This window comes from Eucalyptus grandis, chromosome 6 (assembly GCF_016545825.1).
Source record: "Eucalyptus grandis isolate ANBG69807.140 chromosome 6, ASM1654582v1, whole genome shotgun sequence".
Lineage (NCBI taxonomy): Eukaryota > Viridiplantae > Streptophyta > Magnoliopsida > Myrtales > Myrtaceae > Eucalyptus > Eucalyptus grandis.
Genome location: NC_052617.1, coordinates 43,059,312 through 43,196,916, shown reverse-complemented (window position 1 = coordinate 43,196,916; position 137,605 = coordinate 43,059,312). Strand labels below are relative to the sequence as shown.

At 41.3% G+C, this 137,605-nt stretch overlaps 15 protein-coding genes across 19 annotated transcripts; 7 read left to right on the top strand and 8 right to left on the bottom strand.

Annotated features, from left to right (window-relative positions):
• Positions 1 to 5,731: 5,731 nt before the first annotated feature.
• Positions 5,732 to 16,029, top strand: LOC104450026. 2 transcript variants are annotated; one of them, XM_039314189.1, is made up of 8 exons: positions 5,732 to 5,902; positions 6,413 to 6,656; positions 6,954 to 7,077; positions 9,499 to 9,848; positions 9,937 to 11,722; positions 12,141 to 12,394; positions 13,706 to 13,793; positions 15,621 to 16,029. In XM_039314189.1, the coding sequence occupies exons 1-7, from the start codon at positions 5,826 to 5,828 to the stop codon at positions 13,775 to 13,777; spliced, it is 2,907 nt and encodes a 968-aa protein (XP_039170123.1). In that variant the 5' UTR covers positions 5,732 to 5,825; the 3' UTR covers positions 13,778 to 13,793; positions 15,621 to 16,029. The 2 variants fall into 2 exon arrangements, with proteins under 2 accessions (XP_039170123.1, XP_010062714.2); XM_010064412.3 differs by having other exon boundaries at positions 15,609 to 16,029.
• Positions 16,030 to 16,474: 445 nt separating this feature from the next.
• LOC104450028 (CASP-like protein 2A1) lies at positions 16,475 to 18,247 on the bottom strand. The gene is made up of 3 exons (XM_010064414.3): positions 17,976 to 18,247; positions 17,257 to 17,374; positions 16,475 to 16,955 (listed from the first exon to the last, which is right to left on the bottom strand). The coding sequence occupies exons 1-3, from the start codon at positions 18,236 to 18,238 to the stop codon at positions 16,683 to 16,685; spliced, it is 654 nt and encodes a 217-aa protein (XP_010062716.3). The 5' UTR covers positions 18,239 to 18,247; the 3' UTR covers positions 16,475 to 16,682.
• An 851-nt stretch (positions 18,248 to 19,098) lies between these two features.
• LOC104450025 (cold-responsive protein kinase 1) lies at positions 19,099 to 23,063 on the bottom strand. The gene is made up of 7 exons (XM_010064411.3): positions 22,892 to 23,063; positions 22,323 to 22,476; positions 22,072 to 22,193; positions 21,741 to 21,951; positions 21,308 to 21,545; positions 20,453 to 20,603; positions 19,099 to 19,706 (listed from the first exon to the last, which is right to left on the bottom strand). Exons 2-7 carry the CDS (start codon positions 22,393 to 22,395, stop codon positions 19,320 to 19,322), a joined length of 1,182 nt encoding a protein of 393 aa, XP_010062713.1. The 5' UTR covers positions 22,396 to 22,476; positions 22,892 to 23,063; the 3' UTR covers positions 19,099 to 19,319.
• Positions 23,064 to 28,604: 5,541 nt separating this feature from the next.
• Positions 28,605 to 33,316, top strand: LOC104450024 (renalase). 2 transcript variants are annotated; one of them, XM_039315155.1, is made up of 9 exons: positions 28,605 to 28,918; positions 29,037 to 29,136; positions 29,433 to 29,616; positions 29,818 to 29,890; positions 29,990 to 30,169; positions 30,863 to 30,960; positions 31,137 to 31,255; positions 31,341 to 31,514; positions 32,846 to 33,316. In XM_039315155.1, exons 1-9 carry the CDS (start codon positions 28,858 to 28,860, stop codon positions 33,015 to 33,017), a joined length of 1,161 nt encoding a protein of 386 aa, XP_039171089.1. In that variant the 5' UTR covers positions 28,605 to 28,857; the 3' UTR covers positions 33,018 to 33,316. The 2 variants fall into 2 exon arrangements, with proteins under 2 accessions (XP_039171089.1, XP_010062712.2); XM_010064410.3 differs by having other exon boundaries at positions 28,608 to 28,918; positions 31,167 to 31,255.
• A 254-nt stretch (positions 33,317 to 33,570) lies between these two features.
• Positions 33,571 to 35,413, top strand: LOC104450023 (photosystem II 10 kDa polypeptide, chloroplastic). The gene is made up of 5 exons (XM_010064409.3): positions 33,571 to 33,857; positions 34,167 to 34,225; positions 34,681 to 34,736; positions 34,893 to 34,945; positions 35,094 to 35,413. The coding sequence occupies exons 1-5, from the start codon at positions 33,701 to 33,703 to the stop codon at positions 35,186 to 35,188; spliced, it is 420 nt and encodes a 139-aa protein (XP_010062711.1). The 5' UTR covers positions 33,571 to 33,700; the 3' UTR covers positions 35,189 to 35,413.
• A 3,145-nt stretch (positions 35,414 to 38,558) lies between these two features.
• Positions 38,559 to 40,504, top strand: LOC104450022. The gene has a single exon (XM_010064408.3). The coding sequence runs from the start codon at positions 38,726 to 38,728 to the stop codon at positions 39,938 to 39,940; it is 1,215 nt and encodes a 404-aa protein (XP_010062710.1). The 5' UTR covers positions 38,559 to 38,725; the 3' UTR covers positions 39,941 to 40,504.
• Positions 40,505 to 62,160: 21,656 nt separating this feature from the next.
• LOC104450021 lies at positions 62,161 to 65,046 on the bottom strand. Its single transcript, XM_010064406.3, has 3 exons — positions 64,687 to 65,046; positions 63,756 to 63,920; positions 62,161 to 62,778 (listed from the first exon to the last, which is right to left on the bottom strand). The coding sequence occupies exons 1-3, from the start codon at positions 64,976 to 64,978 to the stop codon at positions 62,756 to 62,758; spliced, it is 480 nt and encodes a 159-aa protein (XP_010062708.1). The 5' UTR covers positions 64,979 to 65,046; the 3' UTR covers positions 62,161 to 62,755.
• A 568-nt stretch (positions 65,047 to 65,614) lies between these two features.
• On the bottom strand, positions 65,615 to 68,238 carry LOC104450020 (pentatricopeptide repeat-containing protein At1g79080, chloroplastic). Its single transcript, XM_018875977.2, has 2 exons — positions 68,101 to 68,238; positions 65,615 to 67,953 (listed from the first exon to the last, which is right to left on the bottom strand). The coding sequence occupies exon 2, from the start codon at positions 67,854 to 67,856 to the stop codon at positions 66,153 to 66,155; it is 1,704 nt and encodes a 567-aa protein (XP_018731522.1). The 5' UTR covers positions 67,857 to 67,953; positions 68,101 to 68,238; the 3' UTR covers positions 65,615 to 66,152.
• A 9-nt stretch (positions 68,239 to 68,247) lies between these two features.
• Positions 68,248 to 74,333, top strand: LOC104450019 (BTB/POZ domain-containing protein At1g04390). Its single transcript, XM_010064403.3, has 8 exons — positions 68,248 to 68,668; positions 68,852 to 68,978; positions 69,512 to 70,019; positions 70,130 to 70,263; positions 70,394 to 70,839; positions 71,015 to 72,157; positions 72,678 to 72,827; positions 73,524 to 74,333. Exons 1-8 carry the CDS (start codon positions 68,256 to 68,258, stop codon positions 73,957 to 73,959), a joined length of 3,357 nt encoding a protein of 1,118 aa, XP_010062705.3. The 5' UTR covers positions 68,248 to 68,255; the 3' UTR covers positions 73,960 to 74,333.
• Positions 74,334 to 74,639: 306 nt separating this feature from the next.
• On the bottom strand, positions 74,640 to 81,066 carry LOC104450018 (protein PAT1 homolog). Its single transcript, XM_010064402.3, has 5 exons — positions 80,395 to 81,066; positions 79,774 to 79,919; positions 78,717 to 78,773; positions 78,254 to 78,317; positions 74,640 to 77,557 (listed from the first exon to the last, which is right to left on the bottom strand). The coding sequence occupies exons 1-5, from the start codon at positions 80,486 to 80,488 to the stop codon at positions 75,393 to 75,395; spliced, it is 2,526 nt and encodes an 841-aa protein (XP_010062704.1). The 5' UTR covers positions 80,489 to 81,066; the 3' UTR covers positions 74,640 to 75,392.
• A 5,252-nt stretch (positions 81,067 to 86,318) lies between these two features.
• Positions 86,319 to 92,574, top strand: LOC104450016 (ribosome-binding ATPase YchF). The gene is made up of 11 exons (XM_010064401.3): positions 86,319 to 86,614; positions 87,450 to 87,638; positions 87,784 to 87,837; positions 87,993 to 88,103; positions 88,943 to 89,005; positions 89,109 to 89,363; positions 89,486 to 89,632; positions 89,728 to 89,755; positions 89,864 to 89,934; positions 91,371 to 91,430; positions 92,164 to 92,574. The coding sequence occupies exons 1-11, from the start codon at positions 86,393 to 86,395 to the stop codon at positions 92,230 to 92,232; spliced, it is 1,269 nt and encodes a 422-aa protein (XP_010062703.1). The 5' UTR covers positions 86,319 to 86,392; the 3' UTR covers positions 92,233 to 92,574.
• Positions 92,575 to 94,079: 1,505 nt separating this feature from the next.
• LOC104450015 (serine/arginine-rich splicing factor SR45) lies at positions 94,080 to 99,550 on the top strand. Of its 2 annotated transcripts, none has more exons than XM_010064400.3 (12): positions 94,080 to 94,457; positions 94,835 to 94,909; positions 95,363 to 95,451; positions 96,029 to 96,075; positions 96,152 to 96,232; positions 96,324 to 96,489; positions 96,624 to 96,861; positions 96,946 to 96,996; positions 98,202 to 98,306; positions 98,484 to 98,550; positions 98,632 to 98,666; positions 98,995 to 99,550. In XM_010064400.3, the coding sequence occupies exons 1-12, from the start codon at positions 94,243 to 94,245 to the stop codon at positions 99,056 to 99,058; spliced, it is 1,233 nt and encodes a 410-aa protein (XP_010062702.1). In that variant the 5' UTR covers positions 94,080 to 94,242; the 3' UTR covers positions 99,059 to 99,550. The 2 variants fall into 2 exon arrangements, with proteins under 2 accessions (XP_010062702.1, XP_018732115.1); XM_018876570.2 differs by having other exon boundaries at positions 96,931 to 96,996.
• A 4,860-nt stretch (positions 99,551 to 104,410) lies between these two features.
• On the bottom strand, positions 104,411 to 106,211 carry LOC104450014 (probable BOI-related E3 ubiquitin-protein ligase 3). 2 transcript variants are annotated; one of them, XM_018876687.2, is made up of 3 exons: positions 105,954 to 106,211; positions 105,376 to 105,832; positions 104,411 to 105,250 (listed from the first exon to the last, which is right to left on the bottom strand). In XM_018876687.2, the coding sequence occupies exons 1-3, from the start codon at positions 106,010 to 106,012 to the stop codon at positions 104,630 to 104,632; spliced, it is 1,137 nt and encodes a 378-aa protein (XP_018732232.2). In that variant the 5' UTR covers positions 106,013 to 106,211; the 3' UTR covers positions 104,411 to 104,629. The 2 variants fall into 2 exon arrangements, with proteins under 2 accessions (XP_018732232.2, XP_010062700.2); XM_010064398.3 differs by having other exon boundaries at positions 105,957 to 106,210.
• Positions 106,212 to 115,428: 9,217 nt separating this feature from the next.
• Positions 115,429 to 119,367, bottom strand: LOC104450013 (ubiquitin-like protein ATG12). Its single transcript, XM_010064397.3, has 6 exons — positions 119,192 to 119,367; positions 118,994 to 119,052; positions 117,723 to 117,791; positions 117,560 to 117,622; positions 116,197 to 116,289; positions 115,429 to 115,717 (listed from the first exon to the last, which is right to left on the bottom strand). Exons 1-5 carry the CDS (start codon positions 119,223 to 119,225, stop codon positions 116,230 to 116,232), a joined length of 285 nt encoding a protein of 94 aa, XP_010062699.1. The 5' UTR covers positions 119,226 to 119,367; the 3' UTR covers positions 115,429 to 115,717; positions 116,197 to 116,229.
• A 1,564-nt stretch (positions 119,368 to 120,931) lies between these two features.
• Positions 120,932 to 122,286, bottom strand: LOC104450012 (transcription factor MYB1). Its single transcript, XM_010064396.3, has 3 exons — positions 122,045 to 122,286; positions 121,776 to 121,905; positions 120,932 to 121,660 (listed from the first exon to the last, which is right to left on the bottom strand). The coding sequence occupies exons 1-3, from the start codon at positions 122,175 to 122,177 to the stop codon at positions 121,006 to 121,008; spliced, it is 918 nt and encodes a 305-aa protein (XP_010062698.1). The 5' UTR covers positions 122,178 to 122,286; the 3' UTR covers positions 120,932 to 121,005.
• Between the last annotated feature and the right edge of the window lie 15,319 nt (positions 122,287 to 137,605).

The following is a 137,605-nucleotide window of genomic DNA, read 5'->3' as shown; positions in this document are numbered from 1 at the left end:
CATCGTTCAAATAGAAATGGGCAGCTCGTCTGGTGTCGTCTAGTCATATTCATCCCGGTCATTTTTACCGTTTTATTTAATTATCAAAATTCACTTGAATATGATAACAAAAATGTTTTGTTATTTAAAAATCGATAAATATGTATCAATCATGTCAATTTAGAGACAAAAATTCATGTTTAAGATCAATTCGGGTCAAGTTCGATTTTTCTTATTGGGAACTTTTCGAGCCCCTTTTTATAGCTTTATTTGTCTCTTCACTCTAAATCTTAAGTTTTCTTTGGGAGAAGAATATTAGAAATGTCAAAACTTTCGTATAGCAGTCACTTGAGGGCCAATTTTTTTCTTTTTTTCACTCACTTGAAGGATTTGAAAAATCACTCACTTGAGTGTCAATTTCGATTTATCGCATCGGAAAATCCGATGTAGATGCTTGGTGCCCAATATGGTGACGCGATCCTTCGACGTGGATAAATTTTAAATATTATTTTAAATATTTTTATTAGTTTTAATTATAATTTTTTTGAATTTTTTTTATTTTGAATTTTATCTTTTTGGGTTTTTTTTTTAGGGCCGACGAGGCATAAAACCCTCGCCCAATTTGGGCGAAGGCCACCTTGCCCTTAGTCACAAAGGCCCTAGGTGAGGCTATTGAGGCCTTGCTAGCTGGTGGTGAGGCCGTGGGGGTCCTCGTTAGCTTTGGATGGCCGCAAGTGACACTACCTCACCTAGGGCCGACAAGGTTGTGATGCTCTCACCCCAAGCCATTGTGGTGAGGATGAGGCGGCCTCACTAGTGGTCCACAAGGCCCCAACAGCCTTGCCTAGTGCTTTCGCAATAGAGGGCGAGGTGACCCTCGCCGGTCCTAAAGTAAAAAACAAAATAAAAATAGAAAATTCAATGTTTGGTCAGAAGTGATACTTAAGTGAGTGATTTTACTTTGATGTAGCACTCAAATGAGTGAAAAAAAAAAAGTTTTAACACTCAAATGAACGCCATACGAAAGTTTTAGTGCTCTTAGGCCCTGTTTGGTTCGGCATTTGAAATGGGCTTTGAAACTCTAAAGTCCATTGGCTAAATACAAACGCGTTTGGTTCGTGTTTTTGCTCAACTTTGGGAAAATACAATTGTATCTCCAGGGGACTCTAAATGCCTTTAGTCCAAAGCACGTCCGAGGTACTTTGTAGAGTTGCATTTTCGGAATGCAGTCTTACTTAGGGTGCGTTTGGGAACGCTTTTGGGAAAAGTCCTTAGCAAAATGCAAAGACCTTTGAGTTTAATGTATTTTCCAAAATGCAAAGTGTGTTTGGTAAAATTGTAGTTTGAAAGCCCATTTGAAGTATCTTTAAACAAAATGGTATTTGGAGGAATTATATTTGCAAAGTGCTTTGTAATAAAAAAAGTTATAAAAAGAAAAATAAATAAAAAATTGATCGGAAGGGCGGATGGCGGGAAGGGCAAGTGGCCGCCGACGTCCACCGAAGACCACGGCGAGGGTCGCCGGACGTCGGCGACCATTGAAGACCACGGCGAGGGTCGCCGGACGTCGGCGACCATTGAAGACCATCGTAGAGGGTCTCGGACGTCGGCGACCCCGCCGCGACCTAGATCTGGGCGGCGAGGTCCCCGCGACCTTGCGGCCCCAGATCTGGGTCGCGGCGGGGTCACGCGACCGCGCCGCCCGGATTCGGGTCGCAGCGAGGTCGCGCGACCTCCGGTGACCGCCGCGACCAAGATCTGGGGCGGCGAGGTCATGGGAGGACCTCGCCGCCCTCGGATATCGGTCGCAGCGAGGTCGGCGACCCAAATCTCACCGCAACCCACGGCGATCGCCTTAACCCGAACGGGCGGCGGTCGCACCACTCCCCGGCGACGACGGTCGGGTGGGCCACCGCAACCATGCCGAGCCGTCGGCGGCCACTCACTCGGCTTCGAGGAACACGCCGTCGGCCTTCAACGGAGAAGAAGATGAACAAGACAACAACGAGGGCAAAACCGGAAAAATCGAGAGTAGGCGAGGATATTTTGGAAGAAAATAAAAAAAATGAACAATATCACTTGTATGCCGAGAAAGCTGAAAGCCCAAGGCACCCCTTCACCGCCTTGGGCTTTCAGGCCTTGGGAAGGCCGCTTTGGCCTAATGGAAATTCTAAAATTGTTCCCAAACACCTCAGCTTTAGCCCAAGTATCTTTAGAAGCCCAAAGTCCCTTGCAAAGCTGATTCCAAACGCACCCTTACTGTTCATCTTCTCCAAATGTCGCATGGAAAAGCTGATTAGAGGTCAACGATCACCGACCAAGGGGTTGCGCCCTGGCAACTGCTGCCTAAGGGTCGCCCGACCCCGGCAACCGTCATCGGACCTCAGGCAACGCCTAGGTTGTGCGATCCAGGTGACTAATGGCCTGAATTGCGCGACCTCGGCGATGGTTGCTAGGGTCGGGCTACCTAAGCGACCGGTCGCCTGAGGTCAAGCAACGGCATCCAAGGGCCAAATATAGGCTGTCAGTAGCCAAATCCGCCGATCAATGGCCGAGACTTAAAAAAAAAAAAAATTTAATTTTTTTAATTTAATAAAAATCATTTACAAATGTAATTTTTACCAAACAAGTATTTTGCCCAAAATTGTTTCTCGATACAATTTATAATTACAATTCACCAAATACTATTTGCATTTTGAAAACTTAATTCACCCAAAGGTATTTGCATTTTTGCAAAGACATTCCCCTAAAGCTGAACCAAACCGGTAATATCCTTCTCCCGTTCTCATTTCTTTCAAAGCTTCCTAGAGTTGAAATATGTATTGGGGAGGGAATCATTTTTGTTTAAATGTGTATTGAAGAGAAATGATGTAGAGAAAAATAACGTAAGCAATAAATGGAATAAACTTTGTCTTATCCAAAGGACTGTTTCGAAAATTAAAATGCTTACAGGGGTAATATCCTTTTATTTCTCCGACTTTTGGGAGAAAACAAGATATTGGCTCGAAGAGAAATTAGTTATTTTCAATTTTCTTCATTTTCTCCCTTTATATATTAAACCAAACAAGGAAAAGTTTCTCTAGAAAAGTTTGGATGGCAATGCTAAGATGTGCTGATTTAAGAGAAAGTAGGGGGAGACTATTTTTTTTTTTTTTTTTGGTAAAAAAGTAGGGGGAGACTCTTCGTGTGCATAAAAATGGTGAATAAGAAAATATATGTGAAACTGATTTATATTAGGGATAATCAGTTCGTAACCCAGAACGAGAAACTGATTCTGTGACTCTCGATTTTAAAATTTTGAAATCGGAGGCTAGACCGGTCGGTTTTAGAATTGCTTTCTAGAATCTTCTGAATTTTCCTTTGGTCATTATTACAAGAGCATTTGCCTTACTATTCTTTATGGAGGGAAAATTGGAAGAATAAAAGTAGTGCATTCTAACCTATCGATAACATCGAGGTGACATATTCTTTTCAATGATGATAATTATGGCTTTCCCAAAGCTATAGAGTTTGGTAGCTGCATCGGATGGCATTGAGAACTGATTGGCTTATGACCCATGTTAGCACTGATGGCGATAGAGAAAAGACTAGACCTTGTTATGGTTGCAGTTGGCACGGAGGGCTTTACTTGGATGGAAATTGTACTGTCAACTACAAAAATAAATTAAAAAAATCGAAAAATCAAATGGAAAACTGAGAATTGTCCAAGGCTTGCCTTTCTCCTTCTTTCGTAATTTCTAGCCTATCATTCCTCCTCTTCAGTCTCGCCTCTCTCCTCCACTGCACCCTTCGGGACCTCCTCCTTCACAAGAACAAATATCGTGTCTTTTCATAAAAATGCAATCTTTACTTGATTACACTTGTTCTCTTTTGCTAAAGTAGAGGGTCAGCAGCGACGCTATGGGCAACGTGAGATCGAGAGCAAAGGCCTAAGGCAAGCTTAGAGGGCAAGGCGAGAGCGAGGGCAAGAGAGGGAGTTGCGAGAGTCAAGAGATGTGAGACTGAAGAGGCCTAGGGTTTTGCTTTTTGCCCCTACCAGCTTCATTCAGGTACAAATTTTGAGAACCAAGAACTTAATTGATTTCAACTGAATTAATTTCCCTGAGAACTGTCCAGAACTTACTAATTTGGCTCAGTTCTCAGGTTGGATTGAGACCGATGTTCCCCTTGGTCTCTATGGGGATCTTGAAAGAAAATAATTGTTTTGTGCAACCTCCCTACAATAAGTGAGAATTGGGCACTCTGTACTGTAATAGGGGTGATAAGTTCTTACCTAGAAACTAATTGACAAGGTCAATTCCCAGGTTGTGGAACTGGGAATCAGCCATCCAATCCTAGAATTGGATCGATTGATCCGGTTTGATTATAGGGTCGGTCTTAGTCGATGATGTCCTTCTCTATTTTTTTTTCCGGGTTTCTTCTATTATTTATAAGCGAGAGTTTCCCAAAATTTGTTAAAAATAATTTATTAATTAGGGTTTGCTTCAAAGTAAAGAAAAAATTAAAAGATCTTGGTCAGTTCGGCTCCTTATGTTGAACTGAAAATCAGACTGGTCTCCGACCCGATCTGTTGAGTCCAATCTCTGGGTTGGATCAAGATCGATACACACCCTATTTTGAAGAGGCTTTAGCTTTTTCCTATTTTTTTGGATGTCTTATACAAATTATTTAGCTTAACTAATTTTCATGGAAGTATGTAAATCGCTCCAATCACGTGCAATGAAAAAGAATATACTCACAGGATGGGAACCTCCAATCACGTGCAATGAAAAAGACTACCCACAGGATGGGAACCTCCAAAAGGGGGTTCCGATTCCTAGGACATGGTCTCAAAGACTACTTCAATAAATGGAGCACGCTGCGATTCGAACATCGAATCTACTGTAGTCGAACTAAACTTTTGACCATTCCATCAACTGTTTCTAAAGTTAGTTGATTTTCAAGAGATACGGTCTAAAGGAGTTGGGAATCTTCCTGGCTAAGTCATCTTTGAGCTCGTTGCTCAAAATGGGCAGCACATGTTGTTTCTCGTCCGCCACTTTCGTCCTGATATTCATAGGGTCCGCCACCGCTCAAATCCTTTTGAGACCTAAATCACCAACATTTCCCCCTCCTCGAGCGCCCTCAACTGCGTCCGCGGCCCTCCGCCCAAGCCGATTGGAGTACAAAAAATGAATTGGTAAGACCAACCAAATTTTTCGCGAGCTCTTAAGCTGTAGTTTCACGAAACGAATTGATCGGATCTGGGCTCGCTCATGCTTACTCAAAGGCTCGGATTTGCCGTATTTGAGGATAAAGAGTGGCGTTGATGCGGGATTGAGAGCTTTGGATAAATAACACAATTATTATTTATCTCACCCATATAATTGATTGTGTATAGAATAAATTTGCATGAAGAGCGTGATTATTAGAATCAAATTAAAAAGAATTACCGGAGGAGATGAAAAAAGGAAAAAGAAATAGGAAGTAAAAAGGAAGAAAGCATTGTCCAAAAAAAAAAAAAAAAAAAAGGAAGAAAGCAAAAGAAAAATCGCCACGGATGAAATGGTCTCTACTCTAGTCGCCGTTCGCAATCTCAGGCAATTATTTGAAATTTGACCGGAATCCAACCTCGGCTCAGCCCGAGGGCGTTAAGGGTAAATCGAAGGGCAGTTCCGTAAAAGCACGCCCGGCGCCCGCAGGTTGGGAGTCGGGGAGAAGAGCACGGTTCTGCCAAACGAAAAAAAAAGGGTAGCTTTTAACCACAATCAGCTTAAAAACGCCCGCGAGCCTCTGACAGCAAGAGAGAGAGAGAGAAAGAAGTGGAGGAGGGAGACGAAGAGGAATTCGCGCGGAGGTCGAGGAAGATGAAGGACGAGGACATCAGCTCGGGCGGCACCAACAACGACGCCTTCGCCCTCGCCAGATCTTCTCCGGCCGCTAGGTATTATTATTAAACCTTCCCCCCTCCGCCCTCAACCCCCGCCCCGGGCGCGCGCGCGCGAGCTCGTCCGCGCCCTCTTCCCCTTTCGTCCTCCTCGAAAGCGACGGGCGATTCGTTCGCTATGCCCCGAATGCCGCCCCCGCGAGGGCTCGATTTCCACCCCCCCGCCGCGCGAGAGGAGCCGCGCCCGGTGCGATTCCGAAGTCGCGCGATTTCCCCTCGCTAGGGTTTCCGGCTGCTCTCGTTTCCTTATTGTAGAGTGAGGACTGGAGAGCCGGTGCTTCGGGTGGGGCTGGGATCGAACGACGGCGTCTAGTTGTTTTGTAGTTTTTTTTTTTTTTTTTTTTTGGCTTGAACTCTATCCGGCATTATGGGGTCGAATTGGGGAGTGTTGGGTGTTCGGCGGAATGCTTCGTCGAAGCGCGCGTGTTTTTTCGGGCTAGTAAATGCTGCTTCTCGTAGCTGTTGTTGCGGTTTTGCCCGCTGTTGACGATCTGAGCTTTTCATCAGTTCCGCTGGGGCCTCGTCTCCTGCTATTCCGGCCAATGCCGGCAGCGTGGAGTGGATGGGCCAGACTTCTAAGGCCGGTTCCCAATCTTTCGCCGGCTGGCATCCCCCGAAGGCGTCCTTGAGCACCACCGCTGCTGGCTCTGCGCTTGGATCGTCGCAAGCGTCGTGTAGGCCTTGGGAGAGAGGGGATCTGCTCCGGCGCCTTGCTACATTTGAGCCTTCAAACTGGTTCGGGAAACCCAAGGTTATAATCTGTCAACTTTGAAGTACGAGAGCTCATGCATACTGCAGTCAAGTCTGCTCTTGTATTTTTACTTTTTTTTTTAGGTCTTTGCTTGTTGTATGCAACTGCTGGGTATTATTTGGGTTTCTCTGCTCCCATTAAGGTCATTAGCAAGTACCGGTACCAGTAGGGCTATAGTATGCTTTGTATTTTCATATATGCACGGTTTTGAACTGCTTGAATTGTTCAGTTATCAGTTTACATTCTGTCGTATTTTGTAAATGAAGAAAACAAGAGTGTGTGGCAATGCTTCTGCAGGATGTCAGCTCCCTGGCTTGTGCACGAAGAGGGTGGATTAATATTGGTTTGGACACTATTGAGTGTGAATCATGTGGTGCAAGCTTGAAATATGATCCATCAGCTTTCGTGGTGCTTTCTGGAGGTAACTTTTTTTTATCAATCTAGCTCATCATTTCTTCATATCATGTTAATTCTTACACTTTTGTGCCCTATATACTAAAAAGCTGATAGTAGATTGTCTGGAAGTGTGAATTCGTAGTTTGAAGTTAGCTCTTTAATGCTTGGGATCATGATATGAATTTTTTAGCAGGATATTGGCTTGTATATGTTAGCATGTTGCTGGATGTGATCTGATTGTCCTTTAAATGACGTAACTAGAATGAGAAGTGCTAATATTTTGAGGAAGAGGAATGAGTTTGATACTTGATAAGTAAAGCCAATATTGTTGTGCTTGATTGGCTTATGCAAGTAGGTCCGTAGGATGTGGATTGGAGACTCAAAGCATTTACCTCTTGATGCAAGACGAATGATTAAAGTACTTCAGTTGATGTAAGCCAGAAGATCTTTCTGTATGGCATAATTAAGTAGTTGAACCGCTTTAGATAAATCCAGATTATGGACATTTTTCAAAACTCATCTAATTGGGTTAACTGTGAACTTCACCTAGTCCGACAAACTATGCCACAGCATAATGATGTTCTAATGTAGTTTCATGATGCCCTAAGTACCACATTGATTGGTAGAGAGATTGTTGGATATCCCTTTGGGGGGGCTTCACCCATGTGAATTTGGTCAGGGTTGTCACAGATGATACAGTGACTTAGACCAGGCCGTCACAAGTTTATTTAGATTTCTTTATGATTGAATTATATCTGAGGAGATGGTCTTGATGAATACATTAAGCAGGGAGGTGATTGAGGTTTGTCTTTTGAATGCGTGGAGTGGACTAGGACTTTAATGATAAGTTTGAGAACATTCGCAAAGCAGCTTCGAACTCTGAGTGGAAGTAGCTGGGTAGCTGCTTCGGGCTTTCAAAAAGCAAGATTTGAGCTCATAAAGGTTAAAAATCGCCGTATCAAAACCAAAACTTTCACTCAAAGAACTTGTAATTCAAAACTACCGAACTCACCATGGTTTTTAAAATAGTTGGGACACCTCAGGTGGAGAGTGATGGATTTGTATCCTGTACAAAAAATTGAAATTACAAAGTAATTGATAAGTCATTGTGAATTGGGCTCACTAAAGTGTTCTTTTGGCTCTAAAGCCTAAATATTACAAATAAATTCAGGCGGGCAAGTAAATTTGAGTAGCATTTAGTAAGTATTTATAAGTGCTTGTAATTTAGCAATTGGGTTCACCATTTAATGAGCATACTTATAAGTACTTCTAAGGCAGTCAGTAAGGGATGTTGAGGGAGTGGCAACATATGACTGAAGGGCTATCCATCTTGGAGATCTGTTCACTGGGTTATGAAAGGAAATTCTTGCAAAACCAAAGAAACACTGTTGCGGTATGTTTGGTAGACTGGAACAGCCAGAAACAAAGATGTCATCCCCTCATCTATTCCTTTTCAAGCGTTTGGAGCAAATTTTGTGGGTGGAATCCCAATTCTTGTAATTTCTGAGATCGTTATTCCACTGCCTAGGCCCTGGAATATTGAGTCCTAATATGGTCTTCAAACATGATAATACAAGCAATAATAATGTCCACCTTTAGCCCTTTTTCTACTATTAATGATTTGGTAAGGTTGAGACCTCATTCCATGTGCAGATCTTTCATAGTTTCTTGTCTAAGCACACATTGAGATGCTCCCTCCCTCCCTCTCTCTCTCTCTCTCTCTCACACACACACACACACACACACACGTGAGTGCACTGAGAGGATTATCTAGGTGACACAAGACCATTATTTTGAGGCATTTGGGAAGAAAAATGAAGTCAAAATTGATGCAAAAGAGGCAAGGATGACATTTGTGGTGTTGGTTGGTGATGAAGTAGAGATGGGAGTGATGGCTATTGGGTGGTTTGGTCTTTTGAATGTGTTATGTCTACAGCCATTGAAAATTTTCTTTCAAAAATCAAATGGCTGGGTTTTTTTAATTCAGTGTGAAGTTGTGGACAATTTAGGAAATGTATGCTAACTATTTAGTTTGGGCAATTATTTAAAATGTACAAACATATAAAGGAAAAAATCTATTGGGTTTCATTATTGGATTTATACATTGGAATGGTCATACTCACTCTTTTTTCAACTCCTTTCTATTCGATTCCTTCCTACTGAACATGGCCTCAAGGTACTTCAGCAATTGACATCAGGCATGACCGATAGTAGCCACTTGGTTTTTTGACAGGTAAAAGAGAAGCCATTTATTAAACCCCAATGCCTCACCAATGATAATATGGAGATTATATCTGGATTGTCTTGATTTGGCTCTTTTAGTCTGTCTGCTGAGTAGTTAAATTGAAGACTTGAACAAGTTATAGGTAGATATTGTGTAACCATCACATTAGTTTGCATATTTCCTGGTGTTGTGATCTTCATTCGCCATATATTCTTCATGAAGCTGGTAGCTCTGGGGAAGACTTTGCTAAGCAGCTTGACGGAGGACATAAAGCATCTTGTCCTTGGAAAGGAAACAGCTGTCCGGAAAGCTTGGTGCAGTTCCCTCCTACTCCTCCGTCAGCACTCATTGGTGGTTATAAAGATCGCTGCGATGGCCTCTTGCAGTTTTCAGCCCTACCAGTTGTTTCTGCGACAGTTGTTGAGCAGATGCAGCTTTCTCGAGGATCCCAGATTGATCGTTTCCTGGCTCATTCACAGACTTATGTAGCTGGAGAATTGGGCTTCAAATCTGAACACGTTGGTGGAATCGAGCCTTCCTTCAAAGACGAGAATGTTACCGCATACTTTCGTGTAAGGAAATGCTTGAAGTTTTATTGATAGATTTTACAATTCCTTCTATTTGTTTTCAATCGTCTGATGCTACTCTTCTGTTCGATAGGCACAGAAGCTTATAAGCCTTTGTGGATGGGAATCAAGATGGCTTCCGGATATTCAAGATTGTGAAGAACATTCTGCTCAGTCAACTCGAAATGGATACTCCTCTGGTCCTGTCAAAATCCAGGGCCGTTTAAAAGATCCTGCTCTGAGCAAGAGGGCTTTCTCAACGTCAGCTAATAAAAACTACGGGAACAGTGAGGTGCCTGGCACGGATTTTAAATGTGAGTCGAGGTCACCTTTGCTGGACTGTAGCTTATGTGGTGCCACAGTCAGAATCTGGGACTTCTTGACTGTTTCTCGTCCAGCTCGTGTAATCCCCAATGGCATTGATATACCTGAAACGAGCAAGAAGATGACATTGACACGAGGAGCAAGTGCTGCCAGTGGAATTAGTGGATGGATTGGTACTGATGGAGCAGAGAAAGAGCGGCTTGATGACCATGATGAGGCTGCAACGACTGGTAAAAGAAAATTAACAGCACATGCAAGTGTAGATTTGAATTTGACGATGGGCGGTGGGTTAACCTCAACGCCAGTGAACATGATGATGATGTCAGAACCATACCAAGATGCTGATATGGGAGGGGATTTAAAAATTGGTCAGCCTTCTGGGAGTGAGGTTGGCGATCGTGCGGCTTCATTTGAATCAAGAGGCCCAGGTACTCGTAAACGAAGTGCAGATGAAGGTGGAAGTACAGTTGATCGGCCACATTTAAGGGTACACCCGGCAGACAGTGTTGAAGGTACTGTTATTGATCGTGATGGTGATGAAGTAAATGACAGCAAGCAGTATTCAGCTGGCCCTTCGAAGCGCATTCGAGAATCTGATGCCTATGAAACATATCGTTTCTCATATCGTAGAGATTCATCTGAAGCTGGTCCTAGCCATCCCCTGGGTTATGACATAGAAACAGATGCAAATAGAGGTTATCAATTTGACCAAATGAATGATCATGTCATTGCTTTCCCATCGACTAGAGCTTCAACTCATGTGTCCTCTGTTATTGCTATGGACATAGAATGTCATAGCGCTGATGATGATTCAATAGAAAGCGTTGAAAATCATCCAGTTGATGTTGATGATGTCAATTTTCCTTCAACATCTACATTCATGAATCCAGACTTGAATGATGTATCAGAATTCAACTACAGCAATCAGGCACAGCAGAGTACTTGCTTCCAACCAGCTGTTGCAAGAGTTGAAGGAGAAGCAGGAGTCAGCAGCACAAATGATGGCGAGGAAGTAGTGAACACAGAAACTATGACAGCGCATGCTAGGGATGGGATTAGTTTTGGTATAAGTGGAGGAAGTGTTGGAATGGGTGCCAGCTATGAGGCGGAAATTCATGGTACTGATGCATCTGTTCACAGGTGTGATAGTGTTGTTGGAGATGCAGAACCAGTGGCTGAAGTTATAGAAAATCAGGGACAGACGGGGGAATTTGCTCCCGATCATGGGCATACGGATGATTTTGTTCCCGAAGAAATGGATCGAGAGGACCCTCATGGGGACAGCCAAGATGTGGTGTCCCGCTCAGTGGGGAGGGCAGACAGTGGGTCGAAAATTGTTGGTTCAGCTAAGGCAGAATCTGTTGAAAGTGGGGATAAGATTGCTAGCATAGATATGTTAGCACAAGAAAATATCGCTCATCCATCCCTTTCTTGTAATGCTATTGTGTGTTCTGGATATGAAGCATCAAAGGATGAAGTGATGCAAGGAGGCCAGTCTTCTCCTGCAAATGACGGTGCTTGCCTTGAGTCTGCTTTTGTGGCAGGAAATGGTATAGGTAAAGATTTGCAACTTTATGGACATGAATTTACTGCTTATTGGGTACTGCACTTCTATTTTGTTGACTGGGAGCAGCTATGATGTCAGTGCAAAAAAATTATCTTGTCCTAAGTGTTTGTCAAATGCTTTAACGCACACGGCACTCCAAGTTATCTATGTCCGTTTTGCTTTTCATTTTCATAATTAAGTTGTTTGCCTCCAACATAGCTCTTGCTTCTTAAGTGGCAAATTTTTTATAGGCCCATTTGTACTTGCATGTAGTCCTAATTTATGCATGCGTCCAAATTTGACTATACGACAGCCAATCATAGTTAGCCACTTAGGGAGCAGGTACAGGGTTGGAGGCAGATTTTTTCTTTCATAATTCAACATTTCTACTTTGCTTATCTCTTCCCTTTCTGCTCTTTGGGTGTCAGGGCCACCTGTTGCAGAAAGTAATTATGAAGGTAGTGTTGAATTTGATCCAATTAAGCATCATAATACTTTCTGCCCATGGGTAAATGGAAATGTTGCTGCCGCTGGAAGCACAAGCGAGGGTTCCAGTTCTTCTGCAGTTGCTACAGCTCTTTGTGGTTGGCAGCTGACCCTAGATGCACTTGATGCATTCCAATCACTTGGTCATGTTCCAATCCAAACTGTAGAGTCTGAGTCAGCTGCATCTCGGCACAAGGTTGAGTGGATTTCTATCCGGAACCTTTATTTTTAGTCATGTAGCTGGTTGCGTCTTTTGTAATTCTCTCTCTTCTGGTTCTGGTATTTTCTGAAACTTAAGGGTTATCCTATTAATATAGTTTAATTGGTGAAGGGCAAGTGCTTTAGTTAGGGGTAGATAGCACACGAAACTTCCAGATAATGGTGATGGTGGTGATCAATTGTAGGTCTTTGCTGCAGGTTTGGTTACAATAGTAATGATTAAGCTTGTAATTGTAATAACTGTTACACTGTCGGGCTTATGTGTTGGAATAGCTATTACTTTGTTTAACTTGGAGCTGTAATATGGAATTAATGTCCAAAATGCCTTTATATTAAATATTTTGTAATTATAAGCAATATATTAAGTGATAGTATGAGTTATCTTTTATTATAAAATAAAATAAGTGTTAATTTATGATTAGCTATGTAATAATGTATAAGGCTATGTTAACTAATCAATAATCATCTTCATTTTTATATAGCATTTTAATTGTTGTATCATGCCTTTATATTAGATGTTTTGTAATTATAAGCAATATATTAAGTGATAATATGAGTTATTTTTTATTATATAAATAAAATAAGTGTTAATTGATGATTAGCTATGTAATAATGTATAAGGCTATGTTAACTAATCAATAATACTCTTGATTTTTGTATAGCATTTTAATTGTTATTCATGCATAACGTTACATTAAATGATTAAATGTTGTCTTACCGAAAAATTTCATGAAATTTGTATAATCACACCCACTAATCAACTAAGTATAAAAAATTATCATCATTGATTTACGAGTTATATCAATCATATATTATAATATATATGTATTATACTATATTCATATAAGCAAACAGGCGATTATTTCTCATTTAATACATTACTCATAATTTGATTATCTGTGAATATTCCAATAAATCATCAGAGTATTATATTAGTATTTGAATAACAATTACCATTAACATTAACATAATTAGATTACTTGTGCAGGTTATTTTTTATTATAGTTAGACTATTGGTCTTGTGTGTAAGGAAAAAGTAAGGGGCACTTTGGGAATAGCATGAAAGTTTCAATAGCCATTCCATGAGCTCTTTAGATACAAGGGTCATATTATAACTATTAGTATACTTTATAAAAGTAGATTTGTGAGATGATAGCGGTTATTGCAACCAACCGTGTTGTTGATCTTTCAGGATCTGGAATAACAGTTTATCATGTAATTTTCTTTCTCTTTCTGATTACTAAGTTTTCACTTTTTAGTCTGGTGATCTTGTCTGACATGTTTGCAGGATGAGCACCTAACTTCCAGTCGCACTCTCTTGGCTTGCCACTCCTTCAGCAAAAGTCGGGGGCAAAACTAACAATCTGGTAGTGCAGGTAACCCTTTATACAGTTGACAGTCTCTGCAGTTGCAATTATATTATTAAATTTTACTTTTATTTGTGTCCATCCAATTTCAATGTAAATTAAATGTGGTCTTGTCAAATTTATAATACTGTGGACTATCCAAAGTCACCTTATCTTTATCACATGGTTTTCTAAAAGAAACTGTTTGACTACAAACTACAATACCCAGTTCATACTGCCAGTTTGGATCTGCCTTCTTTTGCCATCTAGCAATTAATATCAAAAGATTGTCCTATGTGATGGTTTTGATGGGGTCTACCTGTTTGTTGTCTCCTTTTATTGTTCTCATCTTTTAATGTGGCTTATTTCCTGTTTTTTCCAGAATACAAAATTTCTAATTTAGTCTTTCATTGTTGTAATTTCCTAAAGTATGTTTACTTATAATTTCTCTCCCTGTGAATAATGGACGAGTTTTCTTTCAAATAGCAATTGAAATGGCACTTTTCTAGTCTTATAGTGATTTTAGGTTCAACAGTTGATAATCTTGAGTGACCACAACTTTGCCATTTAATGAGTCTAGACACAGAGATTCTGGTTGCTTGATATTAAAATTTGTGTAAGCTTTTCTTTTGAAACATATTTATCATACAGAGGATCAAGCCTAGGAAATGCCAATATATCTGTTGCCCTTTTTAGAAGCTTTGTACGTAATGCCACATGAGTTGTGGTTCTTTCAGGAAGGTGCAGCAAATTACTCTTCAGTGATTTTGTCATTAGACCAAGCCTTGTTTTTGCTCTTAAAGAGTATTGGTGGATATGAGATTTTTGTGTGGAGTACTGATTCTTCAATTGACAGTCTTAAGGACTCGCTTACTTTCGGGGATTTGACTGGAGTGAAGACTCGATTCCGGCTTCAATTCCCTTTTTAGCATTTAGCGCAATTTTCTTTAGGTGGCCCTTTCTAGTTGAAGGAATAGTTCCTCTGATATGATCACATATATCAATTGCATTGCAGCACAAAAAACCAAGAATTTGGTCAAAAGGGTACTTCCCTTTTTATTTCTTAATACTTTTAAAAAACATTCTCACATATTTATCACGACAAGACGCGAAATTGATATTCTGAGAATTGGAATATGGATCTCAGTTCGTTCTCTTCCATTAACCGACTTGTTCCATCCCAACCTCATTCCACTTTATCATTTCAAACCTCTTGAGTCATTTTCTTCAATGGTGATCACTGATGGGTAGAGTTCTGAGGACTATCAAGTAATTGATGCAGCAGGTTGGAGCAATTGACCTCTTTGTCATTCTCTTTGTTATAATCAATTATGAAAAAAGAAGTTTGAGAAACCACTACTAACTGATTGATAAATTTAAGTTGTTTGTGAGACATGGTGTAACATTTAAATACTCTAGCACTTCCTCTCGCATGTAGGCTGATCTTTGGTTGAATCAAAGCGTGGGAATGAATTATACTCAGGGAGACATTTGAGGGGTTTAGAGAGGTTTGAACTCAAGATTTCCTGCTCTATACCACGTAGAAACTGTGGGATCACTACCTATTGCTCTAAAAGCATACGTTGTTAAATGTAGGAATTGTCTTTATTCGAATACTTTACATAGAGGAAAAACTTGTTGCAATAATGTCAGCGGGCAGCACATTCTGAGATAGGAATTTTAATGTTGCACTTCCTTGCGAACTTTCTTTCATCGGACAAAGTTTAATACAGTTGTAGTCTCCCCTTTATTTGGACCATACATGTGTTATGTCATATCTATTTGTTGGCTTTATTTCTCTCCCCACATGCAGAGATCTTTGCTTGAACTATTAAAGTTTTATAGGTAGTGCTACTGGTATGGAGTTGCAAGCAAAGCTGCAGCGAGGGCTTATTGTCTACCTTGGAAGTTTTATCTATAGTAATAATCCATCGATGCAAAATGAAAGAGATTTTGAAGAATAACAATTGCATCTTCGTGAAGACTGATTTAAGCATTTCTAGTTTTGGGGCAGCAAATGTTATTTATTTGGATGCTTTTCAGCTGCGGACTATTGTAATCTAGATTTGAGAAGTTGAGACTATGTTCATTGCTTTTCTTTTTCTCTTCGGTGATCCAATACTGTTTTTTGATTAGCCTTTCTTATGAGTTAGGCATAGTTGCTTCAGGACGACAGAGTACAGACTGATGCTCGTGAAATCTGTTGTCACATCACAGGATTTTTGCCGCAGTGAGATAGATAGATAGATAGATATAGTTACCGATTGATTTAGTTCGAACTCAAAGCTCGAATACATTCTTTATTGTTCTTCATTTGAAAGGTACAGAGCCTCAAATTACTGCGATTGTTGCTCCAATATGAGCACATGTCCATTTTAACTAGTGAACTGGGAAAGGATTGGACTTCCACTGGCCAAAAAGTGAACCGCCGTTCCTGAGGTTTTTGCCTGACACCATTTTCAAGGGATTTGACCTGTATTGATCCTAAACAAGATTCACGCTCGGTCCATCTAATCCGGTAATGCCCTTGATTATGGATGCGGTCATGCATTGGAGTTATTTATGTGGCTGCTCTAGGAGTTCGTTCTTATGGAATCTTCTCTTCCTAAATTTTTGATGCGGATTAACCTCAGACTCTCAGATAAGCAGGAGCCTTGTCAGGGTAAAATCATGATTTATTCGCATGCTCGAGTAGCTTTTAAGTGGGGAAATCAGCTCGCAAGATTTTAGCTCTTCTCCATCGATACACGTTTATTGACCAGCAGAAAACCGAAACGGAGGACGAACATGGACTTTCTTAATTGGATTCCAAAGGCCACATCGAGCTGGTTGCATGACATACTAGCTTGTCGCTTTGGTTATTAGACAGCTATAGAGAAAACCCCTCGGTAAGGAGCTCCCACAGAGAAGGTTTTGCTTTCACTCTTGGAAGCCTGGGTCTTCAATGCCTTTGCTAGTGCAGGCAACCGGGGCATCAAATCTGCTGAAGAGTCTATATGAAGACACGAGCGAAAGCACCATGTAACAAGCCGCCGCCGCCAAAGTGATGGCCACAGATGCCGTTGCCTTGTGACAGAACCCTCCAAACGACCCGCACGCCCTGCTCCATGTGATCGCCACATCTCCCTTGTATGCCAGGTACAGTACCTCCGTCGACACAGCTCCCGCAGCCAGTATTGTGTAAGTGAGGACCTGTTTTCCAAACTTTGTTAGACACAGTACAATTTCTTTTTTGTTAGCAAAAATTGACTCAAATTCTTTGCATGTGTATAAAATGGAGAAAACAGTTTTCGGACATACATGGAAAAATTAAATCTTCGAGATCGAATCATCAATTTAGACTAGAACGTTTAACGTTTAATGTTCATATATAAAGATAGCCCGCCTGTGAGCTCTCGTGAAAGTCTTCAATACAAGTTACTTTAAGGTTGAAAACTGCTTTGGTGCGTGATTGTTGTTATGGAGTCGTGATTCGGAGACATGAATGAAGTACCTGGTCAAGGAGGAAGAAAGTCCAAGCTCTGGATATGGTTGGAGGACGAGGCATGGCCACTATAATAGCCGAGAGAAGTGAATACCCTGCACATATGCCGTTCGCATGCACCAAGTACCTACAGTACGACACAACATGAGACAAAACACCAGTCTCTTCAATATTTGACACAAGAACTTGCACCACATAAAAAGTTTCTATCAGAAAGTTCCCCAGGTGCTGATGCTTCACTTCATGTTAACTACTTCCACTATCGTTCACGGTAGCAACCTCTTTACCCTTCTTCGGAGGAGTCGCAAAGTAACCCTTTTTTTGTCCCAAACTTTGCATGGCTGACCGTAAAATGTGGAGAACACAATCTACGGCGGCACAAAACCCAGGAAGCTCACAGAGGGTGAAGATATGAATAGGAAGGGCATGCCAAGTACCCACCTTTTGCCCGCCCGTCCCTAGATAGAAGTAAGAGCATGGGGACGGGGAAAAGGAAGATCTCTCTTTGTTCATTCAAATGGCAATCTATGCATGCGATGCGAAAGAATTATCAAACAAAAGAGAGCAAGAACGCCAGCCCCGCACCACATGTAAAACCTAAAATGCTTAGCGAGCTAGTTAAGAACCTGTCCCGTACAAATTGCAACGGAAACGAACGAGTTCCCTTTCATCCTACGAGTCCGACTTCTCTCTGAGGTTCGAGTTAGGTGGTGAGAAAGAAAAGAAACCTGAAAGCGCCGAGGTCGGAGTAGGAGAGAGAGCCGTAGTCGTTGGACTCGGAATTCCTGAGCATCATCACCAGAGCCGCCACGCACAGACCCATCGGCACCACCCTCATCAGCATCTCCGCCGTTCGCACCCTCTCGTTCTCTCCTCCGTTCTCTCCTCCATGCATGCCGCGGCTCTCCTCCTTCGCCATCGTCGCTGGGGTCGTCGCCATACTCTCTCTCCCTGTCTCGCTCTCTCTTCCCCTCTCTCTTGGGAACGTCATCTATCGAAGTGACGAGGGGACATTAAATGGTGATTTCGATGGGTTGGTGGGCGGGTGGGATTGCATTCAATGTCTAATTTAAGGCTCGCCACCACGCATTTCTAAGTGCATGGGGAGTATCTTCCCGCGCCCCCCCCTTCGGCTACGTCGGCTTCGTACAGAGGATGTGTCTAGTCCATTTCTGTACATGAATTGAGTACGTGCGGCCTGTGTTTGTGATTCGAAAAGCAACGTTCGAGTCCATTTGCCTGCCTGCAATTGGTCGTTTGGTTTCCATTCTAATGTACACATTCAATGCTCCATAGCTAGTTCCTTACATGGCTTTTCTTTAGAAACTTGGTCAACGTAATGGATTATTTGAAATACTTGTCCAGTATAGTATAGAATGATTCAACTTTAAAATAAGTGATCAAATGTAATATGAGAGCAATCGGTTTATTGGATATAACGAGTGCTCTTGAATTTGAATTACTCGTTAATGACAACGTAAATTCTAAGACCCAGATGATAGCCACTAAGGCAAAGTCAAGGAATGGGTCCTGTGTAGATTGGGTAGAAATCGTGATTCGTGAAAAATTAGGTGATAGAAATGGACAACTTTGAAGCCATCGCAAACCCAACAGACTGCATTGGCACGAACTCGCAAACAGAGTCTTGGTCACTCACATGCCAAGCCTCGTATCCCAAGTATAATTGCAGCTCGCTATCAAATTGAGCCCTGGAAAGTGTTTGGAAAGAAATTGCATACCTCGCGCTCCCCGTGCGCCGCTTTGACGGTTCAGCTGCACCCAAGAAACACTAAATCTGATGCAAGCGCCTTCCTGTTAAATCTTAGCAAAAGAACAATCTGATACAACCGATTGAGACACCAAGACAACGGCAGAATTATTCTTCCAATCAATTAAATTGGCTAAATTTACACGGCCGAAGCCTCTAATTATGTCGCTCAGCATAAAGCAAATGTCATCCGAAGCAACGTGAACAATTTACACAAGCCAACAAACCTCAACAAACCAGGGAAAAACTTCGCAAGTATTTACTTCACAACTAAAGTTGTCAATAAGACAGCATGGAGACGAGATCAAAGGCTCTGGTCATATACCGGCGAGACAGTCAGGGTACCAAAAGTTGAGGCACCCAATGACAAGGTAGAATTCTCTCGAGTATCTGAGCTGGAGGTCACGTTATAGGAAGTGTTCTCTGTTCCAGACGATCTTGGCGGACCCCGCACTTTTAGGTCCATAAAATCAGAGATCAATGCAGGCTTTGCAATATTTTTTTCATCCACACCCATCTCACCGGTAAGCATCTTAACTATAGTTGACATGGACGGCCGGCGCTTGGGATTGTCTTGGGTGCAGAGGAGTCCGATCTTTAGGAACCTACAAGCCTCCTCAGCATCAAAATCACCATTCAATGATGTATCCACCAATCCAACCAGCTCCTTCCGCTCATAGAGTTCCCATGTCTGAAATGACAAATTTTCACAATAAGCACACTCTTTTATGCAATCAAGTTACTGGAGCAATATCTGTCTATACAAAAGACCAGTTATAGCCTCGCTCTGGCAATAGAACATCCTCTGAAACGGGAAGAGATACGAGGGGAAGAAAAGAAGCCGCAGGTCATTGACCACCTCCACGATTTAGAAAAAACGAAAAAAAGATTGGGGCTGGAGTATATTTGATAGCTAGTCCTATGGACACTCTTATGCTTTCTTTTCAGTCATTGTCTGGTAGTGCCTGTCATGACGAAAAAGCTGGGAACATAAGCGTTTCTTGAAAGCTCTTTGAAATGTCAGATGAGAATGCGCATGCCATCAGTTTGATGAATTCCGGTTGGAATGGTTGAATAATTATCTTCCTAGTTTTTGGTCGGAAACTTCAACCATTTTCAATCATGCTATCTGAAATCCTTAAAAATGCGAATAGAATGGTTGACAACTTCTCTTTCCAACCTTTGGTTGGAACCGTCAACCATATTGGAAACATGCTATAACCGAAAGCCTTCAAAATGACGGTATGCCACGTTTGCATCACAGCTATTGGGAAGAGCTTTTCCATACACTGCTGAGGAGCTTATCATCTACTTAAAACTTTTTAAAGCCAACTACTTAGGGACACAAGCAATTTACACGATTCAAAGCAAATTCACAGTTATCTTATAAAGAAGACAAAGAAGACTTCAAAGAGACAAAACTCAGAGAGAACATACTCTTTCAAGGAGATACTGCTCTTCAGGGGGCAGTCTTGTATTTGTATTGCACCTTCCACTAACTATCTCCACAACGAGGACTCCAAAACTGTAAATATCTGCTTTACGTGTCAAACGACCCCCAATTGCATATTCTGGTGCCAAATAACCTCTGCAGGACAGGAAAAAAAATGTCAATATGCTTCCAAAATGTGGAAGGGGGAGCCAAATGTAGGTTCCAATATTCTGCTAAGTGAGAACAAATGTAGAAGGCTGCCTATAAAGACGATGCACCCTTAGTTAACTCTTAGGTTCATGATAGGCTTAATTTAGATTGAGGGACTGTTAATGAAATGCTCCCAGCTTGTAAAGCGTACTAAACAAGGCTATTTTTCTTTTAAAAGCATTGATCCGATAAGACAGGACAGTTGATGCATTTGACTAAACAAAATCCATTTAGGTTCTGACCATACCTAGATAAAACCTATAAGTTACTTGCACAAGTCTTCTCTATCTTGCCAGGGTGCTCATAGGCGATTATCATCCACTTACTAGTCCTGCACATTGGTTCTTGCTTGCTAGGTCAATTATCATAATCATTCCTAACTTGTCAGTTCCATTAGAATCTCCAGTTGCTTAGCCCGACAAAGAATGGCATCGGGGCCCTAAACTGCATAGTGAAGTGAAGTATTCATTTAAGAGTATGACTAATGATCTTGTCAACCTAAAATGTGTCATGCTCATCACAGATTCAAACAAAGTTAAAGACAGTATATGCGACATTAAGTGCAGTGCCAGGATATGATATAAGTAGCGCAAATGGACAAAATAAGTTAATCTGAATGATGTAATTGAACACACAAAGAAGGAACTCACAATGTACCAGCAACACGCGTACTAACATGCGTAGCGTTGTCCGGAATAAGCTTTGCGAGCCCAAAATCTGAAATTTTGGGTGTCAAATCTCTGTCGAGGAGAATGTTACTAGCTTTGATATCTCTATGAACAATGTATGGCCGTACTTCCTCATGGAGGAAAGCAAGGCCCTTTCCAACCCCAATGCAAATGCGATATCTTGTTTGCCAATTAAACTGGATGTTGCTGCGATTTGCACCTAAAGTGAGAAGGTTTTAGCACAAGTAACAGTTGATTAAACTGACCATGTAGACATGAGGATAAGGAACACATCAAAGTGTGGAGGTAGATGCCCAATGAAAGGCTAACTGAGAACCCAATAAGAAGGGGAAGGTGCATGTTCGTAATAAAGCATGATTAAACCAATTCAAATGCGAAAACTGATGACATTTACCTAGAAGAGTTTGAGCAAGGCTGTTGTTTTCTAAATAGTTGTAAACCAAAATCCTTTGACTATTTTGTAAGCAACATCCATAAAGCTTGACTAAGTTTTCGTGCTCGATCTCAGATATCACATTAATCTCTGTCAAGAACTCTCTTACTCCTTGTCTTGATTCAGCAGAGAGGACCTTGATTGCAGCAATTTTTCCACCTTTAAGACGCCCCTGACCAACCAAGAGATATCTTTAATTGGTGCAACTCACCAGATGATGAAACAACTAGAATCATAAACAGAGCCGAGGCCCAAATTGTCTATAGTGAAGTCACATTTATGGAGTTTTTACCTTATAAACAGAGCCGAAACCGCCCTCTCCGATTTTGTTTGATTCACAAAAATCATCCGTCACAGCTTTCAACTCCTTGTAGGTAAAGAGTTTGACTTTGACATTCTGAATATTTGAAATTTCTGTCCAATTGTGGCAAACAATTAGATGCTTTCCTTAGGCACAACCTCTCGAATGGATCTTGATCATCGCACATGATAAATTCAAACTTATGGCCAAAATTACTACATGAAAAGAGCCCACTGGGTTACCTTCATCGATTTCGGGAGTATTTCTGGTGTGCGAATCCTCCTTTTTACGGAAAAAGGAGGGAAAACAATTCATAACTACGTTAGACGCAGCAGTTATCAGCCTTGTCTGCAAGCTTGACTCTCCTGAAAGCTTCAAGAGGAATCGCTAGAAAACCTGCCAAAAAGTCAAGCTGGGAATGTTATGCCAGATACGTTACATAGCATCGGCAATGGAACACAAGTAAAAAAAGACAAGATTTTCTCGCGCAATTGTTTCCTATGACGGATACCCATTTAATTTTAGCTAAAAAAGCTACGTAAACACAAGCAACAGATGAGACGACTATAAGAAGTTCCCGGCCGAGGATCGTCGACAAGCGCAGAGAACTTCGTTTCCGGCCGCGATCACATCACAGGGGCGAGAAACACCCGGTCCTATCCACAGATTTCGAGCTAGAAATTGCTCGCCGTCGAGAACAAGCAAATGCCTTATTCACGCGCGGGTCTATCCACGAACCCAAAAGCCATCCGCGGCACCGAATCGAAGGCCTGGTCAACGCGAGGAGCTAAAGAGATGAACGAACTTTTACCTCGAGAGCAGAAATGGCAGCAGACAGATTGCGGACACTTCCGCCGACGAAGAGAGAGAGAGAGGCGTGCGCAGATGCAGCGAGTTCGAGATGCGCACGGCAACAATGGAAGCGCAGCCTGGTATACGAAGTCCAGCCGAGTCCACGGGGGCGACGCGTACTCTTCTATCTCTTTTTCCATCTCCCCATATATATTCAGCCAAAAGTAATAAATGGCCCTGCACCCATCCAAATAAAGTTACTCCAGCATGGACTCAATCATTTATGTTCATTTTATATTGCCGGAGCCGCTATCTTCGGCCAACAGAAGTGCATAATTAAGTCTTCTAAATTTTTAATTGAGATAAATCAGGATAGTAAGTCGTCTAAGTTTTTAATTAAGATAAAATAGGACCTATCGATGTTCGATGAATGATAGTAATGAAATTGATATCTTATCACGTCGATTGTTACGTATAAACAGTATACTGATATGAATAAACCTAAAAGTAGCACGAACAAAAATTCTAAGAATCTCTCACCACACTTTTTCTCGTATTATTTTTATTTGCTTTTTTAATTATTTTTCCCTCTCTTTTTTAATTATTTCTTTTTTACATTTCTCTTTCCCCATTCGGTCATTTCTAATAAAAATTTTAACGGGCCTAAAATACTAAAATAACTCGAATATGTAATAAATATTAAATTTAGATTATAAGAAATAGAGAAATTCGAATATATAAACAAAAATAAGAATAAATAAAAGCATGATATCATTATTTTTCCTTTTAAATTTTTTATACTATAATTCAGTTATTATTTATATTTAAATATTGTTTTAATTTTATTAATTTAAGTAGTTTCTTATTTGAGAAAAATAACTTTTATGTTATAAATATATGAAATCATATTCATCCTTATCTCAGCTCTCCTATAAGATAATTTTATATTAACTTTATCTTAATTATCAAACGCAGCCTAAGAATATAGTAATTATAAAAGACCACCCAGCTTGGTAGCTTGGCAAGAAAGGAGAATCACTGTATTTCCATGAAGTCATGAGTACCGAGCACATAGAAGGAACATGTATCGCCTGTGCAAAACTTAAAAAAAAATGCCACATGAATATTCTACCATAGTAGGCATTCAAGAATCAATAATTGTAATTTTAATGAATTTGAAAAAAACCGTACTGAGAAGTAATCTATACGGAACTCTTTATGCGTCTATTTGTGTTGGATGTGTAACCGCTCAAGATATCGTCTTACCAACTTCAATAACACATAGTATATACTATATAGCTAGTTTAGTATGCTCGCAAGTTGAGCTTCATATGAAAGTGCACCTTTCTATGCTTGGAATGTCAAGAATTGCGATGATGGAGTTACCATTTTTGAAATCTCGACTCTCGGAACTCTTCTAAGTGTTGGCATCGTCAAAAATAGATATGCCACGACTAATTTTGACAAGCAAATGTTACAATGAAAAAAGATTCGAACTTTACATGGATCTTGAAGTAAAAGAGTATTTTACTTAGATTTGTATCATATGGAAATAAATCAAAATGAGTTAAATTGGATCAATTTTAACCTGATCTAATGCCGACCCGGTCAAACTGATCTGATTCGAATCCATCCGCTCCGGAGCAAGAAGATGAAAAGGAAAGGGAGGCATTGCTGAGAAAGTGCCGTAACTTTACGTCCGTGTTTAGGAATCGGCGTCGAGTGATTAGGAAAGCCGTCGAATTAGACGCATGGTTTAGGATTAGCCACGTGTGCTCGGCCGCGTGGACCGAATGCGCGGGGGAATCATATTCATACCGTACCCCGAGAGCGAATGGGGACCTGGTCAACTTCCACATGATCAGGCGGTGTTCTGTTAAGTGGGTCTGATCTGACGCACCGATCACCGTCCGTTCGCACTCGGAATTGAGTCCTTCCCCCTTGCCCGCGGTTTGACCAGACCGGGCTTTTAGAGGGATGACCTGTCTTACTCCACGTCTATTCAGCCATTTTTAAGCCTTTCTCCCTCTTCTGTCCCTGCGCTTCGTGGACATTATTGCGATATTTCGCCCATGTTGTCAAATCGTCTCCAAATTACCAGGCTCTCTCGGCCCTCCACTTGTCGAGATTTCGGGAAAGAACAAAATCCGTCGTTACCGTAGGAGCATCACCGTGGGATAACACTCTTTCGTACTAAAATAAACTCAAGAGCATACTATATTTCGAAATCGCAATCTAGCATCAACTGCAGAGAGAGTGCTTAGTCTTCGCTATTGAGCCGTTATGCCCAAAAGCCAGCTTGTCTAAGATGATTAAGCTTCGGTAGCCCGAAAAGCATGATGGCTATAAAGTATTCACCCCTTCACGAAGGTAACGTCCTTGAGTTTTGCCTCAATGTATGATGTCGTTTTTGAATATTTAATTTGTTTAATATAATTCCTAAACTTTTGGTACATGTTCAGTCCTTAGATAATATGAAAATATTCAATCTTGCTCCACTTGAATTAATAGAAGGTAAAATATTAAATATTTTCATATAGTTTATGGATTGAATTAAACATATACTAAATATTCGTAAAGCATATTGAATGAATTAAAAATTTGAGAACGCCATTACGTATTGAGTCAAATTTATGGATCTTTTGAATCATCTTTTTCCTGGTTTTCTTCCACGTTGGAACGGACAAAAGAAGCGAATTCAAACGAAACGATTTTGAACAGGGACTGCGGCTTACACGCCGTGCAACTTGACGAGCGGGGTCAACAAGGGATCGACCGGTATTCGTATTACGTGTGTCCCCACCCCCGCTTTAAAACCGAACTCAGATATCTAAAAGTTAACTTATGCTTCGCAATAATCTTCCCTCCCCGAAGAAGGAGAACGGTCAAAAGATTAGACTTCCCAATGATAGATCATCATTCGCGTGAAGATGATTTTATATGAATTCTCGAAGTCAAATTCCGGATTTGGCTGCTTGAAAACGTCTCTCTGATGATTCCCCATCTTTCGTCACCAAAGGTCATCAAATCCAGGCGTGTTCATATCATAAATCTGCGTTGAAAAATCGATTGATTTCCAAACCGTTCGATCAACTTTGGATACAATGTGTGAACGGATAATTAGGACAACTTAAAAGTCATGCACTCACAATTGTCGTGTGTCTCGCAAGGTGTGACAGATAATTGAGCTTGATGATACTCGTTCGAATTAATGGGGGACAATAAAACGATATTGTTACGTAATTGGTGGTGGGCGGCTATGGTCAGCGACCGCAATGAACTGATATTCGTTCAAGCATTCTTCTTTTTACGGTGTCTTTGACAATAAAAATGCAACGGCCAATGCTATGCAGGGGAACACATGGCTTAATCTATGGAAAAAACGGTCAAATTGCGCCAACTTCGTAACTTGCGGGATTATAGAAATTGCCTCAGCAGCCCATAGGTGAGAAAACGGTTCGAGTGAATTTCCATAACGTGTTAAGATAAACAACGTCCATATAAGCATTCTGATGCGACAATATCGAATGATACACACAAAAGTTCGAATGCCATGCGTCTCCATTACCGCATCAATTAGCGCGATAAATCAGTGTAGGAGTATTTCGTGTGTGGGGTAAAGGGATCTTCATCTGTCTTTAGTTGCAGTCAAAACTAAGCTGGCATCCATGGTCGGCTAGACGCAGCCAATCCTTGTATATGTTTTTGTATGCTAGCATTACCCGTGAAGTGACTTGAACTTAATTGTCCTTACAGATTTCCTTATTTGAAGCTTACTATGCCCGTGGTTCTTTGAAACTAAGCTCATTCTTTCTTTTCAAGCCAAGTAAAATCCATAAGAAGGAAAGAATCGTTTAGGAAAATTTGTCAAAAAATTCATAAACTTATTATACGATAATCAATTCAGTCAAAAATTTTCAATTTGGCGAATATAATTATAAACTTCTTGACAATTTGCCAATATAATTATTTATGCCAAGTTTGGACATAAATCAGTCTTGGACGTTTAATGTTTTACGTGGCATGGCTTGGCATTGACGTGGACTCAATTTGCATCTTTTTAAAATAATTTCTAATTTTTATTTTATTTTATTTTATTTTATTATTTTTTCCTATTTTCCTCCTTAGGTCCGAGGGCCCATTAATGGCTTATGAGAATCGTGACATCCTTGCCTATGGCCAACAACTTCTGTTGGCCATCAAGGCTCTAGATTGGCAAAGAGAAATTGTAAGAGAAGGAAAAACTAAAAAAAATTAAAAATTAAAAATATATTATAAAAATTGTTCATGTCAACGCTAGCATGCCATGTAGGATGTTCGACGTCACGTCGATGATTTATGGCTAAATTGGCTTAGAAAGTTTGTATCGGCAAGTCGTCAAAATATGTTTAGAGTTAAAATGGCTAAATTAGAAAAATTTATAATTGAATTAGCTGTCATGTGACAAATTTAAGACTTTTTGGGACAATGGGTAATTTTAGACCTCCATGTTGTCCTTTATCCAAAGATAATTTTTTTTTTTCGACAAAATCCAAAGCTAATTAACATGCCGAAAGTTGCTATCATACGCAAAATGATCAAGGAAATAAATCCATTGTGAAGTGGCAATCGGGTTACAAAAATGTGGTGCTCCAAAATCATTTAAAAGTTTCCCATGAACTTATTAACATGGCAACTAAAAACTCGTACGTTACGCACTTCTAGAGAATTTCAACGGTAACTTTGGACCCACGCTTCCACAAGGTTTAGCTCATTTCATTGTTTACAATGAGATTTTAGTTTTGGGCTCTCGCCCCTTATTCTTACGAAACGGAAATTATCAATTTCGAAACAATGAGTGGAAAATAATAATAATAATAATAATAATAATGAGCGTATATAATGTTATCAAATATGGATATATGGAGGGCAAATAAGAAAGGAAAAAACTAAACATATCATGTATCTATTTCAGCTAAAGGTTGGCTTTGTTTTATTTTTAAAGTGATTTTTGCAATTTGGTCCTCACTAAATAATAAAAAGGTAGGGAAAAAAATTACATTTCGTGATAACTTGCATATTTTATTCATAATTATTAAATTTCACGCATTCGCATGATGCCCTCCTTCGATGCCATCTATCAAAAAATTCGAAAGAAAGATCTACAGGGCCTCCACCCAAAAAGTATGCTCACCCAATCAATTTAAGATTCCAACCTCCATCACCCCGAGAAAACGAAACTCAACCACCCCATCATATCCTACAACGTCCATGTTGAAATTTTGTTTGTTAAAACAAAATGAGTGCTTTTTAGTTTGTCCCATATAGAAAAGGTGATAGCAGGAGGGTTAGTTTAAAAATGTGGGATTTCCCTTTTGTAATTAAACGAGTGATTAGGTGGGGCTAGACCGCACCATACCCGCGTGCGGATGCGCGATTTTAGCAATCAAGTTACTTTAGTATTAATCCCTTGCTTTTATTTATTTTATTTTATTTTAAAATAAATCATTAAAGAAAGTGATATTACGCTTCAAAGTCCGAGTTGTTTTACTCGATCCGATTTCATTGTACTTCCCAATTTCAAAGCATATTTTACCAACAGTCCACAAGTTACAGCTGTTGCTTATAAGGTAAAATGCCCAAATCAGTAAGAATACTTGTGAAATGAAAAGAGTGATGCAATGCACGATAATGATCGCTATAAATCAAATCCATCGATCACTTTTACACTCGGGGAAAAAAATTTATGACGTGGATCTCTTGATCCAGAACTCGATTGTGAAGAGAGGCTCGTTTCCACATTTTTCGTGGAATCGGGTTGTCATTTGACGTCGATGGTCAGAAGTGGGTCCATCCAAACGGTTGGTTGGGCCCTTCGAATTCATTGAGCTCGGTTCGACACCAATGGAGGTGCCGGTGCAGACGGGATTGTCCGAGGATAACCACGACCGCAAGCATTAGCGGCGGGACGAAGAAGACGAAGACGGCGAGGAGGACTCGAGGAGCATGGAGACAAGCGCGTCCGTTGCCGGCATTGCGCGGAAGATAGCCGTCTTGGGAAGTGGAAGTCAGCTTTCCAGCCTTTTCTTCTTCTCGGAATTCGAAAACTTTTTGCTCTTCTCAATTCGATCGCGACGCTGGACGTTTTGTTTTAATCGAAGTATTTTGAACGCATGTCGGCGCAGTATCGGGAGCGGTATGTGCCTCCGCAATCGCCAAGAACGGAATCTCCATCACCGTCTTCGACGCCGCCCGAGGTCCCGGCGGTCGCATGTCTCAAAGAAGGTTAGGTTTTCGCGGGCTACTTCACGAACTAGCGTCTGCATTTGCAATTGCTACCGACTCGCTATTTGCTTTGATCTTTATTTTAGTAGCTTGAGAAGTGTAAAGGAGACGATGAAGGTCGGTAGTGCTCGACGGAGAACGCGTGAATGGAAGCACGTAACGTAGTTTTTAAGCTGTTTGTAAATCACGAGACGATCGATTTGAAATCTTCCGTTGAGATGATCGGTATAATCTAATTCAACCTAAACATGAGCTGCTGGTTTTTGTTTCTGCTGATATATTGATGATTGGAATAGAGAAACTACTGGGGATGGAAAGGAGCTTTTGTTCGACCATGGCGCTCCTTTCTTTACCATGAGCAACTGTTCTGAGGCCCTCGGTCTAGATCGTGAATGGGAATCGAGAGGCCTTATTGCTGAGTGGAAGCAAAAGTTTGGTTCATTCGACTGCATCGCCAAAACATTCACGGAGACGGAGCAGGTTTGTAACGAGTCTATACTTTATGGAGTACTGATGGATATGGAGTAATGGTAACTATAACCGACAGAGTGGCGAGAAGATGTGCTCGTGTTCTCGTCGTCTTGCTCTTGTATTTATTCAAGCATAGTGCCAGCGATGTCCTGCACACTGATATTAGTGTTTCTTGCCATTCCTAAATATTTTTCGTCTCGAATTTTGTAGGAAGGATCTAATAAGAGATACGTTGGTGTTCCTGGAATGAACTCTATCTGTAGAGCATTATGCCATCAGCCAGGTACTTTGCCATTCGTCTGTTTCTCTTTCTTCAGATAATTATTTGTAGTCGAGCACTTAAGCTGATGTTTGCTTTTCCTCCCTCTGCACATTTCTTCAGGTGTGGAAAGCAAGTTTGGGGTTGGTATTGGGAGGGTGGACTGGTTGGAAGAAGAAAATATCTGGAGGTTGACCAGTTTGGATGGGCAAAACCTCGGGCATTTTGAGGGAGTGGTTGCATCGGATAAAAACATTGTTTCTTCAAGGTTTACAAGCGTAACAGGAAGACCGCCGCCTTTAGGTGGGACGGTTCTTATTCGGACTCTGTCATGCTAATATTATGAAGGACTTGGCCTGTAGCTGTACTACCTAAAATCTGTATGACCATTGTGATGAAAGGCTTTCGATCTTGTTAGGTGGCAGAATTAGATAGGGGGTGAGCTTCATTGGAAGTTTAATTTTTGGCAGAGGCTGGCAGCACAGCTGATCTGCCTGCACCTTTCGATTTTCTTTTTCATCTCAAGAGTATAATCATTAGGGAAGTGAGAAAAATATTCATTTCCTGATTTCTCTGGCTAGGAGTGCCAGACCTTCCATAACACTTTTAGGTTGTTTAGAGTTGATTCTTATGAAAGTTCTTCTGGGTGTATTCTGGCCTATTTCAGAGTGTTTTCGTACTTCTAGACTCTTGTTGAGTTTGTGTGATGAACCATTCATCAATATGTGCTTTCTTGGATTACCTCTAAATTATTAGCTCGAGAACAAGAACCTTCCAGGAATTGCTAGCAGTGGCCTATTTTTCACACACACAGCTCTGACTCCTTAAAGTTTAACAGCAAAAGCAAAGATTTTACTGATTGTTCTGTGGATAGTATAGTAAATGTAGAGATTTTTTCTGTTTCTAATTAACCCTACAGGTGCTAGGTTTATGACGGTGCAATGGATAACAATAGAAGTGATAAATGATAATTTCTGTTATTTGATCTCTCTGCAGACCTAAATTTGGCTCCTGATTTAGGGAACAGGGTGCAAGATATTGCAGTCAGTCCTCGTTTTGTAGTCATGCTAGCATTTCCAGAGCCTCTGTCTTGGGTAAGAGCTTTAGATTATTTATAAGCATTTGACATCTGATGCAAGTTTTCTTGATCTTTCATCAGATAAATCTTGCTTAATTTCCATAATATTAACTTTCTCTTTTTCCTATAACCCATTCATGGTGAGGGCCTCATCATGCTTCCTTTCATGCCAATATTGTGAAATTTACACAGTTGGCTTGGGCAATAATGTTAATATTTCAGATACCTTTTAAGGGTTTCTCAATCAGGAACTCCAAAGTCTTAAACTGGGCTCATTGTGACAGCTCCAAGCCAGGGCGATCTACTGCTAGGTTCTTCTTTGCATTCTTACGTGTCTATTAAATTTTAGTTTGCTTCATGGTGGATATCCTTAAATTTTTCTCTTTTCCACTGTAGTGAAAGATGGATACTGCATTCGACCGCGGAGTATGCAGAGACAGTAATTGCAAAAACTGGACTCAAGAAACCTTCGGATGCAATATTGACAAAGGTAGCTGAAGAACTGTTAGAGGAACTGCAGAACATGGGATTGAATATACCTCAGCCTTTCTTTAAGAAAGCTCATAGGTGGTAAGTATCATTCTTGGACTCTATTACTTGTTCTTATTGTAATTAATGTAATGATAATGTCAGACTCTGAATGCTAAGCAAAGGTTAGCTGCCTGATATGCGACACCATGAAGGCCACTCCTACCAATCGATGAAAGTGCATCACTTTTAACCTTACCAACATTGACATGCTCTTACGAGTTATGATGTTTTGCTAAAATATGGTGACACTGGAGATGGTAGCACATTGTTTACTAACTTAATGATGGAAGCTACAGATGTCTTAGTTTACTCTGTTTTAATCAGCTTTACTTATGTGTTTGCAGTTGGTACTCTGCCACTGCTCCCTGATACAAGTATTGTCCCATAGACATGAAATGAGAAACTTTTTTTCTCTAAAAGGTGTTATTATCGATTGTTCGCACCATGTTGGCTCAAAATGTGAAAGAATATTCTTTCAATGGACATTGCATTGGTTCTGGAATAATAACTGTGTGGCATTTGATTATAACCAGTATTTCTCTCTCAGATGATTGAAATACTTCGAGGAAAACTAGTTTTCTAATTGATTTGATTATTCTTCTTCCATTCAGAAAACTTGTTGAAAAAAATATCAGTTATGATGATTATTGTAATAATGCCTCGCTATGGAAGCATGTTGCCTTCATAGTGAGGACAGCTTCTATCAAGGTGGCATGCAACCAACTTTTGGTGTTCCTAAAGATCGCTTCTGATAGTCACAACTTCACTTTGTTTTATGGAGTTCCAGGGTTATGACATGTGATTTTAAAATGATCCTTTCAATCTAGGTCATACTGATGAAATGCGATGCACCGATTTATAGCATTCACTATGGATGGTATAATTATCCAGGGAAGAGTATTTTCCTAATCTCGGTGACAACTATACATGGAGAGACTGGAATGCTTTTCGGGAATATACTTCTTATGTACATGTACTTGTCAGAAGATCTTAGATAGTATAATGATATTTATTATGAGTGCACACCTCAAGGAGGCACTCGATAGTATGCTTTATCCTCCTAACTTCTGATCACTGGCTTTTAAATGGCCATAGGAGTTTCAAAACAGTGAAAATGCTCATTAGAAGATGATGGTAGATAAAGTTAGTTAAGTGTTTAGCTGTGTATGTCAGATCATTATACTTCACCGAACCTCAGTTCAGAATTTGTTCGGTCAGGTCCTCTTCCTGCATTCACGTTGTTGTGCTTGTGCAGCCTTCAGTCGTTTGATGCGTTAATTCTAATACATTCTCTGTATAATTGACCTGAAATATGAGGTCTTTGTTTACTTCCCTAACTTTAGATTGTTCTTTCCTTTCTGGGCTTGTAGGGGAAGTGCATTTCCTCTAACAAGTGTGGCTGCGGAAGAGAAGTGCCTATGGGATAAGAAACGGAGGCTTGCTATTTGTGGAGATTTCTGTGTTAGTCCAGATGTCGAGGGTGCTATAATCAGCGGCATGGCTGCGGCTTCCAAGCTGACCGAATTGTTTAGCTGCTTGTAGTGATCGTGGCATCTTAATTTGTGCAGAATAGAAGGTGCAGCCGCTAAAGTAGTGTGTCGAGGGCATGATCTCTATCCGGTCGGGTCGATTTAGGGGATCAACAGAAATAAAATAATGCATTTGTACGCATCTTTACATGTATTACCATATATATATTCGGTGTAATGCCAATCGAAGGAGCTACTTCAATGGCAGTTCAATATCGCTGTACTGCAATTATGTAGGCATTGCCAGAGTGTAATCTGCATCGACCCTTCTGTTCATTATCTGGATTTTGCTAATTGCTGCAAATTACCACATCCACAGATTCGTCCCTGGAGTTTTTGTTCTATTATCATGTCACTGAGGGAAATTTTTTTATAAACATTTCTAATTCCGACCAGAAAAATTATTAAAGAAAAAAGAAGAATTTCTAATGAGAAAGAACTGACAATAGAATAATGCATGGGGTCCCACGTGATCTAAAATCTCCAAGAGTGATGCTGGAAGAGCTCGCATGTTGATAAACCCCTCCCTCTGTTATCTCAATTCTAATCCACACGACCAGTGCCACGTGTAACTCTCTGCTCCACCGGTTCGTGGATACGCGAAAACAATATCAGAGGAAGCGAGAGCGCGGGCGGGCATATACCGGTCGAAGCTGAGCGGGAGAAGAAAGAAGAAAACCAAAGAAGAAGAGAGAAATGGCGGCTTCAATGATGGCGTCAGTGAGCCTGAAACCAGCTCCGTTCACGGCGGAGAGATCGGGAGCGAGAGGGCTGCCTTCTCTCGCCAGGACCTCCTCTTCCTTCAAAGTCGAGGCCAGTGGTGTCAAGAAGATCAAGACCGACAGGCCTTATGGTACTCAAATCTTATGCTGTTGATACCTTCTATCTTTTTTTGATCTTTTTTTTTCCAACTTGTAAACGTTTTGTGGAGGTGTGAGCGGCTTGTCATGTCGTATATGATCCGCGTAAGTGATATTATAACGTACTTTGCTGGTCGCCAATCTGTTGTCGATAATGTGCATGACTGAGGGATGTGAAGGAACATGTAATTCGTAATGGAATTGTGGGTTTCGTCCGCTGAACAAGTTTGTCTGAGTTGGTTCTAGGATTTTGTTCATTAGATAGCAGATGACACCGTTGTGGAAATGGATGATATTTGCAGGAACCGGTGGTGGAATGAACCTGAGAGATGGTTTGGATGCTTCTGGGAGAAAGCCCAAGGTTGGTCCATTGGTGCCTTGATCATTTCCTTAGGTTCCTTCTTCTTTCTCGGATTGTATTTGTCATGATTGACTGTTGCTCATCCAGTGATGATTCTTCAAAGCTTTTTCTGAGAAAGCTGTCATTGAGTAAGGAGGACGAAAATTTATCAAAGCCAAAATCCTAGTTTGGATGTCTTTAAATTGACAATAGGTTGCGTGTTAGGGATGACTGAACGATCCCTCACCCGATGGTTTCGATTGATTTAGAATCTAAGGTTTGTGTTGTTGCATCGGTTTCTGAAATACTAGAGACCGAGGATAAGAGTAGCTTATCATTAGACTCCGAGGTCCGATATACTTGTATAGTAAAGTTTATTTCAAGACAGTGTGAAGCAAAACCTTCCTGCATAGTGTCCCAATTAGCTTGATTTGTCATCTATATCTGTCGGCATCTAAAATGAGAATGAAATGCAGGGAAAGGGTGTTTACCAATACACTGACAAGTACGGCGCCAACGTCGATGGGTACAGGTATACAAAATCGGCAATCTCATAGACATATTTGCTTCATCTATGTTTACAGACATCTCCTTTCCTCCTGCAATCCATAGTTTGGTGAGCAGTGGATAACCGTAATCTTTTTTTCCTCCCATCGCCTAGCTGATTAGTCTTTTCTCATGTGCACAGTCCCATCTACTCACCAGACGAGTGGTCTCCAAGCGGTGATGTCTATGTTGGTGGTATGTTCCTCGTCTTAGCTATAATCTTTCTTTCTCAGAGTACTCCTACAACTCGAAAAAAATCCACAAATCCCATGATCTCTAGCTACTTGCTGAGCATATTGGTTAACTTGAGCTCATCTTACTCTGAATGGTGTGTGTACGACAGGGACCGTTGGTTTGGCCATATGGGCTGTGACCCTAGCTGGGATTCTTGCAGGCGGAGCACTGCTCGTGTACAGCACCAGTGCTTTGTCTCAGTAGACCGAGACATCTAAGTTAATTGTACTTTCGAAGTGAACTTTCAAGTGCCCTTGTGCTCCCCATTGTATTTTCCATAGCCACCGCACTTATTTCATCATAGCACCGTTGCGCTTAAGCAGCAGCAATTATACTGTTGAACTTCGTGCAATTTTATCGTGGTTTTGTGTAGTATGTCCATTGTGGGATTTATTGCTCGGACTGATTTACGTGGTCACTTTCGTCTTAGGATGTCTTGTTATATGAGGTCTGATATTAGCTTTAACTGAACGATGATTGAGTAGACTTGGTCCTATTTGCTTCGGATTGGAGAGTGTTTCACTTTAAAGCCCGGTAGCTACAGACTTGAATCAGTTAAAAAATTGACATAACCAGTATATGCAAAATTAATGAAGGTGTTCGCCGTTCCTGATCTCAGCTGCGTTTATTGAAGAGCCGGACTCACATTGGTCCCGATTTGACTCTGTTCTTGGCCGATTAGATTCGAAGGAAACAGGTCTCCTTCGGAAATTCTTTGTGAAGCCGAGATTTTTGGTTTGTCGGCGAATCACAAAAGGATCCTGTAGCCGACTCGAGTGTTGGTCACATTTCAAACGTCATAAACCAGGTTTTCAATTGTTTTCATTCAGTTTTACTAGGTTTGGTTATGTAGAATGGCTATCTAGAATGATTGCCTTCTCTGATGATGTTGAAATCTAGTGTGCTGAAACTAATTGTTCGAGTGTGAATAACCTACATTCGTCGTAGTCTCGGTTTATAGTTCGGAATCTGAGTTCACCATGGTTAAAATCTCTCGTTCAGCCCATTGCGCATAACGTATTCGATTATAAAAAGGCAGTGCAAGATTTGGCCAGATTCAAAAATATGCTGGATGTTTGAATATAGATAGCTTGCAAATGATTGTTTCATTATCACTTTAATTCGATTTAAGTCATATTCGTTGCCGTCGGAGTCAAATCTGACCATTTATTTCTATTCTTTTTGGGGACGGTATAATCTCACTCGTTTAAATGGCTGTCTCTTGACAAGGAAAATGAATGACGATCATAGGTGTGCATATCATTGCTTCTCCGATATTGTGTTCAAATCTTTAGATTTATCTTGACTATCTTGAGGTGCGAGTTATTATTTGATAGTATTGATATGATGGCTTTCAGTGATGGTCAAAAATAGTAAGCCGGTAGTGAAAGTTTATTGTTGATAGGCAATGTTCACTTAATGATGGAGGTGGCGATTCAACATCGGTTTGAATAGAGAGCCAATGGCGGGTTTCCTATGGCTAGAGGAGCCTTGGTGAAAAAGAAGGGGAGTCTAGGTGAAGAAGAAGAAAACAAAGTAGAAAAGGGAAAAATAATAGGAAAAAAATAAAAATAGAAAATGAAATATCATCCTCACCTTCTTCCGACTTATCACTAACAATAGGATTCCAAAGGCCTATGCCCTTTTGGATAGATAGAGAAGGAGGGCAGAGCTTTTGGTGTCCCCTCTCTAGTGAAGAATTGAAGCATCTAAATCACTAGTCAATATGTTTTTTTATCATGCCTTTCTTCGTTTAAGGAGAGCTAATACTCGTTGGATATTTGGTTTCACCTTTTAGATCTCTTTCCTTTTCTTTTAAAAAGAAAAATTCACTAAAATCAAAATATTATAGTCTTTTTTCCTATTCATATAGATTGTATATACCTTATTTGTCTATATTTATCTTGTCAAAGTAGATTATCTTGAGTTACACATACATCACCTTGAAAGGGCCATCATTCAACGGATAAAAGTTACACTAAGGATAACAGGTTGATCTTTTTCAAGAGTTCACATTGACAGAAAGATTTGGCACCTCGTCAACTCTTCACCACCTAGGGCTATAGTATGTTACACGGGTTGGGCTATTCGTGTATTAAAGCGGTACGTGAGCTAGGTAATGGGATCCCTATCTACCAAAATTTTGACTTTTGGTTCCATTTGGGTCGGATCCAGATCGGGTTGTGGTCTGGGTCGGATTGGAAGCTGGGCTAAGAACTGGGCTTGGAGGCCGGGCTGAAGTGTTGTAGATTAACAGAACAGATTGGGCCAAATAGAGTGTATGGGCTGAGTTCGAATTGAGCTTAGATTAAGTAGAGATAAGGAAACTGGAAACTCGGGCTTGAATTGTTGCGAGCGCTCAAGCCCGTCAAACCATGACCCTATTCTAGCAGGCCCTAGAGACCGGCTCAAATCCAAACCCAACCAGACTTTAGAGCGGGAAAGATAACAGTTTTATTATTTGAATAAATTTCTGGCTAGAAATAGATTTTTCTTGAAAAGTTTTTGGACATGTTTATGCATTTGATAACAATATAAAATCTCTCTTCTTATAATAGAATTTCATCTGATAACAATAGTTACGACACCAATTTCTCCCTCTCACACTTTTCCATATATTGACGGGCCACCGGTAGGGGTGGTGGCAGCCGGCAGGCGAGAAGTGGCAACAATTGGCAAAGGGAGGCTGTGACAGCCGCATGCAACGAGCAATGAGAGGCAAGGGTGAGCATTGATAAGAGCTTTTATCTCTTTTTTTTTTTTCCATAAACAAAGAAGAATGGTTACCAAATGGATTTTTATTTCAAACTTTACAGAAAAATAGATATGGCCATAAATAGAATGGTTATTATATGGGCCCCTAGGGTCTAGTGAGACTCACATTCTCATCGGGTCCCCTCACCCGCCTTGCCACAAGCCCAGCCAAGGAAGAAGAAAAGGGAAACATAAAAATAAAAGGGAAAGGTGTTTGGTGAAAGGTGGTGTGGTGAAAGAAGATATGGACAACATTTTTCTTACTTTGGAATGTGTTCATTTCATTGGTGGAAAATGTTTTCCGAGACTAGTTTATTTTCCTTAAAACAAATACTGGAAAATTTGAAAAACGTGTTTCTAGAAATTGTTTTTCGCTATACGAACGGAGGCTCGATTTATAATTTAAAAAAGGGATCGTCGAGTGAAACTTTAGGTGCTTCAGTTGATGTTTTAGACTTAGGAGCCGCAAATCAAATTATGCGAGTGGAGACGCGGTGTAAAGGACGTACGTTCCAGATGGGCCGGGTGGGCATGCGAGGGCGATCCACCCGAGACGAGAATTTTCCGCATCGGCCCCCAAAAATGTCCATAAATAGCAATAGTGGGCCCACGCACTTCCAGGAAATCGAGGGCTGGCCCACCGGAATTTGGGCCGCAGATGGACGAAAACGGGCATCATGTGAAACTGACAACTCAGAGTCCAAATTCGAGAACCACGTGGCCCTTCTGAATCCCCTCCCTCCTCTAATTTATTTGCCGCTCAGTCCGGATTTCCGCTTTTGCCCCTGCCCCTCCTCCCTCCCTTCCTAAAAAAGGCTCCAACCCCCACTCTCGGAAGCCCTACTTCCCTCTCTCTATTTTCTCTCTCTTCTCTGTTACATTGTTCTGGTGCACTTCGCTGGACGTCGCATTGGAGCACGCTGCTCCTCGTCGTCCTCGCGACTGCCCTGCGCCTCGGCCTTTCCCGCTTTGCATGAGCCCGCGCTAATGGCGTCAGCCTGCGTCAACACCTCCGGCATTTCGCCGGACTCCTTCCCGCCGGCGGCGTACGGGTGGCTCAGCCCCCGCACCTCCCTGAGCCGCGACTTCCCCGACGGCGACCCCTCCCCCTCGCCCAAGCCGATCGCCTCGCCGCCTCGCCCCGCGGCGGATCCGCCGGAGGGCCCCGAGCCTTCCGCCCCCGGCGACTTCGAGTTCTGCCTCAAAGATCCCGTCGCCATGCTCCCCGCCGACGAGCTCTTCTCCGACGGGAAGATCGTCCCCCTCCAGTTCTCCGCCGCGAAGCCGTCGCCGGAAGCGCCGGAAGCGCCCCCCGCGGCGAGCCTCCAGTCGCCGGAGAACAGCTCCGAGCGCAGCCGGAGGATCAAGATGAACTCCAGCCGCTGGAAGGAGCTCCTCTGCCTCAAGAAGCTCTACCAGAATCAGAACCCTAAGCGCGCTGAGTCGACTCAGAAAAGCACCCAATCTACGTCCAAATCGGTGATGCATTTTCTCCACCGCAGCTCCAAATCTACCTCCGATGCCTCAAATCTGAGCCTCCCGCTGCTCAGAGAATCCTCCGACGGCGAGTCCGTCTCGATCTCTTCGCGTCACTCGCTGTCCTCTTCGTCTTCCTCCAATCACGAGCTCGAGGACCTCCACCGCCTCTCGCTGGATTCCGACAAGCCTAACCCGAACTTACTACACAAGAACGGCAATGCCGTGGCGGCGATGAACGTCCCCAGGATGAGACTTGTGAAGCCGAGAGCGGACAATCCGAAGCCGTCCACGGATCATCATCCGGCGGCAAGCAGGGCGGAGAGGAGCCCGATGCGTAGATCTACGGAAGAGCCATCGGGTGGCTTGACGAACAGAGGAGTGACGGCGGACAGCCCTAGGCTGAACGCGTCGGGGAAGGTGGTGTTTTACAGTCTGGAGAGGAGCTCGAGCAGCCCGAGCAGTTACGGTGGGCCCAGATTCAAGTACAGAGGCGTGGAGAGATCGTATTCGGCGGGTGTTAGGGTCAGTCCGGTCCTCAACGTCCCAATCAGTTCGATAAAGGCGGGCTCTGTGTTTGGGTTGGGTCAGTTGTTTTCTTCCTCGTCCTCCTCGGCGTCATCTTCATCTCATTCGCAGCAGAAGAGAGAGGGCAACAATGGGAGAGGATCTTCTGGTGGAAGGAATCAGCCGAGTAACGGCAAGAACCGGAGCGAGCGGAGTTAGGTGAAGTCTCTCTCTGTATCCATCCATCCATCTCCGGTTATAAATGCGACGGGCGTCGTGGGCGTTTTTCAGAGATTTGTCCTGTTTGTTGAAGCGGCCTTGGTTCGTGTCGATGATCTACTGGGCCGCCTGGTTTGGGTGATCGAATTTGCTTTTTTCTCTTTTTCAACGACTTGAGATTTTGAGCCGTCTGTGTACATAGGGAAGGTTTTAATCACTAGTTACCGTTGTTTGGAGTTGGATTTTTCAGCAGTCCTTAGGTGGGTCTCTTTGGTTTTTGTGCTAACCCTAGTGGGGGCTATGACTAATTTGAGGATTTTTAGGAGATACAAGCCAAACCGACCAGTGGAGGAGGGTTTTTTGGAGCTAACTTTTGATGCTTGGGACAAAGAAATTCCGGGAAAATTATTGTCCAATTGATGTCCTGAAAGATATGGAATCTCTCTCTCTCTCTCTCTCTCTCTCTCTCTCTCTCTCTCTCTCTGGCTCTCTCTGGCTCTCTCTGATAAAAACTGTTGGGCTCGTGGAGATGAATAGACTCTGGAATTTGTTAGTTTTGTGTGACCAGTTCTCTTCCTTTTTCAATTTCAATGCACGGAAAGGGGAGAGGGTTAAAGGAACAAGAATAAAAACCTAACGTGAGAGTCCTTTTGTCACGTAGCAGGAATGAATAAGAAAATAAGAGGGGGAGTTGGGTGTCTGGTCGCAGCAGGGGGAGAGGAGTAAGATGAAATGATGCTGAAAAGTGAAAAGAGACTGAGAGACAAATGTCTCAGAGTCGCCAGCGGTGGTGGGCTTGAATTATTTTCCCTCTATTTTTTTATCCTTTGTGCACGTTACTACTGTTTGATGAACTGCGTGCGTGTTTAATAGTTTATTACTGTTTATTGCTGAATGAATGAATTCTCACCACCAATTGGGGCATTGTATGGTCTGTAGGATGTTGATGAGAATATGGGAACCATAATTGGTTTTGGGGGATTCTTATTACTACTCTCTTCTCCTTCCCCCCATGTTCTAAAAATATGTGCGACTGTGTGCCTGCTCTGTTTCTTCTGTCCATTAAGATCTTCGACATTTAAACCGAGCTCGTCGTTGGTTAGATCTGCACCCGTTTAGGTAGCGACGACGGCCGCCTTGCTAAAAAAATTCTTTTGTCTTAGTGGTTGGGAGTGAGTTCTGCTAAGTACACCGTGCCAATTTTGGTTTCATAGACAGGTCGGAGTGGAAGTGGGGGGTAACCAAGCACGATATTCTACTTCTTATGTACTTCGGTACAACAACCCCCCCCTCTCCTTTCTCTCTCTCTCTCTCTCTCTCTCCTTGATGAATTTCGGATCAATGTCACCGATTAGGCGGATCATCCCTTTTAACTTCATTTTCCTTTTCTTTCCTTTTCCCCGGTGATGTGATGCCCCTTTCGGTAATTAGCTTCAGAGCTAGTATTGAATCATTAAGACGATCGTAATTGGTGGGCGGCGGTGACCAAGAAAGAAGTGAGCCTAACCCGTCTCGTTGTTGTAGCATCTAGACTTGGCTGTCATATTTTCGAACACGAAGTGATTGAGAGGAGAGGAGAGGAGCATACGGCAAAAAAAAAAATGGAGGAAATGGAGTGGGTGCAGATGGCGACCAAACCAGGTGATGAGAGGAAAGTAGGAGAATATGATAATCTGGTGAGAGAGAGAGAGAGAGAGAGAGAGAGATGAAGCGGAAGCGCTCTCCCATGTGGAAGAGGAGACAGCTGGATTATAAAAATATAAGGGAGGAGATAAGAAAACGGAAAGAAGATGCGACGAAATTCGATCGTCGTTGTCGTGGAGTCTCTGTCAAAAGCAAAAATAAGAGTATTGATAATTAATTTTAAAAAAAAAAGATGAGAGAGAGAGGGGGGAAAGCGAGGTAGGAGATCTCTACGCCTTTTGATTTGACGTTTGGAAGTGGCTAAAGAGGAGGTAGCCCCCTCCCCTCCCCCTCAAGAGAATCTTTTGCAGCGTAGGCATGGGCAGAGCCCTCCTCTTTTTTTTTTCTCTGTCCCTTTCCTTTCCTTTTTGTTTTAAAGAATGACGATAATTCGAGAGAAGAGATGGGGGAAGTGTTTTGTCTCGTTGTGGGAGATACTTTGGTTCACTTTCTTTATTTCTATATATATATATATATATAGGCTGCGTCGGAGCGAGAGGGCATGGCGTTTGGGTTTTGACCAGGTCTCCCGCCCCGCTGGCCTCTTTCGGGAACATCGGAATTTGCGATAATAATAGTATGAATCCTCGCTTCCCCACTATTTTCTCGGCCTTGCCGGGCTCGGCCGGTGCCGATCGAGATTTGCTTCTTTCTTTATCATCCTTTTCTTAATTGGGATTTAATGGTCTTTGCCTCCATTTCGACATTACAATCCCAAATCCACTTCCTTTCTTACTAAAATCTCGCACCACCCATTTGCGCTCTTTTTATTTTGGGGATAAGTGATATCAATGAGCCGACCACATTATCCTGTGCACAATGAAAGATGCGCCTCGGTGGCGAGGCGGTTCCATCGACCCGATTTTGCAGCCATTTCACCTCCAAATTTTCGAATTCTATTCCAATATCAAAGGGTCGGATGTTCCTCACCCAGTCAAAGGGAGAGTCGCTTTCCACCGGTCATTCGGTTCGGTGTGCCGTAAACATAAATGCCCAACCCCTCGTAGGAGCTCCACCCACCTGGTGCGAGTAGGCACTCTTCGCTCTCGCCGGAACCGCCGCCCCCACCGCCGCCTTCTATATGTCTACACAAGGCGTGAGCCGTTGTGATGTCGAGTGTCGTAGGGCGAGGCCTAGCTTTCAATTTTTTTTTAAATCTAGCGAAACTCCATATGTAGATAGGGGATCTCGCCAGCAGGAAACATTAATGACCATGGTTGACCAGCACCGAGTTATGGCAGTCACCCGGATCCCGGACTTGGAGCGGAGCGTTACTCCAACTCCCTTTCTACTTCTTCTTCGATTAAAGTCGTAATTAATAGCCTGCAAGGCTGGATTGGCCGATCGCGTCCCTGCGCCGGATCTTTTGCTTCTGTATTTCCAGTCGACGGATGTGGATAATGAAAAAAGAAAAAGGGAAAAACTGTAAAATACAACACGATAAATAATAGAAAGGTTCTTGCATCACGGGTCGCATGCACCTGCAGTGCGAGGTTGGCAAATATCGTTGGAACTTAGCGACGCGAGAACACCTTTTTGACCGAATTGAAAATTGCAAGGTGGTCGCGACTCAGATAAAATGTCTCGGTTTCTGTCGTTATCGCTCTGATCCTGTCGAGGATAAAGACAGACCCAGCTCCAACACTTTGTAAGCTTCTATCACCAGTGGGGCGTTCGCGGATGGACCACCTCTCGAACGATTTTTAACTTTGTCGGGACGAAACCACGCCCATGATTAAAAGAGCTCGGCTCATCAAGCAAAACGCTCATATTGACCCTTCTCTAATGCCGTGTGATTAGCTTGTCGACTTCATTCGTTGGAGAAGGCCAACGATGGGTGATATTAGAATGTAAGATGTACATTGGAGTCTGCAGCGATGGCAGAAACAGAAACCAGGGCCCTCCGTCGTCTTCAATTGGATGGTGAAAAGGAAAGGACGAATCATGTACTGCAACAATATATACAGGAGCCGTATGAAGCTCCATAAATGAGTGATTATACGACCACATACTATCTGTATTTTGCTGAAAGATAAAATCTTGGGTTTGGTTGCTCAAGTGGCGACCATTTCGAGAATGAATTTCTCAGGGACCTTTTTCTTTTTTAACGGTAGATGAGCTTTAAATTGTCGATTTCCTTCTCATTTTCTTGTTTTTTTTTTAACTTTGCTTTTGGGTGTTCAGACTGAAAACCTGAAACGTGCAGACTCTGAGAGAGAGAGAGAGAGAGAGAGAGAGAGGAGGGAAGAGATTAAAGAGGGGAGCTGTGCTCTTCAAGGAGCTGAGCTCACCCCCTCCATTCATTGTGCCTGCGGCTTGTACTTTGACAAAGTTTGGAACTTTCCGGGTTTCAATCCTGTTTTTGTTTGTATACGACCCACAGCTGGACTCGATCGAATGAGTGATGAGGGGGTTTTGGTTGATCGAATGAGATCTCTCAGATTACAACCACCCCCCCAAAAAGAATGAAAAGAAATGGGGAGAATGGAATGCAATGTATGTATACTGCCCTGGGCTTGAACCAAGCACGTCCGTCCAAGTTTGGCAAATTCATTACGAAGATATTGAGAAAAGAAGAATAAGGAGAAGGACCACGTAGTACAACAAGGACAGTCAAAGAAAATCACGTGTAAATCATGCAAGATTTCGACCTAATAAAACAAAAAAACCCAACTTTCAGTTTACTTTTAGTTCTAACCGTTTTTGTTGTCTCATAAAAATCTCAAATTTCAGGTCTAATCCATATTCCACCCTAAACCACACCTGAACTTTAAGTTAAGTTCCAATCTATCATAAATTTCTTTTTGTCTCATAACTCCTGTCTTTTATATGAGTCTCAAATTTGTTTGTGACAACCTTTGATCCGAAATTTCTCTTAATAACCGAGAAATGACAAACTCTTGAACGCAAGCTATTCGAGTGTCCCAAGTGCAAGCTCTTCAACCGTGAGAGATGGAAGACTCCCTAGGATGCGAGATTGGATATCGAGCACGAAATAGAAGATCCTCAAGCGAGATAGAATGAAAACTCTCTTAAAAGTAAGAGCAATTAAAAAAAAACAATCATAATTGGTCTATTTTTAGCCAAATTTCATATTCATGATGTATTGTTGGATCTAAAATCTGGAGAAAAACTATAGCAATGTCATGAAAATGTTACATCACTAAAGGCAATTTTGGATGAAATGTTAATGGGGCAGATATGTGACTCGAGAAAAAGCTATTGGTTTTTTATGAAAAACAATTTATGGTAGAATTAGGATCGGATCTCAAGTTTGTAGTTTTTTACGAGACAAAAAATTAAGATAGAATTGGGACATTTCATGAGACGGAAAAAAAGTTTGGGTAAAATGGGGTTAGAGTAAAGTTTAAGGGTTTTTTAGGGTATTAAGCACGTAATTTTATTATTTTCACCAAGGTAAAAAAGAACCACTGCCTTGATTATTGTAAGTCTCTAATTTAGCATTTACATCATTTGTGAGACATAACTATAATACATGGATTTTCAAGATATTACGGTTCTGTTTGTTTGGCGAAAAATGAGCGATTTATAAAACATACTTCTAAAAATGATCATACATATCACTTTGAATAATTAGTAAATGAAAAATATTTTCATTAATAATAATAGTTTGTGTCTAAACATTTGTGTATACGATCAAAATGTTTTTTTCCCATTCATGTTAATAATTAATATAAGCAATTATTTTTAGAAATAACATTTTTTAAATCATTTTTTTTTCGAAACACGTGGAGCTTGCATGTTACAATTTTGAGCAGTGGATTTTCAGAGGCCTATTATAAAGATATTTAGAGGGAATAATACCATCGAACGAAATTAGAGCTAGCTCGCCATTCCTCGAGAAGGGCCAAGGAGCCACCACCATTAACTAGTTTTATCACGTGTGTTCTTGTGACTGCGAAAAAAATCACAGTACGATACGGTAAAAAATCTTAACTTATACTTATCGAAATACTAATACGCCAAACCTTTTTGTGTATTGCCATAAAAAAAATTCTAAAATTTATGCATGGCGACGCTAATAATCCATATTTATTTTTCGCACTTGCCAAAATGATTTTTTTGTCGCATCGATATAAGTTTGAAATATTTGTGTCAAAATGAACATGTTTTAGGATTATAATGGACACAAAGTTCAATTTTTATTTTATTTTTGGTGATATTAAGTTAGGCAAGTGTTTATTTAGTCGCGTCATTCGGAACGGTACTTTCAGACCACGTCGCTGTTGCTTTGCAGGACAAAAGAAAACAAATTTTTGGATTTGTGTTTTTCTTATTTTGGTTTGGCTCTTTGAAATTCGCGGGGTGTAGCTTTGACCGGTCAAGTTAATCTGGCCCATAATGGTTCACGCAGTACTTAAAAAGCCCCACGAGTGCGCGGGAAAAATAAATTATCGAGCCTTTGGTGGCCCACCATCTTGCTTTAGGAATTATCGGTTTCAGAGGGGTCGATTCCCACCCTAAAATCTAAAATCCGCCCCCATCGAGAATCAACTTTGTTAATTTTGGAACTGGTCCGGATCATACTATAGCCTGTTCCGGTGTTAACCCGGAAGCCCCTTTTTTGATCTTTTTCGTTTCTTTAAACTTTTGTGAAGTTTAAGCTCCAGCTTAAAAAAGGGTCCCCGGCCTTTTATTATCCTCCCTTCTCGATGTTGGGGGAGTTCTAAGAAGGACGAGAAATAGAAACCGAGTTTATTTGTGCCAAAGATGCAGGAGGAAATTATATTTCTTCCTTTTCTTTAATAAGTAAAATTTAGCCGGAGCTTCTATTGGATAAAGAGGCATCGAGGTGCACGCACAACGATGCGGCCGCTTTGTTGAGGGATGAACTGGAAGTCAAGGTTAGGTTGGCCACCTGCACGCTATGGGTGTTAGTCAATTAAGACGGCAGGGTGCTGATCATGGAAGTCAAATTCTTCTAAATTAGTGTGTAACTACTTGCTTGCCGACTAGCCCAAAAAATGGATGGTGCTGGAGCGCGCAACCGGTTTTGCATAATCCATGTTACAGGAAAGAGATGAAATCCTGCACGGAATGTCGCCGTGCACAAACCTTTCGATTTTTTTTTTTCTTTTTTGGATAATTCGCGGGAGAATGATTACATCAGTCTTCCGTCCTCGGTCTAATCTGCTCTAAGATTCAGATTGAACCCAATGCTTGTCCCGAAACTTAAAATCAAGAAACAGAAACCCGGCCTCTCTGGTACAACCAGTCTCTTAAGACCTCGAAAGGTCTGTGTGCCACGGCATCGCGTACGGGAATAGCGAAGGAAAACAAATGCGAGTTACGCCAAACAATGACAGATCGGAAGGGTGCCCCGCCGGGCCGAGGACGATGGCGATCGATGATCTCCATTTTGGGATTCGCTTGGCCGTTTCGAAAGTGCGTCGGCCGCGTGACGTCGCCATCCTTATTTCCAAATAAGGCGTCCCAACGCTGCTCCCCTTCCCCACTTCATCCCACCTGAACAATCTGTCTTCTGCCATCCTTTTTTATTTATTTATTGGTTAATTACCGTATTTTTTTTCTATTCTCAAACGACATCAATAATAAAAAAATAATTTCGTTTTTTGGTCCCTTTTTGTTGGTCCTTTGGAAGCGAGCCCGGAAGAGAGGGAGGTTGTGTATAAGAAAACGCAGTTCATTCTTCTGAATTAGTCTGACCCTCCAAAATTAAAAAAAAAATGAAAAAATCATCTGAACTAGAGAGAGCAACGTTCCTTTTCTTCCTAAGCAGTACCGCGAAGCCCAACGCTTGCGGAGAAAGATGAACGTCTGGGCCGTGCTCGGCCCACCGTCATGGATTCAGACACGACAAAATTCACAGTGGATTTTGCATCTCTTCCCCCCACGAACACCAAAAGCGTGAAAGGATTACCCGTCGCGCTCCTCGATAGCGGCAAAGGATTGCAGTCTCCTATTTGGTACAGTGGGAGTTACAGTATACTCTCTTCGCGAACAGCGTTAAGCTATGGTTTTAGCTACTGCGTTTGTACGACCATTTGCGTAAACAATGGTTTTCTCCGTCGCGTTTTACCGATAAAAGTCCTACGATGGTTCCCAGCATGTTGCGATAGAAGTTAGCCATGCGTATAATTAGATTTGAGCTGCACCCGCGTGCTATTCCATGCTGCATATGGAGATTGTTTTCTCCAATTATGGCGGACACAACTGATGTTCCGATAAATGTATGTATCGTCTTCTTATCATGTTTTCTTCGAAGGAAACGTGCCTATGCTGTTAACGATTAACAGGAGATGAGCATTAATAATAGGAATGGTTCATCTCATATTCAATAGAAAATAATGCATACATAAGTATGGGATCCGTAGCCCAGATTCCCCTTATAAAGAGATGAACTAGTCCGATCCAAATCGATCCTACGCCATGACAGATGCACACCATGACCACACTGAACTACTACAGTTTGGTCTCTCCATATTTCCGTTCTCGCTTTAATCATAGACTATAAATAACATAAGTGGGCAGATGACATAGCTGTTATTTGGTCCTGTGGATATGGAGACGGTCGTTTATAAACCCGGAGGCGGTGGCGACGAGAAAGGGAAGGCAGGAGTCCCAGGGATCTGAGGTTTCGAAGATGGAGAAGGTGGAAACATGAGCTTAGGAATTCTGGGGAGTTTAGGAATTGAAGGAAGAGAAGGCAGGGGAGGGATTTTCAATTTTGGGAATGTAGGTGTAGATGGTAAGTTGGGAACAGTGGGGACGGTCGGAGCAGGAGTCGGTGTGGCCGACACTTGCAGAAGTCGACGAGGCCGAGCAGCTTCACCCGTTCCGCAGCTTGTGATCGCAAGAATTGCGACAAGGAAGGTGAAGAAGCAAGCACGAGAAGCCATGACTCTTGGGGGAGACTCGAGAGATGAAGCTGATCTTGAGTTGATTGTTTTCGATGAATTAGGGAGCGCAAGAGGGATTTGATTTTTATAGGGGAAGATTCGGCTCTTCATGAAGAGATGCGACTTAATTCAGACATGGTTAAGCATGGGAGTGGTTAGAAAATTTACACAAATAACCGTTGGGATTGGCATTTATTGTCGGTAGGTGATTATCTTACTAGTAATCTCTTCCGTACTTACTCTAATTCCTAGGGCCTAAAACACAGAAGTTGGGTGTTAAAATTACCAAGGCCTCCTCCGAATCTTGCAAAGAATGTCGATTATGACATTGCATGGAGGAGACGAAATGCCATTAAGGGATTCAACGACGCGAAGTTGGTTGTTTTGGCAGACGTGGAAGCTTCATATTGATCGATGAAACCATAATTTCAGGCTTCAAGAGATGCTTCTGAAAGCCGAAGCGATGAGTAAAAGAAAGAAAGAGTGCAGCCTGACTTACCCTTAATTAATGACCAGCTTTCACTGATTCAGCTTAACGAGGTGGTTGGCGCTTCCTGTGCAGAAAGAAAGTGCAAGCGTGAGGAATACCGACTCGTGCATGCAAACGTTGTTAGGTGACATCGTTTAATTGATGATGTAGAGATACTAGGTTTCCATTCTGAACGTGGTACGCGGTAGTCTTCTCTACTTTTTTGACTTGCTTTCCTCCAACATCTCGTGTTCCTCGTCGGACGAAGATTTGATGGTTCTTTACCCAAACGATTCAATATTAGAACGAACTCACCTAAACGAAGTCCCTATAATCTTAGGGTCTGTTTGGTAAAGATGTATTTGGTAACGATTCGCTCCCTATAATCTTAGGGTCTGTTTGGTAAGGATGTATTTGGTAATGACTCTGTTCCTGGAAATAATTTTTAAGTATTTTAAACCGTTTGGTAACTATCTAAAATTTATAATTCCGGAATAGAATTGCGTTTGGTATTATACTTAAAATTTATACTCCAAATTATTTTCTTTTAATTTTAAATATATATATATATATATATATATATATATATATATATATATATGTCGGCCCTCATCGGCTCTAATACCATAAAGGGGTTTGGGATCGGAGTACTATATGAGAGAACAAGGAAGTATAAGAGATTAGATTTATATGAAAGGAAATTATGTATATAAACAAGAAAGTAAATGACTTAAATAAAATCACGAGAATTAAAAATAATGTAAAGACCGAAAGCAATATATAAAATATAAAGTAAGAGAATGCATAAACAAAAACCAACGTGGTATGAACTTGTATTATATAAAGCTGAAAATGATTACATGTATTGAAGGATGCAGAAACTAAAGCATCAAGTCATCCACTAGGGCAGTAATCCGCACTCCAGGGAGTATTGATGTTTGTATTACAAGAAATGGTTAACCAACTATCATGTAAGTTGGTAACCCCGTATAAAACTATGTATATGAAAAACTAACTTACTTTGAAACCGGGGATACAAGGTAAGAGAGCTTGGAGATGGAAGAGATGAGGATGGAGATGGAAGGGAGGATGGTTTACAAGTGAGAGAGAGAGAGAAGAAGAGAGAAATCTGGAAAATTTCAAGCCCCCTTCTTCTATGTCGAGAGAGTGTATTTATAAGGGGTGCTACAGTGAAAGTGCTACAGTGCTGAATAGTGAACAGTGAACAATGTATGAATAGTGTATGTCTATTACGCTCCGGTGTGTAGCCTTTGCGCCATTAGTAACAGTATCTGCATGTGATGTCTTTGAATTTTAATCTCTGTTCAGATTGATCCCGTAGCAGTCGTCTTCATTAGTGTTTCCACTGTGATGTGACTGGGAGAATCCGTCTTGACTGTTTTGAGATTTGGAAGATCCACATTATGATTCTTCTGCTTCTGAGAGTATTGTCCTGAGAATGTTGTAGTATTCCTCTCTGTTTTGGACTGCTTTGCAAGTCTTTGCACTTGCCATGGATTTTCTGTAAGAACGATGTATTTGATGGGGATGCGATTATTTGTGTTTTACGGCTATTTAGCCATGTTTTAACCACGGCCGGATCCTTGATCAAGAAATCTGAATCCATCCCACCATTTTGTTTTATATTTTCGGACAAGTACTGGTACACCCGGTTTATTGGATATATTGTATTCAAATTCCCATGCTGTTACCTAAGAGATTCTGAATATTATAAAGAAATTCGTAAGGCATGAGAACCTTATATCATGAGGTGTTGGTATGAAGTGTTCACTGAAAACCTTGTATCATTGTTTGATTGTGGGGTGTAATATTATGTCCAAAGGACCAAAGAGATCCCACCAAGAGTCAAACCAGTTTGGTAAGCTTTGTCTTGAGAAGTTGTCTTTGAAGAATAATAACCAGGAGTGTTGGAAATTTGTATTCTATCTGAAAAAGACGTTCCACCAAGCTTGTTGGTAGTCCCAGTATGTATATGAGAGGGAGTATGGCAGGCTTTGGGTAAGTCTGGTTTGGAATTTTCTGGGTGTATGGGGTGAGGGTCCTTAGTGTGAGGGGTGTATGACTTTACTGATGGATATAGTGGAATAAATGATATTTTCTGTATTGTTTTTATCAGCAAAGTGAGTGAACCTTGCCGATTCTGTTTCCACTAAAATTTGCTCATAATAAGCAAGGGTTTTGTTTGTATCGTGGGGTTTGAAAAGCCAATTTTTTGGAAATATGTTTTTTGCAAATTTTATTGGATCTTCATCGAAGAATCCGTCTTCCACAGTCAATATTTTTTGAAAAGATATTTTGGGGAAAAATTTTAATCTTTGAGAAGGAGGAGTTGCCTGAGGCCTAATAACCACCTCACTAGAAATTCTTTTGTATTCCGCTTGTTTTTGTGTAGCAAGTGGGGAATGATTGTTACTTACCTTTATGGCACTGGATGGTTCTTTCTTTACGTTTTGTAAAGACTGGGCAAGTAACAATATTGTTTCTTTTGGTAGTATGTTGGCTAACTGATTAAAGGTTAGCATGGGTTCAGATGATATGGGTTTTGTTGTCAAAGGTGTTTCTTTGTAAGAATGTCTGGTTGTTTTCCGCCATTTGGAGCCATGTCTTGACCGATGTTAAGCCTTTTGACTTTGGTGGTGTATTGGAGGGTTCGGCAGTGGCTTTGCCTTTGCCTTTATCTTTGTCTTTTTTGGATCTTGGCATATTGATATCCCTTGTAAAAATTCTCTTGTGAGAAAATCAGGTAATGAATTTGAAGAACCATTTATAAATTCAATGTCGAAATCGAATACTGAGAATATGGCTTGCCATCCGGCAAAAATTTGTTTTGATGCAATGTTTAAAATGTCTTTTTGTAAAACGTCTTTGGCTGATTTGCAATCAATCCTCAAGAGGAATTTTTGATTTAATAAATCTCCTTGGAATTTTGATATAGATAAAACTATAGCAAGTATTTCTTTTTTGATAGTGGAATAATTTTGTTGAGTGGAATTCCAATGTTTTGAAATGAACTGAACAACTTGTTCTTTGTTGTTATTGACTTGTTTGAGAATACCACCATATCCTAATTCTGAGGCATCTGTTTCAACTATTTTGAAAGTGGAAGGGTCAGCAAAATGTAAGCATGGTATATCTTTCACATGCATTTTTATTTGTTTGACAATGTCTGTATGGACAGAGGTCCATGGTGAAGGATCCTTTCGTAACCTTTGATGTAGAGGTTTACAAATGATATTTATATTGGGAAATAAATCTAAAATATAATTGAGACTACCCAAAAACCTTTGTAATTGAGTTTTGTCTTTAATCTCATATGAGAATTTATCAGTAAAAGAGATTGATCTTTCTATGGGAGTGATGGTACTTAAATGGATGTAATGACCTAAAAATCTAACCTTGGTCTTGAAGAGTGCAACTTTAGTAGGAGAAACTACCAGACCGTTTTGTATGATTATTTTTATGAAAGTAGATAAATGTTTGAAATGCTGTTCTATATTGGAAGAGAATACTAGAACATCATCTATATAAACTATGATGTATTCTGAATAGGGATTGAAAATCTCGTTCATAATTCTTTGGAATTCTGAAGGGGCATTTTTGAGGCCGAATGGCATAACATTCCATTCATATTTGCCAAAAGGTACAGTAAAGGCTGTTTTGTATTTATCTTTTTCACTGACTTGTATTTGCCAAAATCCTGATTTCATGTCAAATTTAGAAATTATTTTTGATCTACAAAGTCTGTTTAGTAAGTCTTTTTTATTAGGTATAGGGTATCTTATCCATCTAAGGGCTGTATTAAGAGGTTTATAATTAATAACTAACCTAGGAACACCTCTTTCTAGTTCAGCATTTTTATTGACATAGGAAGCAGAACAACTCTAGGGTGGTTAACTTTTTCTTATGAGTTTTTTATTTAAAAGATCTTGTATTTCTTCTTGACAAAATTTTAAAACTTCTTGTTTCATTTGTGTTGGGCGGGCTTTGGTAGGGATTTTGTTTTCAGAAAAATCATGTTCATAAGGTAGGTCTACAATATACTTTTTTCTTTCCCAAAAGGCATTGGGTAAGGTAGAGTATATGGTTTTCTCTATGTATTTTTGTAAGGAATCAATCTTTTCTACAATTTTAGGTTTCAAAAGATTTTCTTCTATCCTTTTGAATTCTAAATCTTCTTTTAAAAATTCAAGCTGGTTTTCTTTGTCTTTTATAAGGCAATTTATTTCTGAAATGGAATGTTCTTGTAAAATATTAAGACTTCTTTTCTGTGGTTTTGTTATGAAATTGAAGGTGATTTTTTTGTTTAAAGTAAGAGTTTCTATACCTTTATTAGTAACAGTAAAGGGTTGGATTAATTGTATAAAAGGTGTTCCAAGGATAACCTGTTGCCTCATGTTTTTAATTAAAAGAAAAGATGTTTTGTAAGACATTTGGTCTTTTATTATTAGGGGTTCGGGTAACTTGTATTTGTTAGGGAAATCCCTTATGATGTTTTGAAGATGACAAAATAAATCAAAGGCTACTAACATGTTTGATGGTTGAGTAATAGACCATGCGGATAATAGAACATGTAAAGGATATTATCAAAGTCGAAGATGCCAGGACTCAAGACTCAAAGTCGAAGACTGCTGGACTCGAGACTCAAAGTCGAAGATTGCCCGACTCAAGATTCAAAGTCTGAAGACTGCAAGACTTTAGTGTCAAAGTCTGTTCTACATCAGTCTGCTCACTCGACTAATTCCCGGATCAACGTGAATGATGAACCGGAAGATAGACTTTATCTTTGAAGCCGAATCAGGTGGACTCGGATTGTAAAGTCTCAAGACCCGTTTGTAAAGTCTCAAGACTCATATCGTAAAGTCTCAAGACTCGAGACTTTACATCCGGATTCGATGAATCGTAACTCAAGCCCAATCATACAACGGCTAGTGATCTCGGTTTGGATTCCACATCAAGATTGATTTGATTGAAGACAAGATCTTTCTATACGAAAAGCTTTACTTATGGAAACCAAGATTTCGTTTGTATGGGCGATCGGAATCAATTTGGGATTTTACCTTTGTCACTCAACGGCTACCAAATCTTCTAAGATACGAGCTGTCCAATGGGTATATTGGAAGACGATTCTCCGGATGCTGTCCAACGGTAGTTTGGAAGTGGAGGAGTATTTAAGGAGATCATGGACCGATGAGCAAGTAAGAGACGGAGCGTAGAATTTATAATTCCAAAGTCTAAGCGACTTTAGATCATATACTTGTCTCTTGAGAGCTTAAACGTTTGTAATCGTGAGAGAAATACCAAGAGAGTGACTTAGTGAGATAGTGTGATCTACTAAGTGTTTGCACTCGGAGTTGTAATCTCTTGTTGATTGCATAGTGGAATCCAGCCAAGAAGGCTGTTATCGTGGGAGAGTGGACGTAGGCTTGGATTAAGCCGAACCACTATAAATCTCGTGTTCTTATTCTCTTCCTTAACTCCTTTATTTTGTTCATACTAGCACTCTCAATTGGTATCAGAGCCAAGTGCTCGGTTTATAAAAGTATTTTTACTTTTGAGCTAAAGATTCTTTATGGCTAGTATGTTGGCACCAGGACTTATGGAAGGGCAAAGCAACACAAGGCCACCATATTTTGATGGAAAGGAATATGACGTATGGAAGAACAAAATGAAAGCATTCCTAAGATCCAGAGATCTCTTACAATGGGATGTTGTGGAAAGAGGAATCAACCCCATCGCTGCGTCTACATCAAATAAGAATGGCAAAGACAAAGAAAGCAAACCCCCCGCTCCTATGTCTCGGATGGAGATATCCAAAAGAGAAGCGCTTGATGCGAAAGCAATTTATTCTTTATATTGCGCTTTGTCTCTTCAATATAACAGAATCTCTTCATGTGAAACATCAAAAGAAGTTTGGGATAAACTTCATGTTACATATGAAGGGACCGATCGTGTAAAAGAGACAAAAGTAAACTTCTTGCTCGGCAATTATGAATCCTTCAAGATGAAGCAAGGAGAGTCAATTGGAGATATGTTTAATCGTTTTACAGAAATTGTAAATGGTTTGGCATGTCAAGGTCATCCTATTTCTTCCCCAATGAAGGTCAACAAACTCTTGCGAGGTCTCTCAAAAGATTGGAACCATGTCAAGACCTCAATCCGGGAGACTCAAAGGATTATGCCACTCTCCATTGATGAATTGATCGGCACTCTTCAATCCTATGAAGTGGAGCAACTTAACGATGAAGATCCCGAAGCTGAGTAGAAAAGAAAGGAAATTCAGTGGAAGAAGTCAATACAAGCATAATGGCCAGAAAAGAATCATGAAAGAAGATGATGAGCAAAGAAATCTATGCTTGATGGCACATTCGAATCCGAGTCTAACTCGGACAGAGACTCGGACGAGTCGATTCAACTGCACTCGAATCCGATGAGGAAATCCAGGGAGAAAGCAAATCCAAAAGAAAAGGAAAAGAATCGTGATCATCTCAAAAAGGCAACAAATTGAGGGGGAGCTTTGATCAATTATGGAAAAATCTTTTTTGATTGATCGTGATCTTATTATGGATGGAAGGAAAGGTAATTGTGTCAGAATTTATTCTACAAAATCCGGTTAGTGCATCTCTTATTACCTTTTGTCATTAACAAATCTTTTATGACAAAAATGGTACGTAAATTTTATGATGCATCCGTGATTTTTATTGGATATTTGCTGATATAATCAAAGTGAGATATATTGCATATCTTTAATATTCGATAAAAGCTGATTTTTGAAAATTGTGATTCATGCAAGATATTTGTTATCATTCTCTACGTGAATCCATTATCAATTTTTGATTATGACAAAAAGGGGAGAAGATATGAATATGCATATGTGCTGATTGGTTGATATTATTTATTGCATAATATTGAGCTGCGATTATTTTTCTAAATATTATTATGCTCAATCTATTTGTTATCTTCGATATCCTTTGATTTAAAATTTTAAAAGCATGTTTATAAATCTGCATATTCAGAGATTGTTTTGTCATCATCAAAAGGGGGAGATTGTTAGGGAAATCCCTTATGATGTTTTGAAGATGACAAAATAAATCAAAGGCTACTAACATGTTTGATGGTTGAGTAATAGACCATGCAGATAATAGAACATGTAAAGGATATTATCAAAGTCTCAAGACGCCCGGACTCAAGACTCAAAGTCTCAAGACCGCTGCAGGACTCGAGACTCAAAGTCCAAGATTGCCGGACTCAAGATTCAAAGTCTCAAGACTGCAAGACTTTAGTGTCAAAGTCTTCTACATCGTCAAGTCTGCTCACTCGACTAATTCCCGGATCTGAACGTGAATGATGAACCCGAAGATAGACTCTATGCTTTGAAGCCGAACCGGGTACAGGACTCGATTGTAAAGTCTCAAGACCCAGTTGTAAAGTCTCAAGACTCATATCGTAAAGTCTCAAGACTCGAGACTTTACATCCAGATTCGATGAATCGTAACTCAAGCCCAATCATACAACGGCTAGTGATCTGGTTTGGATTCCACATCAAGATTGATTTGATTGAAGACAAGATCTTTCTATACGAAAAGCTTTACTTATGGAAACCAAGATTTCGTTTGTATGGGCGATCGGAATCAATTTGGGATTTTACCTTTGTCACTCAACGGCTACCAAATCTTCTAAGATACGAGAGCTGTCCAATGGGTATATTGGAAGACGATTCTCCGGGATGCTGTCCAACGGTAGTTTGGAAGTGGAGGAGTATTTAAGGAGATCATGGACCGATGAGCAAGTAAGAGACGGAGCGTAGAATTTATAATTCCAAAGTCTAAGCGACTTTAGATCATATACTTGTCTCTTGAGAGCTTAAACGTTTGTAATCGTGAGAGAAATACCAAGAGAGTGACTTAGTGAGATAGTGTGATCTACTAAGTGTTTGCACTCGGAGTTGTAATCTCTTGTTGATTGCATAGTGGAATCCAGCCAAGAAGGCAATTATCGTGGGAGAGTGGACGTAGGCTTGGATTAAGCCGAACCACTATAAATCTCGTGTTCTTATTCTCTTCCTTAACTCCTTTATTTTGTTCATACTAGCACTCTCAGTATTGTATATTCAGTTTGTCTCCTAAGGCTGATTTTAAGGATTCAGAAGTTTTGTCAAAGTATCTTGTTAGAACAAGGCCTTCCTTGATACAATTGAGGTCGGCCCCTGTATCAAAGAGTGCTGTTGTTTCAATAATATACTCATTATTGATTTTTATCTTAATATTTATTATCCATTTTCTAGATGTTATTTCTGTTAACAACATAAGAAAGGCTGGATTAGAGGTGTCTAGGGTACTAGTGATTTCATTTTGGTCATCAAGTTTTGTTTTTCCTTTTATGACAAGAGACTTTATATCAGAAATTTCCTGTTTCATTTCTAATTGAGTTTCTTTCAAGGCTTGTATTTCTAACTTTTGCTGTTTTATTTCGTTTTGGAGGTCATTAATATTTATAGGTCTAGACTGTGGTTTTTTGTTTCTATTCAAAATGTCTTTAAGATTGTAGGAAGTATTAGGCTTGGAAGTAATATTCATAGAAAAGTGTAGTCTATCTAAGTATTCTTTTTTGGTTTCAGGGTCAAGTATTTTGTCAGCAGTGCTAAGGAGAAATTCTTCTTCTTTTGTTAACATGTTTATTTCAGGAACGGGTTTTTCTGGAGAGGCATATTCATAATCAAAGTCAGAAGAAGAATCTATTTCATTAATCTTAAGACCTTCTTCCTCAAGAAGTTCATCAGAGGAAGTATCACCATTTTCTATGAAGATGTTGTTTAACTGGTTAAGAGTATTGTCGTCAAGGAAAGTTCATTTAATTTTTATTAATCCTACAGTATTTTGAAATATGACCTTTTCTACCACAAGAATAACATTTGATGTCTTTAAAAATTTTCCTATCAATTTGAGTTCTATTTTGGTTATTCTGGTGTCTTTGTTTATTCCTACGAGGTTGAGGTTTGTTGTGATGTCTCTTTGTTTCTCTCTCAGAAGGACAAGTTCCCTTATATTTTAGTTTTGTTTTTTCATTATAAGAAGGGTCGTATTGAGCACATAAATCTCCTAGACTTCTATTGGTGAGTGATTGTTTTTCCTTTAACTGTCTTTGTAATTTGATAGTATTACACATTTGTGTTCCTTATCTGTAAACATAAGAGACTATTTCTCCATAAGAAAGAAGATCATAAGGTATTTGGCCATTGTATTCTTCTCTAATTTTATCTCTAATTTTATCTCTAACTTGATCACCTATAATTTGGGGTAAACCAGCTAAGAATTTTTCTTTCCAAAAGGGTTGATTGCAGTCGGGTCTAATAAGAACCCTTTGAAAGAAAAGTTCTTTGTATTCTCTAAATCTTCCTAAGGATTTGCAACGCATATTGGAAAGGAGATCTTGGTTTCTATCCCTAATATGTGAAGGATCTCCTACAAAGTGTTGTGAAATGGAGTAGATAAGGGTATTGACCGCATCTTGGATGAGATGACCTTGATCATCATCCATGCGTTGACCAAAATCATCTACCTTATAAGCGGTTAAAATTTGTGTCTTTTGTTCATCCGTCGTAGTTATACCACCAACCTTTTAGCTGTCCAGTAAATCCGGCTACTAAAAGATTAGCAACAGCATGGTCAGAAACATCTTGCTGTGTTTTGTAGGCATTAGCAAGCATCACCATGTTGTATTGGTTTCTGCAACACCATCAATGTTCCATTCATAGATGGCGTCAGGAGAGTATTTATTCTGTATTTTTTGCAATGATTCTTCTTGGGCAATGTCTGGTGGGGTAGCTCTACTATAATAAAGCTTCTGAGGTTGTTTCCAATTGAGTTTGTTAATCTCATTGACTGACTCATTATCAAGATTATCAGAGGGTTTGGTCAGAGTATTAGTGGTGGGTTGGTTTGGAGTGTCTCTAATGATAAGATTCTAGAATTTATGAGTGTCTAGTATAGGATCAGGTTCTAACTTTGATTTTCCTAAGAGTTTTTTCTTTTGTTCTATAGCTTTGGCAAACTCTGGGCCAAGATTTTTTGGTAATTCAAAGGCTTTAAAAATGGGTTTTTTGAGAGTGTCAACTTGTGATGTAATAAGCTGAGTAGGATTCTGGAATGTGGATTCTATCCTATTCAATTGTTTTCCTACGGTTACTAAATGTTGATTAGTAAAATTGTTTTGTTCAATAACTTTGTGGGTGTAGAGAGAGTCTCCTTTGTCTGGAAGTCTAAAAGGAGTGGCTATAATCTCGCTATCTCCATGCTGTATTTTTATTCTCCTAAGGGGTGGATGATTGGATTCTATGGTTTCACCATTATCAAGTTTCCACTTATAATGATGATCTAAAACAAATATTTCTTTTGGCTCAAGGAATTGTTCTTCTAGCCAATCAAAGAAAAATATATAGACTTCATATTCATATATGTAGTCGTAATATTTTTGTTTGATGTTTTTTGCTTTATCAGCAAAGGTTTTGAATAACCATTCTCTGATTTGTTTGTTGTTTTCAGAATTAAATTCTTTATTAAGAAAAGCTTTGTTAGGCTCAAAATGTTTTTCTAAAACATTAAGCTCGGCATCTATCATTTGCGAATAAGTAGGAGAATGATGAGGAGAATCTGTATTTTCTAGGACTGGTTCAGGCTGATTTTGTTGATAAACAGGTCTGGAAATCCCTGATCTATTATCTAAATCACTAATTTCCGGTTCAGGAGGTGTCTCATGATTACTTCTAGTAGTGGAAGGGGGTAAAAGTGTTGTATCGTGTGTGGGAGTGTCCCTATGCATACTAGGAGGAGGAGTGTTTCTATGAGTACTCGGAGGGATGGTGATTATAGGAGGAAGATTAGGATTAAGATCTATAGACCTCGTGTAGGAATTATGAAAGGAAGGACTAGATCTTGAATCGAATGATCTTCTAGGAAATCTAATGGTCACTCTTCCTTCCGGATGTTGAATGACATTAGTAGGATCCGTATTCTGAACAACTTGTTGGGGAATTTGGTTTTCTAATTCCCATTGTTCTAAAGTAACTTGGTTCCAATTAATAGACCTAGGAATTGTAGTATTTGCTCTAGAAATGTCAGTTTGGAGAAGGAGTGTTTCTCCCCGTGGACTATGTTTGAAAGCATTTTCTCCAAAAGCGGAGGACATGGCTTTGTAATGAATTCTATAGACAAGGGCTAAAGGAATAGATCCATCTGCTACTTTATAATTATGGGTTTTGATTTGGAGAGTTAGAGCTCTAAGAATGTTCTTATCTTTGAGGGAAACTGAGAAATTGGGATAACAGTCAAAATGTATAGGTCCTTTGCAGAGACTTGTCTCTACAGTACCAAGAATAGATTCATCATAGTTTAAAAGACGTGAATCACGTAAGACTAAGATAATGGAAGTATTAAGGCCTTCTTTAGTAAGAGGTTTGACTCCTACTTGGACTAGTCCTATATGAATGTAGTTCTATTTTTGTTTATGTTTTAGAATGGACTCTTTGTTCAAAAGATGTATTTTTTCATGAGAATAAGAAAGAGGAACATCTCTTTCTTCAGTAGTTATGACATAGTCTGATTTTTTGAAAAACTTCAACTTTGATTGCTTGTATATTTCTTTAAGCTGTATTTTAGGAATTTCCCAATTTTCTATAGATTTGTTGAAATCTTTTATCCTTACTTCTTCTCTATGTATAGGACTTGGATCTGAGTCCATTTGTGATAGAGAACTAGAGGAAGATGTAGATCTTCTATGTAAACTCATACTTAAGATCGGAACTATTCCTTTTCGTAACCGTTACGAGCTAAACCAACGGTCTAATGACCACTCAGGGTCTTACGGCCTGGACCACTCTGTAGAAACAAGAAGGATGCCAACGAATGGCTCTCGATCTATGTGTATGTTCTTACAAAGACTATATGAGAGAACAAGGAGGTCGGCCCTCATCGGCCAAGCCTCGCTAATAGCTGGCTCTCGATTTATTTAAGTCATTTACTTTCTTGTTTATATATTTCCCTTTCTCTCTTTTATTCTTCTTCTTTAAGTGTGGTGACCTCACCAAGGCGTCACCAGCCTTCAGTGAGGTCGGCCCTCATCGGCCAAGCCTCGCCAATAGCTAGGCAAGGCATGCTTGGCCACTGACGAGGTTTGCCCAGCCCCGCTGAGGCTCGGTCTCGCCAGTGGCCAGGTGGGCCTTGTTAGGGCTGGGCGAGCCTCATCGGGGCTGGGCAAGGCTTGTCGGTGGCTGGGCTTGCCTCCAGTAAGCTTGTCGAACCGGTTGCCGACGATCGGTGGCGGATAGCGATGGACAGCAACCGCGGCGGTGGCGGTAGATGAAGAAGAAGAGAAAATATGGTTTTGATTCTTAGATTTATTCCCAGGAACAAGAATCAACTTTTTTTTTTTATTCTATTCCAAATCTACTTCCGAAAACAAAAAAATAGAAATTTGTTTTCGTAAATAAAAATTTTACCAAACGTGATTCTGTTCCAAAACCACCTCCAAAAATTTAAAAAAAAAAAAAAAAAGAATCTGGCACTATTGAGAATAGTCTTTCGAAGTACACTCTTTGTTTCAATGCGTTCTTACTTTCAAAAATTAATTTGGCCACGCCCTCAATCTCAAGAGGATGTATTAATAAAGCTCCTCTGATGAAATACACTCCCAAAGTGCGAGAAATCATATGCGTGAAACGTCTACGACTATATTCGTTCATGGAGTTCAAGGGTAGATCAGTCTTGACGGGGAAAAATCTTATTCCATTTAGCCAGCACTCTTGCGTTCGTTCCAGCTTTAAAAGAAGTCTGGGTACCCGAGAAACAACGGGTCTACGCGGTGATGGCACCACTCGCAAAACTCATCTTGCCAGAGGTTTGACTGAAAAAGGTCTCTGCCTGGTGTCCTAAATATATAAGAGCCGTCGCGAGCGCAAGTTTAGTTCTTAGTTAATTCGTATAGATACAGAAATTGTGAATGTCTTCTCTTTGTTCGAAAGATCGCATGGAGGGCCTGCCGTGAAGCTGAGCAACTCCACGGTCGGGGGTTACAATTTTGAGGATGTGCAATCTATCCAGCATCCATCTGTTGGTAACTCCAGAATAGAGAAAACGCTGCAAAACACAAGACAATACGGAGGAAAGTTCGACAAATTTAAGCCATTATGATGTCGCGATCAATATATGCTCTAGAAAAATAGACTAAACCCATTGGAACAGAGAAAATTCATTACTTTGTCTCGGACATTCTCAAGACCGTGTTGAATGCTAGGCAGACAACTAAAGAATGCACATTCAATCGATTATTCCATTCTTGCTGCAAAAAGTGTAACTGTGTCAATCTTTGCAGGATTGGTTCCGAAAAAAACGGAGACAACTAGCAGGATTGTCACCAACAGCTAGACTGAGTCTACCAGCTTGTCATAACTCTATTGATCTGCCACTCGTCCAAACAGAACCCGCATGGATTTGCAGCATGCAGGAGCTCTGAAGGCGTAGAAATATTTCAGCTAAAAGAACGTTTGTTGCTTGATAATTAGGCTGAACAACCTTGGAAAGCACCTTTTCTGAAGTACATGGTGAAGGCATTGAGATTCTGAAATCTCTGAACTTTTGAATCACCTTGCCGTATTAGATAGGCAAATTTGACCTCCGAACTTCAAGCTGTCCATGCACAAGTTCATTCAGCTCTACCTACCTGTTGTCTGACCCTAAAGAGTGCTCAGAAGCATCAGCAATCTCAAAATTGTTAACCTCCGTCTGTGGTTTTCTCTGCAAAGAAAAATAACGTTCCTGAACCCCCATCAAAGGTGCAGTAAATTGAAATGATCCAGTCAAACGTCTTCCCTATCCATTTTCACTGAAAAATGAAAACAAAAGGCTCGAAAACTTCCCGTGCAATATACCTTAGATTTAAACTAGCGGCAGCAAAAAGGCAAGGAGTTGCAACCAGAAAAAAGAAGAAGAAGAAAACACCCCAAACTAGCACTGAGTTCCATAAAAAGGATTTCTCTCAACCTTTTGGTGTATTTTGGAAAAGGTAAAAGAGCATTTTATATAGCACCAGTTAACCGACTAGAGTTCTTCTTACTGCTGAGTATCTGAGGGGGATTATAGCCCACCTAAACCATCTGTATAAGACATACTAAAAGCAAGGCCCTGATTCACAATGGTTCACATAGTCGGGTATTGCAATTCATACATCCAATTGATGTGATGTTACCAACGTATCCTTGGTGATATCATCCAAAATCTGTACACTAGCAGTTGGCAAGAGAAACAGAATACGGGTTGACCAAAATAACCTTCAAAAATCAACTTGCCCTAAAGAAAAGCAAAATTAATATATTGACCTTTTTCTAAGAACCTTCAATTGGCTAGACCAAGACATGTTGAGGAGAGAAGTTTGAACATGATGATTGATTTATTAAGCTCAACAGAAAACATCAAGTGCAACCAGTAGAAGTACATCTATCCTCAATCAACAGCCCACGGAAAAGATGCGGTGTATTGGTTAATTAATTTAATGATCAGAAATGGGGTATGGCATGCATTGCAAAAAGCAAGTGAAATAGGGCTAAAGTTCATGAGTGAAAAAACCACAAGAAAGTGCCAGCCTTAATCTTTGGGGACAAGTATGGTGATGACAAAGGATCTCCGGAGGCTACACAGAATGACTAGCATCACCAATGGCACAAGAGGATTGTGAAGCACATTGAAGCATTCAGTAAGCAAGGAAAAATACATACTGGGGGGCGAGGCTGTTGATAGCATACGGTCAATGTTGTCCAAACGCCGCTGTATAGATCTTAAAACCGCATTCATTGATGACACTCTCTTTCTAACGCTGGAGATCCTGGCAGCATGTTGCATGATGAATGGCGAGGGAGCATCTTCCAGTAACCGATCAAGCTCTGCCGGAAAAGAAAAGTCCACATAACAATTTTAAACTACCTAAATTTAATTGCAGGCTTGGCCAAGAAACTATATGGCACTTGAGGAGAAAGAAATTGGCTGGCTCTTGCAATACATAGTTTAATATATAAGAAGTACGATACAATTTGGTAGTTATCCGCCCATAGATATCTGATTGTCTCTTCATCATTGATACCAACTATTCCTATCTGTAAAGCTAGATTCAACCTCAAGTTGCGACCAATTCGAAGGAAAACAGCTGTTTATCATGTAACTTCAGCTTAGACAAATTACATAGTTACTCAGACCACTTCTTCATTGTTCATAATCAGGTCACTACACTTGCAAAACTTCCAATCAAGTCATTAGAGGAGGCGGTTTCATTCGCGCAGCTCGGTCAACCACCATTGAGGGCCCATTAAAAAAAGAAAAGAAAAATAATAACAACACTTGTCCCGGAGAATGACGCAGCACTCGATTTAGCAGTATTCGGTTGTTCTTCTTTCAAGGAAATGCAGACGATTCGATTCGAACCAACTCAAAATCACGACAATCTGATTGATACAACGACATCATCAAAGCACTCCAAACGTGAACAACTAAGAAGGTATTCGCCTCTCCTAGCTAACCACGACCAGACCAGGTTGAATAACAACAGTACTTCGGAAACCTAGCAAGAACGGGTAATGAGATTGAAAAAACTAAATCGATCTCTCCGTGCATGCGAATCAAGAACGCCGATCTTGAGGGACAGAGGACGAGTACCGCTCGTAAGACGATCGATGGAGGAGGAGAGATGGTCCTGGCTCTTGAGAGTGCCCTGAGCTCGGGCATCGAAGTCTTTGATGACGGAGGCCAGAACCGACGACACTCCTCTGGCGACCGCGTCGCCGGAACTCCGGCCGCCGGCCGCCGCGTCGTCGTCGTCCTCCGGATTGGAAGATTCGGGAGCCTCGCGCTCGTCCGCATCCGGAGGAGCGGCGGCGGCGGCGGCGGCGGCGACGACGACGCTCGCGCTCTCGTCGTTGGGATCGCAATTGGAGTCGCCTGCTTCCATGGCGTTGTCGCGGCGTCGATCGGCACTAAGAATTGTCGGACACCGTTGCAGCTTAATTCCCAGGTGGGATTTTAAGTGCTCTTATATTTTCGATAGTTTCGTTTAAATAATTATATAGGAAATCGAAAATATACAGGAGCGTGGGTATCTTATACTAGACAAAATGATTGGCTGCCAAAACTAGTAATATCCATTTGGTTTAATTTGAGAAGCGAGCATTTATTTTTGGATACTGAAGAAAATGAGTATACAACGTTTAAATAGAGGATTCTCGAGATGAAATTTGTATAAAATCGTCCCTAAATTTTAATATGCTGATTTCGTCTTATGTCTGAATTTATCTTAGAACATAATATCATAATTTCTGTGACACATCACCACAACCTTTACGATCATTGCATTCTTTTCATAATTGTCGTAATGATTTATTTTCGTTACTTAACGCCCCAAATACGACTTAACCTATGGCCAGGGGTACGAACGAAGTAGAAATAAGGAAAAGGGGAAATGAAGGATGATAAGCACTCAAGTTCTGAATAAACTGATAGAAAATGGGAGTAAGTTTTCACCCTCTCTTTTGCCTTGTGAATGGCACTGATTTCGCTTGCAAAGCACCATTCTTGATGGAAACTGTCGTTCAGAATGAAACTAGATGTTATCAAAAGTATGGTACGAATCGACCAGCATACATCCATGAATTTCCAAGGCAGATGCAAGACCACCATTACATGGTATTCATGCTGCTTCTGCCATAGGAACGCACTACTTTCTCATCACTCAATGTCACAACCTCTGATATTAATCTCGCCATCGTTTTTTCTTGCGAAAACCATGCACCAACCATCGAAACGCTTATCTCTAGAGCAAATTTCTGAGAAGTCAAGAACTCAACAAGTCAACATTGCCCATGACCTTAGCAGGCTGCATATACAAAGCTTGGCCAACAGACAGGAGTACCTGAGACAAACAATTAGCGCCAAAAGAATAACATGTGCAGTTCCTCTTCTATACATTCTAGAAGCATGATCAAGTAAAATCGCCCAAAGCAGTCTTGTCCCAACAAAAATGTACAGAATAAGTATAGCTTGTTCCTGCAGGATGAGACCACGTACGTCTAAGGTAACCGAAAGGGCTGCTATTTGGTTCTCTTTTCTACTAGTGGCTGTCTATAATTTCATATAGGCACACCTTCCAGGTGATACTGCATAACAAGTCTTTCTACAGTGTTCTGGCTCAGGAATCGTTTAGCTAGCAGCTCTTTCAAAACTTCTGCTGCCAACCCCATCTCGTCTTCATGGGCAAGTCCTTCCACCAGAATGGTGTAAGTTGTTTCATTAGGCATGTTCCCTTTCTCAATCATCATCACAAAAGCCTCCAAGGACAAATCCGTCCTCTGTGACTTGCAGAAACCGAGTAGAAGTGCATTGTAATTGTCTACATCTGGCTTCTGCTCATATTCCTCCAATATGCCAAAGATTGTGATGGCCTCATCTAGCATACCCTCCAGGCATAAGCCTCTGATCAGAGATGAGTACGTATATGAATCAGGAGTGAACCCATGTTTTGTCATTTCATACAGAAGCTGGAAAGCTGCATAAGTGTTCCCTTTTCTGCACAAACTCGAGATGACGGTCTTGTAGAACTCACGCGTCGTGGAATTTTGCTTGCTACCCAAGCTATGAATAATGGAGAATGCCTCCTGTGTCTTACCCTCTTCACAAAGAATAGCAACTGCATTATAAGTTCCCTCATTAGGATTACATCGCCGATAAATCATCTGGTCTAGACATTTAACTACGAGATCCACCTTCCCTTCTTTACAAAGCCGGGCAATTATCGGATTATAGCTAGTGGCCGTGGGCTTGAACTGTCCTTGCGTCATTTCCTCCAATACCTCCAGAGCTTGTTCAGTCTTGCCATGGAGGGCAAGCGAAGTGATCAATATGTTGTAAGTGACTATGGAAGGGGCACGATCCCCGCCATCCATCTCAGCTAAAAGCTCATTCGCCTCCTCCCACCTCCCTTCACAGCACAAGCTCCTCAACAAAATATTATAGCTAACTACGTTAGGACTGAACCCTCTCGACGGCAAATTCCTGAAGAATTTGATTGCCTCTTCTGTCTTGCCTTCCTTGCACAAACCAGTCAACAGAACATTATAACTAACCAAATTTGGCTTCCCGCCCTTAGCTACAATCTCATCCAAAAGCCTCATCGCTTCTTTCACCCCTCTTTCTTTATAAGCAGCCTCAAGCAAGAACGAGTAGGTGAAGGCATTCGGAACCAGCCCCTTCCGCATCAATTTATCCAAGAGCTGAAGGCTCCGGCTGAAGTTCCCGTGCATACAAAGACCCCGAATAATCGAATTGTAGGTGACCGTGTTGGTCGGGTACCCATACTCTTCCATTTTCTCGACGAGCTGCATCGCGTGCCCGACGTTACCCTTTTTGCACAAATGGTTCACCAGATAAGTGTATGAAGCCGCATCCGGAATGATTCCCGAAGTGGCCATCATCTCCATGACCCGGATTGCCCTTTTCAACTTATTGGCCTTGCACAGATCATACAAGAGCTGAGTCGCTTGGTTGACATCCGGCTTGTGGCCCCTGGCGACCATGTAATCTAGATTCTGGAATGCATCGTTGAGCCTGAGGTCCTTGCCTCTTGGATCGGTCTTGCCGAGCCTCCAATGGGGCAACGCGGAAACCGAGTCCCTGGAAGAGATGGTGATCTGGGTAGATGCCAGGGCTCTGGCAAAGCCCTTGCTCAGAGAGAAGGAGTGCAAATTTGGCACATGGGAGTAAAACCCACGAGACTTCCTCGCGTACCCCAAGGACGGCTGCGAGACTGGCGACATTAAGTTGACCAGAATCGCCATTGACAATCAAGATACAGTCCAACTCAAACCCGATCAGACATGTTACTTCAATGGAGCTCACAGCAGAAATCTTGAATTGTAGACGAGTAATCAACCCCTGCAGTCAGATAAGAGCAGAGGAGGAAAAACGATAGCTTTTGCTGGCAAAAAAAAACCTTTCCGCAAGAATAAGCAACCGGGATTGAAACCGAAAACGAGGAGGAGGAAGAAGAAGAGGAAAGGAAAACACAAGTCGAGCACATACGCTGAGTTCTAGTTCAGGTTTGCGAGAGAATCGACACGAAGAAATATCCACAAAAGATCTAGACGGCGATGCTTTTTTGCAGCAGCGTCTGTGTACAATTTCCAGTCGCTCGATTTCCTTTTTCTTTTTTTCTTTTTTTTTTTGAGATGGAAAAAATGATGCCACGAATCCCGTCCACACCTCGCCCCACCGTTATCCATGGAGAAGAGACGGGGTGGTACAGTGTCACGCGCCCAGGGAACACGTGTCGGCACGCGCTGCACCATTGGATTTGGGCCTGGGAATTAAGAGCCCATTGCGCTGCCAAGGGGGAGCAATCTGGCGGCGGAGATCACACTCCTCCGACGAGACGAGAAGAGGTCGGCGGCGGCGTCACCGAGCGCGCTTCTTCTACGAGCGACGACGAATTCCGGCCGCGCATCCCGTCGAGTCCGAAGCCGTTCGCCTCTCGAATCCGGCGTCGGCAAGGAAGGGAAATGAAAGGGAGCAAGCGCAGAGCGGAGACCAAAAGCAGCCAGCTCGGCACTCTCCACCACCGCCTCCGCGACGCCCTCAATCTCTGCACCAGGTTCCCCTCTTCTCTCTCTCTCTCTCCCCCCTCGTAGTATCGATGTTTGGTTTTGTCGAAGGAGAGGATCAATCTGTAGGCGAGGAGCTTCGAGGGATTCGCTAGTCGGTGACCGAACGGCTTCGAGTCTGGTTCGTGGAGTTTGACTGCAGCTGTGATCGTGAGTTCTTTTGCCGCGTGCAGATATCGCGATGGGAGCAGAACGCGGTGGGAGTGCAGGGACATCGAGACGCAGAGACACGTGCTTCGGTCGATCGTTGCTTTTCTCGATTGCGTTTCAGAGGAGGCGTCGAGCAATCCGCTTCTGAAGGTGAGGCGCTCGATGAGTGATCGTGCTTTATGGATTGTTGAGGTTTTGCTGCCTGGATTGCACTTTTTTCTTTTTTCTTTTTTTTCAACTTGCATTGATGAGTCTGCTCTTTTCTCAGTTTTTACAAAGAATTGCCTTCTCTAGGAGCTTATCGTTTCTGAATGAATGGAGTTATCTCATACCTGCTTCGCTTTTGGTTATCTCATCAGCGCTGACGTTGAAATGAGGGCGCGGATTAAATTGGATAGTTTTCTCATTTTCTTCGAATGTTCTAGTTCCTTGGCAATATTATGCGCTTACGTCCTAAGACCATGTCGAGAGTTTTCAATATTTCTCTTGGGATTGTTCCTGGCAACGATAATGGAATTTTTAATGTTCTGCTTCTGTGGATCACTAGCACTATAGCTGTGTTCGGTCATTTTGAGCTTCTTGCTGTTGTAGGGATTATTTTTAACTTAGGTTGATGCATATTGGCATTTCGTGGTCTCCTTCTCCGTCCCCTTTTGTTGTTAACATTCACTTTATCTTCGCAGGATTCAGCTGAAGATATTGTCGGGGCTTTGGTGGGTATACTTCACCAAAAAAGTGAAGCCACAACTGGCATAGCAGCGGATGCAGTCTGCAAGTTGGCCGGTGTCTTAGCAACTTCTATTCTGCAACCATATCTCCCTGATCTTGTTCATCCTTTGTCTTCCTTGTCAATTTCCCATCAGTTACAAGTTGCTATTCCATCTTCCAGAGCCTTGAGTGTTCTGCTTTCAAATTTAAGCAAAAAGAAGGAGAATGAAGTCTGGGAAGTTCTTGATAAAGAGTATATTACGACCCACCTAATTAAAAATATACTAGATTTCTCTGCCAGCACTAGCTCTAATGTGTATTTCGAAGAGATGTTAGCTCTCTTGGCCATAATACTGTTGAGGTGGCCTCAATCCAGATATCAAGTTTGGAGTAATGCGAGTTTTATGAATATGTTGGAAGATTTCTGTGTAAACCCTGACCCTTCTCTTGGAGTTGCTCTTTTAAAGTTGTATTCTGCCATAGGTACTTTGACACTTTGCATACAGTTAGAAAGCTTTCATTCTTGTGCTGGAATTTTATTTTGCTAGGCCTATCATATTTCTGTCATAAAAATTGCTGATACTGGGTAACAGCTCTATGCAGTTATGGTGCCAAGAAGATTCTGGAACATGGTGAAACTATTGTCAGTGCAATGGTACGCTTTATGGACAGTTCGAACCCGCTGTCAGTTCGAATTGAGGGATTTAAACTGGCGCAATGTTTAATGGTAATGCTTTGGGTTTTCTTTGCTCGATATTCTCAAGTATATTCTTATCTGCTCATCATAAGATTGATGGCTCCATTTTCTTCTGCTGTGATGAGTCATATGGATGACCTAGTTCTGTTGTTGGGCTCAGTTGACTGAACAGGGATGCTCAAGAGTGGTCAGCATGTTTTGTGAGCCACTTGTAGAAGCCATAGTAAGTGCAATGAATGAATGGAAGTTGAAAGAGGGAAAAGGTGCTAATGACCAGATTCCTTTGATGATTGAAGCATGTCGCTTGGCAATGATTACTCGTTGGCCGGGGAAGCATCATCTTTACTTTTGGAAAAAGGGGATCGACAAAGTTCTTGCTGATATTCTTATGCCAAACTTTTTTGGGAAGTATCCTTCTTATCACACGTACCCACTGGAGGAGCAAATTGCCATAGCAAGGGAAAATCTCATTGATAATCCTGTACTGGTTTTAAGGCCATATGTATGGGACATTCTTGGGTGGCTTGCCATGAGATATGCTGAAGATCATGATCCCAAATTTTCTGAAAATAAAGCTCATTTTGACGTTCTTACAGTGGCCGCATGGTATGTTTTCGTTAATATTTGATGCCTATAGTTTGCTCAGTTCTTTTTAGTGATCTTCCTGCACTGCTTTTTCCATTCTTCATCTTCTTCATTTGTTGTATTTTCCCAGTTGCGCTTTTGACTAAGTTTGTATTTTCTTTTAACTTTCTGATTGTCGATGTATGTTCTTTCATAGTGTAGCTTTTGAGGACATTATTGGCAGAGGGAACCAGCTGTGCCATGATGATGTCATCAGTACCTTTAGAAGTGAGTCAGCTGCGCGAGTAGTCCTAATGATGATTTCTTCTTCATGCAATTACATTTCATCAAAGGCTAGAAGTATGCTTTGTGAGGTTCTGAATCCAAATGGTGAGAGGTATCTAAAGCAATTGCTTTATACACTAAAATCCCCATCATATGGAGTTAACCTTGGGATGCCAAATCTGGTTCACGTTGTTATAAGTTTGATTGGTTTGACATGCTTTTTGGCTTTGCCTCATTATCAAGGCTTTATCGTGGAAAGCTCAAAGACACTATTGTCTTATATGATGGGACGCTCATCTGCATCATTCTGTATACCAAGGTCAAATTATGCCCTACATCTCAAGAGCAACTTGCCCGGTAGAGCTTGTTGCTTTTTTCATCCAGAAGAGTGGGAAGGAAAAGATGTCATCTTGTTCCATAATCTGTGGGGCCTGTCAGTGTCAATTCATCATTCTGGCTCCAAAAGTAAATGTTCCATCATGGCTGGTCTTCAGACAGAAAATGTCAGGACTGAACTAGTTAACAAGCTCCTGGAAATCTGCAAGGACTCTTCTAATTGTGGGGCTAGGTGGTTTGCTTTGTACATACTAACCTACTTCAGCTACTTTGGTTTTCCTTCAGAATTAGGGGTAAAAATAGGGAAAGCACTTAATCATGAGGATAACGCTGATATAGAGCTGATTCTTGCCGATGGTACTTCATTCTGTGTCCATGGGGTTCTTCTTATGGTTAGGTGTCCTTCATTATTGCCTCCTGAACAACTTTTTGACGGGAGAACAATTGATGACTCTTCTTCAGCAGCTAATGACAGTGATAATTGGCGCAGAAAGTTCCGGAAAGAGATTCGGTTATCTTCTCATGTTAATCGCCTAGAACTGGAGAAATTGTTGGAGTATGTCTATTCAGGATATGTACAAGTTGAAGAAGATTCTGTAAAAAAGTTAAAAATTCTTGCGAGACGCTGTGGCCTGCATCACTTATCTGGGCTACTTTCGAGGAGAATTCCTGAGTGGGCCACTGAGATTCCCAGCTTTGATCTCAAACCAGCTCTTGGTCAAGGAAGGCATACATTTTGGTAAGTTTAAGCTCTCCCCCCTCTCTCTCTCTCTCTCTCTCTCTCTGTGAATATCACCATGCTTTAAATCATTCAGCCGATTAGATTGACACCTCTGATCTGACCCACATTTTAGGCGTACTTGAGCACAGTCATTCAATTTTGGTTCCTTATTTGGCTATTAAGTCATTCGGCTTTAGTTGTATTAATCATTAGCATAGTTAAGCCAGCATCGAGCCCTTCATCTTCGCATTTTGTTTATATTCAGCACCATGGATCTCTAGTAGCTTAGTGTTCCAAAACTTGTGTTTGACTTTTGTTTTTGGGCTTTACAACGTATGTTGCTTCATTGGAGGCATCAAACTGCTGGTCACGCATCCTGGGCAAAGACTCAAATGCTAGTCACATCACTTTATGTGCTGTTTGACAGAACAACTTTTACCACTTCAAGTTGTTACTGGATTAAGATATCCTGAATATGACCATCTGCAACCTGCTCTCTCTTTACCGTTAGCCATAAGCAAGCTTCATTCTGTCTCAGGGACATAATCTTGGAATCTAAAGCAAGTGAACTGAGTTGGACGTGCTCTATTTGCTCTTTGTCTGTTCCACACATGCATGTTCACCGAATAATTTTATGGGCGAGCTGTGACTATCTGCAGGCATTGTTGCAATCAGGAATGCAAGAAAGGTACATGCTTGTTTGCGTTTCGTCTTTTTCTTTTCTTTTCTTTTCATATTCCCAGTGCGCTTTACTGTGTATGGATATTGATATCAAATCCCTATGCATCTTGTCAGCATGAACGAAGATATCATTTCTGTGATTCAATCTGCAGTTACGAACTGAATTATATGTCATAAAATCTGTCATTTATTGTTAAACATCTAGTCAGCATGAAGAACAAAGTATGATTTTGTCCGCTGTTACAAGCTGGAGTATCCATGTGAGACTTTGTTGTGAAATCTGTCATTTGTCGTTAACCTTGCAACTCCGAATGTATTAACACTTCCCATTTTTCTTGATGAGAATACTTGCAATAGCAGAAGTGCGCTCCTGCTTTGTCTTATGCAATCCTTAAACCTTCTCTTAAACCTCCTTGTTTCAAATCCAATTATAATTTGATCCTTTTCGGAGCCAGAAAACTTGGCGGAGCTTCTTTATCTCTGAATAATTTTCATGTTCCATCTAGGGACTTGTCTAATAAGTGTTCGGGGGGGCTGAGCAATGACTTTCATGTTTGTGTCAAGGGTGGGGATTTTATTTGAAAGGGATTATGATTCGTGATTAGTTCTCCTCAAGTGCAAGGTGGAAAATTTTGCGTACTTTTGTGTTGTGAGACTTTCTACTTTTCTGGTTCTCTCACTATGATGTACTGTCATTCTGCAGCCAATCACAAATTCTTAAGGTACCTGTCAGCTGGGAAGCATTAGTTAAATTAGTTAGTTGGTTCTATTCTTCTGAGCTTCCTGAACCACCATCTGGTTGTTTATGGAGTAATATGGGTACGAAGGAGAAGCTACACCAGCTAGAGCTGTATGTAGAGCTTTCTTGGTTAGCGGACTTCTGGCTTCTGGAATACGTTCAGGAAGCATGTTTTAGGATTGTAGACAATGGCCTGTGTTCCACGAGGCACTTGTCCGTAAGGATCCTCCAAATGGCTGCAAATTTGTCTCAATGGAAATTGGCAGAAGCTGCTGCGAATCATGTCGCTCCATCTTACCGTCAACTGCGTCAGTCTGGCGAACTTGATGAATTGGATGAAACGCTCATTGAAATGGTCCGCGTTGCATCTGTACGACTTTCACAGAGCAGGGGGGAGTAATTCTGAACTTGTCAAAAAAGAGCGGTCACCTAGTGGGCTAGACAATTTTGCCATTTCAACTGAGGAAATCAGCAATCGGTCTTCGAAGCGCACATGGAACACCTCTTTTCCTGATAAAGCATAATTTGATGGGGGGAGCCATCTTACTGGACCAGATTTTAGTAACCAGCAGCTTCCTCGAGAAGTCCTGTCTCTGTTGGGACGGCAAGTGAAAGATTGTACATAGCACAGTAGTACACACCAATTCAATTTCAGCCCCGCTTGAGTAGGCTCTAGTTTCATTCTTTTGACTCTCTCGGATGTTACAAATCAAGAGAATCCATTGTACACATTTCCGATTGTTGAATAGAAAGACGTTCATATCATTCTTTTGACTGTTCCGTCCGTCTCCTAGCATCACCGACCAAACCTTTCTCCATTACACCCGGGCACACACTTTAATATGGCAGGACAGCCCAGCAAAACGAAAAAAGAAGAAAGATCAGATGTCCTTCACCCTACTCGGACGCTGATGCGTTTATGCATGGAAAGGATTCCCTCTTTGATTTTGCTTTGATGTCCACATCCCATCTTTGGCACTCACAGCCTACGCAGTGAGCTGCATTAAGAGAACTTTCGAGGAAAAGACGACATCATCATGGCTCACCAAGGGAAAAAAAAAAGAGGTCACAAACAATGCGTCAAAGAAATGCGGAAATATAACTGCCATAAATCCCCAAAGCTTCAAAGTATTGCACGGTACAGGAATCAAAGATTTAACAGCACAACAAAGTGGAGGTAAGATATGTGTAGGAATTACACACGAGCAAAAATCAAGAGAAGACCTTACCAACACTGACTATTTCAGAAGTAAATCCTAAACTTGACCTTATGACAAAACTGCCACGAACCATCAATATCACCCCCACCCCACCATTAGCTACTTGAAGTTTAAAAGGATATAAACCCCCCAAAACCGGTCCCACCTCCTTGGAATAATAGGTACAGGAGCGTGGGATACCCTTCTACGCCAGCCCTGTACAACACCAAACCCCCTGTTCAGGACCCACATCCGTAACTCAAAACAGAGCAACAAAACACGCTCCTAAAGTGGACAAAAACTGGAAACTACTACCTAATTAAGGGGCGGAAAGAAGAAAGGAAATCTGAAGTTGGGTACAAGCATAAAACTGCTGCAAAGTCTCCCCAGAGAAAAGAAATTAAGAAGCTAAAATCGAGTTCTTGAACGGAACTAAATCGACCGGGAATGAGAGTGCCCCTCAACTCCCACTTCATACTTTGCCATGGCTCCCTCCTGTCCAAGCTTATTGAGATGCACTTATATAATATGTAAAAACAAGGGAACATAGACCCCTTTGATGCATGTCATGCACACAGCTTTTTCCACGACGCTAAAGCCATATGTAAGTTGGAGCTCTGGTGCAGTAACTCTATTAACTTAACACTGACTCAGAGCTGATTTGACCACCATTCCCCCCTTCATGGCTGTTTAATCCAACTACAGGCATTGACCTTTGAGCAAAATCCAACAGCAGCTTCCTCTGGTCCTCATCCGTGTGAGGGAGACTTGCTCGTAGCAGCTCAACCGGCATTTCCCGACTAATAGCCTTAGCTGCATCGGCACCAATTACAGGCATGCTTGTCATTGGGGCTTGCAATAGCAGCGATTGTATTATGCTGTCGTACTTATTTACACAATATTTGGTGAGAAGAACATAAAACTCATCAAATGAAGCCTGCCATAGTTGTCGATTAGTGATGGTATAGTTGGTGCCAGCTTGAGGATCAGTTAGGAGCTCAGTTGCCCTCTCAAGAACTGATTTGAGAATAAGGGTCGCACCATCTCCAGCAGGACTACCAAGGGGACGGAGGGGTGGCTGCTCTGAAGAACAGACGACAGCTGCAAGGCAAGCACTAAGTGAACCAAGATCCATGCCGCGCACACAATGTGAAACCACCCTTGCAAGGTTATTTGTTGAGTCTGCTGCTCCTGGGTCAGTAGGAAGTCCTCCAAACAAAAATCTTAAATGACGGAAAATGGCCATGCTAACTATCCTCATGAGCTCATCAATGGGAGAAAGGAGCTGAAGGTACCTTGCAAGGAGTTTCCTACCCTTAGGAAGAGATACCAACCTTAAGAACACAAGGTCATCCTTTGGAGCAAGCCCAACACTATGACCATTTTTGCCAAGAGGGTCGACCAGTTGGAGAGATGCAGCAAGGCCTTCAAGTAGGACCTGCCGCCTCCGTCTCAACTGACCCCCACCATCAGGGACCTGATTGAATTGTAGGAATCGGTCTATATCATCCACATCAAGAAGAAGACAAAGCCCATCCTCAATTGCCACTCTTGCTGCAAGCATTGGTTCCTGCTCCAGGGGCTTCTCAGATACTTTCTGTTCAGTATTGCCAGCTGCACCAGATGAATTAGGCGAATCGACTTCAAGAAGCGGACGAGGTCTCCGAATTGATGAGAAGGATATTCTCCCCAGAGCGTCAACCTGGAGAAAAGCATGTTGTTCAGTGTTCGCGCGGGCTCGAGGAGGGAGTTCCCTGAGATTAGTAGGGCAGAAATGATGCTTCAACTTTGCCCCCATAGACTTTTTAGCAAGACAAGCCTGATGATAATAATCATCAACATACGGATCATTACTGTGTGTTGCTGCAAGCTGCATCCTGAGGATATTCTCTATCTCATCAGCTGACATATATTTGGATCTAAATCTTGGCCACCCACTACCACTCTTCGGGCCATTGAAATCAAATCCCGGCTGAGAGAATCGCGGATCCTGTCTACCTTTATGAGCTAATTTTAGTCTTTGCTCACTTAGATCAGCAAGATCAAACATCGCATCAAACTTGCCCATTAACGGTGGAGATGAACCAAGATGAGGGTTAAATAATTGGGACTGCATCCCTGACAAATGCCCGAAAGGTGGCTGCATTGGACGGTGCAGCCAATGCTGCTGGGATTGTGGTTGCGGTTGTGGTTGAGGCAGTAATTTTTGAGGAATTAACCCATTTTGATGAGGAAATTGCTGCTGTAACCCACTATTTAATCGACCTGGATGCTCTCCAGGGTACAAGTTCATCTGATTGGCCCATTGATTTGGGGGTCGGCTACTAAGAGGTAAACCAGGGGGCATATTCCCAGCGAACTGGGAGCCATGATGCAAGGTGGTCAACTGGACCTGAGAATTAGAAAAAGGAGGAAGGTTGGGTGCAGATAATGCCATCTGGGTTCCAACAGCCGGATGAGGAACATTTAGGTGGCCTGTGTGATAATTTGGGGAAGCATGCTGTGATACTCCACCAGGAGGAGGATATGAAGGGTGAGATGATTTTGGCACTAATATTGGTTCGCTTGAATAATGAGACTGGAGGTGCTGCGGCAGCGGCTGCTGCTGCTGCTGCTGCTGCTGCTGCTGCTCTGGGTAAGATGATGTCCTATACAGAGTCTTTGACTCTAAAATATGAGCAGAAGAATATGGTTGTGATGACCATCTTTTGCCCTCTAAAGTGCTATCAGAGTCCACTACATTGCGATGAAACCAGTTAATGTTATCCTCTCCCTGTGCCCACTCAGCAGCGGCAGAACCTATAAAATAGTCCAGCCAGAAGAAGTAAGAATTAAGTCACAACCATATTAAAAAATGGAGACCCTTTCCTAGCGGGAAAAGAGTTGGAACACCTAAACTCTACAGGCAGACTTATAACATCAAAAAAGATGGACAAGAGACCAAATTCGAGACTAGATTCACAATTAAGATTCATGATGAATACATGTGAGTCAGCCATAATACAGCGGCCACCTAAGACCATTCTCACACGACAGATGGCAGGTCGAATTTGGAATAGATGATAGGCACACCTTAATTGCTTTCACATAAGGTTGCATAGAGATGCAAAAATCTATGGAAGCCGAAGTTAAATCTGCTATGGATGACGAACATCAGAAAGCTGAAGCTAGGAATGGGGCAAACAGTATAGGTCATACCAAGAGTAGAGAAACCAGGAAAGGTTGGTCAGGCTTGGCAAAAGCAATCTTCAAATTCAATCACTAGATGTATTCAAATTTACAAATGCCATTATTTAAAATTTCATTTTCTTTTGAGCAAAGATGGGAAAGCATCACAACATTTCAACTTAACAAGTAAGCTTGCTCAGAGGTGTAAAGCAAAAAGGTATGAACACAAATTTAAATGAATAACAATGTTCTAAGTATTATTACAGCAGGTAAACAAATACTTCAAAGAAATAAGATAGCAGTGAATATAAATAGTGACATACTCACTTTCCCTAGATCCTCTTTCACCAATTACTCCTGCAACTCTTGGGTCACTGACCACCTTGTCTATCTGCGAGTAGAACACATCGTTTAGTATAAATGCAACAAAGAAGCATCATAAGTCCCTAATGCTGGAACAACGCCATTAAAAGCATCCTATCATATGATCAATACTGCGACACCATACTCAATACTGCATCTCACGAAATACTACCTAAAACACCATCCAAAAAGTTCTATCATAAAGCATCAACCACGGGTTGCCACAGACAACCAATGACAAAGGCTGTGGCAGCTCAAGAACATGCACATTATGCTGGCAACTAGTTCACTAGCTCTTTAAGGAAAATGGAACCGTTGCACATAAACTTAAGCATAATATACTCCCCATTACTATGATTGCAATTAAGAAACCATTCTATAATAAGTAAAACTCTTTATTTTGACAAGCCAAAGCTCAGTATCAGACCTTTGAAAAGGTACTTGCAAGATCGTCAATTTCGGATAAAGATCTTAAGTCCTCACCCTGCAACAGAGGAAATCTCCGTCATCCATGAAACATGAGACAATAGCAAATTGTTATAGCCAAAGTACATTGAGCAAACATCAGAACACCATAAGAAATGCTTTCTGGTGACCATGTTCGAAAGTGAACGGAAAATGAAACGAGCATGCAAAGGAAGAGCTAGAAAGCTTAGTGTCAAAACATTTCATGAACACATTAACGATGAAAAAAATGCTTTATGTCTAACGCAACTGTTCTTCAATTGACCTTGAGCTAATTTCGCCGTTTCAATCATTATATATAATAAGACGAAGAGGCAGAACTGCACTTGTTAATTCAACTTCATGAGACAAATCGCATCATCAAACGCAAGGAAAGCATAATTAACTTCCTTCAGGAAATGAGAAACACTGCCTTGATAGAAGCCACAATCGCATTTGGAAATAAGTACGTTGTGTAGTTGTAACTAAGTTTTCAGAGCCAATTCAAACCATAAAAACTTCAGCAATCGACGAGAAAGGTGGAACCAAAAATTACTGGTTTTAATGATCAATTTATATGAGCAATCTACTTGGCATATACTCTATAATGATAAACCTGCACATACTCTCGAACTATCTCAATGATATACGGCCAAAAGGACACTGCATATTGCATATGTGCACCATTGCCAGATTAATAAGTCATATCTCCGTATGGTGTAGAACAGTAACCTTTTCACGAATACACGCTCCAATGCAGAAATAGAGAGTTCAAGATATTCCAGCACTACCTATATTGCAATCAAAGAAGACGAGAACAGAAAAGGAACTCAAAACTTCTGGAAATGATGAATGTATAAATAAGGATTCACTCAAATTGACATATGTCAAAGCCAGTTCATATAAAATCCAAGTGATTGAGGTACTATCCCGAAAATTCAAGTCATCAGTATTTCTCCATGCAGTATTCATCAGGACATCTCCATGCACAAACTAAACCAGAAAACTAAAGATGAGAAAGAAGGAGAGGGTCGCGTCACCTCTTCCTTATCATACAGAAACTCCTCTTCATCTAAGCCAGCCGGAGGCAAATCCTCCTCTTCATCTCCTAATCCCCCCAACTCAACTTCTTGAAGAACATCATTACCAAAGAATGCATATTGTGACGCGTCGAACACAGCGTCCCCTGCTTCGCAAGAACATCCATATTAGCATAGACAAATCAGTGAAAATCACAGATTTCCGGAAATTCATATATCAGCCATAGCGGGAGAATGTATACATCAGTAATCAGAAGTTCAAGAAGGATGTGAACATTGTTGTTCTAATCATATGCGAGACCAGAAAATCATCAAACAGAATTCTCGCCAAGAAGAATAAAACAGTCTACTGAACAATTTTGAGGTTGCGATTTCCCTCTGCTCGCAATAAAACATTTCAGAGAATATCAATAGTCATCCACACAATTCTCGAGCTTATCAGCATTAGTTGAACTTCAAATGGAAGAAGACGAGGAGGAGCGCGCGAGGAAAGAGCAAAAGTTAACAGACGATAACACCACGCTTCCTCGACAAACGAGTGAAAGCAGATCTGCGGAAACCGCAATCATCTCAAAACGAAACGAAACACGAAAATAGAGAGAAGGAGAGAGATCGCCGAACCTCCGGAATCGTCGCCTAATTGCTTGAGATCCTGGGAGCCGGTGAGCTGAAAACGACTGTTCTCGCCGCCGCCGCCAACGCCCAAACCATCCATCGCGACCTAATTATCTACAACTCCTTCGAGCCTAATTTACGCCGGAAGGGAAGGAAAAAAACCGAATCCGAATCCGAATCCGAATCCGAATCTACAGCTCCACGGAAAAAAAGGCAAAAGACCTAAGCCAAAACGCAACAGACCCCCTCGGAAATACCTAGGGTCTCGCCCGGACGGCGATGGAGAAGACGATAAGATCTGTACAGCTCAACTGAAGCACGGGAGAGAGGTGCCGAGAAGAAGCAATCAATTCGAGCAAACCCGGACAGTTAGGTCCGCAGCAGGTAAGTGAGAAAGTGAGAGGACGAAAGGGAAGAAAGAAAATTTAAAAAAAAAAAGAAAAGAAGAAGAAGCGAAAGAACGAAACCGAAACCCTATCGCTGTGTATAGGACGAGCCGACGACGAAGACGACGCCGGCGGAGGGCGGCGGAGACAGAGATGGGTTTAGTTTATGGATGAGGAGACCGGAGGTGGCTCGGCGACGGGAGAGGGAGTGATATAATTGGAGTTCATGATGGAGGAGGAGGAGGAGGAGGAGGAGGAGGAGCGACGATTGGGGGTTGGTTGTGCTGGATTTTGTGGCCTCGTTTTAGGCCCGCAGTAGTGGAAGAGAGAGGGTGGGCGGTGCGGGGGCTCCGCTTTTTTATTTCTTTTAGCCCCGATGAAAAGGGGGCCCAAAAAAAGAAAAAGGAAAAAAAGAAATGCTCGCGTATGATGTGATGATCCACTGGTTTTTTGGATAATTTTGGGGGTCGGTCGTTTGTATTTTTGTGTACGTGGACGAGCGACCAATCAGAGGCGGATGACGTCGGGCCCGTGCGGGAATAGCGACGATGCTGATTGAAGAGGAAGGAGGTCCGCTTCGATCTGAGCGTTCGCGTTGGCATCTGCGCTTTTCTTCCCAAAGCAGGATGCGCATTTCGGATTTGGGGTTTCTCGCGCACGCCTTAAATCGAGTGAGAAAAGAGGAAACCTCGTCCGTGCTCGCGGGATCGGGTCTATAGATTCAGCAAAACTCTGATGATGTCCCGCGGGACCGGACGACTGCTTCCGTGAATAATTTTTAGAAATAAAGCGCAAACCGGGTCGAGCGAGGGTGAACCCCTCTCGAGGGGGACCGTCTCGAATTAGAAAATTAATCGGGATACCCGACTTGCACATTAAGTCACGGAGAGCATTCATAATGACGTGCTTACCCACAAAGGTCGGTACATCGAGTCCCGAGTTAAAGGTGATGGGGATGATCTCCTTCTCCCAGAAGTTCCTCCCTTTTCTGAGCGCGATGACATGAGAGATGCTTTTGCTTGTGATTCGACGGAAATGCAAAGGGGAAGGACCCGTTGACTTTATGCTTTAGGGGAACATAGGACAAAGAGTACGTGGATGGAAGCTTACTTCCCTCCTTAATCGCTATTTTGGAATTAACGAGGGCAATCGAAAGACAAGCGACTGGAAATCAATGCAAATCTGAGCTAAAACAAACAGCGATGATTAAACAAGGACGCGTGAAACAATTACAAGTGATATTATAGATCCTGTAATTGGAAAATATCGAGCTTGAATAGGAAAGGGCCAAGCTGGCAAATTAATTGAGCGTCTCCCAATTTATATTTTAGTTGAACTTTAGTAGGAATTAAATACTCAACATGGCATTTGAGATGAGTTTCGACTCTTGAATGTGTGAGTTGAGATGGGTTGACTAAGGGCCTGTTTGTTTTTACTCCAAATAATGTTTGATTCTGTTCTTTCGTTCATCGGAATAAAAAAAGAATAAAAATGCGTTTGGTAAATTTATTTGTTCTCGTGAGTAGATTTGGAATAGAATCGAAGAAAAAAAATTGTTTATTGTTCTCGAGAACAATTCCTATAATCAGTTCATATTTTTCTTTTCTTTTTTTTTCTCTTATTCTCTTCCTCTTTCTTCTTCTTCCCTTTGGCCGGTTGCCGACCTTTATTATGGCCAACAATCGGCCAAACGAGGGCCGGCGACCTCGCTGAAGTGTCACTAACCCTTGGCAACACTGAGCCACGGCGAGGCTTGTCGACCCGAGCTTTGCTGTGGCTGGGGGAGGCTCGGCCTTACCTTGGCTAGGCTGGGTGAGGTCAAGGTTCGCCTTGGTTAGGTGAGGCTCCGGCGAGCTCACCAAACCTCGTCATGGTTGGTGACCGGCTACAGAGAAGAAGGAGGAAGAAGAGAGATAAAAAAATAATAATAATAAAAGTAGGGAAAATCTCAAATAAGGGCCTGGAGTTGGTTCATTTTCTCAAAAAATGACCCAAAGTGGACATTGTATCAAATAATGACCAAAAGTGACTAATTTTGTCTCAAATAAGAACTCAAACTTTCAACCTTATTTACAACTTGGGGTAGTTTTGTCCAAGAACATTTTTTCTTTAATTTTTTTTCTTTCTTCATCTTCCTCACACCTCCTCCTTCGCTCTACATTGCCTCCTTCAACACCATAATCAGGGTCCCTACTAGCAACCTTATGAGCTTCATGTCATCACGTAATTGGTCCTAGTGACAAGAAGTCGGATTGGAGTTATTTGCTATTGGCCACCTTCTCGGATGCTAAAATCCTCAGTTCCTCGAGATGCATCAAATCTCGGCTCGCTTGTGCTCAGCCTAAAGCTCGGATTGACCTCCATCTGAAGACGACGATGCTGGATTTTCTATCAGGGGTAGTGGTTGATGAGATCGAGAGCTCGAATAGGACTTATCAATGGCGGCAATAGGGAAACGCAGTACAACGGTTTCTACAGTTAATGATGTCACATACGACTAATGATCAATCTCAAGATAGGGTATCGATTAAGGAGAATAACTGTGTTTATGAGAATGGCAAGAGTGTGAGTGGGTGTCTCCATACTAGAGATTATTAAAAGGGGCCATCGGCATTGCAAAGGGGAAGGGGGATCTTTGAAAGATTAAATTTACGCAAGAGAGGCAAATCCAAATTTAAAATTGATGAGGCAAACTCTTGTCGAGGTTGAAATAGTCGCCACCTGCAACAAAAATTGTTATTTGGCATGAAATTGTTTAATCACCAAGTGTTAATTGAATAGAGGCATAAGTTAGTCAAGCAAGACAATACGGCGATGCTGGGACATTTCAACTCTGTTGTTGGCAAGTAGGACCGAAAACAGCATACAAAATTGTAGTTGCTTGGTTAGCGGAAGGCCCGGAATAAGTGGAGTTTGATGCACTCTTGAGGTGAGAGAAATACGTCACCAAAGGGATTAGTTGCATAGCTTGGGAGTTGGACAAGAAGTTGAGTCTTGGCAAATACAGATTCATATTATGGCTATAAGATCAGAATTTGAGATGAACGTTGGAATAAAAAGAACTTATATTTGAAAGCTCATTTTGCCTTCGTGGAATTGTCCACAAACCATTTTGAGGAGTGAAATTTAAAACTTTCAACGAGTTAGACTATGTTGTAATGGCTCGTGTTAAAAAAACCCAATATTGGTCATACAACGAGATGACACAACGAGTGCCGGAGGGGTTGATAATGGAGGTGATGTAGAGAGTGAGAAGGATGAAGAAATAAAAAAGAAGAAAGAGAGAGACAAAAAATAAACAACAATGTTATTGGACAAAAGTATCTCTAACTATGAATAAAATTAGAAGTTCATGTCTTTAATTGAGAGTAAGTTAGCCACTTTACATCCTTATTTGAGATAGTATCCACTTTAGGTCTTTTTTTTGAGAAAATGGCTCTACTTTAGGTCTTTGTTTGAGATTTTCCCATAAAAGTATTAAAAAATTAAAAGAAACAACAAAATTAATAATTTTACCAAATGTATTTCTATCTCAAGAATAAAAATCTTGGATAGTTACTAAACGCATTTTTTTGCTCAAAAATTATTCATGAGAGCATAATCGAAAAAAATCACTTATAATAAAAAATTATTATTCGGAACATAATTGTTATCAAACACGCCATAATATTTCTACTCCTTCCACATCACTACATCACACCAACCTTTTCCAATCTAGAGCCATCAACAAAGAAAAAATTAATTATGTCGGTTATTTTTTAAAAAATAAGAATTTCTCAATAGATATCGAATATCTGTAATGCAACAGAGTGAGCGACTACTATTCCTCATAGACGGCTGCTACAGACAGAACATAATTCTCTCTCGTGTCCCAAAACGAGAAAATTTCAATGATTGCATAGTATCATGTCAGTGACATGACAAGCTTTTGTGTACTGTCTAGTCACGGATCAATGCGTATCCACGACGTGCCGAGCCAAGAAAAAAAACTAAAACCGCCTTCCTTTGTTCATTCTCTCTCCTTCCTTCTCCATACGCAACCAATGGCGAAGTCGCCAGCACTGTGTCCAAGCTGATCGCTGCTGCGCATCCATGGCCGAGTCACTCCCTCCGCTGTTGTAGCGGCTCACAGTCGTTCCGTTCATGGCCGAGCCACTTGCTTCGTGGTAGCTCGCCCATTCGCTTCACCCAAACAGGTAAAAAATAAAAATAAAAATAAAAGATGTTAACACTTCCCATAATTTGAATGCTAACGGTATCAAAATTGAACTCATAAACAATAGAGAAAAATTCAAATAAAAGTATAAAATGCTCTCATTTTTCTCAAATAAGAGTTTGAAATAGATTTTGTATCAAATAAAGATTTAAAATGCCTATATTAGTATAAAATAAATGCCTGCTTTTACCAATTGCCAGTTAGCTAAAGAGCATTTTCGTCAAAAGAGCATTTTTTATTTTTTTCTTTCTTCTGTTCTTTTTTCTCCTCTTTTTCCTTCAACGAGGGCGGTCTTTGCCTAGTCCTCTTCAAGCACTACTGATGCCCAACTAGTTAAGAAGAAGAAAAAACCTAAAAAAAGGGAAAAAAGGAAAAAATTGAAAAAGGTAAATAAAGAAAATACCCTTAACTAATGGGAAAGTTAGGCATTTATTTAAAATCGATATAACCACTTTAAATTTTCATTTTTAATAAATTTTAATCCAGACCCTTATTTAATAAAATGAATACACTTTGAGTTCTTATTTTAAATAAAATTCATTTCAAACCTTTATTTGAATATTTTCATAAACAATATGCTAGGTCCCCTTGTCTTCCATAATCCAGCAATGAACGAAGAGGGTGGCTTGACAATGGACCGTAGATCCAGAGCTAGCGTCGAATGAGCTTGATCACAAGCGATGATCAAGGGAGTCACTTAACCATGGACAAGCCCGACCATGAGTGACGACAGTGAAGGAGGTGGCTCGATAATTAACCATGGCTCTGGATATGACAACAAACGAGCATGGTCGCAAGCAACGATGATGGGGTGGCTCGGCCATGGATGGGCAACGATTGTGGATTTTCATGTTGCCCCATGATGCGGTATTACCTAACCATTAGATACTTCATCCCCCAAAACAAAACCTCAACTTGCCAAGTAAAAAAATTGAGATTGTATAATCAAGACAACTAGGCAAGATCAACTATCATGGAAGGGATTATTGGTCAGGCAATACTGTATTTATATACCAATTTTACAAAAAAGAAAAGTAAATTTCGAATTTTGGAATGTTAACATGATAAATTCACAAAAACAAATCTCGCGAAAAAAAAAAAAATCTTCAGTCCGAGTAATTAAAAATATATGAGGAGTCAATAGAAAATTTGCACAAAAGCCCACTTTAATACGCAAAAAACGAGGCAGGACAATATATAATAAGATCATAGATCTAGAACTTTGGTGGAGGCAATTAATCTAAAATCTTTTGTGCGATATTTTTTGCTGGCATTAGAATTTAGTAAAGCCTTTTAAATGCTCAAAACGATTCATTTACACTGCGTATTTTGATAAATCTCCCTCGCCTCCTCCTCCCTCCCCCCTCTTTCCCCCTCTCTCCGAGCATTAGAAGCAGCAGAAATGGCGAGGATAGCTCGCGGTCACCTTATCCCTGCCCTGAGCATCCTCCCGACCAGGTCATGCCTCTCCGCCAACCCCTCTCCCTTCGCGAGCCGCCCTCACCTGGCCGCCGTCCTCGGTTCCCGCAGGCGCTTCTCTTGTTCCTCCAGGCTGAGCATGAGCCTGAAAGCCGGCATCGTCGGCCTCCCCAACGTCGGCAAATCCACTCTCTTCAACGCCGTTGTAAGTTCACTCTTGGCTCCTTCTCGTGCCCCCGTTGCTTGAGTTAGTATACGTTCGTGGGTCGATCTTGTTCGCGAGTTTTATGCAGCACTGCTTCCATAGCTGGAGCACCGCATTCGAGTTGGATTGACTTCCTTATCCGGTTCCGCATCCTTTCATTACACACGATGTTGTTTTAGGAGATTAGGTACACGTTGCTGCTCTTTCAATGTCGTGCCGTGTGGTGAAGGGTATGTGGAGGAGGTATCTTGCTAGTTTTGGGTGCTTTGAGAAATTGCACTTACGGGATATTGGGCTGCCACGTGCCATGAGGGAACATATCAGATTGGGGGCAGTGTTTGTAATGCCCCTCTTCCTAGGACTTTGGAAGATATGTTGGACCTCGATGCTTTAATCAGACGTAGCCAGAACTGGTAGAATTAGAGCCGTAGCTGCCAACGCGTATTGTTATAGGGATCTCAATTGTATGAATGGTGAAATGTTACATGGCTCGGATCTTCCAACTAGGGAACTGGAGTGCCTCTGCCTTACCTTCTGCACTTACCTATCTACCTTTAACCTTTGAAAGGGAAGAAGGAAAAAAGTTCTCTTTTCCTTTCCTTTTGAGAGGACGCATAATGGAATGGCATTGTACCGAAGGACATGAAAGGAAGATTTGCTTTGGCAGATTGAGCCAAAGTTGAACTTAGCCGCTTTAATTTAATATCAGGAAGGCTGTCCCAGTAATGCTGCCCTCATTTTTCCTTCTTTTTTCCCTGTAAATATTTCTTTTACCCACCTTCTCACCCTTGACACATTGGATGCTAGTGTTATTCTGGTGGTTTCTTCTATTTAGGTTGAGAATGGAAAAGCTCAAGCTGCTAATTTTCCATTCTGTACCATAGAGCCCAATGTAGGGATCGTTGCTGTGCCAGATCCCCGTCTGCATGTCCTCTCTGACCTCAGTAAATCTCAGCGAGCAGTCCCAGCTTCTATAGAATTCGTGGATATTGCTGGTCTCGTCAAAGGTGCGAGTCAAGGGGAGGTGAGATTTCTGACTAGGCAAAACAGTTTCAATTTTCCCGCTTTCTGAGAATCCGTATTCTGCTAAGTTTTATCCTTGGTTTGCTCTGGTAGGTTGGATTATTCATAGATGCCTGTTAAGTCTCTTCTTTATCATGATTTTCCAGGGGCTGGGCAATAAGTTTCTGTCTCATATTCGTGAAGTGGACTCCATACTTCAGGTCTGTTAATTGATGTGATAGTAAGCCTCCTTAAAGTCCAATGGTTCTTCAGACATAAGGTTACTCATCATTCAAATAAAAATCTAACCTGTAACTACTCAAGCACCATTGAGGAAAGTGTCCTTTTGAGTGGTCAATAAGTATGGTTTTTGCAGGTGGTACGATGTTTTGAAGACAATGACATCGTTCACGTGAATGGAAAAGTTGATCCAAAGTCTGACATTGATGTGATAAACTTGGAGCTCATTTTTACTGATCTGGATCAGGTACACTATGGCTTTTCTACTAGAGATTTTAGAATGTGCTTCTTTCATTTTCCTTTGGGATTTCCTCAGCTTGCATCAGGGATTCATGTTAAAAAAGTTCTGCCTCATTTTGAGTTTTCACGGTTGTTCACTTCCCTCGGTATCTGTCTCCCGGCATTCATCGGGCAATCAACGCTTCCGCAATTTAACCTTCGAATAGAAGCAACCACTTGGAGAAACTTGCTTTGCAAGGTTTAGAAGTAGCATTTCTATTGTAGGGTTGACATGACTACTTTGCAGGATACTTTAGTAATAGCAATTACTAGTGAAAAACTTGGAAGAAGTAGCTTTGAACTGGAATGAAAGTGATTATATTGATGGAGATCAAATATATCGACTTCCTCTCAATAAGCAACATTACTTGCCTGTCCATTTGAAAGTAATGAAAACTTTTGTTTTTTAGAGCTTATCTGCTCAAAACACGATGAGAGCTTACTGAACATTCTAATTGTTTTATCTGTTCGTCTATTTCTTTGGAAATTCGTACTACTTTCAGTTGAATTCACTCATTTTATCTTTGTGTACGCATATCAATTTCAATTTTTCATGGGCTTGAAGTAGTAAGATCTCTTTGTTACGTCACTTGGACAGTAGTGATCATGGATGTAGTCCTGAGACTCACTTATTTCTCTCTGTACTGATCTGTGATTAAGATCTCTTATTTCACGTTAGTCTTCCTAAAATAGGATGCAATTTTATTATTTTTGTTCAGAGGTGATCTATTTGGTACAAGTACCACCAATATTTGACCGGATTCTGTGAAATTGTAGATCTGATAGTCTACCTTACAAGAATTGCAGATTCAGAAGAGAATTGAGAAACTGAAAAAAGGCAAAGCAAGGGATTCACAATCAAAAGTTAAGGTGAAAATTGTTACTTATCTTGTATACTGACAAAGAAAGCCATTGAATCTTGGCCCAAGGCTCATCTCCTCACTCACCTTAAGGCCCATCACTGTGTTCCCAGGAGGATGCAGAGAAGTCTGCCTTGGAAAAAATTGAGCAAGCTCTCTTGGATGGAAAACCTGCACGATCAGCAAGTTTAACAGATTTTGAAAACGATGCCATCAAGCATCTTTGCTTGCTTACAATGAAACCAGTCATTTATGTGGCCAATGTTGCAGAATCTGAGTTAGCTGAACCTGCAAATAATCCTTACGTGAAGGAGGTTATGAATCTTGCATCTGAGTTGAAATCTGGACTAGTGACAATTTCAGCACAGGTAATTATATGTGTGCCTGTCTTTGTATATTGAGTGAACTTGTGATGGTTCTTTGTCTTTGCGATTGCTAAGTGCTAACCACTACAACCTAGAGCTTAGATTCAGATTCTACATTGTTGCAGGTTGAGGCAGAGCTTACCGAACTTCCATCAGAAGAGAGAACAGAGTATCTGATATCTCTTGGTGTTAGTGAAAGTGGGCTTGGGAATCTGATAAGAGCAACGTATGGACTTTTAGGTTTGCGTACGTACTTCACTTCGGGTGAGAAGGTAAAGCTGCAAAATTGAGAAGTTTTTCTGGAATGCCATATATTGAATTTGTGTACTCTTCACTGTAATGAAGACCAATTTGATCTTAAAAACAGGAAACAAAGGCGTGGACTATCTTGGCAGGTTAGATATTGTCTAACCTTTGATTTTTGTGCACTCTGTTACGGTTGAAGAGTCGTCTCACCTTCCATCTTCCTTTCCTCTACCTTCTTTTTCTTCTGATTTATGCAGGAATGACTGCACCTCAAGCCGCAGGAGTCATCCACTCAGACTTTGAAAAAGGATTCATTCGAGCTGAGACGGTAAGCATTACATTGTAGGACCTTTAAGCTTCATCTATGGTTTTGAATACTTGTTAATATGCAATGACATGGTAGCTTCACCTCAATTGGACAAAAAGCTGGGAGTTGCAGATTCTTCTTTTCTTGCTCAATCCTTAGTTTGAATCATAGAGGCTGGTTTTGCTCATGGGGGAAATTATATAGATTAATCAGATCATCTCTCTCCTTGTTTCTTGTGATCTTAGCTTATTATCTCTCACTTAATAGTGAACAACGAGTGAGAGTCGACTGTCAAAAACATGTTTTGCTCCCGAGGATGCTGAAGTTCCGCATCGAATGAAATGAGATCAAGCCTGCCATCATCCAGGAAGGAAATTAGAGAAGGAATGTATAGGTGCTTCGGAGTGAGCAAAAATGGACTGAAAAGGAGAAAAATCCTTAGTTATTTGAAGGAAGGAAAAATTAAGGAGTACTAGATAACTGGAGTAGAACTGTAGAATATAAGAATCTCAACAAAGATTAAGCAAAGGGATAGAGATCAAAATTCATGGTTATCTGAAGGAAAGGAAGATTAAGGAGTGCTAGATAGCTGGAGTAGAATTGTAGAATACAAGAATCTCAGCAAAGTTAAGCAGAGAGATATAGAGATCAAAATTCAAAATCAAGGAAAAGGGTGATCTCAAGGTCAGCGTTTTAGGACTAGAGAGTAGAGAGACAGACTTGACAAACAACCACCAGAGGAATTAAGTCTCTCCAAACAAATCCATTTTTGAATCTACATTGGCAAATACTAACGTCACTCTTAGAACTTAGAATAACTTTATGAATGGACAGCAAGATCAATTCAGAATTAAATCACTACAGTTTGACTTTTATGTAACATTAACCATGACTGAAGCAAATCCCAGACCATTAGTAAGATTAATTTTCAGTGTCACCCCTATAAAATCCTTAGTCCAGCTGACAAGTTGTCAATATGTTGTCTGTTTGGGTGAGGCAGGATTTTTCTAGTGCCATTCCCCACTTCAAGTTACGATGACTATGCATTGGGGAAAAAGAAATACTTTTAGGCACAAGATAATTCAATCTCTTGCCTCTTTCTTGTAGATAGGACCAAAGTGCTTTGTCTCCATTTATCCGACAGCATCTTCTGGTTTCAGGATTTTATGGAAAAAGTTTGCAGCCAAGACATACCAATCTCCCCCATAACCTTTGATATTCCCAAGGAGAGCCAATTGAAGTTATGGATAACCTAAAATATTAAAATATGAAATAGAACCTACAGAAGCCGACAGACATTAGGACTCTGAAATAGGCAACATGACTCAGCTGGATGAGACTTAGATCGTTGTTGCTGTTGGAGTAGGAACTGTGTTGTTTCACGAATTACCTGTCTTTTCTCAGGAAACCTTGCAAATTTTTCAATTACATATAACCTGTCTCAAACTTTCCTGCAGGTAGCTTATGATGATTTTGTTACTGCTGGATCATTTGCTGCTGCAAGGGAGAAAGGAGTAGTAAGTTGCTTGCCTTTCTTCTAACTTTATTCAATTCAGCATGGTGGTGTGAGACATTTAGCAGAGCTCCGTTGATTCTTGCTAGAATCACTTTCATGAGCCTGGATGTGCTTTCTTGGCTCCAATATAGGATGAATTCATTTTCAGTCAACATGTGAAGTAGCGCATTGAAGTAGGATATGATGTACTTATTGCTCATCTTGTTCCTAGTGCACAAAAATGACTATCTCATGAAGGTATTATAGATCCCGATACTTCTTTCAATTTGTCGAGGTTGTGTATAGGATGTGAAAGCAGTAATGTAGCAGTCCCCCTTAACGGATAAATTTGATTTAGTGCGACTCTGGGTTGGGGCTATAATTTCATGTTGATTGATTACCTGTGGCATCTTTGTTTCTCCTATGGCTATTCTATCATTTGGGGTCTTCGTTTCACATACGGCTTCAAATCACTTTTCTATGTGAATCTTTTGCAATAAGTAGGGGTACATCTAGTGTCGCAAGCTTTTTCTTCCCCCTGTTATGAGTTATGGTTCAACGAGAAAGGTGTAATGGTGAAGATCATGTCAGATATAAGTAGTTAAGATGAAGTCAAATTTATGATGCTTAGTTTCAGTTTGTTACTTTATACGTGACACTTACCTTTGCTTCTTGGCATGTGTCTTAATATTGATGGCTAGGTTACTTAAGGAAAACACGGAGCTACTTGAACTTTGTTACCCTGTTTTTTGCAGTTGAGATCGGAGGGTAAAGATTATGTTGTCCAAGAAGGAGATGTGATGCTATTTCGCTTCAATGTATGAGGCTGTCCCCATAGTTCTCTTTATAGCCACCAATGATGCTGGTAGCAGTGCTACTTAAGTGATGAAGTGGTATTCCGCGCATGGCCTCAGATGCATCATCGAGTTGACTTCGATGGGATGCAGCAGTGTTGAGTTTTGAAGGGAATGGCAATTTTGCTTGCAGAGTAGCTTCCTATAACCAATTGTTGTACCTTAAGAAAATCATATCATTTTTTTGCCTTTCTCCAAGAAAGAAAGGGTCTGAAACTGAAAGTCTTATACACAATTGTTTAGACCTCTTCTTTTCCTCTCAGGACGAGCTAAATTCCTTTCAGGATACGAGGTGTTTACTGTTTTCAAGCAGCCCTAGTGGTAGTTGATGGGGTTAATGTGGGATATTCTTACCTAAATCCAGGTTTGATGGGGTTTAGATGAATCGTTGATCATTTGGAATCCGCATGTAGGGATGGGACCATCAACGGCATAGAAGGACCCAATCTTCCATACAAGAATTTCTTGATTTATATCGTGAATGTCCGCTCTCTCTCTCCCTTTTCCTCTCTCCCCATCAATACATTTCTTTATTGAAAAATATCGATGTAGGGGCTTTCGGCCTCTAGAACTCAATTGAGAAAATATTAGACTGTTTAGCAATTATTTTAAATGAGCTTTTAGCCAAATGCCTACTTTAGAAAAGCTGAAAGCCCAATGTTAGGTAAGCCTAATGCAAGTAGGGATTAGTAGTGGTTAGTATTGGACTTTCAATATTTCCGACTTTAGAAAAGCTAAAAGCCAATGTTAGGTAAGCCTAATGCTATAGTAGGGATTAGTAGTGGGTAGTATTAGGCTTTCAACATTTGGCTTAACATTGAAATTAATTTTTTCCTTTTCAAAACTATCTTCACAAATTCTTTAAATTTCCGATTTTCTCCAAGATTAATTTTTTTAATTTAAAAAAGGAGACAACCGGGGAAGGGCTATAGTCACTAGCGAACTAGATTTGGCGCTGGCGGCTGTTAGTTGATGTCGCCTGAGATCGAGCGATTGTTAAATAAAACAATCTTTACAAATGATATATCTTGGTTATTTATATATGTTGCCAGGAAATCCACTTAAAATTAATTTGCAAACAAGAATGATATTCCGCTTGAAGCTCAATAACGAAAACATAGAATGCTATTCCCTGTTTGTCTCTTCCTTAGAAAACCCCCTTAGAAAATCAAGTATTTGAAAGCTGGCACTTGATCGAGCCCTTCCCAACGGTCACCAAATAGCGCTCGATTTTGTTCATCCGAGTCGAGACCCATTTAGGTCAGGTCACTTCTCTTTGACCCCCAAATTCTTTTCCCGCTTTATTTTTTGGGGCCATTCCAGTAGAAGGGCTTGTTGGATTATGAAAACTCTCCAAACTCTAGCCCTCGGTTCCCTTTTGTTTTGTGAAAAATATTTATATTTCGGTATTTGGATAAGTTACAAAAATGAGTAGATGGAAAACGTTTTCCCGGTCAATGAATAATTTATTCTTAAATTCAGGATAATGATTTCTTTTTAAATTGGAAATCACCTTCCACAATATGATTAAATATTGATACCCGGACTAGAATCTCTATGTATGGGCATAGATCCCTAATGTTTGTTCCCAAATCCCACGTCGGGGTCAGGTTTGCCGGGGTTCATCAAGGCTAAACTCAAGTTTAAAAAGGCTGGGCCTGGAAACCTAGTGCTCGGCCCCGGGTTCATTGAGGCTGGGCCTGGAGGCCCATGGCGCCCGGGCCCGAGACCCCACGCCCGTGACCAGGTCCATCAAGGTGATTGATCAGAAAAAGGTCGTTTTTTATATTTTTTCTTCCAATAAGGAAACCCACTCCGTCGTTTCGCTTTTCTCCGCCTCGTCCTTCACTATTCCTAACCTCCCGTCTTTCGAGAAGGGGAAGCACGTTCTCTGTCCTCTGGCCGTAAGAGAAGGTGGGAGGTTTATCCTAGGGTTTCGCTCGCCTGCTTCTTCCCCCCGATCTCCACCCCACCAAAGCCATGGCGAAACCCGGCAGAGGCCGCCCTTCGCGGTCGGGCTCGCCGTCCGGTTCCTCCTCCCGATCCCGCTCCTACTCGGGCTCCGACTCTCGCTCCAGCTCCAGGTCCCGTTCCCCGTCCAAGTCCCCCTCCCGCTCTCGCTCCAGATCGGTCACCTCCTCCTCCTCCCTTTCGCGCAGCTCCCGCAGCCGCAGCCCCCCTCGCCACCGCCGAAGGTCCTTTTCCCCCTCTACTGCTTGCCCTTTTTTTCTTTTTGCGCGACGCCGGATTTGATTCGGCTTCTTCATTTTGGTGGGGGCCTTAGCTGGTGGATGGAAAGGTGGAATTTTTAGATGTTAAGAGGGTAGGAAGTCCGCTTCTTAGTGTATACTAGTGCTCGTTAGGATACTGAGAATGGACAGAGATCCGAGCAGAGAGGCCGTTGCTATGGAAAGGTGCAGTTTTTAGGTTCCAGCTAGGGTTGGAGGATTGGTGATTGTGAGTGAGGGAGGTCTGTGTGAATTGCATGCTTGTTTCTTGGTTGCTTCTCTTCTTGAATGTCCCGTAGCTGACTTTTGATTCATCATATCTAACTCCACCCCTTTTTCTACAGTTCTCCTGAGGTAGTCAAGCGAGGCCGTTCCCCTCCGCCGCCGCCGCCACCTAAGAGAGCTTCTCCGCCCCCCAGGTGAGGATTTTGGTTTTTAACAAGCTGAATCAAAATCCTACTAGTTAGGATTTACATTGTAAGCAGCTCGCTATAGGTCACGCAAAGATAATAACATTTAGGATGTGTTTATTTGAGTGAGAGAATTCTTCGTGAATTAGTTTTCAGGACTTTCGCATGCATCTAGTTTGCTGAAAACAATCGGTCAACGGAAATCCATTTACAGTTGAAAAAAGAAAAGATTCGCATGCTTAAAGATGGGACATTGAATTCCCTAATCAAAAAGGAGAAAGCATTCTTCTGGATTATGATTTCCCAGAAAACATTTTCCTTTATCAATAAGCTTTCCCCCGAATAAACACACCCTTAGATGGGGTTGAGGAGAAAATAGAGGATTTATATGGTTAGTGTGTTGATTTGTTTTCTTCTTTTTCTGTTACATCTTGTTTGTTGCATAACATTTCATTACTGCAGGAAAGTTTCTCCTGTTCGAGAATCTCTTGTTCTTCACATAGACTCGCTCAGCAGAAATGTTCATGAAGGCCACCTGAAGGAGATATTCAGTAAGACATTTTTATTTTTCATGTGCTAGGGTATTTTAGTTTGCTTTCTGCTGGCACTGCAAATACTTCCTTAATTGAAATAGTAATGCCGGATTGTGGGATTTATTACGTTGCACCTGAAAAATTCTGATCTCATAGCTGTATTCTAATGCATATCATCTGTTGCCTTTTATCCTTATGATTCTGCTCGTCATTGAATTCTTGAACTTTGAGCGCATGTTCTACTTGATTAGAGGGGTGTCTTGTAGTAAATCAGTATGCTTATTCAACTTTGGCTTTTTTCGTGTTTGCTCATGGAATTTTCATCATGCAATTTTGGACCATTTAAATTGCAGATAATATTTTGTTTGGGAGAGATATTTTTACTTATGTTGTCGATTGGATGTTTCCAAGGTTTTGTATTTAATGATTGTAAATGACCAAAATGCAGTCTTCGGACTGCTAATTTGCTTTTTCAGAGTTTCTTGGTTGCGCAGTTATGTCCTTCATTGCATTGATTCTAATTAACTGGCATTTGCTTTGTTTCTTTGTCAGGATTATAATCATAGTTTGTCATTCTAACCTTTTTCTCTTCCAGGTAACTTTGGTGAAGTCGTGCATGTGGAGCTTGCCATGGACCGGACTGTGAGTTCACACATTTGTTTGGAGCCTGTGCATGAATGTACACTTATTGCGTATGATAACATCAATCCTGTTTCAGGTGAATCTTCCAAAAGGATACGGTTACGTCGAGTTCAAAACAAGAGCTGATGCTGAAAAGGCTCAGCTGTATATGGATGGAGTAAGTTTCACTTACCATGGATAGCCTGATTATCAGAACCTCATGAATATATATATTGAGAAAAGGAGGCTAAATAATGCTCTATATGTAGGCTCAAATTGATGGAAATTTTGTTCGGGCCAAGTTTACATTACCGCCTAGACAGAAGGTTTCGCCACCACCAAAATCTGCTCCAACAGCTTTGAAGAAAGATGCTTCAAAATCTGATAATGTTGGTGCTGATGCAGAAAAAGATGGATATAAACAGCCAAGAGACTGTATGTTTTTACTGCCAGACTCTGTTACAAAATTTCCAAGAGACTATGTTTTTACTGCCAGACTTTGTTACAAAATTTTACTTGTTTTATTGATACATGTGCATCATCGCATGCTTACAAGCTTTTCTATGTAGCTCCTCCTCATCGGAAAGCTCTTTCCCCACCACTGCGAAGGTCTCCTGGACCTCGTAGAGGTGGATCTCCAAGAAGAATGCTAGATTCTTCCCCACGTCGACGAGGAGAGTCGCCCATCCGCCGTCGAGGAGTCTCCCCCTATCGACGTGGTGAGACACCTCCAAGAAGGCGGCCTGCATCCCCGGGTAGAGTTCGTTCCCCTTTGTCTCCTCCAAGGCGGCATAGGTCCCCTCCAAGGTTGGTTATTTGGGTGCTTTCTTGCTGTAATTCTATTTCTAAATCATGTTACTAATATCTCCTCACCAGGATTTCTCCACGTAGAGCTCGGGCTAGTCCAATCCGAAGACGTTCGCCCCTTTCTATTAGGCGCCGGTAAGATAATCTCATGTGTTTTGCATATTGTAAAATTCAGCCTGTAGGTAGCTTTGTCCTTTTAACATGTAACATATGAGTGGCCGAGCTGTAATGTTTGTCATTTTAATGAAATAATGACTTTAGCTTAAAGATGGTACATCAGGTATTCAATAAATATTGAGAATTTTCCCTACAGCAAGTGCTTTAATTAGTTCATTAGTTGTTGACCTGTTGATCATATTCATTTCATGGATCGAGTGGGATGCTTGTATCCGTTTTGCTGATTAATGAGTTCTGTAGGCAAATTTAGGGTGGCATGCATTTCTTGAGTGTATTTTTTAGTTTTAGGGGGTGTTTGGTTGGGCATTCCCAAGGGGCTTTGGGGCCCAAAGCCCCTTGGGAAAAATTTTGAGTGTTTGGCAAGATATTTGAAAGCCCCTTTGCCCAAATATGAGCATTCCAAAGGCTGAATGCTGAAAGCTGGGGAGGGGCGGCATTGAGCATTTGGCATTCTAGAAGTGCAAAAATTAGTGTTCATTTATCTTCTACCTTCGTCTTCCTTCTTCACGGCGTCTTCTTCTTCCCCATCGGGCTTCTCCGGCAGCCGCCACCGCCGCCTGAGGGTCGCGCTTCCCCGGTGACCACCACCTGGGGGTGGCGCGACCCGGGCGGCGTCGCCTAGTTTGCGCGGAACCAGGCGACGCCGCCTGGGTCTGCGCGACCTCAGGTCGCCAGATCTGGCCTCAGGCACCTGAGGTCGCGCCTCCAGGCAGTGACGGCGTCGCCTGAGGTCGCGCCGCTTGGGTCCGCGCGACCTCAGGAGGCCAGATCTGGCCGCCGGAAGGCCAGATCTGGCCTCTGCGCCTCCAGGCGCGTGAGGTCGCGCCCCCAGGCGGTGACGGCGCCGTCTGAGGTTGCGACCTCAGGCGGCCGGACGGCCAGATCTGGCTGCTGGAGTTGGCCGGCCGCCGGATTTGATTTTCAATTTTTTTTTAAAAATAAAATAAAAGCAAAAGCCCATTTGTAATGTAAAATTTGCCAAATGGTATTTATGCGAAAGTTGCATTTCAATGCCATTTGAGACTACAAATTACCAAACAGTGTAGCATTTTGGAAAACGTCAAAACATCCTTATCTCAAGGATATTTGCATTCTCATAAGGGCATTTTCCCAAAGCCGAACCAGACGGGCCCTTAATCTTATCACTTTTTTTACTGTTGCAGTTCACCACCTAGACGAGCTAGAAGTCCACCTAGAAGGTCTCCAATCAGTCGACGGCGTAGTCGCTCTCCGGTGCGCAGGGTTGCTCGATCACCTTCTCCTAGGAGGTACAATATTGCAATGATTTTCTAGTATCTTTTTCTTCTTCTGGACAAAAACTTGCGTATGATGGCCTGCCCACCAGGTTTGTGCTGTCGTCTTAAGGTTGTGTCTTGTGCTTGTCTTCTCGGCGTGGTTTTAGATGTTACATGTTCTGACTATTTCATGCTATTTGATTCTATCAGAGGTCGAGCACCACAAGCAAGGCGTGGCAGGTCATCGTCGTACTCTGACTCACCAAGTCCACGCAAGGTTTGTGTGTTCTGCTAGTAACATTTTCAATGGCTGCCATTGAAAGACTTTTTTTCTCATTGTCTGTTATAAATCTGACAGATACCGCGGCGGATAACGAGTCGCAGCCCTAGAAGGTATTTATATTTTTCTTTCCTAGATCATCTTTGAGGATTTAGATCTTGTAAGAGCATAGTTTATTCCAATAACTATAGTTGTTTGTAGTAAACCTTAGTTTAGGTGCAATGTGATTTCTGGATGCTGGTGTTCAGAACTTCAATGGTAGAAGTATAGCTGTTAACAGTTGTGCAGCCTTCCCGGTGCTGCTTTGAATCAATATGTTGCTCCTCTGTAGCTGCGGTATTTAGAACTAGTGGTGGGCCCATTTTCTGCTTAAAAATGTGGCTTGTAGGCATGCGTCTCTGATTTAATGGTCGTAAGAATGACCGAGCTCTACATTTGCAGGCCCATAAGGGGAAGAAGCTCCAGCGATACAAGCAGCAGCAGCTCGCCATCTCGTAAGCCATAGGTAAATTCTCTTTTCCTCTCCCCTCTTCCCTTTCCTGTCCCATCTCCACCTCCTTTCCCCAGCAGCACTCGCAGCACTGGCATCCCTGCATCCCTCTGGTTGTGGGAAGAAAAAGAGAAGGAACAAGAGAGGAAGTTTCCAGCAAATCGAAAGTTATGTGGTACTTGTTTCTATGGAGGAACTTTATGGCTGTAATTATGACCATGTTCGTCTTTTTGAGGATTGATTCGGCCAGTTAACTCTGAATCTGTCTTATTTGATAGTTCTTGTAGAAGTTGATTATTCTGTTTTATGGTGGCGTTTTATTTATCGTAGCGTAAATGCCAGATGGGTTCCCATTCCAATCGAGTTGAAGCTTAAGGGTTGCCTCATACGGCTTTGCAATGTAAAATTGGCTATGGCCAGCTCATGTGAATGCCATTGTCTCCTGGCTGATCCTGTAGAACTTTGTGGGCGGATTTCTTGAATGTTTGGATTGCCTAGAATGGTTAATGGAATGTTGCTCGTGATTTGATTGGATGGCATTGAATTTAAGACCTGGTAAATGGCCAGTAAGACATGGATATGGCAGCATGAGGTCGGTGGGAGTAAGCGCTTAAAAAGTGGTTTTAAGTTGCTCAATCATGCCGAAGTTGATATTCATTCATTTAGGGGAGCGTAGTCAAGTAGTCCCAAAAAAAAAAAAAAATATCTCAAGATTCTGTGATTGAGCAGGTTTATCGATATGGGAGAAAAATTGCTGGGACATCGAGCTGGTCATACAGTAGCTGTCTGAATGATTTCGCTGCGTTGGCTATTGTGAACGGTATGCATTGAGATACTTTGCGTGGGGCACGGAACATGTGCGACAGTCATTAGATAGAAATACTTGCATAAACGGTGGTCTTTGGACATGTGCAATCAAAATCATTAAGTCTGGCAGGATCATATGATAAATGGCTATGATTGACCTCGGTATCTTGATCTGGGTCATGGCAAGTCCGGTCCATTAATGAAAATACCTGCCTAAATTGTGAATAACGCGTCGTGTTACTAGAGCCATCGATTTTTGTTGGATATATATGTAAGGTTAATCTGGTCCCGTGTGATCAAAGGGCTTTGATCGAAGTTGTTCAGAGGGCCGTAGGCTTAGAAATCCAAAGTCATTGTACAAAAAGAAGAGCTTATTTGGAAGCAAGAAGAGTGAAGGAGATGCAAGAAAAGGTCGTAGAATGACTGGTCGAGATCTTGCAAATTAAAAGTTCAAGCGGCATTCGTTAGGGGCACTAATAAGGAGTATAGTAGAAGCATACGTTTATACAGATGGGCCGTCTTTTTCTCCCTCTCGATTTTATTTCCAATCTTTCTTCACCTTTCTTTCTCTTTTCAGAAAATATTTGTAAGGGGGTGGGTACATGACCAGTCGATCACGGTTGAAAGGAGTCCGTCCATTTGTTCCGACCTTCGAGGTGTCTCGATTTCTTCATTGAGCAATCAATCAGCCATGTGCATCCGTGCAAAATCAAATTGGTAAAAGTTCAAACTTCAAACCAACTCTCTTTGAAGTTCGTCCATCCAAGACCTTCGCATGCTTAGCTAAGGGGAACTGTAAAACTAAGGATCAACGAGGATCCACCCATTCGGCATCGTCGCGAAGATTGTTGATGTTTCAACCGTGAACAAATGTAAGCGTCGGTTTGGTAGGTGGATCCGTTACATCGACTCTCGCAATTATTTCGGGGACCGTTTCAAGTATTCGTGCAGTCGAAGTGCCTGAAACCCTGCAAAGTCAGAAAAAAATTTAATGAAAGAAGACAAACACCATGTGCTCTTGATAATTTAACTGATTTCTTCGCTCCTCACATGTTGCAGACTAGGATAGGTGGTCCGCCTAGCCGACAGTCGATCGATGTTCTGTTCCTTGCCTTGTCAATTTCCCTCTCTCAAGAAAGCCGAGCGCGAGGAAGGAGTGCGTGCCCGAGACACGAAGACAGTGACGGACATGACTGACCCACTTTGTCACGGCAAATCTTTGGTACACAAAAGCAGGGTCTCTCCTTTTTTTTTTTCCCTCTTGTGAATTGAAAGGAGTGACATATTTCGTCTTTTATTCGTCTCGCCTATGTTCGACTCGCTGCCCGCCTCTGTTACGAGATAAAGTCGAGTGAGTGGGAATCGGATGGACATTGAAACGACGAAAAGGTCCAGCGAACAAAATTTCCCCATCACAATGATGGCGACAATGATAATTCCTGCACCGGATCGGATGAATCATGTGCAACATGCATCCCCCCCCGGTTCCCCACCGGACCATAATTGCTCTCCCCTACAGTGAAAACGAAATCTCATGCAACTGGGCAGGCGCAAGTGAAGTGATCAAGTTGCATTGCTCCGTACCCTTTTCTCCCTCTCCCTCTCTCTCTTCCATTCCTCTCGATGCGTCGTCCTTTTTGGCTTTTCATTATTGCTCGATAGCAGCACGGTGCGGGTTCCTGTTGCTGAGAGGACAATAATGGAGGAGCTCCATGTGTTGGAGATAATAGATCTATGGATTCGTAGCAAAGGGAAAATCTTGTCCCACGAATTTGATTTCGAGCTGTTTGGATTAGATTAGGTGACAAGCGATGCACTCAACCATCGCGTGGCTCGTGAAAAGGAGATGGAGAATTAATTGCCGGGATGGGGAAAAAAGCTAAGGATGCCCACCGACTACGCCAATCTTGAGAGTTTAGGACTACATATTATTGTCAGGATGCTTGTTAAATGTTGAGACAAGAAAAATTTGTTATTACAAAAGTATTGTTTCTTTCGTATTATGAATTTTATCACGTTTGCCGCCAATGTAACAAAATGATTTCCATGTTCAGGGATGGATGAACGGCATGCGTGTTTGGAATTAGTTTTGCAATTGAATTCTTTCGGGTGTTAATAAATAAACTTTGTGAATATATAAATAATTGTGATAGTGGACCCATAATAATAGGCCAAATCATGTGTGTAATCAACAGTCAGAGAACTAGAAATTAAAACATTTCATTTTTTAATATGGCGTTACGTTGGCCTACACCCTTATCACAGTCACACACCACTCCAATTGACATGAAATTTTTTTTTTTAAAAAAAAAACAGTGACAATATTTATATCGTCGGTCGGGTCGGGCCGGGCCGGGCCGGGCCTGGTCCCACGCGGTGGCCGTGATGGCAGGGCGTCACGTGGGCCTTAAGGGCCCGTTGTCTTGACCGAGGAGTTCGCCTAGGCCACACCTGTGTGATTTCTTTTCAGATTTTTGGCGAGACTTTGGAATAAGTCAAAACGAGAATTGCACCTCTGCGCGTACCGCCAACGGTGCAGGAGTCCTTTGCAGCATTAAATGCCCTTTTGCCCGCCGGTCGTGGTCGTACCAGATGTTTTGCAGAGCTCCTGCTGCAGCAACATCGATGCAGGGGCGCCTGCTGGACTCCGAAAATGTTTTTTTTTATTTATTTTTTATTTTTTTCTTTTTCTCGTGCACTCAATTTCTCACATGTCATGTTCGGTGAGGCGGGGGAGGCGTACTGTGTGTGGGACTTCCAGTTCGGTGCTGTGCAAGATTCCATGGTATCCGTCGTACCGTTGGAGCTCGATGACAGAATATGGTCCGCCACCAGCACGTCGTTTAGCGCAGTGGAGATTGGATGATGATGATGATGATGATGACAAGTTGTAATTCTACGGGTTACGGGGACAAAGATAAGGTGGGGGAGAGAGGAAGACCGGGACAGAAAGCAGTGCTAATATAGCACTGTTCTCACTAAATCTATCGAAATAAATTATAGGTCCGTTTCTTAATTCTTATATATTGGATTTAGTTATTATATGAGTTAATTATATTATATAAATGAGTTTTAAATGGATCTATTATGATAAAATTTAAACTAATGTGACTATTAATGGGTTCGTAAGTTACTTAAATTCAACTTACCTCTCTAACTCTCTCGATTTTACGGTCACTCCCTCTAGTTTTCGCGTAAGTTTAGATATGAATTTTCTTAAATTGAATTAAATATAAAAGCATTTCAATGATATAAATCGGATCGAATATGTGTTAAGTATTGATCGCTAAATTTATATTACATGAAAATTCGTCAAAATAAATTAAATGGGTTAATTTGAGTCAAATCATTTTTAATCCGATTCAAATGTTTTGACGGGTCTAATTTTGACTAAGTGACTTTGTTGAAATATCTTACCGCCGCTTTTTTTTTATGTAAATAGGGTCTCTCCCTACACCTACTCAAACATTATTTCGTACGCTTCAACGGTATCCTGTAATGCTCAAGTACATTTCATATTAAGTTTTTGCACGTACAGCCTAAAAAGAAACGTTTCATTATCCATTTAATTCTCTCGAGGGAATTGTGGAGGCACTTTAACCAAGATGCTCCGCAGAACGGAGTCACTCCGTAAAAAATACTGATTATTAAACAAAAAAAAACCAGAAGAAGTGGGGGACTTCCGTACGATAAATGTAAAATGTAATTGCGGAGGATGACGACAACGTGGTGTGCTTTGGAGAGTAACGCAAAAATTATAATAATGATGCGCAAAGCGCATGCAAACTGCATGTCAGGTTAGAGTACAGAGAGGACGACTTTTCTCCACCTTTCTTCCTTCGCCTTTTCCGCTTTTTCTTTATTTATTCTATTCTTTTTAACTTCAATATAAATCTTCTCTCCCATACCTCGATCCCTTCCTCTCTCTCTCTCTCTCACGCATATATACTTATTAATTTTTTGTGGGGGTTCCTTTTCCTTTTCCATTTTTTCCTGGAAAAAAGAAGAAGTTAAGTTTTGGCAAGTGGGGGACGCCAAATGCTGCCATCGCTCAACTGGCGATTCTGCTGCTGCTGCAGAGAGGCAGAATCACTGTGAACTCAATAACGACAGAACAATAATAATATATATATTTTTAAATTTAAAAAACAAAAAAAAAAAAAAAAAGAAAGAAAGAGGAGAAAACGTCGAATGGGCAGAAGAACAGCGACATTGGCGCGCGCCCCTCGCGTGTCAGCTTTTCACCCCACTCTCTCGTGGTCGTGGCGCGTATCTCCCACGCTCCCCTTTACACAGCTTCTTCTCTTTCCTCTCCCCCCACAAGACAACTATATCTTTCTGTCGGCCGGATGGGGCTCCCTAATCCCACTTTCCCGTTTCCGTGCGAAATTTTTATCTTTCGACGACGAACTATGCCTTTGCCTAAATCTCACTTTCTGCTCTCTTTTTTTATTACCCAAAATTGGAAATTAAAAATTGAAGAAAATGAAAAATGAAAAAATAAAACGAACAAGAGAATTGAATCCTCCTTAGTCCATCACGAGACACTTGTGAAGCAAGTTAGCACCTAATCGCCACATTTTATACGTGCGGAGGAGGGTATCAATGACGCAATTTCGAGCTAAGAAGTGGGCCAAATTGCCAAAAAAAAGGGGGGGGGGGGAATAAACAGGCTCATCATAATCAACAATGTGCAAAGATTTTCCTCTTTTTTTTTTTTTTTTTTGTTGCCATTTCCACATATCTGGAGGGATTTTTTTGGCAATTTCCCGCCCGCGATCACGCCACGTTAATGATGAAACTGGCGTTCTTGGCAGACTTACACACCGGACATGCACGACACGACGGCTCGCAGGTCGGGCACAGGCACAGATGCCTGCACGGCAGAATCAGCACCCGCACCTCCTCCTTCCCGCACCCCCTGCACCCCAACCGCCTCCTCCCCTCCTCCTCCGCCGGCCGCCGCCGCCGCCCCTCGCATTCCTCTTCCTCCCCGCCGCCGCTGCTCCCGCAGCACGACTCCGCGTCCTCCATCAGAGCGTTGTCGTCGACCCCGCCTCCCCCGCCGCCGCCGTTCCGGCGGTGGTTCGTGGCTTCGTCGAGGTCGGCCGACTCGCCCGCGTCGTCCGCCGCCGTCCTGACTTGCGCCAGCACTTGCTCCAGGTTCGTCCGCAGCGCGTTCGCGGTGGCTTCGTTCGTCTGCGCCAGATCGCGCCATATCTGGTTCTCGATGCAGAGCGACTTGATCCTCTCCTCCAGCGCGTAGTTCAGCTTCCCGATCTTCTCGATCTCTTCCTCCCGCGCTCGGAGCCGCTTCGCGAGGCCTTGCCCGATCGATTCCGCGAGCCTCCGCGCTTGGCTCTGCCTCTGCTCGTCCATCTCCGCTCGCAACTTCTCCATCTGTTTCGATTGATTAATTGAGTCAATACCAGTTCGAAATCGACATACTGGCCAGAAGCAGCTCAAGAAAGCAACCACTGAACGATGGCGCGATCGCCAAATATAGCGACGGAATCGATACTCACGTGTTGAGTGACGAGGCGGTCGATGTCGAGAAACTGGTGGTGGACGTGGAGAGAAACGTCTTCCCCGAGGAAGGCGAAGCGGCCGCAACTGCCCCTGCCGTCGGGCTGAATCTCCGTCGTCGAGAATGACAAGGCCTGATTCGAGTCCCTGGGGCGCTTTCGAGAGGACGACGATAACGAAGGCAGGGCGGTGTTGGTGTTGGTGTTGTTGATGTAGGTGATTCCGCTCTCGGACTTCAACGGCGTCGTCGTCGCCGTCGTCGTCTTAAGATGCATGGCCTCGTCGAGGGGGCGGGCGGCGGAGACATGGCTGCTGAGGTTGTGATTGTACACGGGGAACAGGAGAGAGTCCGCGGTGGAGGTTCCCGACAAGGGCAGCCCGTACATGGGCTGCGAGCCGTACAAGCTGGCGTTCGCTTCCACAGCGGGGTGGTGGGCCATCATCATCGCCGCTTCCCTGCATCCCAAACCAAAGAAAAGACGGCGGCATCCGTCGACGTTAGCAAAGCGCCGGACTCTCCGAAGACACGCAAATCAAGAAAAGGAAGGAGAGAGAGAGAGAGAGAGAGAAAGGTTACCACCTGCTGCCGAGGAGCTGTGGAGGGATAAGATGGGGATGCCGAGACTCCACCGCCATGAGAGACAGAGAGAGAGAGAGAGAGAGAGAGAGGTCTCTGTCTGGGTTTGCTCTGGTTCTGCCTTTGGAGCTGCGGAAGGAGAGTTTTGAGGGACGAGTGGAAAGGAAGGAAGAGCAGGCAGTGCAAAATATAGGTGGCGAGGGCTCTGTTGAGGATCGTGAGAATCTTGATTACTATATTATATGCCACTTTATACTCTCTCTTGTATGCATATTATATATAGTTTGGGGGCTTGTCAATTTACGGTATGCATTGTCAGAAGTGCCCCTTTTCTTTTTTTTGGACTTTAGACTATTTATATTCATCACACGTTAAATTTCGGAGACTAGACTACTACTCGATTGAATTTCTTCCCCTTTTCCTTTTGGGTACGGGTTGGCTGCAAAGTGGAAAACTTTCTCTATTTCGCCTCGGTCCGGTCCGTCCGGACTTTTTCCCTTTTGGCATACGGCGTATCTCGATGGATATAAGGTTTTAGAGTCGCTGGCCGCAATAATTTCCCTTGGCGAATTTGGTTCCGACATTGGATGCCCCGCGCTCAGATACCATTATCATTATCATCATTCACATGTTGCCCTACCATGCACCGGCGAGGTGGGTTTTCTGTGTGTTAGGGTGAGTTTGTCGGAGCGAACGGGGGTAAAACTTCCCGAGACGCGGGAGTCGTCGTCGGTCGCGTCGAATGGACAACGAAAGAAAGGGCTTGTTGGAACAGTGCCCGGTCGCTCTCGTTTTTCTTCTTGGGAGAAAATAAAAGGGAATTGACTGGTCGAAGGCCTCGAACGAGATGGAGCGTCCATTGCACGTTGTTTGTCGGGTTGAACCCTCTCCTCCGGAACTGCTTATTAGCAAAGACCGAGGCCCTTTTTTCCCTTCTTTTAATTTTCAGCCAGTCAATTAATGGAGGCGACGAGCATCGTTATTCAATGAGTTTTTGGCTTACGGAAGACATAAAGATGCCACCCTCGCTTCGTTTTCATAGACTTGTTTAGACTAAAGCCAGTACCATGCCGAGGGGAAAGCGCCCTTTCTATACTTCTCTCGGTGGGCTCAACGCCAAGTTCAATGCTTTCGGCACGCTCATGACGAATTACCGAGTATCTCGATGGCACCCGTATTGATGCAGCTCTGATCGAGAACTCCGTTGTTAATGCACCGACGAACCCGTGCTGATGAGTGGCTTTGGGGCAAACGTCATAGTTTTCCATGAATTCATCATCGAAGGAGATGTATTGGAAAAATCGAGACTTTCCTTATATAACAAACTACCCAATATCCTCAGAGCGCTTATTAATATTAACAAATTCCTCTTACAAATGATGAGATCCAAAGCAGTTTCTTCACTTTCCATGAAGAACCAAGTTTTCTCCCCCCCCATCATCTTTCTGCCATTGGGGAAAGTTTTTTTGAGGGAGGAGTGGGGCGTGTTTGGTCATTTATGCCTTAGAAACTTCCCGGGGCTTTCAAACTTCTTCGATTTCCTCAATTTCACCGCAAAGAAAGGATTTCCGGGGTCGATGCACACGCATCCATGAATGAATGCGATGCGGACGTGACGAGCGGTGCCTCATCCGGAGTTGGAATTGCCAAACAATTGAAAAGAGAGAAAAACAAAAGGGAAGAAAGGAAAAAAGGCTACTCCTACACCACGAACGAAGGACGCTCTCTCTCCTGGTCCCCACCGCTCCTCGACAGTAGAAACAAGTGAGCGAGCGAACGGAACGAACGAAACGGACGGGACATGGGACACGGACACTAGTGTCGTCGCATCATTTTCCTCGGAAGCAGCCGACGGAAATTGAAAGGGAGAGAGAGAGAGAGAGAGAGAAAGAAAAAGGGGTGATAGCACGACGGTCGAAGCGCAGCGTGTTCGCGGGTGAAGCGCTTGATTGCGGGGTAGACTTTCTTAGCCATTTTCGATCGGGACATCTTTCATTTACGCGGTTGCTCTGGATGATAGCGGACGCCTCGCGAAAGATCTCCAAGTGTTCTTTTGTCTAATCGGATGGAGGAAAAACCCAAGAAATCAACGTCCGACCTAATCGGCTCTAGCATCCATAGCCATCGTTCTCTGTCGTTGAAAATTGTCCCGACATACGGAAAGTCTCCCCCACCAATAATAGACGGACCTGTCATTTTCGACCATACGAAAGATAGGTCATTTCGACCAAAATGCAGTTTCGGATCCTTTAAGGACTCTGTGCAAAGAAGTCGAGAAATGGAAAAATAGGCATTGGGGTCACGGTACATTGCGAGTTCACATAGATCGAAAAATGGAAAGCAAAGGGCATGATACTTAACCCCGACGTTTGAGCCTGGTTAATAGTTTGACCCTAATTTAATGTGGGTGGAATAATTCCAAAAATTAAATAAGAGGATTTGTCCCTTAGGAGTTGTGGATTTGCGCAGGAAGATGTGCAAGTTTAGCGTCACAGGTCAGGAGTCCAATTTCCCAAAACCTTTGTATTGGGGTCACGCCTCGGAATCAGCATCTCCCCTTTGCATTAAATAGGGTCCCGGTTGCAGTCCGGTCTGCTCCTAATTTAATCGCCGACGCTGTCCGATTTACAGCAGCCGGGCCAGATTTGGGAAAAAAATTTAAGAGCCGGAGCGGGCATCTTTTGCCTCAAGGAAATTGGGACGTAATTTATAAATCCGCCGCGGTATTAATTTATTTATTTACGGTAAGTCTAGCTGGAGATTTTGGAAATTTGAGAAAGAAGAGAAAATAAGTGGTTGAATACGGAGGCGATGCGACGAGACGAGAAGAAACGGGTCGGGCGGGGTGCTTGGGGGGCCCACAGAGGACGAAAGTTAGCATTGAATAAGGAGGGTGAAAAGGGAAACGAACAACGAGGAGGGAGCACAGAGACAATAATGAGTGGGGGAACAGCGGATCTTTAATGATGTTTGCTGTGGAACGGATCATCGGTGGGGCCCGCCGGCCCCACCAGATCAGGACCGTCTGTCCCTTTTCTGACCAACAAAGCATGCCTCCCTCTTCCCTTGAATCCGATTCCAGTTCTTTCCTTCGCCTCGTCCTTTTCCTTTTTTTTTTTATTTTTTATAAATGCTTTTTCCCTTTTTAATTATTCATTTATTTATTCAATGAATAAGTGGATTGGATTAATCTAGATATCGCCTCCATTAGCGGCAAAGACATAAACCCCGTCCTAGATTTGGGGGTGGACGCTCGATAGCGACGCATCCACAATAATTGACCATAATCAAGACGTACTTTTTATCTTGATCAGTGGGGTGGGGGGAAGATTAAAAAAGGTTAATTTGAATTATCAATCTAATTATTCCGTCCCGGAGTTGGAGATGTGTCTAACATAATGATAATAAAAAAGCAATTATATCCTTTCCCCCATCCCCATTCGGGCCACTTTTGCGAGTTTTAAGTCGCTCCCCCCACCTACTTTCCTGATTCTTCGTTTTTATAACTCTAGATTTTTAGTTAGTCAGCTAAAGGACAACTCGAGATGACATTCTGATGTCTCATCATTTCGATTAAAAAAGAAAAAAAAGATAGCTCGGTGCCATTGACGTCGACCGAATCATCACGATTCCCGTATTCGCCATCCGGTGGTGGCGCTGCATCAAATCATTCCCCCCGCTGTTCCCTCTTTTTCGTTTCTGGCTCAAAGCTATCGTGCGTGAGTAGATTGAACGAATCATTTCGACACCCTCTCCATCATTAATGTCATAAAAAGCTCGACCTAACTTTTTCAGCCCGTAATGGTTTAAAAGCCAGGCGATAGGAGGAGGGAAAGAGAGGTTCCTGTGCAGTGTCGGTCGAGGACGGCATTCTTTTTCTCTTTCTCTTCTTTTTTAGGGGGGGGGGGGGGATTCTTTGGTTGTTCTTTTTTGGAGTTGAAGTTAAGTGGGCTTTCGACCAAAAGATATATGATAAAATCTTCCCCTACACAGAAGGCACGAAAGTCATGATGGCGGAGACGATTGGGGGCAAAAACAATCGCGACCATCGCCCACGAAATTGGCCCACGCATCTGTGTGATTCCACCGCATTTTTCACAAGCTCCCAAGTTACAGTTACAGAAATTTACCAACCCTTCCTCGTCATTCGCTTTTCAACGGTTCTTTTTATAATCGTCCTTTTCCCCATCTCCATTCCACATCAACGTGGGTCGGTCTTTATACATTGTCTTGAGCGGGTTCTGTATCTGGGGTAGAGATCATCGGTGCAAATGCCGACCGCTTGGGCTGTCAATCTTGGATATAATCGTTATCGCATGTGTTGCATTAGTTTTGACCGGCGCCACGATTCCAAAACCATTGACCTGGAAAACCGGGAGGGGGAGAGCGATCGATGCGCATCATCATCATCCGATTGAAATTGACACGGTCTGGTTTCGTATAGGCGTGATTCCTTCCATTCAGGACTGACTTGTCCTTCTGCCTAATCGACGTTTGACACATTCGGGTCAATCGAATGTGTTCGACTAGTTTAATCCCGGGAAAATTCCCCGCTAACCTCATATCAATTCCACGCCCTCTGACGTGATTCTTGCGGAGTCGTGAAGCAATTGATTGGAATTAGCCTGAGATGGGGACAGGGGACCGCTCGCAACCCCCATCTTCCCTCATCTTCTGACTTTCTGTATGTGTATATAAATACATGATGTACGTGATTATTTATACTTTGAAGATGCATGGCTCCAATTTTCTCCTCCGCCTTCACCCGTCGCCATGCGTTTTGACTCGAGCATGGTCGAACACTTGACTGGAATTCCCCAATCTCTTAAAGGGTTTTTTTTTCCAAGATTACGTCTCTCCAAGCACAAACCACCTAACACGACTGGGATTGAAAACCATTGTTAAATCTCCACGTAGCTTTTTCCCTCGGAGATAAAAGCTCGAGCGTTGCGCACTAGACACGACTAAATCATGCTTACCCACGACGGTGGGGCCCGGGTTCCACGGGGCATCGTTTCCATCAGATTGCGACCGTACAACACCGGGTCAGTATTTTAATGGAAACGTGCGATGATTTGATTCCAAAGGCTGTTGCTGCTGCTGGGAGAATGGCATCTCGGGGGGGTGAAAAGAATATGATTTTGGGGATTGTCAAAAGGCATTTTAAAATCGCTTTGTCAAAAGCGGGGCTATTCTCAACGCCACCCTGCGTCCCCCCTTCTAATCACATTATATTATATAAAATCGGTAGTTGCTTAGTCTTAATTTCATGTGAAGAGAGGTGTCTTAGCAGACCGTGCAATGCACATTGGAATCCTCATGTCGCCAACCAAAAGAAAAAGCCATCATAAAGCCAGTCTCTCTCTCTCTTCTTGAAATTGCCTTGGAAAGGAGGTGTAAATTAAGGTAATACCTACTTCATCGCTTTGCTCCCGTTCACACATAAGATCACGCGTCCATTTTCGCGTAGGTCCCGACCCGTATGCGCTCCCTCCTTTGCTCTATACTCTGACTATTCGCTCCAATGATTCTAGTCATTTATATACATCACAAGGGAGCGTGTCCAACATGAGAACCGAAGAAAGAGAGTAAAGAAAGACATGCAGGCGCGATAACTCCGCTCGTCGTGTACCCACCCCACCATGTTTAGACAAATGACCTCAGACCGATTAACATTTCGCGATAAGGTCTCTAGACTTCTAGGCGGCCAGGCTCTTGCAAAGTTGTTATGCGATTAGACACCACCCGAGAGCACCGGGATTCGCCCCTGTTCAACTTACCCTCCTTTCCAATTTCCCCATCACCACCGCCGTGAATGTCATTCTCGCTTGTATTGATGGGGGCGAAGTAGAAAGGACTAGCGCCATCAAAGGCACGTTCGAACCGGAATAGATCCCGTTCACATGTGCAACCCAGGCCCTCCCTCTGAAGTAGACAAAAGTCTAAAAAGGAGAGCTTGCCATCAAGAACTTACACTGTTCGGGAAGTGGGGACACATGGTGTAGATGGGTGGAAATGGGCATCACATTTAAGTTTTAGCCCACTTTAAAGTGACAGGAGACCCATGGCATTGTGGTACCCCATATATGCTCCAAATCTTTCAGTTCCGGGGGCGGGGCCACCGGAGTAAATGGACAGCAGCAGAGAAGAGCCACAATATATTTGTACGCATTTGAGAATATGGGATCCGATCGAAGCCGTCGAAAAGCGGAAGCAAGGGAATGGCGAAATGCCCATGATGTGGAACCCCTCATTCTTATTGGGTGGTCTTGAGTATGGGTTAACATAATTTTAGGGTAGAACATGAAACTAAAGAACCGGATTGGTAGTAATCTATCCGACTCCGCATTCTAAGGTATACATGATAGGTTTCGAGTTAAAAAAAATTCGAGAACATATTTTGATGGATAGGCTTTGGGTTTTAAGTTGGTGGAAATTGAAATGAAAAATCTGAACTTGGTACAAATTTTTGTATTTTTCTTGATTTATCGAAATAAGTATATAATCTGGAATTACTGGTATGAGTTTCTATTTCGTGATTGTGATTTTTACTTGTGAATGTTTTATATAAGTTATGATCAATTGATTAGCGATATGTTGTAGTTAATAAATGTAATGATTCACTATAATCGTTTGATTAATAATATAAGTGGAACTTGGATAAAACTTGGAATCAATCAAGAGGATATGTTTTCGATTTCAAAAAATGAAGAATCCGTTCCAATGGATGAGTTATCGGTGAAACTTGTGTGAAACCAAGAATCGCCTGCCCATCTCACCCCAAAAACTAATTTATACCGATATAGGACAATCTCAACAATCTTCTCTTGTCCGATGTGATTGTTGGGTCCGGACTTGTCGACCATTCACGACAAGTTAAGCCCGCCTCTTGTGGGCCCAACTGACACTTCTTTACTCTTCTTTTGTTGGTTTTTTCTTTCTCCCCCTTTCTCCTTGCGAAAAGGGGCAGTCCTCAATCGACGTTCCCATCAATCCCCTCAGGAAAAAGCTTTTGATAATTCTCGTTGCTTTTCTCTGTGTTTCCCCCTGCTGATTTTTATGTTCCCCTCCTCCTTTATCACGCGACCCCACCAGTACCACACCCCCGCAGAACCCCATCTCTCGCCAGTACTTCGATTGGACCACCGCACAGGCAGGTCAAATTCGGAATCGAGAGGGGCTCTCCACCCAACATCGAACGGGGACGGTTCAGGACTCAGGAGTCGTGCACATTACAGCTCGCTCTCCACATCGAGGCCCCTCAAGATAAGAAAACGAACCCCATCCATGTTGGGGTCTTTCATGCAACTTTGTTGCCTGCTTTACAGCGGGAGTAAGAATGGAACAATCATCCTTTTTCAAAATGAGTTCCCTTTTGCTTTTTTCCTCGGTCGCTTCGTAAGTGGGCTGCCTATATATCCTTAAAAGAAGAAAAAAGAAAAGGTGAGTGGGGTGATGGTGGCGATGATGGGTGCCAAGTATATAATAATAATAATAAAAAAAAAAGGAGAAATGGAGAATCCATGGACCTGCCAAAAGCAAAGGGAGAAGAAACCGATGCTCGCCTTGAAAATCATGACACTCGTTGCGGGTCCCTTTCACTAGCACAAGGAAATTCCCTCCCTTTTCAAACGTGGGAATTTCAAGGGAACCTGCGAGGAGCCTTGCTTTTACGTGAGATTTTTGCAACTTGGAGTGGAGTGCATGATGGGTGTCGAAAGATGGAGACATTGGTCATTGCGGATTTCGAATCGGAGAAAGAAACTCCCAACCCACCACTATGGAGGATGGAGCGAAAAGAGGAGAGAATAAAATGGAAACAGAGAAAAAGGAGGAGAAAAATTTAATAAAGTAAAGACGAAAAGGGAAAACTGTACTTGGGAATAAATCCTAGTTTTGAATTTTCAGGTGCAATGGTGCATAGCATTTCGATGGGTTTGGAAGGGTAAACAACAGCTTCCTCCACTACCACTTTATCTCCATGTTTGGGTACACTTATCATATGTCACAGCATATCCATTAAGCGTGGCATGCAAAACCCCAGATCTTCCTTCTAAAAAAGCATTTTATGCAATCTTTAGTATTGACCCCGTATCAAATATTTGGTCACTTTCACATCCTTCTCGAGAAGATGGATGAGCACAAGTTTAGTGTAGCAAGCAAACCATAACCATTGAGGACGTTCGATTAGTTTGTGATGTCACGCATGGAGTACTTCGCTGTCTTGGATGGGAAACAAAATCTCTCTCCCTAGTTCTATCACTTGAGTCTTGCATGAACGCTTTTAGAATGGTGATAGTTACCGGCAATTGAGTCTCAGTCATCAATGGGTTCAAATCGTCTCCAAGGGAGGGAGAAGAAGAGAAAAAAGTGTTCTGTGCGAGGGGACAGTAATTTGTGTTTTTCGCTCTATTAGGAACATAATGATTTGGAGAGATTGAAGTTATGTTAATTAAACTTCAGAAAATTTGCAATAAGTGAACATTCATCATACAACTTCTTGTAGTCTCATCTGTAATAGCACGACTTGTTTGGCAAAAGTGATCTTAGGGAATCAAATCATTGTATACACAATACACAAATCAAAGCCATCAAACGATCCTTGTAGGCTGTAGCTTCCCTCTCGTTTCCCTGTTTCCTTCCGGGAAGTTACGTCCTCCAGCCTCCATAGTCTTATAACTAATCCGCATTCTGAAGGACATTATTTGTTAGATGGGTCTACATGAATATGTTGAAATGGAACGGAAAGGCTGGACTTCGACTAAATATCATTCACTGAAAAACGGGCGTTTGTTTTCTCAGCGAAATCCTTCCAATAAAAAACCACCGCACGATGTGTCTTTAGATGGTCTCGCATGGCTTATACGTTTAGCAGATAGATGCAATTTGTCGTGAATCGAAAGAGAAAACCAACTTCAAACCATGTTCACTAGTCCATGCTATCTTTAAGCAGGGGAAAGACTAAACAAGAGTCCACATTACATGTAATGCAGAGTCTATTGAGAGTGATAACTCAGCTTTAAATTCACGTTTGCGTACATCTCGGCACGAAGTTCGACTTCTGAAGTGGACAGTGCTCATCCCAGGATCCAATACGTCCCGAGTTGCTCATAAATGTATGAATGAATTAGTAGCAATCTCGTACAACATGCATCACGGAACCATCAATCATGCATGCTCGCAGTGTTCTTTGCTCCGACTTAACATATTCCTAAAGGAACAATCTCCAGCTTTTCCTGAAGATTGCTAATCTCTCCCCGGTGAGTAAGGTTAGAAATGGATGGATAAAACATTATTCGTCGTGGTAGACCTCTATGAAACCATCTCTAAATTAAGTTTCACAGAATAGACCAATTGCCTCTCTTTTTTCTCCCGTAATTGGAACTGGCAGGGTAAAAGCTAAAAAGATATCTCCCAATGTCAACTCAGCCACAGCCTTAAAGTTCCATTAGGTGATAGAACTAAATAGTAGGAATGACAACCAACATGAAATCAAAAGGAGAGGCCAGCTTACATGAAATAACATCAATACCAAAATAATGTGACCCGGTACAAACTCTTGTCAACTCAAGTCACATTCTTGTCTGCATCCTTGGATGAAATAATCCCACCTAGCTTTGTTCACCAGCCAAATAATGAGAAACAAATAAAAATATGTAAGAAACATGCAGGTTCTGTACTTTGACTAAAGTTTTTCGATGGGAATTCCGAGTCTAATGGCAGATGGCATCTTTCTTAGTGTAATGAAGTGTACGCTCGAATTTCTGCAAAAGAAGACAAAATTGAGTTAGCGAAAATGAAAAACCAGCTTTAACCAGTTTGGCTCATTATTCAAACGCATAGTTCGATGAATACAAGGTGAATCTCATCCTCAAAAAAGTTAAGGACATTTCCAACATGGCGGCAAATGTCCAATGAATTCCTCTATACAAAAGCTATAAACAAATTGACAGCTCTTGATATGCGATTTGTTAGAATTATTCTAAAAAGATATCAATTCAATAGCCAATAGATCAGTCACCACTGAAATCACATGTCAAGTGACTAAAAAGTTTCGTCCTGTCAAAGATCTGCCGTGACACTGCTAAACTTCTGTGCATTATGAAACAGGCTTTACTAATTAGCTAAATTGGCATTAACAAGAAAACATATCATTATCATTATATCATTGGTAATTTTTTTCCCTACACACATTATATAAAGGAGAAAAGGAGTGGTCATATGGTATGGAGAAGTCACTTACATGTACAAATACATTGGCAGATGTTACTGATATTTAGCCCCATGCCATAGAACAAGCATAATTAACAACAAGCTTACCATCAAAGCCAAAATTCTGCATAATTCAGATTGCCATAAATCAGGTGAGAAATAGAGTTAAATGTAGGTCTTCTCAATCAAAATGATAGTATATCCATATAACACTGTAAGCATGTAAAGCCTTTAATACAATAGACTGATACAGTCGGCAAGAAATTGGTTTTACGCAATATCTAAGAGACTAACTCTGTTCGGAGTTTTCAAAACTTCCCATGATTTCCACATAAATGAACAATCTCCCAAAATCACTTACCACTAGTAAACTATCCAGGTTAACAGATGATTGTTGATATGATTGCTACCCAATATCCCTAACTAGTTGGGTCAAAATCTTTGACAAGGGGGGACTCCATCAAGAAGCTTCCGTCCACAAGTAGTATAATTCATGGATTTCAAATTCTCTATCAAAAGCTGTTTCTTTGGAGAAATATTCACCATTAGGTTCAAGGCCTAATTCTATGAGTCAAAAACCACAAACATAGAGGCAAATGTCCCCAAATGGTCAACTATTTATTTGACGCTAGATCTACCTCCCATGTCCACTTCCACAACGAAAACACTGAGTTCTTATCCAGTTAATTGAACAAATATTACAGAGAGAGAAAGGCCCCATTTGGTTCAGTTTTCTCAAGGGGCTTTGAGCCCTCAAAACCCCTTTAGGAAAATATAAGGTGTTTGGCAAATGTTTTTGACACCCCATTGGCCAAATGCCAGCATTGGGAAAACTGAAAACCCAAACCTAGCTAAAAGCCCAAAGCAGGTTTGAGCTTTCAGCATCTTGAGAATGCAAGTCCATGTTCACTGTTCATCTTCACGTTTACTGTTCATTTTCCCTGATTTGCACCGAGGAGCTATTGTGGGCCAACGCGCTTGAGGGGTCGCACATCCTAGGTGACTGGTCCCTGGGGTCACGGGACCTCAAGCGTTGCCTGGGTCATGTGACCCAGGGTGTCGCCTAAGGTCGTGCGACCTCAAATGAGGCTGTCCGGCGGATTTAATTTTCAGTTTAAAAAAAAAAAAGAAAATTAACAAAAGCTCCTTGCAAACATAGCTTTTACAAAACAGCATTTAAGCCAAAGTTATTTTCTAATGCACTTTAAACTTGCAATCTGCCAAACACTATAGTATTTCGGAGAACTCCTTTAGGTCAAAGGTATTTGCATTTTCCCAAAGTCACTTCCCAAAACCGAACCAAATGGGGCTAAACTGCTGCAAGTGGAATTCCACTTATGAAATCGAGAGGAGAGAAACAGCAATGTAAAGTATGCAATATTGAAAGCACTTGCCTCATACAGATCATTCACCAGTTCATCTGGGTTGGGCGAGAAGGCGCTGTTTACATATACGAACTGCCCGAAAAAAAGAGAGAGCGGGAAAAGAAGATATTTGTTAAGGTACAATTCATGTCTTCCAAAAAAAAATGGAAACATACCAGTACCAGCTACCTACCAAAGTCTCCCGGTGAAGTTGTCGGCAAAGAAAGTCGATCACTTTGGCAAATTTTTCTGCCCCAGAAATCTGTTGTTACCATTGTGATCATAACATGAATATCAAATATTCAAGAGTTCACTATATTACCGCATCCAACAACTTTTCTCATGAAAACAGATACATCAACTTATGCCACCGAAGCTTTAAGGTCAGAACACATTCATGCAAGATTCCGAAGAAAATCCCCTTTTGAAATGAAGCTAATCATGAGAATGGCCTCGCCAAACATTTAATCTATTAAGTTTCAAAATCATGGGCAGTTCGTGGTTAATAACAACGATCTGGTAATATCCAGTGTAAATCTATATGCATTTAACCAAGAGTGGGAGATTTTGCCTTTCAAATCTTGGTTCATCTATAGAATAGAGATTAAAGTGATCCCAACTTTTACTGTTAATTTGTACTGATTATCTCACTTGCAGACTGAACCTCTATTCTTGACATGAGACAACTGACCCCAAGTAAAGTCAGTTCAAACCAGAATTTCCTGCAAAGATGCATGAACTCTGACTTTAATCAGCCCTGTGTGGAAGCTATAACCCAACTTCAATCAATGGCGGAAGCATTCCAATCACAGTAGATTTCTCATATCCAATCTCTCAGCTCAAAATAGCTCATCAGCAGATGACTAAACTTAACTCCAAAAAGGAGGCATAACTCATATAGATAGGAGTAAGTTTCAACACTCAAGAGGGTTGCTTGGTCCAGCAGAAGCACTGGAATTTGGAATGGTATAAATTTCTCAGGATGGAATTCCTTCCCTCACCGATGTTTGGCTGATCTAAAATCAGCTATCTGATAAATGCCGCCAATAAATTAGCGACTACTCTCATAATCCAGAGCTGCGTCGCGAAACTTTAATTAAACAATCAACCTAGACAGCCAGCTCAACATACCACCATATTTGCATTCCCTTTGTCTATTCAATGTCATATTATCGCCGCAAAAAACCTTGGACCTTTCGAAGAAGCATTTGATCAAGCACATATAGCACAACCTTCATATTAAGGCGAAAAAATTAACTTCCGCGTTACAATGCAACTAATTATTCGATTGAATCATTCATCGCCACTGAGCTATGCGAACAAGCAGTCGAATCGCACTTTTGACAGCTCTGAATCACCGGCCAACTCCACACGAATCGAGCGACGCCAAAGAGCCAGCAATCGCACGCAGAAACATGCACACACGTCATGGCGCTGGAAAATCAAAGGGGTATGACCACTGACCTTGAATTTGGCTTGCTTCAGAATAGGAGCATCGCCGGTGGCCCTCAAGTGGACAACGACTGCAAAATCACAAGAAATCCCCCCCAAAACGACACCCCGTGAGCAAAATTGGCCCGCGAATCGAATTCCCGCGAATCAAGCGATCGATTCAATAGATCCGACGAGAAGGAATCGACGGAAAAGATGGGTAAGACTCACTCTTGCGATCTGAATTCGGAGAATCGGACGCCATTCGCTATCGAAAAACCAGGAATCCCTTCAAGAGAACATCGACCGGAGGAGGGGCTTCAGAGATTGCTGAAGCAAGTTGCGGAATTTGGTTTGATTTCCAGTCGGAATTTTGCGTGAAAGAAACCCTTCTTTTTTTTATTCGAATTCAAGCCTGTTTTATACTTTCCTACGTAGGATTTGGTCCTATGTGGGCTTACTTGTCTGGGCTTCGTGCGAGGCCTTCAGGAGGAGGATGAGCCCATTTCATTTGTAAGGACTCGGTGAAAAATGAGAACATATCTTCTAAAGGCATTTTTCACGTGATGAACAAAATTAAAAGTAAAAGTAAAAGTAAAAGTAAATCTTACATCTAAAAAAATTAAAATGTAAAATTGATGGTTTTTCTTTTACCATTTTCACAAATGAATCCTGAAATTTGGAATGTGTTTTTTATTTTATTTTATTTATTAGGTTGATAATTAGCTTTGAAACGAGTGATTTTCGATATTTTCTCCAACCAGCATTTGAGTAATGTTTAGAAAGTTAAGGTCCCTAATATCAAAATGCCTTGTCTAATGGCAATTAAAAGCACTTAATTTATGTGATCAACCTATATTAACAAGCATTGCTTCTTTATCATAAGTCTCAAGACTTGTTGTCTAAGCCTGTTGGATTGAGTCAATAGTGCATGTCTATAGCAACTCGCAACACCATTCCTTGATGCTTTTCAGAGATGCATAACATATGAGGAGTGTGTTTTTCTAAACCAATGAGCTTTGCATTGAACAATATTTTAGCACACCCATAATGATTCATCGACATAAAGAAAAAGTACCAAATTGGTGTTCGAGGTTCTTACATTTTAAGCAAACATACGACTCTAAAAAATTGTGTCCAAATCACATAATTGCAGCTGACAAAACCCGAGGATTTTGTTTCAATGCCTTTGCGGTGGTGCGACCACTTGATGCCATAAGAAGCGTGCAAGGACTTCTTTTCTTTTATTGGTCGGAAGCGTGCAAGGACTTCATTGAATAATTTTTTGGTCATCTCTATCGATTAAGTGATGCATTAAATTTGCAGTTCTATTTTTATGTACATCGACATGTTAGCATTGGAAACTGTGCGAAATTAGGAAACCGAATTGACACCGCATGTGACTCCCTCTCTTCCCAGTTATCGCTGTTTCCATTCCCATGACAGGCAACTTTGAATTCGCATCAAACGAAGTGGAAATGTCATGACGAATTTGAGAGAAAAAGAAAATCGATAAATAGTAAGAATTCGTACTTTTTTTAATGACATGGGACCCACGATCAAAATGACCTCGTATGAAAGTGTGGCAGTCCCCGCAATGGCGTGGTACGTTGCCATTGATTGACTTTGTCGTGCAGACGTGGACAATCGAGTGGGACCCGATTGAGAAATTTCGTCATCACCACCGCAAGATGGCTGACACCAGGCAAACGACGGTCCCCTCCCTCTTCAACCCAGACCCAACGGGTCCAACCATGCATTAATGATTGAGGTCCGACGTCGAGCCCGGCCCGGTCGTCCGTCCTAGTGTTTTCCAGTCGCCCCCCGGTTTGATCGAGCTCAGCCGGACTCGTTGTCGATCGATCGGGTCTAGCGGTTGCGCTAGCGCAATGCACGATGGATGCTCATCGAGTTTTTCCCCTCGCCGAGCTTCATTAAGAACTTCCCGATATTCATTCACCAGACAAGAACTGGAAGAAGAGTGCTAATCATACATTATTCGCACAGTAGGTCAGGATGTTTACGTAGTCAACTCCTAGAGCTCTTTAGCTAGTCGTGTTGAAGCCATCAATCTCGTCCTCGAGTAAAGATGCCATGCATTGCAAATCTGGTTCGCTCAGGATCGTCTCTCCAGGATCAATGAATGCTAAGGTTTCTTGAGAGTCCCGTGACGATTTCAATGGCGGCAACTCTCTCTTGTGACTATCATCTAATCCGCTATTAACGAAACACGACTGCTGAGTATCGGTGGCGAGTTCAGACTCCAAGAAAGCTTCCAGGAAATTGGCGTCCAGCTCGAAATCCGCCATGAAATTGCATGAAACATTTGAATTTCCGTCAGATGCCCGAACTGTCGTGACTTGATCTTCATGGCGGTCAGAGCTTTGATCTTTGTCGTCCACCATGTCGGGTGCTTGTGCTTCTCTATCTTGACAGGATGCGGGAGAGAGAAGCGCTTTCGGGCATGCCGGTGCCTTGGCGTGAGATACGCGCGGCTCAACGGGCATGAGAGTGTCGTCAATGGTCAGTTTTTCGAGGGCCGACTTGGGGCTTCCTTGGAATGAAGACAACGACGGGCGACTGGAAACGAAGCCCGAGTTGCTCGAGCTGGATTGGAGTTTCCTTCCGATGGTGGTGTTCCAGTAATTCTTGATTTCGTTGTCCGTCCGTCCCGGAAGCCTCCCCGCGATCAACGACCATCTGCATTGATTCAAACGGACACCAGATATCTTTCGTTTCGTTATCGTGCACGCATCGCTAACATCTTTTTTTTTTTTTTTTTTATAATTATTTTAAAAGAAGAAGGAAGAAACACCTGTTTCCTAGGAGATTGTGAAGCCGGATTATGAGCTCTTCTTCGTCAAGAGTGATGTTCCCTCTCTTTATGTCGGGCCTCAGATAATTCAACCACCTCAGCCTGCAACTCTTCCCGCATCTCCTCAGACCTGCACGAGGATCCCCCCGACAGAACCCAAAACGATAATCCAGATTACTCGATATTCACCACATGTCCTACAAAATACAGTTTGAATTCCGCACGCGCGCGCGCGATGAGCGTTACGAGAGAGAGAGAGGGAACATGACCTGCTTTCTTGGGAAGGTTTCTCCATTTGCCGTCGCCGTTCGCTTTGATGTAATCGGTCAGGATCTTGTCCTCCATCGCCGTCCACGCTCCTCTGTTCATTCCTTCCTTCGCACAGCATGGGCTCCTCCCCATTCCCTCTCTCCCTCTCTCTCTCTCTCTCTCTCTCTCTCTCTCACACACACACAGAGAGAAACTCTAGGACTCTTATGAATCTTGAAGTTGGGTGTGCTAGTGCACTTAGTCTCTCTCTCTCTCTCTCTCTCTCTCTCTCTCTCAGTCGCACGCGCACACGCATATATATATACAGAACTTTTTTCTTTTTTGATTTTTCTCAAGCCCACATTTCTTCTGTCAGAGCGCGTCTTCAGGCTGCACATTTCTCCAGAAATGTATTGAATAAATGATTGCTTCTTTAAACGTGAAATACCGCAGCATGTGGAGTGGGGGGACCATCTTTCCTGTCTAACAGTACCTAGTACCGACGAAAACCATGTTTTTGGAAGGAAGTGCTACCCGCGCCGCGCTTGACCAAAGATATTTCTAGTGTTATTATAATCATCGATATATACTTCAAAAACATGTGCTTATATTATTTGTGAATTTTATGTAATGCTTAGGGCATGGATTTATGTCTGGCTTATGCGAACAACATGGGTTTTGATCTCTCATATCATTAAGGATTAATACCCTAAAAAACCCCAAACTGATACACCTATGACAAATTTACCAAAAACTATTTTTTTGACCACAAAAAACCCCAAACTGGTACATATGTGACAAATCTACCCTCCGTTAGCTTCCGTTCGATTTTTCCGTTAATTTTGCTGACGTGGTTGTTGACTTGGCAAGTCATATGAAAATTCATAAGTTTAATATCATTAAAATCCCTAAACTGGTATATTTATGACAAATTTACCCCACTAGTATATTTATGACAAATTTACTCCAAGCTGATATATTTACGACAAATTTACTATAATTAATTTTTTCGATCATAAAACACCTAAATTGGTACATGTGCGGCACATTTACCATATTTCAATTTTCCCAAATTTGACTGAGTTGTGATGTCCAATCAATTTTATTTTCTAGATTACTCTAACATTGCCTCCATATCATTAATACTTAATTTTTTTTTCTTTTTATTGGAATAATTATTAGAAAATATTCAAAGACTACCAAATGTGTACTTTATTCTTGTGCCGAGAGGATGCCCATTAACTAAAAGATGGACAGATCGCTTGCACACATATACAAAAGAAGTGCACATATTGTGATTGCTTCACTTGTTTTTGGTTTGTGACAAACTTGGCTTTATGTTTATATGTCTCAGCCTCATATGGTTTACTACTTGTCCGCAATCTGTTTGTACGCTTACATATTACTCTTACTTTGTTGGTCCTTATTAGCGTTACGTAGTCTTTCCTATCTTGAATCGTAAGTGTCAAAATTTTAACATGAAACTTGCATGTGAATGGTATGAGTGACTCGTACATCACATGCTCGTTGAAATGTCGGAACCAAAATCACTTATGTTTGTCCCTAATTTCAGGTGTGCTTTGAGTGTGATTCTTTTGTATATGTGCGCAAGCGATCTGTCCATCTTTTAGTTAATGGGCATCTTCCCGGCACAAGAATGAAGTGCACATTTGGTAGCCTTTGAATAGTTTTGTAATAATGATTCCAATAAAAAAAATCAAGTATTAATGATATGAAGGCAATGTTAGAGTAATCCGGAAAATAAAATTGATTGGACATAACAACTCAGTCAAATTTGGGAAAATTGAAATATGGTAAATGTGCCGCATGTGTACCGATTTAGGTTTTTTATGATCGAAAAAATTAATTTAGAGTAAATTTGTCGTAAATATATCGACTTTGGGTAAATTTGTCATAAATATATCGAGTTTTGGGTAAATTTGTCATAAATATACCGGTTTGGGGTTTTTAATGGTATTAAACTTATGAATTTCCACATGGCTTGCCACGTCGCAACCACGTCGGCAAAATTAACGGAAAAATCGAACGGAAGCTAACGGAGGGTAGATCTGTCACATATGTACCAGTTTGGGGTTTTTGGTGGTCAAAAAAATAGTTTGGAGTAAATTTGTCACATGTGTACCAATTTGGGGTTTTTTAAGGTATTAACCCTATCATGAAATACAAATGATTCCATATTTAGGCAGATTGATTTATTTTTTTCGTGGTGCAAGACCCCTTGCCTTTACTTACTTCTTTGGAGTAGTTATGAAATATTTAAATGTGGGTAGGCAATGCTATACTTGTGACCTTAAAATTGAGTTTTACGCCCATTAAATCTTCTTTAAAAAAATATAGACAAGTCACAGCAAGGGCAAATTGCCTGCAAATTGGCAAAAGTTAATAAACAATCATAAACCGTAACTTTTATAGGTAAACAAAACATCAGTTTATAGTTGATACTTTAGGTGTAGGTACTAGGTACCTGCCTTTGTTTATGAAGCAAAATACTTGATTCTTTGCATTCATAGTCATATTTGCTCCAGTTAAGAAAGACTTCTAGATAAGTCCCTCGTCACTTATTAAATTTGTGATATAAGTAAGGTACTTCATAATTTTGGGTGTACCTACCTAGGATGCTGTCCTAAAGATTATAATCTATAAATTAATGTCAATTATAGATAAAGAGCTATTGGGGGTAATACCTTTGGACTCAACACATTTTATTAGTGCCTATATTTTAACTTCGTAACAAAAATAAATAAATAAAAACTCTAGTAAGTTATCATATATATAGAACGCGTGTCAAATTTAGAGTTGAGGCACATTCTCATTAAAATGCATAGTTCCAAAGCCTTTAAATTGAGGACCTAAGAATACCAAGTTTAAAGATACATAGTTAGCACTTTATGCTGCTCTTAATTAAAATAGTGATTTTATATCAGTTATAGGATTTTTTTTGTGCATGCAGTCATTGCTAGCATTTTCAAAATCATAATACAACGACATGAATATATTTTATTCACTGCATTAAAGAAATTTTTGACACTCATATACTATTAACATAAACTTTTTTTTTAACCACATAACAGATTACATAGCTTATAAACGGAAAATTATATCATTAGATGTTTTGAATCATGTATCTTCTGTTTAAAAATAAAAAATAAAAAATAAATAAAAAGGAAAAAAAGAGAAATAAGGGATGTAAAGGGAGAAGAAAGCACATAATGGAGTAGGTGAGCCCATTTCCACACCCACCTCTTCTTCTATACTCTCACTGCTCTCCCCAGGAAGGTTTGAGAAAAACCCTCATTTCATCTTATTGAATAGATATGTAAAAGGAAAAAAAAAAAACCTAATTAAAAAAAAAAAGGAAAAATCTTTGTGATGATGATGATTACGAGGGTAGACGACGATATGAAAGATAACGATACTTTTGTTCTAAACTTCGAATGCGGAAGATATGTGGATATATCAATTAGGCCATCCCCACGTGGAATTGACAGTTTTACATCGCGGTGGGTTAAGAGTTGACAATGTGCGCATGAGCGGGATTAAGACTCGACTCTGCGCGTGCAGTTGAAATCTATTTAACAAAATGATTAGGATAAAACTTTACGCATGGCATGCCTACATCTTCACTTCATCTGCCGGAATTATATTACCGGCATTATATATTCTGACTTACAGAGAATACCCATTAACGAAAGCTCAATGAGATTAAAAGATTGCATATTTCACCTGCCTTTCTTGTTCGTGCATGGCTACTTTCTGATCTCCCAAGCTGCTAACTTTCTCGCACGCTCTTGAAAGTTTGTTGACAATAAGACGCCTCGTCGAGAAGAGAGAGAGAGAGAGAGAGAGAGAGAGAGCTACAAAACAAACGGGAGTTGATCTCCGGTTCGAGAGATCTTTAAGCGTTTTCCTAACTTAACAGTCCCGCTCACCCAAATTGGCAATCATATAGGTAAAACTGTGACTAAACTTTCCCTTTTTCTTGTCTCTTTCATAACTCGAAAACACAAGTGAAGTGATTGCGACTGTCTGAAGGCGTATGGACACTAAAAAACCCTCTTGAATTAAATTAAGTTCAGGCCATTTGTATTATGCGTCTGACCCTACCCTAAAGCATTATTCATGCAGTTGGTGGGATTTGAACGAATGGCTTTCAATAAATGAACTCGAAAACCACCAGCATAGGAACAACTGTAGAAAGCTGGGTTTCTTCCTTTTTTCTTTAAATGAAGCTACATCAATTCCTAATTGACTATGATAAATAGTTATCTTCTTGATTCGGATATGTAAGTCTCGTAGGTGTTTGAACCGTTGCACGTGTGTCCTGCTAAAATAATTAATCTTACTTACCAAATCTGCCCATCTTATGGTAAAACCCCAATCGATATATATATATAAACTAGGCGATTTACATGTATATATGAGAACTAGTCCAATTAAAAACTCATATATTCCGTAGTACTCGGGGAGAATGACCATATAAACAGCATGATATAATTAATTTGGATGTATTTGAAAACCCTAAAAATCTCTCTTTATCCTTTGTTTCCTTGGCGGAAACTACAGGGCCATCCACCAAGAGCCCTCGCATCAAGCCCCCTTGGCACTGTACTGAAGATAGTAGGAGCTCAAATCAAATGGGATATTCCTGTGTTTCTTAAGACTTGAAAGAGCGATTGACTGAATTTAGTTACTACGAAGTGAGGAACAATTGCCTGTTGCGCGTCTCGGATTTTTTGGTGCTCGGGCAGCCTCAGCTTTTCTTGCGTGGTGCCAAATGAAACCTTCCTTGTCTTGCATCTTGATTAACATAAACACTCTCTATAACTCGGCCTAAATTACTATGAAGATCAATTGACTTGATGATGAAGCTGAGAAGCACTGGACAATTTAGCGCTAACCCATGACAAAGGTCTCTCTTTTTGCTAGGTTAGTTTCACTTTGCCTTTGCTTCTCATCATTTGCTTGCTAGTCAGAATTACTCCAACCGGAAAGCGTGCAAATCTATACCCAAAAGATGTGTTGATTTGAGATAGTAAGGCAATTGAAGATTCATGAATAAAATGGGTAAGGTGACACAAATTTGACTCTTGCATGAACGGCTTAATAAATGTGGATGATCTATTTTTGACTGAGTTGATTGGCGTGAAACTCAATGTATAATGTGATAACATGGGTCACCCAATTGGGAAATACATGCACACAAGCAAAGCGGGCATCTAGGCTTTGCGCACAAAGTAGGGGCAGGGACATAATTGCGCAAGCACGGGAGAAATAAAGTTGTTTCGACTATTAATTCAAAGAAGGAAGATCTCTTCGTGTATAACTGGCATTTCACTGGCACTTGCTTGTTTTGCCATTTTAGAGAATTTTCACCGATTGCATCCATGAAAAGTGGCAAAGCATGTGCTGTCGAAAAGAAAAAAAAATGAAATAGAAAATAGACATGGTCGGTATAGTATGAAACTGAATATTAGATCTTATATATGCTTTTTGAGCTGTTCAATCACCTTATTCATAAAATTCCCATCTTCATTTAAACTGCTACGGAATTGATTTTCTGCCATATACAAATCTACATGTATGTATGGACGTGCGAGTATTATCTTCGCATAGATCATTTCATTCCTAAATATTCTCGATTATGCATGATTAAGCTCGAGCACTAGGGAGAATATCAAATCTGATCGTACATGAATCTTCTTTCATCCGTGGAAAGTAAAACCGATCATTCATTAAAAGGAGATGATCGGGTATTTTAAATTGCAATTGGGATGTGGTCCTAATTAATATGATGTGCCCCTGTTGATTAAAGTGGTACAACTTATTCACATTTTTTTTTTTGATGATCAAATAACTTTGTTAATGTCCTCCAAATGGTTGCGTGGTCCCAACTTCACAGCATCAAAGGGATAAGATAGTTTAATTACGTCCCGAAAGCAGGCCTTTACCTTAAATTCAATAAATTAATTACTATAGGTCAATTATTGAAGAGAGAGAGAGAGAGAGAGAGAGAGAGAGGCGTACGCAAAGAATTACCCAACACGGGGCCCTCCCGCAAAAAATTTTGGTGGGCATTGGCATATAATATTTAGAATAGGTGATTAAGAAAATTTAACGAGGCTAAGGTGAAAACAAACGCGGGTTGAGCAACTTATGTTGTGATTCGCGATGCTTGCTTTTCCTCAACTAATTCTTACGAAATCAAAACAACGACGAGACCGGCGATCTCTAAGTTTCCATATCTGTATAACTTTCCATGTATCTAGCATAGAAAGGTGGATAGAACCTCGTGCTGATTAGCATCACCAGCAACACTTTCAAATTGATGCCATTATTAGATGTCAACTAGGCTTTCTGGAAATTAAAGGTTGGAAATCAACTTTTGCCGACGGTTATGTTCCATTCAGAGCTCCTCGCTTCGTCCTGTCAGCCTCATCTTATCACATTGAAAGTGAAAAATGCCTACTATCGCCGCTGGCGAATTTGGCCTCTTGTGATCTCGCATTCGTGGAATATCAGTCCGTATTATTAGGTGCTTACGAAAAGAGAGGTGAAGATGAGAGAGAGAGAGAGAGAGAGAGAGAGAGAGAGAAGAGAAGGATTTGATTTGAAGGTGAACCTTACGGAAAAACAGAGGGCCTTCAAGAAACCCAACCAACTTTCTTGGGGGAAAAGCGTTCGTGCGGGCACAAAAGAGCCGGCACGCGACCCATAACCCTAAGCTCCTCAGTAGGTCTGCAGAGCTGTACACGTGACGTGAAATTAACATCCATGGAATGCGAGGGAGAGGACAGCTTATGTCCTTCTTTCGTTACTCTTACCCAAGCTTTTTCACATGACAGCCGAAGCGGGTGATTCTCTTTCGCAGGACAGAATTCGCAGACGGTTTTTTCATGTAGATGAGAAGGACAACATTTTTGTCTCTGGGATCCTTCTCTCTCGCGCGCATAAGAAAGCACGCAACGCTGTAAAAAAATCTCGTCTCAGAAAGGGAGATTGCGCAAGCATTCTGATCTTGTGTTTCGGTGAGCACCAGGTGACGTCGCGTTCATCGAGAACGGACACGGTTCAAGCAGGATCTTCTTCGTCCTTTTCCGAAACCACAAGTCGCGCTCACTTCGAAACGGAAGGAATGGGTTCTAGAGGAAGATTGAAAAGTCGACGTAGGTTTGGTGGTCGGACTTTGAACTAACTTGTTAGGTGGAGCTGCCCGGGCACGATTCCTCACTATGTCTGGCTAATTAGCGGAGGGAGGAGGAAAGGAATATTCCAAGTCCCAAAAAGTTTGGGGATTAGTTAGTTGGTATCGGACTAGGTTGTTATGCCTTAACATCATGAGTTGGCCCATAAGGCAGACTTCCACACGAGGGACGAGCTCAATGAGATATTATAACCTTAATTAAGTCTCTCTCCCTCTCTCTTTCTCTTTAAATTTTTTGTGGGTTTTGTTGCGTGCATGTTCTTTTAATTTGGTGATTGTTCAGTTAGAAATTCAAATTTAAGGTTCACCTAAAAGGGTCCAATTATATGTGCTTTCACGTCAGGAATCGGACGATGAAGTTGCAATTAAAAAAGTTAAATATTAAATCACACATTTGTCAAACAGTTTATATTCTTAAAGCAGTCGATAACATTCTTATAAAATCTTATATGGTATCAGAATAGGTAGTCCTAAATTCAAATCTTTCTAGCCCTTTATTTGCTTCCTTATTATATATTTTCACACTAAGTTTTAGGTCAAAATCTAATCAACCTGCGAGAGGAGTATGAAAATATTTAAATAAATTAAATCGCATATTTATCTAATAACTTTTAGGACGGTCAGTAATGATCGTACAAAATTCTACATCGTTGATAAATTTATAGTAGGCTAACTGGAAGTCCATGGCTCAAAGCGAAGAGACCTTTGACAGCGTTTGTTCTCCCAGTCCTCCTACACACGAGGAGGACTATTTGACAGCCGTGACAGAACATTTTCTTCAGACTATACGAAAGCATATATTTAATAAATATGCTTGTAGCCCTAGGAACGAGGCAAAGCCGAGGGGGAATGATGAAGAGCAACCTAGGCCCAGGCAAATCAAAATAATGGGCCGTTGGAGAATGAAGGCGCCAAGACACAAAATTCAATCATCTTTTATGTCTCACATTTCATTCTCGTTTGGTATAAAGTGCTCGAGACATCTCAATTCGTGCAAATATTGGTATCTAGATTTTGTGCAAAGTCTTCCAAAAAATAGCTCAAAACTTAAATATATTTTTCCTTTTGTCTCTGAATTTTGGAAGAAGCGAGAAGTGAGATTTGTTTTCTTTTTAAATGTGACCAAGCACTTATTGTAAAGCATAATAACTTCATTATAAAATGGATGAGTTGATGTACCCACTTTAGCAACGTGACCACTATTCAAGACGAATCCTTATTTATATATACATACGTCTCATTCAAATAATTAAATCAAATTAGACATGATTGATGAGATGATATCATTTTCAAAGCTCTTGTCTAGAATTGCAAGCAACATTAAATTTCCTTCCTAGAAATAATCGGGCATGAGCGAGCCTAACAAGTGGGATTCTTTTCCCTTTAACTTTTTTCAGGGAGTGGCTAGCATGAAGATCCCGTGTAGAATAATAGTGGAACGGTTGAAGGACAACGACAAATTCTTTTGGAGTAAACCAGTAACCGGTTTTAATTTTGACCATTTCCTTTCTTTTTTCTTTTTTTGACTACTATGTTTCCTTATTACAAGCTCAAATTTAGAGACAAAATCAGAAGATGGCCCACAAAATCAATTTTCTTGAATATGAAAAAACTAAAATATAAATTAAATACCGAAATATAAATAATTACAAGTAGAAAAATATTATCACTTACTAAAAAATCATTAATGTCATTACAAAAATTTATTAAATTTAAAAGATGGAAAAACATTTAAGTTAGTTGGGCAACTAATAACTAAATCATTGTGGCATGAAATAGCCCCTCATTCCGTTTGCTCAAACCAAATTGCTATGGAAGGACTCTCCGATAATCTAAAATTAAGACCAACGATATCAATTATGCATAAAACAAATGAAGTAAAGAAAAGATAAAAATAAGAGTAATGAATTACTAGAGAATTCCCAAAAAAAAATTAATGAAAAAATGAATTTTCCATATAAAAAAGCCATAAGAAGAGAACGATTTTTCTTGTCTTAGTTAAAGAATCAAACCAAAATGATAATTTTTAAAAGTCAGAAGAAGAAGAAGAAGAAGAAGAAGAAAATAAGAATAATGAATTAATAGAGAATTCGCAAAAAAGTTAGTGAAAAATTGCACTTTTCATATAAAAAAGCCATAAGAAGAGAACGAGTTTTCTTGTCTTATTTAAAGAAACAAATCAAAATGATAATTTTTGAAATGTCAGTCAATAATTAAACCGATTCAGGAAGTCCACCAGTTTCCTCCAAAAGGATATATGTCTGGCCTTTGACCGTTCCTTTGTCATTCTGTTGCAGGTATTTTCCTTTTTCTTATATTCTTTTACAGTGACTGAAAGTGCAAACTTTGGTACCATATTCGGCACAGGGAAGCACGTGTCCCATTTTTCCTTTGTTACACTTGACGATAATTGTCTTTTCTTAATATTATTCGCGATGGAGATGCTAATGCAAATTTATCGGTCGCTAGAATCAAAATCAACAAGGAAGATACGATCTTTTTGGACCGTCCCCTTTCTGGAATGGACAAGAATCATCCTTGGAGATACCACGTTCGTGCAAAATTGTCAGCGTGCTCAAGGAAATAGCACATGACGTCGGGTAATTAGCTATGCATCTAGGACGGTGGACATTGCGTTTATCATGTCAGCCACGAAAGAAAATTTTCAAATTTCTTCTGTAGATCGTGTCCTTCAAGCCGGTCGCGGAATAAATGATTGAATTTGGCACAACGGGTGAGCGGTAGGGTTTGAAATTCATTAACCAAGGAACTTTGCATAATTTTGTTTAATGTGCAGGAAGGTTTTGCATTGTATTCTTGTCTCGCATCATTTATTGAGTGGAGAGGATGAAGCTATTTCATTCTTGTATTGATGTATTGGCAAGAGCAACTGCCTACACATAAAAAAACAAAAAAACTTTAAAGGTGCCACGAAAAGACATTTCGGAATATTTTAGATTATCAATGTATGTTTAGTCACAATTAGAGCATTTGAGGCCTTTTCAGCACTTAACTGTTTCTTATTAGATGGACAAATTCTCTTGTTATCATGTATATTGAGTAATTATCGAAGACACAACACTCTGAAAATTTCAATAGATGCAAGTTCATATAACTTTGCATTGGTCTCTACGGTGATGGACTTATGCGAACGCTTGAGATGCACAATCAACTCCTGTATTTTTCTAATTAAGGAAGGCCAATGCTTAGGTTTCTTAGTTTATCGACACAATGTGGCGCACGGGAACATCTTGCTATGAAAATCTGTAGGTATCCCTGCATTTAGTCGGTCGTCTAATCATGTAACTTTCACTGTGATTTCCACCTGTAAGGTTTCGAACGAGAATTACGGATGTAATACCGGTTTGGCTGTAGATTATCTTCTTCAGCGTTTACTTTTATCTTCAAAATATGGATAATCCGAGACCAATCTCTTTCGATAGAGAGAGAGAGAGAGAGAGAGAGAGAGAGAGGGGGAGAGATGTCCGAAAATGTAGACTACTTATGAAATTTCGAGAAATAGCTAGTCCGATGCGATAGCTGTCTATCGATCATTAACGAATTTCGGACGACGACGTCTTGCGTAAACGTGGAGTTTTCTGCCTCTCTCTCTCTCTCTCTCACGGGCACGAATGAGACAAGGGTGAGTGATCACGCTCCCTGTCTCGCGGCCCCCAAGATGCAGACAAGGCGACCCCATCGAAGCGATGGCGTTCTTTGACAATCGTTGCGCAGTAATCTTGACCTCAATGATTACCTCCGTATTCACGGGGAGGAACGTTGATTTATGTACGGAAGCGGCGCAAAAGGGGAGATGAAAACCCTCCAAGTTTCGCTAAAATATCTACACGTTTTACATGTACGGTTTGTATTATATATGGAAGCGGCGCAAAAGGGATTATGAAAGCCCTCCAAGTTTTGCTAAAATATCTACACGTTTTACATGTACGGTTTGTATTTTATACATATACATATCCGGTCATTTTCCAACCGGATACGAGAAATAGATCCAAAAGTTGCCGACACAGGATTTTGGATTATCAAACTGGGCCAATCATTTTACAAAAAGAAGGGAAAAGAAAAGAGCACGTGGTTGAACTCCATTGCTCAAGACATCAATAATGAATATGGACATCACGCACTTTTAACGGTGGATTTATTTTATCGAGAACTTCAAGATAAAGAAAAAAATTCTTCATAAAAATTATTTTTAAGTTAAATAATTAGTTTTCATTTCTTTCATTTTGCCTTTCCTCCTATGATTCTTAAAAATATAAATGTTTTTATTAATCTTGCTCTACACTTGTCAAAGTATGGAACTTGTACATCAAAATTTTGTTACCATGAAATTTTCTATAATATGAATTAAAATTCATCAAGAAACTTAGTGACTATCTTAAGGTCAAGAGAGTCGTGCGTATGAGATTTTTTGTTTTCTCTAAAGCAAATCGTTGTATGATTTTTTGGTTACTTGTCGGAATGAAAATTATTTCCTCTCAATTCGATCTTGTCATTATCAATCCATGGAAAATGTTTTTTATAAATCAATCAATCTTCACCTATCAAAACGTTGAAAAGTCAAAAAATAATTTTTAAAAAAAGTAGTTTTCCTTCAAATGGACGACCCTCAAAGCAGAATTAAGATGTGAAACGTGATCGAACCCGATCGTGACCGGACACATCAAAGTGGGCCCGCCCACATGATCGAGGATGGGAAGTACGAAGCCTATAATTGAAAACCATGGACCTGGACGAAGCCGCTTGAATGATTGGGGGGGCTACAATGGCACCGGGAGTCTTGAATTGACAATTCTGCCCCTCCCGATAGGGACCACGTGCTCTGCTGTTTTTCCCCTCCTGTCTGGGTGGGCCCCTACGCTTTCATTTGTCCGAGATAGATGAGATAGTCATGGGGAGGACCTGGCAAAAGGTGACACGTAGGAACGCCCTTCCCGATGCCCTGGCGCGATCAAATCCGTCACGTGGCCTTTCTCTCCACCCAATAAAAACCAAAATTGGACCACGGATTTACATATTGATCGAGGCGATTTTGGCGCGGAAAGATTACACGAATCACATGTGATTTTTAAAATTTTAATTTATTCAGTATATTCTCTCAATTTTAAGTTGAGGTACTATTCAATATGATTATCGAACTTTTAATGTATATTTAATTTATAATATTTTTATATAATTTAAAATTTATATTAAATATATATCAAAAATTCGAAAATTATATTTGACAAATTATAAGTTCAAAAATTATATTATATATCAAGCGAAAGTTTATGAGCTATTTATCATTATTCCTTTTTTTTTAACAACTTAGGTATTCACTAAGCAGGCAGATGATGAATTTATAATTTGATCATACACTGATTTTTTTTTTTTTTCATTTCACGTGTAGTTAATATTTCGAAAATCAAACATAATGTTTTCAAAATGGGTTTCATAAAATCACTTAACGAGGATTGCAAAGGCCAATTAAATAAGTAACGAGCGCAATCAACTTCTAGAAATCACAGTCGAGAAATATAAGCAGCTCAACTTTTATCCATGCACATCCAAACTGCCCATAAAGAAAAGGAAAAGAAACGGCAGATTATTGCATAAGAAAAACGGCCGACGCAATAGCTATGGTGGATTAATTGAGCGGGCCGAACAATCAAATATATACGGGAATGGTTATGAATCTGTTGATGGACCACTCATCGTGCAAGGGTAACAACAAAATCTAAGACAAAAATTGGCTAGGGCAGATAAGAGGACAGTACCCTTGAGAGTAAGTCACGCCACGTCTTGAATCAAAAGCAAAAAGTCGGCAAAGTCTTATAATTTTGTGGTAACATAATTTGTCTATCTTCTAGAGATAGCTTTGAGCCTGTGATAACTACTATGCATGACGAGCTCATGACCTGTGACATCATTCAAATTACATGCGAAATGTATTGGTTTAAATGTCTAGAATAACACGAGCATGGTGTCTCTCTTATGTTCGAAATCCACATGAAATTAGAGAGAAGTTACAGAGTGGCACTTTTAATAAAAACGATCATAGCTAGATATGCCAAGTCCCACTAAAAAAGAAATTATGCGTGAGACTAAGATCTCACAAGTCCATTCGATTGGATGATATATACTACATGCAACTACTTTGGATCAATACAACATGTATGTGTTAAATTCTTGAACTTGATCATTTATGGGCATGAAGGGTATCTCATGAACCACCGAGTAGTCAGATATTTGTGCTCTTGTGTTCCTAGATCATCAAAATTCGGGGGATATGAGTGGCCACCTATCGTTGCTCCTTAGGACATTGAAGTCCAAACTCCATGGTCAATGTTTCAAAAGAATATACTAAGTGATGATCTTTAGGATCAGCATTCTTATATTTGTATCTCCCTCGACATTTTTATGTATATATAAGACTCATCCACTGCATGCAACATAAGGGTAGTCTATACTATAAAAATGGCAGTTGATTATCAGCTGTTTATATCAAACCAAATATGGAGGGAAGACATCAGTGACTACATTTTTTTTTTGTTTTTTTTTTTGTTTAACAAGTTCCTCGAGTTTAATGATATGAACAAGTTTGTATTGGCATTCTACCTCTTGAAAAAAGCTTAACTCTCTCTCCAACTATTACCACATATTTAGCTGCTACGTTGAATTTTTGATATGATTTGCATGGTCCATCAAGCTAACTTTGGGCGTAATGACAATATCATCGACCGTGGAAATGTCTAACTAAAATATATGTGATGAATGTGACCGATTTTCATCGGCTTTTCCAAGTAGTAGAAGAAAGAGATTCAATAATCCTGCCCCAGAATTATCAATGCAAACCCCATAGTCACATGTTACTAATTAGAGGAGAAAAGGCATAAGATTTAGAATTTAATTTGATGATTAAACCTTCATATCAAAGTATTATGAGAACGGAAAAGCATAATGGATGGTGTTTCCCATTATTATAATGGAAAACATGAGCTAATTTACATGTCCATAAACTGCCCTTTGAGGGGTCATGTACACTAGGAGAATTGGAGAATAAGTTCGGCAAAAATACATTGCCGATATAAAGTCTCTAATGAAGGATATGTGCCATAAAACAGCAGTGCTAGATATATAAATGATTTGCAAAGAGAGATTGGTATGAAAAAACTACATTAGATTCTCCATACTTAGTTTGGTCTTTCTTTTGCTTTTTAGTGGCAAATAGGCTGAAAATGTGCGAGTTCAAGACCTTCTGATACTATAATAGAATGTCAAACCCAAAAACTTAAGTTGATAGATAGAGAGATAAATATAAATAACATTTAGAACTTATTGTCGAGTAGTGTGGGATAATACTTCAACAAATATTGTGTGAGAACAATATAACCAATTTTTTTTTTTTAAATATTTTTTTCTAATCTTGATTTTCCTGCATAACAAGCACATCACATGGACTTTTCCAAGCTTGTCTTTTTGTAGATATTCTGCATCGCCAGTATTTTGCAAATGAAAGTTGCGATACATTTGTAAAAAGATCTGACCTGAAAGCTCTCATTTGGTGACGAAGACGACGATATATGGGGCACGTAAATTACAGAAACCATCCTAGTTTTCCTCTAATTAACGAAACCATATGCTTTTCATCTCTTCTATTTTCAAATCTTATGCATGGCATAATCCTGTATATTTAAATCCCGTAGGGTCACTGAGATGGGATGCTTTAAAATACACTTGCTCAAAAGAGGGTTCGACTTAAACAAGTTAAATTTGGTCTTTACGAAATCTCTATTTTACATAGGGGGCTTCCTAATGAACCGAAGCATGCACGTGCTACCTAAAAAGCAACGAGTGATTTATCAAAAACACATATATAACGAAAAATTAGGAGTATGAATGAAGTATATACAATAATTCCTATCACCCAGAATACGATGGAGCCTGATAATGAGGTCTTCCTCGTCGGCGGAGATGGCACCTCTCTTAATGCCTGGTTTCAAGTAATTTAGCCATTTGAGCCTGCAACCCTTGGCGCATCCATTTAGACTTTCTCAAGAAAAAACAATCACGCGCAAGGGTTGCACAGACTTTGAAGTTAATAATCCTATCATCTAAACGTAGCAAAACTAAAAGCAAGTAACGTTCGCATGCGAGAAGTCATGTGGTTTTTCTTGCTGCCAAACCCCCAATGACCAAATTAATACGAAACCTGGTATACTGAAGAACCTGCATTCAGGGCAACTTTCCTCCATTTGCCTGCTCCATGGAGGGCGACGTGGTCCGTGAGGATTCAGTCTTCATCAGTGGGCCAAGCTCCTCTATTCACACCTTGCTTTGAACAAGATTGCCTTCTACCCAT

Coding starts and splice junctions, on each gene's coding strand:
- LOC104450015 (XM_018876570.2), top strand. CDS start 94,243: ATGGCGAAACCCGGCAGAGGCCGCCCTTCGCGGTCGGGCTCGCCGTCC. Junction 95,452..96,028: donor CCACCTGAAGGAGATATTCA/GTAAGACATTTT, acceptor TTTCTCTTCCAG/GTAACTTTGGTGAAGTCGTG. Junction 96,862..96,930: donor CGGCATAGGTCCCCTCCAAG/GTTGGTTATTTG, acceptor TCTCCTCACCAG/GATTTCTCCACGTAGAGCTC.
- LOC104450020 (XM_018875977.2), bottom strand. CDS start 67,856: ATGGCGATTCTGGTCAACTTAATGTCGCCAGTCTCGCAGCCGTCCTTG.
- LOC104450024 (XM_039315155.1), top strand. CDS start 28,858: ATGGAGACAAGCGCGTCCGTTGCCGGCATTGCGCGGAAGATAGCCGTC. Junction 29,891..29,989: donor AGCATTATGCCATCAGCCAG/GTACTTTGCCAT, acceptor ACATTTCTTCAG/GTGTGGAAAGCAAGTTTGGG. Junction 31,256..31,340: donor CCAGGGCGATCTACTGCTAG/GTTCTTCTTTGC, acceptor TTTCCACTGTAG/TGAAAGATGGATACTGCATT.
- LOC104450021 (XM_010064406.3), bottom strand. CDS start 64,978: ATGGAAGCAGGCGACTCCAATTGCGATCCCAACGACGAGAGCGCGAGC. Junction 63,921..64,686: donor CATCGATCGTCTTACGAGCG/GTACTCGTCCTC, acceptor CTTTTCCGGCAG/AGCTTGATCGGTTACTGGAA. Junction 62,779..63,755: donor ATCAACAGCCTCGCCCCCCA/GTATGTATTTTT, acceptor TTTTCTTTGCAG/AGAAAACCACAGACGGAGGT.
- LOC104450016 (XM_010064401.3), top strand. CDS start 86,393: ATGGCGAGGATAGCTCGCGGTCACCTTATCCCTGCCCTGAGCATCCTC. Junction 86,615..87,449: donor CCACTCTCTTCAACGCCGTT/GTAAGTTCACTC, acceptor TCTTCTATTTAG/GTTGAGAATGGAAAAGCTCA. Junction 89,935..91,370: donor GATTCATTCGAGCTGAGACG/GTAAGCATTACA, acceptor ACTTTCCTGCAG/GTAGCTTATGATGATTTTGT.
- LOC104450022 (XM_010064408.3), top strand. CDS start 38,726: ATGGCGTCAGCCTGCGTCAACACCTCCGGCATTTCGCCGGACTCCTTC.
- LOC104450023 (XM_010064409.3), top strand. CDS start 33,701: ATGGCGGCTTCAATGATGGCGTCAGTGAGCCTGAAACCAGCTCCGTTC. Junction 34,737..34,892: donor GCCAACGTCGATGGGTACAG/GTATACAAAATC, acceptor TCATGTGCACAG/TCCCATCTACTCACCAGACG. Junction 34,946..35,093: donor CGGTGATGTCTATGTTGGTG/GTATGTTCCTCG, acceptor TGTGTACGACAG/GGACCGTTGGTTTGGCCATA.
- LOC104450026 (XM_039314189.1), top strand. CDS start 5,826: ATGAAGGACGAGGACATCAGCTCGGGCGGCACCAACAACGACGCCTTC. Junction 6,657..6,953: donor ACTGGTTCGGGAAACCCAAG/GTTATAATCTGT, acceptor ATGCTTCTGCAG/GATGTCAGCTCCCTGGCTTG. Junction 9,849..9,936: donor ATGTTACCGCATACTTTCGT/GTAAGGAAATGC, acceptor TCTGTTCGATAG/GCACAGAAGCTTATAAGCCT.
- LOC104450012 (XM_010064396.3), bottom strand. CDS start 122,177: ATGGGGAGGAGCCCATGCTGTGCGAAGGAAGGAATGAACAGAGGAGCG. Junction 121,906..122,044: donor AAACCTTCCCAAGAAAGCAG/GTCATGTTCCCT, acceptor ATCCTCGTGCAG/GTCTGAGGAGATGCGGGAAG. Junction 121,661..121,775: donor CACAATCTCCTAGGAAACAG/GTGTTTCTTCCT, acceptor GAATCAATGCAG/ATGGTCGTTGATCGCGGGGA.
- LOC104450013 (XM_010064397.3), bottom strand. CDS start 119,225: ATGGCGTCCGATTCTCCGAATTCAGATCGCAAGA. Junction 117,623..117,722: donor AACTTCACCGGGAGACTTTG/GTAGGTAGCTGG, acceptor TTTTTCGGGCAG/TTCGTATATGTAAACAGCGC. Junction 116,290..117,559: donor TGGTGAATGATCTGTATGAG/GCAAGTGCTTTC, acceptor TGAATTATGCAG/AATTTTGGCTTTGATGGTAA.
- LOC104450018 (XM_010064402.3), bottom strand. CDS start 80,488: ATGGATGGTTTGGGCGTTGGCGGCGGCGGCGAGAACAGTCGTTTTCAG. Junction 78,774..79,773: donor TTCTGTATGATAAGGAAGAG/GTGACGCGACCC, acceptor CCTCTGTTGCAG/GGTGAGGACTTAAGATCTTT. Junction 78,318..78,716: donor TTGCAAGTACCTTTTCAAAG/GTCTGATACTGA, acceptor TTCTACTCGCAG/ATAGACAAGGTGGTCAGTGA.
- LOC104450028 (XM_010064414.3), bottom strand. CDS start 18,238: ATGACGTTCCCAAGAGAGAGGGGAAGAGAGAGCGAGACAGGGAGAGAG. Junction 17,375..17,975: donor TCCGACCTCGGCGCTTTCAG/GTTTCTTTTCTT, acceptor GTCGTACTGTAG/GTACTTGGTGCATGCGAACG. Junction 16,956..17,256: donor CTTTCTTCCTCCTTGACCAG/GTACTTCATTCA, acceptor TTTGGAAAACAG/GTCCTCACTTACACAATACT.
- LOC104450019 (XM_010064403.3), top strand. CDS start 68,256: ATGATGCCACGAATCCCGTCCACACCTCGCCCCACCGTTATCCATGGA. Junction 68,669..68,851: donor GCCCTCAATCTCTGCACCAG/GTTCCCCTCTTC, acceptor TGCCGCGTGCAG/ATATCGCGATGGGAGCAGAA. Junction 72,158..72,677: donor CAAGGAAGGCATACATTTTG/GTAAGTTTAAGC, acceptor ATTCTGTCTCAG/GGACATAATCTTGGAATCTA.
- LOC104450025 (XM_010064411.3), bottom strand. CDS start 22,395: ATGAATTGTTTTCCCTCCTTTTTCCGTAAAAAGGAGGATTCGCACACC. Junction 22,194..22,322: donor TACTCCCGAAATCGATGAAG/GTAACCCAGTGG, acceptor ACAATTGGACAG/AAATTTCAAATATTCAGAAT. Junction 20,604..21,307: donor ACGCGTGTTGCTGGTACATT/GTGAGTTCCTTC, acceptor CCTGTCCTGCAG/AGGTTATTTGGCACCAGAAT.
- LOC104450014 (XM_018876687.2), bottom strand. CDS start 106,012: ATGGCGGTGGAGTCTCGGCATCCCCATCTTATCCCTCCACAGCTCCTC. Junction 105,833..105,953: donor CAGCTCCTCGGCAGCAGGTG/GTAACCTTTCTC, acceptor TTTGGGATGCAG/GGAAGCGGCGATGATGATGG. Junction 105,251..105,375: donor ACCGCCTCGTCACTCAACAC/GTGAGTATCGAT, acceptor CAATCGAAACAG/ATGGAGAAGTTGCGAGCGGA.